We start from the raw sequence: 132,509 nt of genomic DNA, 5'->3' as shown, positions 1-132,509 counted from the left end.
ACAGTGCAATTATAAAGTATACAAATATTAAGAGAAGAAAAGTAGAAAGAATAAAATAAAATAAAATAAAAGATAAGATAAAAAATATAAATGTGTAGGTCAGTATGTTGTTGACTTAAATAGTAATAAGAGGAATGTGCAAAAATAAAGTGCAAAAAAGTTGTACAGGGTATTTAAATAGCAGCAATATGAGGTAGAGAAAAATTATGAATAGCTTATTGATATGGTGCTATTTACATGGTGTCAAGTGATGTTATGACACAGAGTTAGAGTTTAGGAGCCTGATGGCCTGGGGGAAGAAGCTCCTCCTAAGTCTCTCAGTTTTTGCCATCAGGCTACGGAAGCGCTTACCAGATGGAAGCAAAGTGAATAGACGGTTACCAGGGTGATTAGAGTCCTTGAAAATTTTAACAGCTCTATTTTTGCAGCGTTTGAGGTAGATGTCCTGCAGAGAGGGGAGAGCAGACCCTGAGATGCGCTCAGCTAAGCGCACAACTCTCTGTAGTGCTTTGCAGTCCTGATTGGAGCTGTTTCCATACCACACTGAGATGCACAATACACTTTCTATGGTCTAAATACACTTTCTATGGTCCCTGAATAGAAAGTTTTCAGGATTGCTGGTGAGACCCTGAATTTCCTCAGCTGTCGCAGATGGTACAGTCTTTGCCTGGCTTTCTTGACCTGTGTTTGGATGTGTGTAGTCCAAGTCAGGTTCTCGGAGATGTTTACACCGAGGTACTTGAAGCTACTCACCCTCTCCACAGGGGTCCCACTGATCATAAGAGGAGTGTAGGGCTGCTGCTGTCTCTTCCTAAAGTCCATGATCAGCTCTTTAGTTTTGCTCACATTCAGAGAGAGACAGTTGTCCTGGCACCATGATGTGAGACTCTCTACCTCATCCAAGTATGCGGTCTCATCGTTGTTGGAGATGAGGCCCAGAACCACAGTATCATCAGCGAATTTGACAATAGATGTGGAGCTGTGAGAGGACACGCAGTCATGCGTGTAGAGAGAGTAGAGCAGGGGACTCAGGACACAGCCCTGTGGGGCTCCTATGTTCAGAGTGATGGAGTTTGAGGTGAACTGGCCAACTTTCACCACTTGAGGTCTGCCGGTGAGGAAGTCTTGAATCCAGTCACAGAGTGAGGAGTTTAAGCCGAGGTCTGTGAGTTTAGATGCCAGCTTGATGGGGACTATAGTGTTGAAAGCTGAGCTATAGTCAATGAATAGCAGCCTTACATAATTCCCATTGTTGCTGTCCAAGTGTGTGAGGGAAGAGTGGAGGACGTGAGAAATGGCATCGTCCGTGGATCTGTTTGGGCGATAGGCAAACTGAAGAGGGTCCAGAGTATCAGGGATGGAGGAGCAAATGTGGCTCTTTACAAGTCTCTCAAAAACCTTCATGACTATAGATGTGAGGGCAACTGGGCGATAGTCATTCAGGCAAGAGGGTTTATTGTTCTTTGGCACAGGGATAATGATGGATTTTTTGAATGAGGTGGGGACCACGGAGGTAGCAAGGGACTCATTAAAGATAGACGTGAACAAACCAGCGAGCTGATCGGCGCAGGACCTCATGGACTGTTTTGGGCCATTCACAGTAAAAATAGGACGACGAACTGAAAAGAGATGGGGAATAGTCTTCAAATGTATGACCACCCGATGCCTCCATCTGGATCTACTCGAGAGTTTTGACACCAATGCCTTCTTGACGTCTCTACGGAGATTTATTCCTAGAAGAGGCAAGCCCTTTGAGCTCTTCTCAGATAATGGCACCAACTTCACTGGAGGGAACAGAGAGATTAAAGAGGCATATGAAGCTATGGATATGGAAATATCTTTCAGATTATTCCTTCCCAGCACAAAGGGAAGTCAAATCAGTGAAACAAGCCTTGAAAGTCATTCTAAAGGAACAGACAGTCCCTGAAACTGTCCTCCGCACTGTTCTCACTGAAGTGGAGGGCATCATGAATGCCAAGCCTTTAGGCTATATTTCATCCGATATCGCAGATCCAGACCCTATCACACCTAGCATCCTGCTCATGGGACGCCATGACTCATCTCTCCCACAAGTGATGTATGACTCCAGCAGTCTTCTAGGAACCAGGAGATGGAGACATAATCAAGTACTTGCGGACCAGTTCTGGGCCAGATTTATTCATCTCTACCTGCCAAGTCTCCAGGAAAGACAAAAGTGGCAAAAGGACAATGACCAGCTCAGGATCGACCAGGTAGTGCTTATCATGGACCCCAACTTCCACGAGCCCTCTGGCTAGTGGGCAAGGTGACCCGTACCTTCCCTGGACCTGATGGACGAATAAGGACAGTTGCAGTTCGGGTTCAGGACCGAATTTATGTCAGACCGGTGGCTCGGCTAAGTCAAGTCAAGTCAGTCAAGTCTGCTTTATTGTCAATTCTTCCACATGTACGGCACATACATACAGAGAATTGAAATTGTGTTACTCTCAGACCCTTGGTGCATACAGTTAACATTTAAAACACTGACAGTAGATGTTCAAATACAGATAAATACAGTTTAAACATATGTACATACAACTATACAGATATACAAATGAGGACATTGTAGAAAAATAAAGAAAGAGATAGATAAAGTGGCATAAGGCACATGGCAGAATAGATAGAGTGCAAACCAGTTAAATAAAACAAAACTGTGCAGATATATGTGTAGTGCAAGAAGATCTTATCAGTCTGTTAATCCCACTTCCCAAATTTGAGGATGATGACAGCTCCAATCCTGGCACTTAGGTAGGGTTTACTAACACCTAGTGACATTTGGGGGTGGCTATGTATGAAAACCTAACGACGCCACCCAGAGGTATCTTTATGTCTATAACTTTAATGCTTGGACAAAGCTGATCAAGTGAAAACATGCCCGGACAAGTGTCAGGAGGCAGTCTATATGTATGGGTGGAGCTAATGACTTGTTCATTGTGCAAGAAAATGGACTACTGCATGTTTTTTTTTTCTGTGAGTGATTGATTAAAAGTAAGTTATCCGTTTTAGAGTCTATGCTAAGTCAAATGTTGACACTAGTTTAATACTGCTTAACTGTGCATGTTCCACTGCATAATTTAGATACATAAGCTAAAATTGTACACCTGTTTACAGACTTTGCCAAAGTAATGCAACTTGAATGCCTTTATTACTTGATATTTGATGCTAGCCATATTATTGTTTATATTTCAGATCTTATATTGTATACTGTTTTCTGTTCATTGTAGACCATACACACAAGCCCACATGCACCTCCTATGGGCAAGTGCCTGTAACTACTCAAACATGTAAAGATAATCCAAATAAAATCCTGGAACTGGGACCGGCTCTCTTGCTCCTGTTTCTCTAACCGGAAACTCCTACCACCATTTCTACTAGTACCCAACCGAACCCTTGAGCATCCCTTACGATCGTGCATCCAGGTATCGCCTCTCAGCTTTAGTAATATCACCTATGGAAACGTCTGGGCTCCACCATACCAGATCATGTTTTGGTGAGTGGCTGCGTGTCTGCTTTTTAAATCCCTCAGAATCCCAGATGCCTAGGAATCCCTGGAGGTTAGTGTTATGCCGAAGGTATGACACTCGAAATTCCACATCCTCAGGGTGATCTGGGATTGTTCTATAGAGGTGGTCATTCAGTATTTGCATGCATTTGAGCTCTTAAAGCTTCAGGTGCCGCCCATTATAGTATAGCTCGCTATGTCCTCTGTCATTGGTACGTCTCAACAATGCTTTCAGGTTGAGAAAAGCTGTTTATGAGATGAAATCACATGTGATTACTTGTTGCACTGCAGGAATGTAAACATTGTATATTTTATTATGTTCGCATTCTCCAGTTTATAGGTAATATTGTTAACAAATACTCAAGGCAAATCTTATATGTCAACCAAATAAAAAAAGTTATTTTTAAAACAGAAAAAGACTGAGATCTGAATTATAAATCAAGCATGTTCACCAGAAATAGCCTATTATTCATGATGTCTGTAAAGTAGCCTTTGTTACAATGTTTGTGATCTATCACTTCTCGAAATGGCCAAGATTGGTAGCCTATGTCTTCATTTACATGCTGTCAAACAGCCCTACATGTTTCTCACAACATATAATTTGTTACAAATTTTATGTTAGGCTACATTATTTAGTCTTAAACGTCTCTGTAGGATAATTGATTCTGACTGGTTTAACATGAGCAGACAAATATTATGTAGGCGTACATGTAAACATACAATGTATATACATTTGCATTACTTTAGGCCCCACAATAAAATAAGGGAACAAATGATCATGCAGAATTAAATGCAACATTTCAGGTGTCTAATGTTCTTGCAGAAAATAGGGCAAAAACATGACTGTGATCTCTTCTGCAGCTTTGGAGATTTATTGTTTTATTGCATGGGGTCTGTTCCAGAGCACAGTCTAATGAAGAGGTCTGACCATTCATACACAGTACAAGATGAGCCAGGCATGCAAGAGTCAGCATTTCCACAGGTTGGATTTTCTTGTAAGGGAATTTGGACCCCTCCTCAGAGGTTTCAGCAACCACCTTGCTGGTGTCAGTCCGGATCCTATAACAAAAGATGGAGAGAATGGGAGATAGAAGAGAAACACACACACACACACACACACACACACACACACATGTTGGTTTTTGTGGTTTATGGGGACTCTCCATAGGCGTAATGGTTTTTATACTGAACAAACTGTGTGTGCTATTGCCCTACACCAACCCTACACCTAAACTTAGCCCTCACAGGAGACTTTGTGCATTTTTAGATTTTCAAAAAAACACCATTTAGTATGTTTTTTAAGCCTTTTGAATTACGGGGACATAGGCAGTGTCCTCATAAACCACCTTCATATTGTAATACCTCTGTCATACCCATGTCATTATACAAAGTTGTGTCCTCATAAACCACATAAACATGCACACACACACACTCTCTCTCTCTCTCTCTCTCTCTCTCTCACTCACTCACACTCTCTCACTCACTCACTCACTCACTCACACACACACTTACACACGTGAATTGTGGGGACATTCCATAGGCGTAATGGTTTCTATACTGTAAAAAAAATTATTTTCTATCGCTCTACACCTATACCTCTTACAGGAAACTTTGTGCATTTTTACTTTCTCCAAAAAAACTCATTCTGTATGATTTATAAACCTTTTGAAATATGGGGACATTGGGAAATGTCCTCATAAATCACCTTCTCCTTGTAATACCTTTGTCATAACAATGTCATTATACAAATTTGTGTCCTCATATGTCTCACACACACACATATACACACAGACAAAAACTCCTGGAGTTGCTGTTATGTCTTTTTCCCAAAACAGTGGAGATAAGGTGAACTTTCACACAGAAGTCTAAAATATTCTCTTTTCTTCAGTAGAATGTGAGACTATGTGGAATGTGAGGAAAGTGGAAAGTGTGTGGAATGTAAAGAAAGAGACTAGAGACAGGCCTATGACCTATGTGACCTTCAGCACTTAGATCACCAGACATCATGACAGTTAACATGAAAATATGGGCCTCCTTGACCGTATGTACGTGTGTAAATAGATATAACACTTCTAGTAGTGATAACAGAATTCAAAAACCACTCATTAAATCAATTTACACACTCTATTATAAATTTCCTTTACTAAATAAAGGATAAATACTGATTTTAAAAAGGCAGTGATATTGAATTTAATGCAGTGTAAAAGAGTAGAAACTAATCAGCATAATACGTGTAATTAAAAGAGGAATAAAAGCATTTAACATAAAAAACATAAATAAAGAAAGCAAAATAAATCATACTACATTCCCACTATTAACCACTAGTCTTTATTAGCCACTAGTCTACAAAATGTGGCATGGTTCAAGGTTACCCAAACGTTATCAAAACAAAATGCAGTGTGTTGTTGGTTTCTTTGTGCTTTGGAAACATCCCAAGGTGCTCTATGCCTGTGCTTTTTTGAGCTGAGTGAGCTAAACAGAGAGGTATTCAGTGGGAGCAATGCAAAACTGATCAAGAACCATACATTCTGCCTTTCCCTTTCCATCAAAAGGCACCATTAATGTAAAACATGCTTTATTAATTCAGGATGGACAAATACATTCTCAGAATAGAAAACAAACAGGTAAAAAACAAATATTTCCCCCACATACCTTTCATACTACTACATACGTGATTAAACTGCTCATTTTATCACTTGTAATACCTAAAAATACTGGCTGCAGGCAATGAATACTCTGGCATATTTACTCTAAAGAGTTGGGTCAAACTCACACTTCACAAACTCTTCTGTGTTAAGTTTTGGCTGAGCTCCCTCACAGAATCTGAGACCTAGTCAGAATTTCCTTGCTGAAGTAAAACATTTCTCCATGTGGAACATGGAATGCCACTCCGATGTTATCCCACATGTAGTCTTCTCTGGCTTTTGTAGGTATCCGAATAGCTTTCATGTTACGAGACAGCCTGAAACGGTATGTTTTACTCATTGCTTGCGGATGCCAGATAATGGTGTTTTCATGGAACCCACACACTGCATCCTGGGTATTCTCGAGCAGGGGATACTTAGAGAACAGCTTACACTCACGAGGCGCATGAATCACAATAGAATACATCACTTCCTGCTTATAGACCACAGTCTTAAAAATGCGAATGTTGGGCCTCTGGCCTGCACAGAACTGCTGTTTGTAACTTTTCAACAACTCATGGATCGACATGCTGAAACGGAAGTTCCCCATGCGAGAGGATGACAAAAAGGCAGGGGAAGTGGTGAACTTGTGCAGGAAAGCTTTTTCTGTGCCAGTGTGTTGGTCATCCAGTTATCGCCTCTCAGCTTTAGTAATATCACCTCTGGAAATGTCTGGGCTCCACCATACCAGATCATGTTTTGGTGAGTGGCTGTGTGTTGGCTTTTTAAATCCCTCAGAATCCCAGATGCCTAGGAATCCCTGGAGGTTAGTGTTATGCCGAAGGTATGACACTCGAAATTCCACATCCTCAGGGTGATCTGGGATTGTTCTATAGAGGTAGTCATTCCGTATTCGCATCCATTTGAGCTCTGCAAGCTTCAGGTGCCGTCCATTATAGTATAGCTCGCTATCCTCTGTCATTGGTACGTCTCATGCTTTCAGGTTGAGAAAAGCTGTTTATGAGATGAAATCACTTCTGAAATGGGAGTGTGATGACTTGTTGCACTGCAAGAACATAAACATTGTATATTTGATCATGTTAGCATTCTCCAATTTATAGGTAATATTGTTAACAAATACTCAAGGGAAATCTTGTATGTCAACCAAATAAATCAAGCATGTTCTCCAGAAATATCGCCTATTTTTCACCATCGTAGGCCTATTCATGATGTCTGTAAAGTAGCCTTTGTTACAATGTTTGTGATCTATCACTTCTCGAAATGGCCAAGATTGCTGTATTTACATGCTGTCAATACTTTAGTCCTATAGTAACTTATCTGTTATTTATCCTCACTGGACTTCTGTGGTTTTTACAAACTAACTTTCTGGGAACCAAAACCAAAAACGGATTGCGAACGTTAGAATAACGTTATGGGAACGTTCTACAAACAAAAAAACTAACGTTCTATTACTGTTAAGAAAACTTTCCTGGCTAAACAAAAACAAACCATACAAACTGATGTTCTGGGAACCAAAAAATGTTAGATGGCATTAAACAATTCTAATTAACTGAGTCCGGTTGAAGCATAGGCTACTAAACTCAACATAACGTCCAATACAATAGGAAAAAAGTAACGAATCCGACTCATCTCTTGTTTAATATTTCCCAGGGCACATTAGACCTATTAAATTTAAGCCATCACGTTAATAATTTAAAAGGAGAGCAAGTAGAAAATACAATATTAGGTACTTTTATAATAATAATAATGGCGAAAGAAATTCACGTGGAGAGTTATAATGCACAGCCACCACCAAACGGAAAACTACCGTTAACTGAATTATAATTGCCATCATATAGAATTAAACAAACTATTATTTGATGACCCGAGCTGACGCAAAAAGTTAATTATGACGTGTGTGAACAAGTCATGTAGAAAAGGGTTCCTCCAAGAGCCGTTATGATGTAATTTAGAAATAAAAGCCCTATGCATGAACAAAGAAAATGAGTGGCTAATTAGTAAAAAAAAAAGTAAAGTCGTGACGTATTGTCAAGTATGGTGACCCATACTCGAAATTGGTGCTCTGCGTTAAACCCATCCAAGTGCACGCACACACGCACGCACGCACGCACGCACACACACACACACACACACACAAGTGGGCAGCCATTTATGCTGCGGCGCCCGGGGAGCAGTTGGGGGTTCGACCTCAGTCGTGGTAAAAATTGTTTAAAATTAACGAAGAGTAATTTCAGTTGTAAGTTGGCCCTATTGAATTCACTTCCATTTTATATTCATTTTCAGTGCTATGTCACTTTTCTCACTTTGTCTTCTTATTATTACTACTACTCCACACAACATATAGTAGAGCATTTTTAAAAGAAAGAAAGAAATATTCTTTATATATATATATATATATTTATATTTCACTGCTGGTTATACTCTGATAATTGTGTATGTGACGAATAAAAATCTTGAATCTTGAATATATATATATATATGTATGTATGTATGTGATGCAAAATCGAATCCATTGAATGTTTTTTCTTATATGTATATGAACCTTTATCATCTTATACTTAGGTACACTTTAATCGTGGTAAAGACAGCCATTGCTGTTAGAAGGGTTAAAGCTGGTATAGTGTCAAAGATCTCTAGATTATGATTTATAAATAGCCTACTGTTTAGAGAACAGGAAAGATCACAGATTCACAGATTTTAAATTAATATTCAGTCTGCTTTGATATGAAGTCCCAAGAAATCCTCTTCACCCCTCATCAATGAATGTAGAAAGTATTGAAACTATGATTGAGTTATTCACATTTTGGCTGACTGTAGGCCTACCACGTTCCATGTACCACTACCATTTTAATCAAACATTTGTAGAAGTAGTCTGGGTATTACGAGAGCCAGAAACATTTTGAAGGCTGTGCGGCCTTTGTGACTGTGTATAAACGTGAGATTCACATGGGAAGGTCTGAGAGCCATATCATTTATTAAACTTTCCTGCTGAACAGTCCTGGGGAATGACAAAGAAAGTTGTCGTTGTTGTTGTTTTTTAATAGGCTGACTGACAGGATCCCACCATTTGAAAAAAGCTAAAAGGGTTCATCATTAATTGTGTAAAACAAATGGTATGGATAAAAAAATCCTTGGGTATATGTTCACTGGACAACAGCTGGTAACACAAAATGACGTGTGATGCTGTCGAGTCTGTGTCTGTAAAGGTGTCAACTAATTGGTCCATACAATTAGAACAACAAAGGGAGTGTTCCTCAGAAAGTTCCTGTAGCCTATCCATATTAGATTAGTTTGATAACTACTCGTCTTGTATATTGCAGGATCTCCATGTATCTATTGTTTGTGACATTTGTTTTCAGCCATAAAGGTCTGTCCCACAGACAGAACTTTTGTGTTATGATTCGGGTGATATGGGGTGGTGATGGCGCAGTGAATAAGACACATGCCTTTGGTGTGAGAGACCTGGGTTCGAATCCACTGTGAGACACCAATGTGTCCCTGAGCAAGACACTTAACCCGTAGTTGCTCCAGAGGCGTGCGACCTCTGACATATATAGCAATTGTAAGTCGCTTTGGATAAAAGCGTCAGATAAATGTAAATTATTTTTTGAAGGCTGACGCGCTAACAGCTCTGCTGAAGAACTGTGCTATACTACTACTTTCATTAAATTCTTCTTTGCAAAAACAACTTTTGTCAAGCTTGCTTATTTTGTTTATTAGAAGATATTGAAAACATTGGTGATGCAGTGTGGTCCAGGCAGAAGGACAATAATGATGCATGTCAGAGATAGATCAAATTTATATAAGAAGTAACAAATCACTCTCATACTGGTGACCAAGGCAAATTCTTTAGTAAACTGAGAATTCAGATGAACAGTTACATAATCCATAACAGGAGAAATTTTTATTTTGGTTTTATTTATAATTGAAAATCAGAGATCTTATAAAAATATCCAAAAATTAGTTGGATGATTTAAAAAAAAATTTTTTTTGCTTTCTTTTTTTGCTTTTTCCAACTTTCATAGTTTTCTATGAATGGCAAATTTCAATATATTTAGATAATACATAATATAGGGTATTTATAAATTACAGTCATAATATGGTAGACCTGAGAAGCATGTTATTCATCACAAGCAATCACCTGTTTGTCATCTTTACACATGGTCAAATGTAGTTGAAAATTATGAAGGTCTTGACCCTTCAAACAAAACAGACACAAAAACCAATTCTGGTTGCAACCAAGCAAACATGGTTGTTTGATAGTGTAAACAAACGAAACTGAACAGAGAGACACACCCCTTAGAGAAACACCCAGTGCCAGCAGTACCTTTCATATGGTAATCAGGACAGCACAAGAACAGGTGAGGCTCCATAGCTCAGTGGTTAGAGCACTGGTCTTGTAAACCAGGGGTCACGAGTTCAATTCTCGTTGGGGCCTAATTAATTAAGGATACTTTTGAACCACTATCAAAAGTTTTTACAGATTGTCAATAGAACAGACTCGCTCAACTAGACCTGACAGTTGTTCAACACTACAAAAGACACCAAGGTCTTTAGATGAGCAAACAAGTGCTGCAACTTTCTGATCTGATATTGCAAACAATGTACAGAATATAGGCAACAATGTTTTGGATACATTTTGTTTTCATTTAGTTTCATTGGATTGATTTACATCTGTATATCCGTGTGTGTTTTCTCTTATTAGGAAATATAAGGTAAAGGCACATTATTACTTAAAACTTTTACTTCTTAAATATCCAGTTAGTTTAAAAAAAAAACATAGGCATATAGGAAAAAGTGAAAACATTGACGTGGAAAAAAGCCACATCTGTTGTAATTTTTTGTTCATAATCTGTTTAGCACAATTATAATGTACTAGGATTGGATGAACAGTGAAGTTATGCAGACAGAAGGAAGTCATTTGTGACAGATGAATAACCTGTTTTTCATTCATCCTAAACATCAAACAATAAAAGCTACAGGGAAATGTTGGACACACCCTTTGAGTAGTTTTTCATTTGTACTTTCATATGGTAATGAGGACAATATTTAAACAGGTGAGGCTCCATAGCTCAGTGGTTAGAGCACTGGTCTTGTAAACCAGGGGTCGCGAGTTCAATTCTCGCTGGGGCCTAACAGACACTTTTGAGTAGTTATCAAAAAATAAAGTTTACAGATATAGAGGACTAGTGGTACAATAGAAGAGAACTGAGCAAGTCTGCTATGAAGTGTTCAACTGTGAGTAAACCAAAAATAAAAGCGAAGGCACATCACCGATGTTCAACCATCCTGAAAGAGGTCAAATGTAGCAAAATAGACACCGGATTGGTTGCAACCAAGCAAAAATATTACCAATCATTTTCCAAACTGGTGAGACGGTGTAAAAGATATTAAGCAGCACAACTGTTTTCAACATTGATAATAATAAGAAATGTTTTTTGAGCACCAAATCAGGATATTAGAATGATTAGTCAATTTTTTTGACTTTATAATTTTTAATCAAAATATCATAACTTGCACTTCTTGTGATATGATTAACTTGATATCTTTGATGTACGTATGCATGACTGTCCTGCATAGGTGCTCACATGACTAGAGTTCCCATCTGGTATGCCAGACACACCCCTTGCAGATGCAGAAAGATCGTGGAACGGAATGGATGCAGAACAGTGGTTAGAGCACTGGTCTTGTAAACCAGGGGTCGTGAGTTTGATCCTTGCTGGGGCTGGTGAATTAATTTTGAACAAGAACTGACATGAGGAACACTTACGAGCCATCACTTGTGCGCTCTGAAGAACTTCTAAAAAACTTGAAGCAAACTATGTAGAATCAGGAAAGGCATCATAAAAACCAAGAACAGATTTAATTGTTCAAAAATATTTTAATATCAAAACATTTATACATCAAATTCTGAACTGTCTTGGCATAGAAAGTACAAAAATCCTGCACAAATAATACATTTATACAAAAACAATACAAAAATCTGAAGGCTGCCTTGGCATGAAACAGAAACACTATTAAGACAACAGAAAGCAGATAGATTAAGCAGAGGAGCTAGATGAGAAATCGTTTGTCAACCAGAGTTTTGCTTGCTAGGTTCCTGCGGCCCATTCCATTTCGGATTAATCTGAAGACCTGAAGGAGAGCACATTAAAACTTCATCTTAAACATCAACTCTAAAGCGTCGAAATAAACCAGTCCATTCGCATATTCACATATACTAACCATCTGCTGAAGGTATGTTAACACCGCTGCGAGAATGAAGTTCTGACTGCCCAGATCCACCACACAGAAAAAGAGGGTGTCAAAGATCAACAGCACAGCCTCATTACCATAAAAGAGGACATCAGTGAATGAGTGAGAATCATCTGAGAGAAGATAAACAAAAAACATGTTCACTCAATCACTCGAACACTAATGATCTGATAAGATTTGCAGTGTTTTTTTACCATTATAGAAGATGCTTTTATCCAGTGGTTCTATAAACTCCATACCAATAAGTCTCTCAAATAACAGCTTATCTTTCACTATGTAATCCATCTCACGATGTGCCTGAGAAAACAGCATTCAGAGCAAATCAAAACACAAACCAACCACAATAAACTACTGGAAAAATCACAAGCATCAGTGAAATTAAATCCTTACATGATCAATGACAGAGCCCAGGAATCGGTTCATAGTATGGTAAGCTTTTGTGCTCTGCTCACATGGATTGGCTGAAGCATCCACCAACCTTGAGGGCCCACTTCTCTGTAGAGGTAGAGACAGTATTACCCACCTTTACCAAGAGTGATTTGTGTGGGAGATTACTGTGCTATACCTTGGGAAAAAATTGTCTTCTCTAAATGTGACAAAACCATGGATCACATCAAAAGGTGAAAATTATTCATTAAACAAGTTGTTTTTCTAAAAATGGAAAAAGTTTTCTTGTTTGTAATAACATTTCTTAATATGAAATATTCTTTATCATTATTTGCTTTGTTAAAAAACAATAAAAGCCTATGGTATGTCCTCTTTTAGATAAGTAAACATAAGTGTTTATGTTTGTGTTTATACCCTGTTGATTGGCTCGATTATCCGGTCATATTGTGCTCGCAGGCGGTTGGTTATTGAAATCTGAAATGTCTGAGTGTCTGAGTTCGGCAAAAGTCCCCTTTGGCCACACAGATTCTCCTAAAATGCACAAAAATAAAATGAGTCCTTCATTCAAACTTCTATTATTAAATGCAAGAATTCATCCTACCGCCTCCCTCTTCAGGTTTGTATTCATCTCATCCATGTTAGTGTCAGCATGACCATGAACAGAACGTCCATGAATGTAGTAGCCAAAACATCGATGAGACAGCAGCAGCACTGAGATCTAACAGACACATACACTGAAGGATTAGTTGACTTTAATGATATGAAACTTCCTGATCAATTCCCTACTAACCAAACAAAACGGTCAGACAAAATAGAAATTGATTTTCACGATCTTTTAGACCAGGGATTCCAACGCTACCAGAATAAGACGGACAAGAGGAAGCAGAAGACGGAATGTCGCAAGCAGGCCAAAGAAAGAACTGGAAGATCAAGAGATTCTGAAGTTAATGAGAAAGCAAGAGTCAATGAACAAAAGAATAATGAAATTGATGAGAGAGATGAATAATTTGTATGGTTTTTCAGCTGAGTTACAAATGTTAACAAATGATTTAGAAACAACGTAACTCCAAACTTTTATCACAGAAGTGTAAGTGTCAAAATGTTATAAGTATGTGCTGTATTTAGAGAGCACAGATATGAATTGCTTTGAAGTTATTATTGCTATTTGGTTATTATTCTTGCTTTGTAAAAGAACGGTTACTGAGGATGCATTTTGCATTGTAGATGCAAAATGGAACTTCTAGTTAAAAACCGAAGCGTAAGGTGTTGTTCAGACCTGCTAGGCGTATGAGGTGTGTGGTCTAGACACATACATCCACGAATGCATATGTGACGTGTTGCAATTTTCTAATAGTTTAAAATAGCAATAGGCATGCTTGCTGTCTAGAGATGTTGTAGTCTTTTGTTTAAATTTTTAACTGCCTTGAGAAGCATCTATAATAGAGGTTGCATTTCTTGTCTAAACGAGAGGCAGGAGCAGACACAGACAGGGGGAGAGGAAAGAAGTTGTGTGCGAGAATGGCACAGATGATATGCAAGGCTATAAAAGGCTGGAAGAAGAGACGGACGAGGCCGACATTTCCGTGGTGAAGACTTCTCGTTTGTTATTTTGTTATTTGCTTATGAGTTATTGTTTTTAAATAAAACAAAACCATTGTATTGGTGATTCGTTAAACTTTTAAATCCAGTCTCTGAGTAATTAATTATTAAATAACTAGTTATCTAGTTATTTACCTGAATAAATCCTTATTTCGAGCTTCAAGTGGTCTGAACTTGGCTGAACTAGCACGGACACCGGGAGAAGAGATTTGAAACTTCATTTAACATCCATTCAACAGAAAGGTAATTATAGAATTGTCTATTATGGACCTGCTTTGAGAAATATGGATGTGAATAGTCCCCCATACCGGTATAAAAATACTACAACACATACACACAAAAGACAAAATTCAAGCAACATCAAACCATGAAATACTGTATTTTACAGTCTAAAATTGTACACTTATTGTCTACGAATTATAGTCAATTTGCAAAGAAGATTTCTAGCCTAATACTTACATTGCTGATTGAGCACAGATCCACAAACTGGCGAATTTTGTCTTCAACAAAGCGTTCATGGATTACTGTGAAGAATATCATCTAAGGCAAAATGACACAGAAAGGAACATGTGAAACAGCACAGGTGACATACACCAAGAGGCTGCTTGTTTTTAAGTATACATGTTCTCACCTGTATTAAGCCAATGCAGAGCCACATTGCAGAAGCCACACCGTAGCGGAGTATGAGGCTGTATGGCGATGTGTATGCCTCAGGAGACCGACGCAGGTCAGATGAGGGGTCTCTTAGAGCCAAATTTGAGAAGCCCACCACCTGCAAGCACAATATTCGACATTTGTAAAAAGAGACCTATTATGCCCCTTTTTAAGTCTCAGGTGTCCACAGATTGTGTCTGTGAATTTTCAGCTCTAAATACCCCATAGATAATTTATAAAATGCCTATTTTGAGCGGAAGTAGAAACAGGCTGTTTTCGTGCATGTCTCTTTAAATACAAATGAGCTGCTCCCCATTCCCTTTTTCAGAATATAGGTGCGTTCACGCCATATCGGAATTCCCCTAATTACGAGATTCCAACTTGTAAAAAGGGTTCAAGTCCTCGTAGAACCCGTAATTACAATTTGTGAACTGGGAGTTTTCTGAGAGCTACAACTTGTACCTCGTGACCGCTGTATTACCTGACCACCGCAGGCTCTGTTTAGGCGTTGATAGCATAATCATAATGAACAGCTCCGAGTAGAACGTCACGTGTTGTCATCTCAAAATTACGGTAATTACGATATGACGTGAATGCAGCATAAAGCTATGCCTTTACAGCTCGAATCTTAGATAGTCTGCTACAAAAAAAAACAAAAACACTTTTGTTTTGTTGTTCAAGTCTGAATTCAAGTCATTAAATTAAACATATGTTATGGCATGACACCCATATCTGTTAATTGAGTAAACAGACAGGTTTTTATGGATAGGCCTAGTTAATAGATTACATTATTAGGTTACTTTGACCATCGCCCACTATAGATCTACTAACAAAATCTATAAATGTGAGAATCAAGATAATTTCATGATACAGTTAATGGGTTTGGGATTGTTTCAAATAAAAAGGAAAAAAATAAATAAAACATAAGTGCTGTTGTGGTTGCTGTGTGTCACATAATGACCCCCCCCCCCCCCCCCCCCCCCCAACCCAACTCGTGCTCCCTCAAAAATAATGAGTGCATGACACCCATGGGTACACCGTTGTTGCTTGTGAGAACATAATGGCAGCGCCACGGGTGGAAATGACTCGTTTTTTCACAAGCTTGCAGAGAAAGACTTACATAAAACAATTACTGGGTTGTTGTTGTTTTTTTTTTTTTTTTTAAGTTTTCTGGGTTGGTAGATTATAGCATTTAAACAGGAAAAAATCTGATTTTCATGATGTCTCACATTTAATACAGTCCTTAACATGATAGTATGCTCTTCAAGTGGATATTTGAGTATTTTGGGACAGAGCTGTAGTGTGTTGTTGGCCTCACCTCCAGAAAGAAAAGCACAGCAATGACCTGAAATGTGGGGTTGATCTTGCGAATGGTCTGAATCTCATTCCACTCATTGGCCACAAAATATGTTCTCCAGATACTGACAGGAGATGCTTGACTTTTTGCTTCGCCAGAACCTGAGCAGATTACAACATAATTATAGAATATGTATTATAAAAAAAGAAAAAAAAGAAAAGTGGATTAAAAGTGTAGAGTTTGTATCAGTATAAATGGAACATACATTTGAGAAGCACATTAGAGAAACACTGTAATTACCCTCCACATGTTTACTGGCTTTACCACGAGGTCTTTCCCAGTCTATGAAGAAAATATCCACAGACAGCTGAACAAAGAGCTTATGAAGAAATTGTACAGTCTGTAACAGAAAATAAAGTTGGGTTAACCTAGGAAGAAAGGGAAAGCTGGGAAAAGAGAGACATATATTTAAATAAGCAACTTGTAGCATATAAGCTAATGTTCATATTTGTACTCACCTTCAAAGCAAAGGCACAGCCAACATAAACAACAAAGCGCTCCTCCTGAGCTGGTAATGGCAGCAACACAGACACAAAAAGCTGGGCCTGGAGAAACACAAAAAGTCTTGTCTTTATAGGACTTAATTTCTGTTTGTAAGGTGTGTTCACATTGGGGAACGAATAAGATTCATGATTTGTCACATGACCAGAGCTACAGTTATTGTATAAAACTATGACTTGATGGCACATGCAAACAGAGTATAAACAGTTTGATGACATGTAAATACTGTTTGACTTTCTTTCTGTGACAAGTGGGTGTCAGAAATGCAATGTTGCCCAGCGCTTATCTTGATGTGATCAGGCCTTTAGACCTAAAGAGCTCCATCAAAAAATAAAGGGTCTGTATAGACTGCACATCCTAGCAAAAAAAAAAAATCTCATTTGACAGGACAGTGGAAGAAATTCACAGAAGCACAGATACTAAATCAATGTCTGATAAGTGGGTGAGACTTGCCTCCACTGTCTGGAAAATATTGAGAGGAAAAGCAAAAGAAAGAAAAAGGGGAAAAAAAGACTCATGTGAGGCTTAATCATATTCATAATAGACTAGACATTGTCACTCACAGACATGATGAATGCAAACCTTAAAGAAAATGAGCCAGTAGAGGCCTGTTCCAACAGTAATGATGAAGAAAACATTTGCCAGGTCACCAGCATAGAACACCAGAAACTTCATAATGGTCTGAAACAGAATTGACATTATTATGCATCTGGGCTATGAATTGTGTTTATAATCATCTCTGAATATGAGCCTTTACCTGCAGGTCAATGAGAGGAGATGCGATTCTTCTTTTCCAGCTTGCTGTCTTTAATAAAGAGTGGACAACAGCCACCCCACCCAGCACACCAAGAGCAATCTGGATATGAATCCCCATATAAATAAGCTCACCAACATAAAACATAAAACTGATTTCTTTGTTTATACTCACATCAGTTTTGACCCGAGCTTCTTCCTGGTCCATCGTATACTCAAGAGAGAATGACACCTGTCGATATGTACATAAAACCAGAAATTAATCTGTCTGACTGATCACATAAACACTTACATTTACACTGTATCATGTATCTTATCTGTCAAAAGAATAAAATATTTTTTGATTACTTGTATTAACATATGCTTGAGACTTACTTTAACAGTCTGTGTGATGGGGTCAGTGACAGGTATATCTGAGTAAGTCACAGTCATTAGAGGGGGGTACACCTGTCCCTTCTGTGTATTCGGCACCAGCTGAAACCTGTTCAGTGCAGGACATCAAGCTTAGTGTGATCTCCCACTATGTGTATTTTATGTGTTTGTGAGTGTGTAGAACTTACCCGATCTTAATGTTAGAGGCCACACGTATGACCCCAGGTGAAGAACTCAAAGAGTTTTGCCGTCCACTCAACGTGTCCACAAGCATCATCCTTCGGGTCAGTAACCAGTTATCCATGTTAGACCCTGACACAAGAGAAGTCAGTATGGTGATAAAGCGACAAGACCATGATATAGAAGTGTTTGATCAAAAAATGTGTTTGTATGTTGTACCCTCATTAGTGAACTGGCCATTAAACTGCTGGTTGATATTTAGGAGAGGCACTGCAAGAAGACGCTTTCCCTCCTGTGGCTTCTGAATGACCAGGAAGACGTCATAGAACACAGGCTCTGGATACCCATTCAGAAGCTCTGACACAGAGAGCACACACTAAGAAAAGAAAATAATTTTTTTTTAACATATATTAACATATTCAGCTGAAAATAAAAACATGTATACTGACCAAACGGAGAAACCTATTGCTAAATATGGAACACATATGGACAACAACAGAAAATCAGAAGATAAGTCAGACTCACACTCTGCTTGTAGGCTGTCCCAAACGTGAAAGCAGACTGTTGTCTGGTAGGGGTGTCTGGACAGAGCTACAGAGGATTTAATTAATTTATTAATTTAATTTAATTTGTCTTTTATAATGCTTTTCAATTACAATTTCAAAACAAGTTACATTTCAAAAGATAAATTCTAAGAAGTTAGTAAAAATTTGTGCTGTCAAAGGAATAATCGTGATTAATCGCACCCAAAATAAAAGTTTTTGTTTACATAACATGTGTGTGTACTGTGTATATTTATAAATAAAAACACACATACAGCATGTTTTGAAAATATTTACATGTATTAATTATATATAAATATATTTAATATAAACTTAATTTTTTTCTTAAATATATACATGCATGTGTATGTATTTATATATACAAAATAAATATACACAGTACACACACTTATACTATGTAAACAAAACCTTTTATTTTGGATGCGATTAATCGTTTGACAACACTAGAAAAATTGTTACTAATTCTGGAAAAAAAAAAAGTCTGAAAACCTTAAATATTTTCTTAGGAATGTCACTGAATGATAGGTTAAGCCAAAAACTTCCTAATCAACTCACTGAAAAACACCTCAAATAAACAAGCAATACATTTTAATGTCTTGTGTATTTTAAATAGTTTTAAAGAACACAAAATATTCTTAACTTTATTTTTAAGTTAGAAAATAAGAAAATAGTTGAGAATAATTTTATTCTGAAGAAGAATTTGTAGAATTATATATATATATATATATAATTATTTGCGAATTTGACCCCAGAAGAAAAATGTATCATGCCTGCTTACCTGGAGGTTTCCTCCGCCGATGCTCTCCCATCTCAGAAACTCCCCACGCACTGAGTAAACAGCAGCCCACAACTCGATGTTAGTGTTCTGTAAGTGAGAGTAAGGTTTGTGAAAATGACTACATGTGTGCTTATGCTTACAATATGTCTAGATGTTAAAAGTGTTTACCTTTTGTGTCCCTTTAAAGCTGAATCCAACAGGAAGCGGCTCATTCTGTAGAATCCGTGATGCCAACCCAAGCTGGTCTCCATAGTAAAGCCAAGGCAGGTTTGCCCTCCTAGAGTCCCAAATGAGGGTGAGGGTCTATGAGGGTCACAAATACTGGATTCAAAGTAAACTGGATTCTTTCACCCATTAGTTGTGAATTTAAATACTTTACAGATAGACAGAGACACTTTATAACAACATCATATAATTTCAGATCAAATCACGTCTGCCCTTATCACTTCTGAGACAGGAAACAATTTATCTTGAATGAGTCACACTATTTAATTACATAACATTGCACATGATGGATCTCCTATGGCTATTTTAAATAGCCTGGGGTTCCAATCTAGGGCCCCACTGCCCTTCTGATGAGAGGGATAAATCACAATCAGCTGATCATTATGGCAAAATAGACTTAAGATCTGCACTTATAGTGGTTTTCTATATTTCTATATTATCTTGTATCACAAGAAAGATGCATCACGAGAAAGATGTATTTTCAGAGCTGCGGTTAATGGAAGTGCACTTTTTTTAACCTATGATAAGTGCACAGTCATGCAATGGTTATAGAGAGTCACATGTTAACCTGAAATATGTATTGAAAAAAGAATCACGAGTGTAACATAGGGGGTTTTTACAAAATATAATAGTGGACTTGTTTGCCACAATTAGAAAAAAAAACATCTTGATGTATGAAATATAACTGTGTGTGGATGACAGCTAGAGGTGAAAAAATAAATAAATAAACTCACAAAATGATATATAGATAGAGCACTTAAACTCAAGATTTCAGATGTACAGCCGGACATCTCGGCTTTGTTGTTTGCCAGTAAAGTCTAATTTTTTGAAACATTGAACCCAGGATTGAGAGACTTTTTTACTCAAGAGAGAAACAAATAGCAAGAGCCACAACACACTGAGCTAATTATATTATTTAAAGGGGTCCAATATTAAACAGTAAAGTACTATATAGTAATTGTATGTGTGTTACCAGTAGGAGACATCCTGGGTGCTGCCCTGAGCAGCTGTTGCTCTGTAGACTGTGTTGTAGAGGCCACAGGCATCATTGTTGATTGTGCTAAAGGAGTGCATGTTCATCACACACATGTTGCCCAGAGACTGACATGCTGTCCGGTTGGAGAACAACTATAGAGCAAAATAAGCAAAACTTAAATATGTTCCAAAGCAAAGCCTGACGTGTAAACATTTAAAACAGACTTGAGCATATATGTAGAAATTTACCAAACAGGCAGCTGCAGAAGAATACATGAAGTTTGAAAACCATGCCGATGGGACAGAGTTGGCCTGTGTAACACAAACACTTCACACTTTAAAGCAACAAATCTCAGCACGCTAACAGAAGTACACAAACACAACTCATGTTAACTTTGAATTCTTACCAGTTGGCTAAAGATGACATTTGGGACAACTGAGGTAGGTAGACCATTTGAAGGGAAGCACATTCCACCTGCCTGTAAACAGAGCAATGGAATCATCAGTATCAATGCATTACATAAACATATACATGCACTACCAATCAAAAGTTTGGAATAAACATTTGCCCGTCAATGTAAATGTCTGAGATTCTTACCTGTACATTTGAAATACCACAAACACAAGACTGAGATGAGTTGATGAAGGAGTCGTCACATCTTACACACCTAAGAATACACGTCCAAACAAAATTAATTCCTTTATACGACATGAAGAACAACATGAAAATCCAGTGGCATTGATAGAAACAGCAGTTTTACCTGTTGCCTGTTGTATCTGGGGCAGAAAAAGCGGGCTCTGTTGCATTACATGCTTCACATCGCGATTCATTTAATGGATTCCCATTCCTATCTCTTTCCACTGACCAATACAGACATGCCATAAAAATCATAAACAATTCTGTGAGTGCATAAACAATTTGAGTGCTCATTTCGGAGAATAAACAGCCTACATTTGAATCATGTTTATTTATATACAACCGAAATGAAAAGCACTTACCCAGTACACTTCCCTTTGGACACTGACACTTGCCATTCTCCCCTACACTTCCAGAACAACGGATGCACCCATACCCATCCTGGGTGACCCTCTATGAATGAGAGTAATCATATAAATGTATGGGAGTATTAGTATTCTTAATATGATTAATAATACAAGATCTTAAATTAGTCATTTCAATTTTGTACAAAACCTGATTAGCATCAGGACACTGCTGGCACGTGATGGACACCCCATTGCTGACCAGCACCCTGAAACCAGTCTGACACTCACATGCCAGTCCTATATGACAGAAATACACAAACATACAAGCTGGTTTACAATTAAGTGTATTATAAAAGTTCCGTGTTTATAATTAGATAAATTTTAAACATTTATTTGTTTACTATGGCGCTGTGTGCAGATGCAAATGCAGAAGGTTTTATTAGCGCGCATGCACCTGATTCACTCTTAAGATACTTGCTCTAGGTTAAATTAACAACAAATATGACAATATATCAGCAAATGACTGCTGTTTAGTGTACAACGTCTATCACCTACAGGTTAGGTTGGTCAAAACAAAGCAAACTAATGTGTGCTACGCCTAACGTTACCTGATTTGCTGCTGATTTGATTCGGCCCACATTTCACACAAGACAAGCTCGAAATATCAAAATAACTGTCCACACCACAATCCGAAGGCTGTTGAAAAGATATAGAGAACTGCTGGCAGAAAAAAACGTTTAGTTTGAACAGGAATATGACGGAAAAACTGCTCACAAACGCTCTTAGCGTCCCCGTCGCCATGGTGCAGATGACGCGTGATGACGTACCGGTTCCTGTTCACGCTCAGAGGGCGTGCAGCGTGCGCGCACTCTTAAAAGTCTCTGCGAGAGGAAGTTGAGTGTTTCCCGCCGGACGCGCGAGCTGTGCTGTTTGCAAGTTTACCGCGTAGTTTCTCTGACAAAAAAAGGTCGTGTGGAGAGAAGCGTTTAGATAAAGATATAAGTTTCAGAGAAAAACGAACGGTAAGTAAGGCTCTGAGGACGCATTGTTATCAATTGTTTAACTAGAAGTGGATTTCCTGAGGTGATTTTTGTCCACTTTGAAAGTTTTAAACAATGAGGAGAAAACAACAGTTTCTACAGTGGATTTTTTTTTTTAAATGTTCCACTTAGACTTTAGAAACTGGACTCAAAAGTTTGCTTTTTGCCTTTTTAACAGATCCCATTGGTTTGTAAGAAGAATCTGACCATGACAATAGTGGTTCTGCATTTGCAAGGTTTAAACACAGAGGCAGGACCTGAAGACATCCGAAGATTTTTCCATGGCTTGCACATACCTGATGGTGGTGTTCATATCACCGGTGGCAAATTGGGTGAAGCTTTCATTATTTTTAATTCAGAGAGAGAAGGCCAACTAGCCATGCGCTACTCTGGAAAACTCCTCAGAGGCTCTTCTGTTTCATTACATATTAGCAGTCTGGCTGAACTCAAGAGAAAAATGGAGTCGAGATTAAAGAAACCAAAGTCCACAGCAGTGGAGACTAAAATAGTGCCATCATCCCCACCTGACACCAACAGAGCTCTTTTGCTTAGTCTAATGGCTGCCATTCAGGGATCGCATTCGAATGAAAAATTGGATCAAAGCCAAGTGCCTGAAAATTTCAACCAAACTGCTCCAGAAACGGATAAATGGTCATCAACTGCCAACCAAACAATTACGGATGCTCAGCATAGTCTAACTCATGACATGGCACCTAAGGAGCAGAAAAGCAGAGGAGAAAACCGCAATTCCTGTAAGCCAGGCTACCTTCGGCTTTATGGATTTCCTGACTCTGTTCCCAAAGAAGAGATTTACCAGTTCCTTCTGGGACTCCCAGTGTTGGAGGTCATCACAAAAGTTCGACTGCAACTGGGTTGGTGTTGTCTGGTGAAGCTGACCAGTTTCACAGATGCTGAAGAGGGGCTGAAATACAGCCACAGAAAATTCAAAGAATACAATGTTGAGGTCAGACTTGCCCATGAGAAGATGTGGACAGATGCTGTGGAGCAGTCCAAAAATTGCATGCAAAACATCAAACCTCACACTTTCTCAGAGCAAAGAGAAGTTAACACAGACAGAAATGCAATTAGAGGTTTCTCAAACAAAAGAATTGCAGAGGAGTCACCTTCACCTGTGTCTCCAAAAAAATACTGCAGAAACTTTCCATCCCCTCAAACAGAACTTTGTGTTATTGTCAATAATCTTTCAAAGAATATAACCAAGACGGAGATCAAGGAGCTTTTTGGCTGTCATGCAATCCCAAACTACAGAATAAAACATTTATTGAATAAGTGGGGAGAGAGGACAAGCACTGCGTTTATTACCTTTGAGCATGCAGAAGACTATGCCTCAGCTCTGAACATGAATGGCACAACTGTTGGCTTAAAGAACATTGAAGCGTCACCTATTACTAAAGAAGAAATGCTTGCCATACTCCGCAGAAACAGATGCGCTAAAGTCTGGAGGCCACCACCTTATGGAAATCCACATTTAGCCATGTCATGTGTATATGCACGCAATTTTCCTGCAGATGTCAGGAAAGAAGAGGTAAGAGACTTTTTCATGCGCTTTAACGTCTGTGAAGATGCAATTGTATTGCTTGTGGACAGCCAGGGCGGTGGTGTCGGTGAAGCCATCGTGCAGTTCGAATGTGAGGAAATTGCCAAACAGGCCCAGAGACTCCATGGAAAGTATTTCATGGGAGCAAAAATTCTACTCACTTGTATCACACGTCAACAGAGGGAGAAGATACTTGGTACATGGTGAACAACTGGAGATGTGAGATGTTCTCAGCACCTGGAGAAACCAGCAGTAGTGTAAACTCCTGGTGTAAAATGTAAAGGAGGACAACTAAGTCATTTGAAGCGTAAGCTTTATCATTAGCTCTGTGAGCTATATATACATATAAACAACTTTTTCAAGCAATGTGCTCAAGCGATATTAGAGGTACAACAATTGAAGATGCCCAGTAAGGATTTGGTGTACCACAAGGAAGGAGTGTACCTGAAAAAGAAAAACAAAGACCTCACTGTTTCCACATTGCAAAACCTCATAGTACAATAGTTGCCAAACTAAAGTAGTCAACATTTGAAGTGGATTAAAATGATCAAAGTTGTCCTAAGACAAGAACGGGTATTGTTTTGTTTTTTTGTACAACTTTGATGAAAGGTTTTGATCCACTTCAAATGTTTAGTGTGTATTGAGGACTGCTACAAATGGATATATAATACTTGTTTACCTTCACATTTAGAACTCAAGCTGAATTACATTATTTTGCACTTTCTTTCCTTGGTTGTAGCTGCTGAACATGCAGCTTACTGGCTTCAATTAAAAACAGATATCACATTGTCTTGCATATTAGTATTTAGTTATTTCAGTGTAACTATGTTAAGTTTAACAGAAGGACTACGTTTCAAACAAGAAACGCTTTCAAACTGGTATTTTTCTATTTACATTTTTTGGGGGTGTCTAATTGATTCAGTATTTTGATTTGGCAACTGCATATGCATTCCTGTTTGTAAAAAAACCCTAAAACAACCATTTTGAGTTGTTTCTGATGTCTTAGTGACCAGATAAATGTTTTTCATTTGACATGTATTATATTTAATGTTATATTGTAATTAAACTTAATAGAAATGTGACTTGCAATCTCAATTCAATTTCAGTCTCAATTTTGTCAGTAAAAAAAAAAGTTAGCATTCCAAGATACATATCAAGAACTGCTTATGAAATCTGTATAAATCAACAGCAGCACACCATTCCTTATAATTAGTAAAGCTATACTGAGAGCAGTCAAGACCGAGGCAGAATAACCCTGCAGTATCTGCGCAGGTGGTACTGCACTACATCATGTGGGCAATTTGTTGGGAGTGGTCTACACTAGTACTTCAAGTAGAACCCTAAGTAAAATAAAATAATGAGCATGCTTCTTTTGATCAATATTGTTATATCATCTAAGCAAGCTACAGATATAAGAAGGTCACTGGAGAGCCAACGAAGAGCCTAAATTCTACTGGAGAACAGTGAGTTTTATAAGACAATGCAGGTGCTAAAACTGATGGGAGATGCTGTATTCAAACTATGGGACAACCTGATTGAACCAAGGACAGCTGAAAGATATAGAAAATTTACCTTTAAATCACACAAAAGAAACAAGGTTCTGTAAGGAACGATGAATTTATTTTACACATTATGGCAACAGACCTTTAGAAACAAACAGTCACATTGTTTGAGGATCTTACTGACTTCACTTAAAGACGGTTTAATCACTCACTAAAACTGTTGCTACAAACCTGTTTCTTTCATCAAAAGAGAAAGGAAAAAAATTAAAAATAATTCTACTCATGTATACACTGTAAAAACAAAGCAGCCTAAAAGTCAAGAAAAAAAAAAAAAAGTTTGGTCATGAACAAAGTAAAAAAAAGCCACATCAAAAACAGGCAAAGCAAGTTGCATCCAAGTCTTGGCGTCATCCATCAGATCAATGTTCAGTTGTAGAATCTTGATGGACCTGTCAAGGTAGAGCAGTCGGTGTGAAAACGAACTTCATGCATTATGCCAAATAGTTTAAATATTCATTTTGCATATTTCTGCTTATTTGTTACCAGTCTCTATGCTTATCTCTATAAAAAGAACTGTGCCCCAACAAAAGCATATTTTTGTTTTACTGAGTCAGAATCACACAATGGCCTCAGTTCTGTTTCCACATTGCAAAAGCAGTGTCAAAATTAACCAATCCATTGGTTAATTAACCAAAATTAAATTCTTATTTTGCCCTTATTTTGGACAGTGTAAGCATTAAAAGCCCCATGGAAACATCTGTATTGCCCACAGATATAATAATGATACCAGATGTTCCAAATGGTAGTTAGATATGCAAAGATTCTAAGCCAGGGGTGGGTGGCATAACCAAACTATGAGGATGTGAGTCATTATAGTAACGGTCATAATAATGGAACCCCCCCCCCCCCCATTTAAAAAAAAATTTTTTTATATAACACGTAATAATGCCTATTTTTGGTGTTCCAGCAAAGTGAATACTTTAACTTCACAAATGAGAGGTACTTATTTTATTTGGAACTCTGACTCAAAACTAGCAATAGTTTTAGAGTCTGACCAAAAAAGAAATAAAAGTGTGCAATACCTGGCATGCCGCTGGAGAATCTGTCATTTGAGTTGTGTGGAAGACATGAGGATGAGTAATTCATGGAGGGCAGAGGCTTCAAACTGGGCACCTGAAAAACAATCCAAATTCAAAACTAAAACATGGCTGTTAAAAAAAAAAAATTTCCTTCAATAATTTGGACACACTGCTAAACATGTGACAGATGGCTCGATCTTCTTGTTCATTCTATATAGCGTGTTCTTTTGCCACTAATTTTCAGATCTTTTCAAAAAGATTAGACATTTATACAACCTTATTTTTTAGAAGTAACCCAGTGAAACTGGTTTGAGATCACCGAAGCCTTCAATGAAAACCTTATTCTTTAAAAAGGAAATCAAGAATATAAAACAGTAACCACATCCTGTGTTAGACATTTGCAGAAAACAAATCTGCAACCAGTTTCCTTGACTCCTTACTGTTTACACTCAACACAAATGTACTTCAGATCACCCACACCTGAAGATAAAATAGTTTTTAAATTTGCACACTAGAAGTACTAACTAAATTGTTTTGTCTTTTAATGAACATTACACAACTACAGGGTAGTCATTTGTTTCTAACTACACAGCTTTCTGGAACAACTGATATTCTGCAGTCACTTATTTTCATATAATGACCAGGATTGTGTGGCATTAAGAACAAATTGTATTTAAATAAACTTGAATTTGATTTAAGCTAATAAAAATGTTTAAGAAATACACTTGGATCAAAAATAATAAATATAGCTGCAAGCAGCAATGACGGGGCCAAGCACATCAGCGGCAAAATGAGGAGCTAAGCATGGTACGGAGCATCAGAACCACTGCAGAAATTAGTAATTGAAGCCATTTTAAGATTATTGTAGTCCAAATGGCTGAAAAATTATTAAAAACTACAAATAAGATTGAATGACTTTTCAATTTTGACCAACAGGTGGCACCATTATCAAATCGATGTGGTGTGTTCAATGGCACACACAAAGTTTGGTGTCAATATGCCAAAGCATTGCAGAGACCCAGCCTCAAGTGTCATTTTGGCATCGTGCCTCAAATTTGTTGATGTGGTATGTGAAAACCGTTTTGTCTATCAACACAAAATCCATAACTTTTTGTCAGCATGGTCTGAAGATGATATGATTCGATTTTGGTGAAATTCGGACCAACGGTCTAGGAGGAGTTCGAAAAAGTAGGTTTTCAACAAATCAAAATGGCGGACAGGAAGTTCATCCAATTATGGCACAATTGGTATCGATGTTCTCGGCATGAACCAAGGAATCTATCAACATGAGTGTCATTACAATAGGCTAATGTAAGCAAAAGTTATTAGCATTTTTAGAAATTTCATTATAACTTTTGATCACAAGGTGGCGCTGTCCCCAAACTTTTTGAGTACCATCAGGGCATGTGCCGAAGAAGCATACCGAGTTTCGTAATGATATGTCAATGCGTTCGTAAAATATAGCATTTTACGACAAAATTCAACATGGCCGACGCCCGAAATGGCTGATATGGGAAAATTGGATATGATTGGATCTGGCATGATGCACCGAATCGAAAGAGACAATTTTTATGATTTTTGGCCAAACCATTCACAAGTTATAAGCAAAAATATGCATTTGTCATATCTCCTGACCACTAGGTGGCACAGCGCCGAAACACTGCATGTCGCCTTAGGTCATGTTTGTTATAAGACACACCAAGTTTCGTCTCAATCCGTCAAACCCTTGCGGCTATATAGCCTCAGATCCATTTTTGCGTGCTTTTCGGCGAATTCGTTAGTGTGGTATTCGAGAACACTTGGACGAATCGACTTAAATTCCAATACTTTTTGCCACCATGGTCTGTAGATAATCTGAACCAATTTTGGTGAGAATCGGACGAACTGTCTAGGACGAGTTCGACAAAGTAGGTTTATTACGAACAACTGAAGATGGCGAAAAAACTAAACCTTACGGTTTTTGAATTCTGGACTCTGCTTGAGCCAAGGATTCAGAGGGAAAATTATTTTCATTTTGTGGCTTACGGTTCAAAAGTTATTAGCCTAAAATTATTGAAACTTTGGACTAGTGGTGGAGCTAGAGATTTTGAGTTAGAGACTCCAAATTTGCTATGGTTAATGTTGGGCCTGTCCTCCATCAGTGTGCAAAATTTTACAACTTTCCCGCAAGCGGTTCTATGTGCTGCCATAGACGCAATGGCAGAGGAAGAATAATAATAATAAGAACGCTAACGGATATAATAGGTGCCTACGCACCTTCAGTGCTTGGCCCCTAATAAAATAACAATCACTGTAGAGCATAAATAAGAGCCTTCACCGATGAAATACTTCTGAGGCGATACTCCATCAGAACATCCGTGAGCTTCTGTGTGACCTTCAAGACAATCTGAGCATCATCCTCGTTTTCGATACGGAAAGAGTCCTAAAAATAATCCAGAAACACACACATTTTAATTACTCCAAATGGCTGATAATGTAAACACATCAACAAGCACTGTATAGCCAAAAGATAATAGTACCAGATATTTGAGCAGCGTTGCCGGGAGGCTATTGTTCTCCGGGCCTTTAGGGCCATGTCCAATCAATCTGTCGCTGCTGCTGTTCATGGGCATGTCATTAGGGAAAGGTCTGCCCCTGCCCTCATTACGCTGACCAGGCCCAAAGCCATCTCGGCCCATGCTCATGGGTCCATGATCAGGAAAATGCTGCATGTCGTCTGTTTCCATCATCCCCCTGTCTGGTCCAGACATGCCGTTACCATAGCGACCTGGGCTAGTGAAGTCACCCATATCAGAATAACCTCTCCTCATGGGGGGTTCATCCATACCCCCATGCATGCCAGGGGGGAAATCAGGCATCATGCCACCCCGGGGTGGGAAATCCCCCATGTACATGGGACCTCCAAACGGACCACCTGAGGATGTGAAGAAAAAAGTCAAGCAATGATACTCAACATTCCAAATCACAGTTAGACAATTCACTTCTATGAACACAAACACATAAATTGGTTAGACATGTAGAAGATTTTTATTAGTGAAAAGATGAATTAATCAAGTATAATTAATGTGAATTTAGCCATTTATGTGTCAAGTTATTCTTCCATTATAATCATATATTGCCTGTGTGTGTCAGAGGCCTGCATAGATGGAATGTGCAGACCCTCAAGATAGGAAACATCTGTAAAAATACAAAGGGGGCCTGTTTCCTTACTATAACATGTCTAGGTGCCCCTTCTCTCTAGGGAGGAAACGAATTGCATGTATAAGGAAAACAGCCAAAAAAGGTCAAACGCATATGTATGAAATGTACTGAACACACCTAGAGGAAAAACTATTTAAAGAGGACACAGAAAACATTCTGGAGATCTTTTCTGCAGAAAACTTCTCGGTTTTATTCTCTTTTTGTAATAAAGTCTATTTTCTGGCATCAAAAAATATCATCATGACTTTGAGAGTGATTCTTCATAGAAAAGACAGAAGCCACCACAGACACTAACCTGATTTTAACCCTCTTGGAGGAGGCCCAAGAAGACCAGCAGCTCCTGCAAATGCTGGATTGGGTTGTGCAGACTCTTAAAAAAAATAAATAAATAAATAAACATCAGGTAAATAAACATCTTGCTGTCTAGGGCTGAGCGATATGGCAAAAAATAAAAACTAATTTTTTTCCAGAACCATTGACTGATGCAGGATTTTTTACATTTAATTAGTCAACTTAATGTAACTAGATGGTTATAATTTGTATCATTTTAGTGAAAGAAAGTTCTATATCGAGTGCAGCACACATGAAGTGCTCAACATGGTGTAAACGTAAACAAATGACAAACATCTTTGAAGAAAAGATGCATGAAATATGAAATAGCAAATATTGTACAAACTTGTCTGAAACTTTTCTGTTCAGAAATAGCTAAATTTCCCAGTTGCTAGGAGGGAAGTGATACTGAGATTATGCTAAAAGGTCAGAACAGATGTTATATCTTCCTAAATTAGACAATGAGCAAAAACCTGGGAAGATACAAACAAGAAATTAAATGTCTGTTTTAATATGATAATTACTACAAATTAAATTCCTTGCTTAAACACTGACTTGCTGCTTGACTAAGTACTCTATGGACACAAACATCCAAAAGATGTTTTAATAATTCACATTTTCAATTGTCAAATGTGTGTGTGAATTTGGAGTATTGTATAAAACCAGTGTTTGGCTTTTAAATAGTAGAAATTGTTAATGTTTATCCTCTTAAGACCCGAGAAAAAAGTTTTAGGAAAAAATTAGTTTTTTTCATGTCTTTACATTGTTTAGAGCAGGGATGGGCAACTTCGGTCCTGGAGGGCCACTGTCCTGCAGAGTTTAGCTCCAACCCTAATCAAACACACCCACTTGTAGCTTTCTAGTGATCTTGAAGACCTTGATTAACTGGATCAGGTGTGTTTGATTAGGATTGGAGCTAAACTCTGCAGGACAGTGGCCCTTCAGGACCAAAGTTGCCCATTCCTGGTTTAGAGCATTATTCTTAATGTAAATTTAAAAAAAAAAAATATTTCATTCATAAGTTCATTCTATGTCAATTCAATTCGGGATTCAATTTCTTTAAAAAAATAAAAAAATAAAAAGAGGCATGCATGTGCATGTTTATTTAAAAAAAAAAAAGAAAAAAGTAACCAAACTTTATATAAAGATGATTCTCAAGTATGTTATAACAGAATGATTCTATATACCACTTATCTTTCTGCAAAATGTGTGTAAAATGGCCATAAACGGGTTCTCTCATTATATACAATGTATCTATAAACTAAATCTAATTTGCATATTAATATGTTTTTAGGGCAACATGTAATGAAAAAAAAAGAAGTGTAATAATGGGATTAATAATAGACAAGATTTTCATAATATTTCATAGGAATATTGAAATATTTCATTTCCCTATTCATTTGTTATGTCTCCTAAAATGAGACCAATTTTCTAACAAAAAGGCAGGAATCTCTGTGTGTCTGTTTGCATTTTTATTATGTCGAGAACCGTTCATCCAATCGACTTCATGCGTGGCGGGTGTGTTGCTGTGGACCCAAGGGAGTGCAGTGTCGCATTTTGGTGCAATATGGACACGCGACATTCATAATTAATAAATGAATAAACTTTTAATAAACCACGGAACAGCGCAAGCCGGAAGCGGCGCGCCTCACGCGGGCAGGGCTTGTTTATATGCTCCGAGAACGGACACTAGTGATACAAAACACACAGGTCTGTTAAGAGCAATACTTTTTAGAAGGTAGCCTAACATTTTTCTAACAAACAAATCACTCCCAAATCAGAAATTAGCAGCAAAGCGATTACTGACACCGTAAAGGGTAAGCCAGTTACAAGACACCATTCCCCAGCACTCTGGAGAATCAACACCTGGCAGACGACTTGAACAAGTTCTATTGTCGTTTTGAAAGATCACCCCACACCCGCCCTGAACACCTCTCCACACAACCATTAACACCTCCAGCAACCCCTCTATCCCCCACACCTACAATTCAAATCAGCAAAGAAGATGTGTGCCAGGTCTTCATGAAGAACAAAAGAAGGAAAGCACCAGGCCCTGACGGTGTGTCACCAGCCTGCCTAAAACTCTGTGCTGACCAGCTGGCCCCCATCTTCACACAGATCTTCAACAGATCACTGGAGCTGTGTGAAGTCCCGTCAAGCTTCAAACGCTCCACCATCATCCCCGTCCTAAAGAAACCCAACATTACTGGACTTAATGACTACAGACCTGTGGCCCTAACGTCTGTAGCCATGAAATCATTTGAAAGACTGGTTTTGGCTTATCTGAAGGACATCACTGGACCCTTAATGTACCCCCTGCAGTTTGCCTACAGAGCAAACAGGTCTGTGGATGATGCAGTCAACATGGGACTGCACTTCATCCTGCAGCATCTGGACAGACCTGGGACTTATGTGAGGATCCTGTTTGTGGACTTCAGCTCCGCTTTTAACACCATCATCACGGAAACCCTTCAAAATAAACTAACCCAGCTCTCCGTCCCCACCTCCGTCTGCCAGTGGATCAACAGCTTCCTGACAGACAGACAGCAGCTAGTAAAGCTTGGTAAATTCACTCCCTCTTTGAACTGTTACCGTCTGGTCGATGCTACAGAGCTCTGTGCAACAGAACGACCAGACACAGGAACAGTTTCTTCCCTCAGGCGATCCATCTCATGAACACTCAACAATAAACGTGGAACACACAACTATAATACACTATCCATTCACCACACTCACTAATTTTATCTGTATTTTCTCATTTCTAATTTGCACATACTTGACCTGTACATACATAGTTGTCTATATTATATATTGTGTTTTTGCTGCTTTGTACATTGCCCATTTGGTTATTTGTTGTTATTCTTTTATTATCTGTGTCCTGTTGCTGTCTTTCTGTTGCACTGTGGAGCTTCTGTCACTACAACAAATTCCTTGTATGTGTAAACATACTTGGCCAATAAAGCTCACTCTCATTCTCTCTTCTCTCTATTTAAATAGAAGAACGAAAAATAAATGAACGAAGTTCAACAAACTGTAATAAATAAAGAACTTCGTAGCATACTTTCAATAACAGCATCACACATTTTAATTAACTAACAGTTTAAATCAAATTAAATGAATTCCCTTATATAGAATAAAACAAACTGTAATAGGCTAAATAGAACAAGGTAACGTTAGGCTGGCTAGACAGCTCACATTTCTAAATTAATGGCTATCATATAACGATGAACTCCACTATGGCACCTGTTATCTCTCTCTTTTCTCCGTTATTTGCAAGTACTTTCCAAGCAAATTAAGTACACGTTATTATCATGTGTAAAATTACTGATTAACATGTCGGATAAAAGCAGCTCTTTTTTTACACCAACAAAATAGGCTACTATAGTAGGCGTACTACTTACAGAACTCAAACTTGATGTGCTGTTGTGGTAACTTAGACCAGTTTCAAATCGCATATTTGGCACACTGCCTTTGTCTTGTCCTCACTCAATTTAAAGTGCTCCCACACAGCTGAGGCATTTTTGTCTTCTCTTCCAGACGAATTGATTGATTCATATTCAAGCGCGAATGACAACCATTTCGCGGGGGATCCCAGATGTTCGAGAAAACAAAATTGAATCTCAAAATTGAAAATCCAACGCCAACCCACCGAACGAATAATCGAATATTCAGGTCCAGCCCTAGAACCATTTAAGATGTTAAGTCCTTAAATTTGATACAACAATTTAAGACTTACGGACCCATGGAAACCCTGTCTAGACTGGGTAAATATGCTGTTGAAGAAAATCCATTATGTTGACTTTCATATGTTTGAGAATATGTAGTGCAACGCCTTTTTTGGTATGGCTGTGTAGAAAGAATGTAGAATGTTTAGCCTAAGATGTATGGATGACAATGGGGTCTATAAGGCTATATTGGGCTAAGAGCCAGACGAGTGGAAGACGGGGGAGATGTATGTTCGTGACCAGAAGGGTTATTTGGGCCCTAAATATATGGGAAATGGGCTTTAAAAGCATGATATAGTAGAGTGTTATTTGCTTCCTCACTATGTATGGAAAAGTACAGCTGCGAGCTTGTAACCTTGAGTGCAGATATAAAGGTGGAGGAGCACCCTCCCCGTCTGTCTCACACTGCAGTGACTTGTGTTTCTGTATGACTGTCTGACCTTCTTTGCAAAGAATAAACCTTTTTAAAGACTACTGAGTGAGTTTGTCTCTTACATGGTGAGAGTGATTTTAATTTGCCACGAAAATGCACTAATAATATAACATTTATCTACTTAGTACCAGGGGATATATGATTAGCAAAGATGAGGACTAAACAAGGACTTCTTATTCTGCTATGAACGTGTATGAGGAGGCCTGCAGAAGAGTGATCAAGTTATTCTACAATTATGATTATATGTTTAGGGAGGACTGCAGGAGAGTAAAATGTGTACATTGGATGGGGGTAGAAGGAATGTGTATGAAATGTACTGAACTTGAGGAAAAACTACATAAAGAGTTTGCAGACACAGACACAACAAATCTTTGCAGAAACAAGGCCCCAATATACTTCAAACGAAATCGAACTGATATGACGTCATTTTGAACAAAATTTGTTTTGGCAGCTCGATACAGCTCACCAAAGCGACCTTTCTGGGGGAGTTCGTTTTGGCTTCTAAACACCTTTGAGCTACCATTGGTCCATGACGATTACACAATCGGTGGGTGGGTTCGGGAACTCCGCCTTCTTTGATGCGCAATTTTTTTTTTCCGGTTCGTTTCTCATTCAACAAAGGTCAGGCAGGAGAACAACATCTCCATGTCACTAGTAGCAACATAAATACACTGTGTCGAATAACTGCCACAAATATATCCACGCCTGTACAATCGCTCGCGGAGAGATTTTAAAGGTTCAGAGAAAGCATTTAATTCCAAGAAAGAAATTGCAATGAAGCTTGGTGTCGATGACCCGGAGTTATGCAAAAAACGACGTAGAGAAACATCAGATGCAAGTTTTCCAAAGCCATGAAAAGAATGAAATGAAAGAGTAAAGATATAAGGTAGCAAGTACCAAATACATGCGTTTCAAATAAGTGTTACACCATACTGCTACTGCTGCTGCTGCTGTTGTTCTTTTAATAAGCGAACTTAAAATGTATACAATAAATTAAATGCCAAAAGAACATACAATAATAAACCTTTGTTTTGATCAAATTATGACAACACATAAAATAGTGTAATAATTTATCCAGTTTAATAAGGGACCTAGATACATCATTGCATCGTTGTTGTGTTTAGGTCATACGCGCGTCACGTGCATCGCGACACATTTTTACATTAATCTACAGCCCGCCTCCAGCAGCGCGGGGGTGTCAGAATGTTCGAAAACAGTATACCTTTGCTCAGCCTTTTCGAAGTTCTTTTTGCCCTAAACGAAGAACGAAAACGAACTTCTTTTGAAGTATATCGGTGCCTTCAGTCTCTGATAAAAAAAAAGTCTATCTTCTGGCATCAAAACCTCAAGACTTCGAGGGTGATTTCTCACAGAAGCGGCCACAGTCTTCCCAAATGAAACTGAATATTTAATGAGATGACAAGTTGGGACATTAGTGGGAGTAGATTGAATGGTGTATGACAGAAGACAACTGACTTACTCATGGCCTGAAACGCCATAATCTCAAATGGCTCCTTTAGCACAGTCTGAAAGATGAAAAAAAACAAAAAAAAAACAAGAACGTATAATTAAAAATGACTAGCGTGAGATCTTTAGAGCACATCAGTATTTAGTCTTACCTTAATTTGACCTCTTCCCTCAGCTTTCTCCACTTCAGCAGCAGCAGCTTTAATGGCTTTCCTGATGGCTGGATCTTTAAGTGCAGCCTCTTCCTCATGAGGAACCTTGTCTTTGTGGTTCTGCTTCTGTATTCCAAAAAACAAAACAACATAAGGTGGCTGTGTACTACATCTGAAGCATAGACAAAGATAATCTGTGATATCCATGTAAAAAAAAAAAGTGATTGTGAAGATCATACCATGTATCTGAAGCCGTGTTTCCAGCCGGTGATGTGAGCAGCCATTTCATTCTGCAGACGCTGAACTTTACACAGTTTACACTGGTAATGGGGAGGAACCGACTTTGATGGGCTCCGATACTCCCATATGTACTGCAGGCCTATGAACACAAAGCACATGTATTCAAACATAAGATCCACTCAGTTTAAAGTTTAATATACAGTCCAACTATAAAAATACTGTATATAAATATATATAAATAAGCAGTTAAGCACAAGTTGCTAACAAAAATCAGCCAAGTATATTGAAGCTATTTGAGGGAGCAAAGCAATTATACAATTTAAAACATTACAAAAACTAAAATTATGTGGGATGACATTTTAAACGTTTGATGTATTTTCCTCAAATATAATTTAAAAAGTGAATATATAGTGATCATTAGTATTTATCTAAACATTAGCCGTTTGTGAACATTGTTGATCAATTAAAGTCATGATTAAATTATTTCATTAGCGAAAGGGTCCAATAAAAGCCTATTAGCCTTCATTTATATAATGGCGTAACAAAATATTCATCAGATTCTTTACTCACCAATAACAGCATCGGTGACTGACTTGAGCCGCTTGTTCAGACAGGGTATAGTCTGGATGGATCCATTCTTGGAAGTGAAGACTGATGAAACACACATGAATCAGTAAAATCAAAAAAGACATGGACAAGCATTGTGAACCTGGACTTAAAGCACAGAAGACAGTGTTCCCACTCTACTGAAACAGTACCAAGTGGTTACTGTATCCCAAAAACAAAACTAGCTGAGTGCTTAAAGCACCCACTCATTAGTTACTCCCGGGCCTACATATAGGCAACAGTCACACTTGATGGAAAATTGTGGTCAGACAAGTGAGCCACAACTCTCTGGGCTTAAACGCTGAACAACATATACAAACTCAACAGATTTGAACGAAGACTTAAAAGCTGCTGTGGCGCCTGCTGTTTTTCTGTCCACAACCCCAGTATGATGACAAAAGCACACCGGTTGAGACGTCAGCTGATCACACTGCAGAAGTGTAACTGTTCTAATTGAGTTTGAGCTTAAAGGCATCTGAAAAATAATGCATTTCATGTTAACTTTCCTTAGGCAGCTTAATGCATGCCCTGTGCAAGGCACCACAATCAAAACAAATAGGAGACCCTAAGCGGGCATACAGGAATTAAAGGTGGGATACCCAACCTCCAAGTGTACGTGGATCTTGACCTGACGCTAAAGCACATGCCAAGAGCAGGTCTTGATTTTTCTAATGTTGCTCGAAGGAGCTCAATGTTGATGTTTCTAATGTTGTTCAGCACACTGCAGTTCAAATAGTGCAAAGCATTGGTCTGAAAAAGGTGCTAGCTTGAGAGCTGTGCTTTTGTGTTGTGCTCAGGGTTGAAGCTTCAAAGCTCTGAAACACCCAGAAGTGGCAACATGGCAATAACATTACCAAGGCCAGGCACAGCTGAAGGGCAGAACTGAAGGGTTCTGAGGGCGGCACTTACCTATGTCACCACTGAAGAGCTGCTGCTTTTTCTGTCACAGACGACAAATATAATCGTTGATGGGGGAGAGAAATAGAGAGGAATTAGAGAGATACAACAGCGCTGGAGGTGAAGAGCAGAGTTCGCTCTCCTCCTCCTCCTCCCCCGCTTATATTCTCCTCTCCACTTCAAAAGTAGAGGGTGAAAGTCTTTGGACAGGAGGACACAAGGTGTCTCTTCACCAGACACTCTCATGCTAACAATCGTGCTTTATTAATCTCCCCAAGAATGGAGTTCTATCAGGTAGACAAGAAAATATACAAGATGATAGAGTAACATGTTCTGCAAGTTATATTCTGTTTTCAAACAGAATGTTTTTTTTTACTTTAACGCTGTGTCAGGCCATAAATAAAGAGTACCTTTCGAATGTTTGGGGTCTGTAACTTTTTTATACGTTTTTGAAGGTCTCATATGCTCACAAGGATTTAAAAAAAAAAATCATAAATACAGAATAAACAGTAATGCTGTGAAACATTATCATAATTAAAAATAACTTTTCTATTTTAATATATTTGAACATTTTATTTATTCTTGTCTTCAGTGTAACGTGATCCTTCAAAATTATTCTAATATGTTGCTTTGGTCAAGAAACATTACAATGCTGATACAAGTTGTGTGTGTGTAAAGTCATATTTTTCAGGATTCTCTGATAAATATAAAGTTCAAAAGAACAGTGTTTAATCAAAACATTAGAAATATCTTTACTGCCACTTTTGATTATTTGATTTAATGGATCCATCCTGAAGAAAACCATTCATTTCTTTACATAAGTAAATAAATAAAAAAATCTTACTGACCCCAAACTTTTGAATGTTAGTGTAAATTTTAGCCTCTTTAGGAAGACTTCTATACAAGGTCTGCAATGACTATGTGATGATCACTTTCCCTTAAGTAACACTCTCATTGTCATAATTTTGGTTTCTGATAGCATGTGATCCTGCAAATACTCTTAACCTTCATCAAAGCCATCAGGGGCAGAGATTAATACCATTTTAGTATTAATCTTTTTATAATCTTTGAGAATTATTCATTCATCAAAACGTGAGGATTCCCGCACCTATCCAACATTATGCCAACTACAGTTGGTCACAGTGAGATCGATGTTGGTTCATTTTTCTGGAAGATCTATATTCTAATAGATGACTGATGACGATGACTAGTACAATATGCAAAAAAAAAAGGGGAGGGGGGGTTCCTTTGAATAAAAACCGTAGCCCGTCAAACAGACAGTTTGCAGAACACTGTCAAACTGAGCTTCGTGGCATAACAGTTATGGGTGATACAGGGGGGTGGGTGAAATCATTCAATCACTAACTAGATCAAAACAATTACAATTGGTTTTAGGTAGAGGACAAATGACCAAAAATCATTATACCCTCTATCTAGTTTTAGTGCTACTTTTAGTGACCTACATGAGCTGACTAGTGGAACCAAACACTTACATATGCTGACGTAAAAATGTCAGTTGTGTTACCGAAGTGAGACAAAGTGATTAAAAAAAGTTGCAATGAAACAGAATTTGCAACAGATCTTTTCTGTGTTACGTATTTTTGAGTATTATGGATCATCAAAAAAAGAAATGAAGTTGAAGACTTGATCTATGCATTGGTTGTTGTTGACCGGATTTTAAAATATTGGCACTCAACAATGGAGGCTGATGAATGCAAGTTTGCAAGATCGGACTAAATGGAGAAGTCCTACATATTATGTGTGTTACATGTTTTATTTTATTAAACAAAAGTATCTGTGCATTTTTAAATAAAATGGAAAATTAGCTAGTTAAGAAACATTCATGGATGAACAGTTTGCAATTAGATCGAATAACATGCATTTACAAATGTGATATGGTGAATTTTCACAAATTGTTGTTGTTTTTAAACAACACCAATCAACTAACGTTAACGTTAACTGACATGGACCACCAGCGGTTTGGTTAACCACTGTTTGAGAACTATTGTAGGTCTGCAAATGGCCTACATCCACATGGTTGGGTAGGGATAATGTTGATGGAGAGACTCTGATATGATGTGCTGCTATTAGGGCTCACCTTCCCACCAGCCCTGCCCTTCTTATTGGGATTTGGGTGAGCTTCCATGCTGTAAAAGACAACACATATTACATTATTTCGATTATTGCTGGAATTAAAACATATATTCAATTGGAGAATAGGAGAAACCTTTTTGTAAATAATATGCACAGAGAGTAAATGATGGCGACTCTGGCTCATAACAAAGATCACGCGCTTTCGTCCTGTATCATGCGCAGCTACATTTAAACTCGCTGTAACACGAAGCGCGGTTTCTCTGTTCACTACAACACAGCTATCTAAAGCTTTGTTGAATCGTTTAGCTGTTCGCTTTTGTTTTACTAACCTTGTGTTGGCGTAAAGGCTTGTTTGGTCTTGAAAATAGAAACGCGACAAGAAACTGGGCCGAAATAATACAGCGAAGACCCTAGTCCGCTTCCGCCTATTTCCAAAATAAAAGTCATAGGTATAATTATATGTATATAATTCGTTTATTTTAGTAATTTAATCATACAGTAAATGATATTCGATCATTACTGTCGTTGATATCGCATACTATTACATAAGTTTATTAAATCTGCTGGGACACTTAGGTAAAGAGTACTGGACTGGAACCACAACCAAAACCTTTATTCTGAAGCGAACTTTATTCGACTCCAGACAAAGACGGCCGTACTGTCTTGATTTGTGACTGTAATTTGCAGTATCTATACAGCTATTTAAATGTAAATAAAATATATCACAAGTGCTTCGATATTTGTATTTATTTAGCAAATATTGTAATAAAAATGCTGCTGTGTTAAATTTAATCAGGCATCTGTTTAGCCGGACTACTTTCTCAACAGGGTAGATGGACCCCTAATGGCTCAGCAGCAGCACGAGTGATTATCTGTGGTCAGTGAAATAAACTTATCTCAAGTCTTAGTTTTATTGTGGTATTTGTATTTAAGTTGAGTAAATGATTTTGTGCAATGGGGTTAATCGCTGATAATTATGGCTGCGTACAGCCAAGCTTATGCACACTGATATAAACATCAAATCAAACGTGCTTACAGCGTGTAAAAATACATGCTTACATAAAACAGATCTGCTGCTGTAAATCATTAAATTAACTGATTTTAAATTAATACGTATTTGAAATGTTGTTCTTGTGAACTTCTAGTTAAACGTAATAAGCTGGAGAAAACTGTCACGATCAAACATTGCATATTTAGTTTGGTGTAATTTCACATTTCCCTGCTTCTATATATTATATCGCTTTTATTTTTGGGAATAGCTTTAATAAAGAATTATGAAGATGATGATGTTTATTATTTATTCTAAAATGTAGGTTTTAATTTAATAATATGAAATGTGAAATCCATGATGTTGTTGCTTTGTTTTTCTTCCAGTTCTTTTTTTCTTTAACAATTGAAGAATGAAATCAAAAAAGCAAAAAAGGCAAGGCGATTTCCAGAAAGTTCAGCTAAAGGTTGGCAAAAAGAAGCCACAAGCAGACAATGCAACAAACATCAACTTCAGATCAAAAGCTATCCATTTACCAGAGCAGCTAAAGCATGCGGATTCAGGGCCGACAACGCACAGACAGCTTGACATTAAGGTACATAACACACACAATGTCGCATTTTCCACTGACCCTATTCTTTTCTTGGTTTATTATAGGGGTGTAAAAATACATCAGTATGGATCAATGCATAAGTCAAATAAATAACAGTGTGATGTATCAATGCAACATAGTATTGTTAAGATGCACCTTTATTTGGACACATCTGCATTAACAGTTGCACAACTGGAGTTACTTTTTTTTCTTTTCTTTCCACTCTCTCAGGATCTGTTGTCCAAGCTACACCACATCAACAGTAACATAAAGCAGGGAGCTCTGGTGGGTTTGCGGGAGTTGCTGTCAGCTCAGCCTACTCTGATTGAGCTGCATGCATCAGCGGTGCTTTCTGAGGTGGCAGCACTCTTCACCGACAAAGATGGCTCTGTGCGAGCAGCTGCAGTGCGTCTGCTGCGTTTTATCGCTCAGTGCATCTCCGTTGAACGCGTGGCTCCCTTCTTCCCCCTGCTCAGCGCCCACCTCACTTGTGCCATGACTCACATCTCAGAAGCAATCCAGGAAGATGCTCTCCGGGTCCTGGATGTGCTGCTGGAGCACTATCCTGGACTTCTTTCTCAGAGGCATACGGTTCTTCTGACAAATTTTCTAGAGCTCATTTCCCAAAAGCGAAACGCTGGAACGGGGCAGAATAAATCCGGAAAAGGGAGCTTTGCTCTGATTATCAGCACTAGTCGCTCTATAACAGCACAGCAGTGGAGACTCACTGTGCTGCTCAGGTATTGCATTCCAAAAATTTTCTCCCCATTCTTTCTGTGTAGTTTGCTATCTTATTATTTATTAATAGGGTAATTTGTGTATTTGTTCAGATTGGGGAGTTTTCTCCAGGCAGTTGTTGAGGAAAGACCTCTGGAGGAAGGTGTGACCAGCATGATTGGCCTTGGAATGTGGGCTGGAGAGAAAGGCTCGGTGAGACCTGTAGATGTGAATTGGGGAGAGCATGTCTTTGGCAAGGGCAGGATCCAAATGTTTGAAAATTCTGGGGCCATTCCCACCCCGCACTCCACTTATCGGCTAAGGTATGTTTAATTGTTACAGTAAATGATTGCAGACTCATTTCTCTTTCCATTATCAATATGTCCTCCATATAGACAGACTGAATATTGCATGAAAGTTATTTGTTTATATCTGAGGTGCCCAAACTAGGGCCCAATGACATTTGATTTGACTCGCCGTGCAGTATATAACAAAAACATTTTTTTTTATCAATTTCTAATTTATCTTTTAGTTTTAATGTTTAATTGTTTTATTTTTGCATTGTAAATGTAGAGAATGGTAATTTTATAAAAAATTTAAATGCACTGTGAGATGCTATTCTTTATTCTTAGTCAACAGGCAATAATGGCGAGACTTAGGGAGTGGCACAGAGGGAAGCATTAAGTTTAAGAAAATTGTTTTACCAAGTCCGTATTGTTTATGCATATTCACTGTAATGTAAGGCTTGTTGTACAGTAAAATGGCATATTGAAAAGTAATTTTTAATATTATATTTAAATAAAAAAAATGAAAGGAATCAGGATTAACCACTTTCTCTTTAATAAAATTCCTTATAGTTAAAGTTTTGATGTAATGCAACTTTTTTTTTGGCCCATCACTCTCAATCAAGTTTGATTTTGGCTTTTTGTAGTAAAAAGTTTGGGTACCTCTGGTTTATATAGTTAAGTATAAATTTCTATAGCTAGCTATATGTTTTTGCATAGAACAGGGCTGATTAGAATACCAAAAATGTGTCTTCAGTACAATACCAAAATCTGGATAATTTGGCAACAAGTAAACAGTCTCATGTGACAAGCGAAATGAAACTAGAGCAGGCAGTAGATTCAACAATTCAATGATTTTATGATTAATCTCATAATTTTTTTTGTGCTAAATGGGTTAACGTGGGTTAACGTTGGTGAACAGTATGATAAATGGTTCCCAGTTCATTTAAAATCATATAACAGAAAAAAAATACTTCAAAGAGAGAATTTATGACCTCAGCTAACTGATGAACCCGCATATTTGCTCACACAAAATATCTATTCAATTTTAAATAATTGTTGCAAATGTTTATTTGCAACAGTGATTTCTCACGTCTGCAATAATTTAGCAAATAACATTTACATTTATGCATTTGGCAGACACTTTTATTCAAAGTGACTTACATTGCATTCAAGATATACGCTTTTTCGTTTGCTCCATGCTCTGCTGTTTGAACTAGAGGAGCTAATTTAACAATGTTTCACTATGCTTTACATACATTTGTAACAAAGGTTATTTGTTGTCAAACCATCTGGATTTGATGTATTACAAATTACAGAATAAAACAGAATGTCAACACAATGTCTTGAATAGCAACGCAATGTTATCATGGTCAGGTAACAAAATTTGCACAACAGTATTGTACTGCTTTTTTGGTACCATTATATCGCTGAGACTGTACTCTTTTCAGTTTGATCAAAAGACAGACTATGGCTATGTGTTTATACAGCTCTTGTTATGTTGGTTTTGTGCAGGCCGGACTCTAAGGCAGGGGCTGGAATGAATAAGGAACTCTGCTCGGCTGAGACGGTGCAGGGCTTTGCAGGAACCCTGGTGCCTCTGATGCTGGAGATCTGGGTGGAGGCGGCAGGTGGAGATCGTGTGCAGACAGACAGTGGTCACCTGCTCTCAGCGGAGGCCATGGCTCTTATGTTCCAGATCCTCACCATACTGCAGTTACTGAGAAGACTTACCCCACAGAGAGACCAACAGGACATACTGGTACATACACTTAAAATGTTATATAGCCACATAAACCACACATAAATATCACATAAACCCTGTTTCTTCTGTAACGTGCAGGACGCCTGGTTCCGGAATTCATACCTGACAGATTTCAAACACCACTTCATGAAGAACTTCCCCTATGGCTTGCTGGAGGTGGCAAGACTCAAGAAGAAAGCTGATGGAAAGAGGTGACCAAAAAGTCCAAATGTGTTATCAATGGAAACCAAGAGTGTTTTGGTATATGTAAATTATTGAACCAAATTTCATTTTTGTGATTTTAGAAGTTTCAAGAACTGTATGTTCTTGAATATTAATTTACATTTAAATTGATGTTTTTTAGCGTTTTAAATTTAGTTTATGTATTTTATTTAAAGCATGTCACATTTTATAAACAAAACAAACAAATACCCCCTCTATTCCTCTATCCCTTTTATATCAGTTGAACAAAAAGTGTAAAATAACAAAATCAAACTGATATACATTATAAAATAAAAAATACAGTTCAAAGTACATTATAGATTACCCAATTACCCATTATAGTAAATTACACTCAATAAATCCTATTCAAAGCAACCTGAGCTTTTTACTGAAAGCAATGATCATATGTTATTCACTACTATTACGATTATTACTAGTAATATTTATTGAAATCATTTTAATCCTACAGCCCCCTTGGAAGCTTTCTAATGCAAAAGCGACTGAGAACCACTGATCTATAAGGGGGTAATTATTTCTCTATTTTTGTCTTCAGGAATAGGCAGCAGGTAGCAGCTGGAACGGTTGCTGGCGGCAATGTGGAACCGTTGGCCCTAAATGTGACATTGTGCCAAGTTATGGTGACACTCAGTCTTAGGGGCCAGGATCACGTAGAAGCCGAAGATGCTGACTGGCTCGGACCAATCCGGGTATTTATTAGGGATACATTGTCCAATGGGGGCAAGCTGAGCTCAAAGCACCTGGCAGCCTTACTGGAGGTGGTGTGGAGGATGATTGTCACCCAGCGTAGCCGCGGTGAGGCCAGTTTTCTTTATGCCAGACTATTATTATTAAAGGTCTGCTAAATTTAAAATGTGCATATGTGTGTGTGTTTTCAGTGGTGACAGACGATCTCCTGCAAGCTGTGTTTGTGCAGTACCAGCAGAGGAACCTGGCTGTGAATGTCCGCACTTTGCTGCTGCATTTTTTCAGTCAGCTTTACATTCAAGAGCATCAGAACCATCCTCATATTGCCCGGTAGGTGCCCACCAACACAGGGCTCGCAAAATCACTAGCCCGATGTCCCGGGGCTATTGCGTTTTCCAGTCGGGCTACCAAAATGTATCACTGCCCTGCCCGACGGGCTACCTTAAATACAGGGCTCCCACGCAATGTTCCCTTTAAGCTGAGCGCGCGACCATGCTCTTCTTCCACCGCGGCCGCGCAGAAGAAATAATGTGCCTCGCGCACAAAAAAATGAGTTGGGAAGCCATTTGATTGAACGCCGCCAGTAAAAAGGGAAAGAATAGCAATGCTCGGGCTAACCGCTATAGAGCTGATGTCACGACAGAGTTAGAACCGGTTTCATAGAAAGAGAACGATATGCACCAAATGAGTCGCTGTAGAAACTCAATACTTCAATGGTTGCGGTGCGCTCAACACGAGAGCCAACGAAAACGCAATGACGTGAAATAAAACGTCCTCGTGTATTAAAGAAGAGTGGCTTGTCTAAGTCCTGGAAATAGCGGAGGATGGGCAAAGAACAGTAACAAAGACATGTTCAGTCACACAAGAGTATTGTACAAACTGTACTTCATAATGATGTTTAGACGGCTATAGAAGAATTCATATGTTCACGTTTTTTATATATATTTAACTTACAGATCTCAGCTTAAGTTTAGCTTCAGTTTGTATTCTATTCTATTCTATCAGTTTAAATAGTTTGTTTTGATAATATATTATGTTAGGCCTATATTATAGACTCAATAATTAAGTTATCAATAATAATCAATTATTTATCAGTTTTTTTACTTTGAGTCTCTTGCTCATCAAGGCTGTATTCATTTCAAAAATACAGAAAAAACAGTGATATAGTGAAATATTATTGCAATTTCTAATATTGGTTTCCTATTTTAATACCTATACTTTAAAATAGCATTTATTCCTGTGATCAAAGCTGAATTTTCAGCTTCATTACTCCAGTCTTCAGTGTCCCATGATCCTTCAGAAATCATTCTAATATACTGATTTATTATCAGCGTTGAAACTGTTGTGCTGCTTCATATTTATTTGGAACCTGTTTCTTTTTTCTTTGATTCTTTGATTAATAAAAAGTTTAAAAGAACAGCATTTAAAATTGAAATATTTTCTAACAATAGAAGTTTTTAATATCAATTTGATCCATTTAATACATCCTTGCTGAATAAAGTTTAACTTTCTTTAAACTTTTTTAAAGTATCTTTAAAAAAGAAAGAAAAAAATTCTGACCCCAAACTTTTGAATAGTTTCACAAAATCTCTATTTTGACTAAACACTGTTCTCTTTTACTTTTTATTTTTAAAAAATATCACCGGTCCAAAAAAAAGCAGTTCAACTGTTTCCAACATTGATTAAAAATCAGCATATTAAAATGATTTCTAAAGGATCCTGCGACTCTGAAAATACTGCTTTGCTTCACAGGAATTAATTACATTTTAAAGTATATTAAAATAGAAAACATTTATTTTAAATTGCAATAATATTTCACAGTATTATTTTTTTTATCACATAGATACAGCCTTGATGAGCACAAGAAACTTCTTTAAAAAACTTTATTGATCCAAACTTTTGACCTGCAGTGTATTGTACAGTAAAAATGTTTTCTCAGGTAACCTAAAATATACATCATTTAGTTACATCAAGGGTCAAATCAAATATAAATAGCACATTAAAGTTAAAAGTTACACACTTTATTTGTGCGTGCTGTACAGGTCTGGTATAAAGAATGCTTTTGCTCAGGTGCCCGAAATGTGTGCTCAATAGAGAAAAGTTTTGCTCAGCAAGAAAAAAAATTAGAGGCAACATTGCTCCCACGGGTCCTTAAATTTGATAAAACTAAACTGAAGAGTTTTTAAGGCCTTAGACAGCTTTAAATATTTTAAATGGTATAAGAAATAATTTTTCAAACTGCTTTAAATAGATTTTTAAGAATTCTGCAGATACCTTGTAAATAGTCAAATAAAACTCTTTCCTTGATATTTGTGTATTGAAAATGTTTTTGATTGACATTTATGGTCTTTATTTTATTTGGGCTAGTAAAATTAATTTTCGGGCTACCAAAATCTGAAGAGTACCTGGATTAACTAAATTTTGCGAGCCCTGCAACCATTTGTCTGGCCCTGAACCATCTCATTTTTTCCACCATCATTGTTTTCTGACCTTTCTAGTTATGTTATTTATATACACACACTACCATTCAGATTGAGGTCAGTATGATTTTTTACAAGAAATTAATCATTTTATTCAGCAAGGATACATTAAATTGATGAAAGGTGACTAGAACGACATTTACAAGGTTACAAAAGATTTCCATCTTTTGTAAAAAAAAATAAAGCTGCACAACGGTTTTCAACATTGATAAAAACAAGAAATGTTTCTTGAGCACTAAATCATATGTCTGAAAGATCATGTGACACTAAAGATTGGAGTAATGGCCGCTTAAAATTCAGCTCAACCATCATAGGAATAAGTTAAATTTCGAAATGTATTACCATAAAATAGAAAACAGGTAGTTTAAATTGTAATTGGTTACAATATTACTGTTTTTAATGTTTTTGTTTTACAATATAAATGTTTATATTAGGGCTGTCAGTTTAACGCGTCAACTTAATTAGTTATGAAAAAATATCACGATTAAAATATTTTAACGCAGTTAACACACTGGCCCCGCCCCCAGACCTGTACATCATCTTACATCTGACAAATATAATGCAGGGTAACAACTCCATAAATGCAGTTAAGCCCTAAAATTCAAGATATTAGTTCAAAAATGCTCTTGTATGAGTTTTTTTTCAATGATTTAAAGGCCCATACTGAATTCCTGAATGAATCAGCTGCTTGAACAAATCAATGAATGAATGACGCAAAGATATTTACTGCCATCTGCTGGCAGTTTTAGTTTCTTATTTAAAAATAAAAAAAATTGAAATGATCACTTACTCAAACCTGAATGACTTGCTTGCTTTTGTGGAACATAAAAGAAAGTATTTTGAAGACTTTTTGTAACAAAGCTGTTTTGGTTACCAATGACTTCCATTGCATGAACAAAAAAACAAAAAACTGAGATGTTTCTCAAATTATCTTCTTTTATGTTTCATAGTTTGTTAGGCCGTTGTAGCCGTAACGTTTATGTGTAATAAATTTTATGTTGAATCAAATAAAATTTCTTTCTAAAGCTACAATTTGTAAAGTTTACTCAATACTTACTCATTTAACACAAAAGTAGCTTTAAATAATCTTATGGGGGTATTTGGGGGCACATTTTGCACAAATTACATTAGATTAATTAATTGACACATCATATAATTAGTTAGACTGAAGTTAGTTTATATACTCTTTTAGTGTGTGTTTTTAGTTGTCTTATAATTTTGCCATTTTTTCCATGTGTCTAGGTTTGTTTGTGAAATGAATTGTATTTAAGTGAACTGAAGACTCCCCCAGATTCTTTTTTTTAATATTTGAGTCTATAAATGCACCTTGTGACAATGCGAATGGTCTGAAGTCTCCCTCTCTTTCAGGAGCAGGATTCTGGCGCGTTGGCTGGTGTCACTGCCGGTGCAGTTGGTTCAGCTGGGCAGCAGGAATCCTCAGCTCTCAGCACAACTGCTGGAGACGATTCATCCAGCTGCCGCAAGGGGCAACAAAGACCTTCTGCAGAGTCTTCAGAAAAATGCCTGCAGTATTTATGGTAAGAATATATCCTCTCAAACAACAGTTTAAAATAGTGTATCAGTACTATAACGTGTGAGTGCATAAAAGAGGCTTGTGTAAGGGATCGGGCGGTAGTCAAGGGTGAGCATTAGAGTGGTGGCGTCTCCGGTTCTGAGTGTGATATAAGCTTTCTGTAGTTTTGTGTTTCGGGAGCACAGCGCTCTCTTTGTATTTGTTAGCACTCATGGCATCAGCAGCGTGCGTCAGGAGCTAATAATGTCTGTCTATCTGTGATCACTGGCAGGACAAACCTCTTCCTCTCTTGCTTTTTTTCCTCCCTCTCTTTCATTCCTTCACTGTTGATTTTTAGCAGATACATAAATCTGTCTCTAGGAGGAGCTCTTTCCTTTCTCAAGTTTCACAATTAGAATGAATAATCTCAAAAAAGAGGAATTTCTAAGGGAAAAATTCTTTAATTTATAAATAAAACAGCAGTAGTTTTCTATTCGTTTGTGCAATTTTATTTTATAATTGCATTGTGAAAATTATTTTACTATATTTAATGAAAAAAGTGGTTAGCATTTAAAGATTGAAATATTTTCCAAGCTGAGCAGAACTATTATATTAACATTTCTCTGTTTATGTTCATCTGTGTGATATATATTATATGTCTGTCTCACGTTGTAGATCCACAGGAGGGCTGTGTGGTGGTGTTGCCTGTGGAGTCCCAGAAGAGGCTGGTTCAGATTCTCCATTTCCTGCCAGCGTTTCCCGCCGAGCTTCTGGCATGTCTCAGTCAGGTCTGCAACACTGGGAGAGTGTCGGCTAGCCTGGCCACCATGCTAATACGCACCATACACCTGAGGTATGAGGGTTATGACACTAATGCAGTCCTAAAGTCTGCTTCCAGTGTTCGCTCTGGGGCATCAGAGATCTAGTTTCCCATGGGGTACAGGGCATGGGTGTATAAAGCCAGGGAAAAAAAGAACTGTGTGTGGTATTGTTACAACACTAACTTTTTTATTTTTACCTAGTAAGCTTAGGGCAGCAGTCTTCAAAGGCAACATCCTAACCTAAAAGATAAAAACTTGAAAATTAGGGGACTTAAGTACATAATAAAATAACTAAAAGTTAAACTAAATTTAAAATGAAAATGTCAACATTAAAGCGACTACAAAATATCAATAAACACTGTAATAGAATATAAATAATACTTAAATAACACTGCATCTCACATACAAACGACATACAAAATTCATGTCAATATAAAAGCTCTGCATTTATAATTATAAAAGCATATTTTTATCATTTCATATGTTCATATTTAGAAAAACAAATGGTCAAAGTCTCACAAGAGGATTGGTATGATAAGCATCCAAGTTTTAATATTTTTTTTACTAGTTGAGTTGCAGGATGAGTAATCAACATTCTGTTACTTGTTCATGGGTGATTGACAGAATACTCTTTTGTGAATTCGTCTGCATGCTGAGGGCCTTAGGGTGTGTTCCTGCATGTGTGTCTTTGTGACATGCTGTGTCCCCATTGCTTTTCTTATAGTCACTACCCTAAAGCCACTCTTTTATTTGTGGTTTCCCCTCAAATCCTAATGGGAGCAATGTTTGAGAACACACTGAGTGTGTGACTTTGAGTCCCCAAGTGACTTGTGTGAGTGTATCTTGGATACTGTCTTTCCTCTGGTCTCTCTGTTTGTTCATAAGAACAAGACTTGGCCAAATGTGTTTGAACACCTACAGAGGGCAGTATTACTCTTTTGATGAGACATGGATCGACTATTAAGTTCCCTGCTCAGAGTCGCACCAAAATTCCAAAACAAATGCTACAGCAAGTGAATTCACACCGACTGCACTTTTGAAAAAATCTGGCCCAGTGACAGGATTCCTGCGCGATAAATGAAGCATCACTTAAGGCCACTTCTGTTCATGCCAGAACTGCGTGACATGCCGTTAAGAGAGCCAATCCTCAGAACAACATGAACCGAACATTCTGTCCTTCACAAGAATTTATCTTTGATCACATCAGCGAAACTCTTGAAGAGTTTGGAAAGGTGGCCATTGAGTTCAGAAAGTGTTGCTAAACTTAGTCAAGAATGGTTAATAGTATAGCGATAGAGTGCTTGTGTGGTTGGCACACAGAAAGACACAATGAACAGTAGAATTCTTTCCGTATGTGTGTGACACAGTGTGTCTGGCTTCTCTTTACTAATGGGTTGATGGGAAATGAGCCAATCAGTATGTATTAAGGAAGTCCAGCACATGCTCATTCCACAATCACAAGAGAAATGAAATCAAAACAAGTAAAAGATCAGATATTCATTCACTTTATTGGCCTCGAGACTGATCCACATCTATAAGGGAGAATCATAAAACTGCGTGGATTGTCCATGAATGGCTTTAACACAGACACACACACACACTTCTGACAATATCTTGCCATCAAGTTCCCACTGAAGCCTTGAACACACATATAGAAACACAGCAACACATGGAGCCTGTGATGGGACTGACCTTCAGGTCACTCTTGTGTTTGATCACAGCAATTATCTGGGTGATTTGCAGGCTTTAACTGTTACAAACCAGCTGAGAAAATGTCATAGTTAAAACATTTCATAGTTTAAAGGTGCTGCATGTAATTATTTTGATGTTAAAATATTTTTTTTTCTATCTCCGCTTGATGCGAAGAAACAGTTAATAGCTGTTAATAATTGGCTTCCTTGTGTGGAAACATTTACTTTTTTCCTGTTTTCTCCCCCCTGCCTAGCTCTGTTCAGTGCTGCTAAATTATATACTTCAACCTTTTTTTATAAATATATAATATAATATATATATAAATATAAATATTTATGTATTTTTAAATACACACACACACACAGGAGCGTACACACTCTCTTAAAGGGAGTGCTCCTAATCTCAGTTTGTTTCTCTGTATAAAAGACAACTGTCCACAGAACCAATCAATCAATCAGATTCCAAACTCTCCACCAAGGCCAAGATCACCATTTTTTCCCCCCACTGTATATATTATATGTATTTAAATATACACTACCGTTCAAAAATGTAAAAGTGTTTTTAAAATGCATCTCTTATTATCACCAAGACTACATTTATATGATCAAAAATATAGTAAAATACGGTAATATAATGTAATTTATGTAATTTATTCCTGTGACGGCAAAACTGAATTTTCAACAGACATTAATCCAGACTTGTTCCTTCATAAATCATTCTAAAATGATAATTTGCTGCCCAAGAAATACAACTTCTTGTTAATGTTGGTAGTTGTTTTTGTCTAATGAATAAAAGTTCAAAAGAACAGCCTTTATTTAAAATACAAATCTTTTGTAACAATGTCAACACCTTTACTGTCACTTTTGGTTTCATGGAATGTCTTAAAATCTTCTTAAGGAACAGTAAGTGTTGTCTGTCATATTGTAAGGATGACCTCAGCATTTCTTTAATACCGTGAGTGTTCTCATTCGCTGAAGGTGAGCATGTTTGTGGCGGGAGGTTGATTTCAAAGGAAATGAAGGAGCTCAGATGGCCTGTATTTTTAGACTGACATTCTCACCTCACGCACACACTCAAGTACAGTGTGAGGTGTGTAACGGGAGAGCGGATCAGTGCTGGACCACTGCACAGTAATGCATGTGTGCTTCCCCGCAGGTCTCCTTTGAGTGGCTGGTCGAGCAGTTCACAGGATGTACCGGTGAAGGATGTAGATTACCTCAGTTTCTTTTTCACTACACTAACAGGTGCGCACACACAATGAATGATATGAGTACTGACAACATACTCGATATTGATAAAACAGTATTCCCATGATCCTGTGCTTCAGGTTTCTCCTCTGAGATGCTGCGGGCCCTGCAGGACACCGATGAAGATGGCCTGTTGCCCTCCTCCACACTCTCGCCCCTCAGCGTATTCGCTACCACCTTGGAGCAGTTCCTTCACCATTGGGATGTAGTGGAGGTGATTCTCTCTCTCTCTCTCTCTTTTATCTGCCAGTCTCTTTCTCCACCTTCATTCGCTCCAACAACTTATGTCAGTTGTTCTGCTGTCAATCGCTGGCATATGTTTCTAATTCTGTTGTCATCTGCTCTGTCCCCCGTGAGCATCTCTGGCCTCTCGCATCTGCTCTGTCAGTTAGTCTGGCTTGTGTCAATCATTTGGTTGCTCTAGTGTCAGTCTGCTTGTCTGTCTGCTGTTTAGATGCATTTGCATTACACGGTATTTTCACCTGCCAAAAAAACATTTTTTAGCATCGAATAATCAAATATTTTTTCTGTCACAGTTAATCACGTATATGAAGGTTTTCTGAGAAAAGACCTCTGAAGACTGAAGAAAATTAAGAAATGTAATTCAAAGACATCACATTATTGTAAAAGACAAAGGGCCAGATTTACTAAACAGGGCAAATTAGGGCGAGAGCGCAATTCCAAAACCGCTCTGATGGGCGCTTTACTGATGACGCACAACTAAATTAAAGAACACAGGCGCAACATCACACTTACATATCATCCAATGCAATACACCAGGCGCAGTGCGAATTACGTAGTCACACATAAGCAGAGACGATGCTCATCAGGTGTGGGTGATCTATTTACGACACTGGCGCAAAATAGTTTAAGATATTCTTTTTTGGGCGTTAAATAAAGGCGCAAATACTAGTAATTTGATGAGCGCAAACGGTAGTAAATCGCGGTGCGTGATTCATTTTAATACTCTCCTCCCATAAATTTTGTGTCTGAAAGGGAAACTCCTACAAATCCATATTCAATAAGGTCAGATGCAAAAATAACTGTCCACGCCTTTTCAGCGCTAATTCCTCACTGCACGTCTTCAGTAAATCCTGCTATTTTAATTCCAAAAGACGGTTTGCGCTGGTGCAAGCTGTTAGTAAACATCATTGAAAAAAACATCATTGAAAAATCATTAAAAGTGCTTTTGTTTTATTTTGCAGAGTACTTAGTGTGCTTTTTTTTGTAAGAAGCTTTCAAAATGTAATTTAATTTTCAAAATTATTTCAAATTTAACGTGTTTCCCAAAACCATTGAATTTGTTCCGTTCTCTTGCAAAAACATGTAACTTTAAGCTTAGGCAGATGGCATGGTAAATTGCATTAATAGTAGTGTTTATTTTTTATAATTAAAAGACTAAATTAATGTTAAAATTACAACCTTTAATAGCACAGACACTTTAAAGTGACATGACAGGAGAAAAACTCTTGAGACTTGTGCACTATTTCGCATTACATGTGAAAACGAAATGAACATTAAAGGGATAGTTCACCTAAAAATGAAAATTCTATCTGAATATTAATTACTCAACCCCATGTCGTTCCAAACCCGTAAGATCTTCGTTCATCTTCAGAAAACACAAATTAAGATATTTTCTATGAAATCCGAATGCTTTCTAACCCTGTTTAAACAGCAATGCAACTACTGTGTTCAAGGCCCAGTAAGGTAGTAAGGACATTGTTAAAACAGTCCATGTGGCATCAGTGGTTCAACCATAATTTTATGAAACTATGAGAATAACGGTAATGCAGTGTTACCCCCCCTGACACACACACAAACTGAGCAACTTCTTGTGTATGCATGCACCAACATTTTCTTGTGTGCAATTGAAATTCCTGTTTTTTGGGGGGGGCTTTTTCGCAAATAAATTATAAAACCAAGCAGTGTTGTTGCACGTCATGTAAAAGATACATATCAGTCATGCTGTTCACCTTAATCACACCCATCGTGTTTCTTCAATCGTGTGCAATTTCTAACTTTTAACAAGAAGCAGGTGTTCACTTGATTCAGTGCAGGACCACTTGGGTTGTTATTCAACGCACAAGTGTGTTTTAGTTTCCCCCCGGAGACGGCCAGTTCGTTGAGCAGGGGAAGGTTTATCACATCGCACCGGTGTAGGTGTCTACATATTTCAATAAGGGCTGGTTATCAGAGCGCTCCTGGCTAAAGCAAATGCTAATGCCAGCCAGCGGACACCATCACCGCCTGACATTTTACACGGAAATTAAAACCCAACAAAACCACACCCTCAGGCCAGGGGCTGACTCTCACTGCCCCCCTCCCTTTACTACACACACACACAGCTAATTCCTCTATGCAATTTTCTCTGGACTTTAATTTTTTGTGTCCAAGTCAATCAGACAGTAAAGGTGTAGAGGGATGGTTGGCATCACTGTTGATACGGTAATGAGGAATGATGGGGAAGATGATGCCAGCAGGTGAGGCTGATGGAGAATAATGGACCTTAATGAGGAAAAGAGCCTGTTTCCCTCCTCACATTCATATGCACAAGAAACACTTTGTCTCAACTTAATCACTTAACTTGTGCTTAATTAGAAATTACATTTAACAATAAAAAAAAAAAACTTGCTGTACATTTAGCACTTTGGCTAAATTAAACTTTTGGTTTAATTATTTAAGTTAATTGCACTTTCAACCCTGAAAAAAGATATTAAATAATATATAAAAATAATAAATAATATTAAAAATAATGGAGATATAAAATTGTGTGTATTTATATACACTATATCACTATAGTACAAGTTAATTGCATATATATTTATGTATATAGCTATTACATTTTATATTATTCTCGATTTTTTTTATATTATACATTAACATTTTTGGAATATGTTAACAAGTAAATAAGAACAATTGAGATAAATAAGAACAAAATGTTATTATTATTAATATGAAAGTAATTGTTAGCACCTTTTTTTTTTTTTTTTTTTTACAGCTCTGCTGAGAAATCCTAATGTGCTAAAACATAAAAATGTGCTAAAAAGTGTCCTAATGCTATTGGGATTTCACATCACACTCTTAAAGAAAATTCTCAATTACTGTTTCTCAGATATATAGCTTGACAATTAGCGTCAAATTAAGTTTTTGTGTGTGTGTGTGTGTGTGTGTGTGAGAGAGAGAGAGCGAGAGCACATGGCTGCTGGGGGTCCATTCCTTCATTGCCAATCAGGTGTCTCTAATCTAAAGCATACGTAATGTGTTCTTAACACTGTTAGCCTGATTAATGTCTGATAATAACCTGCTGAATGACATTCCGCTCCGCCTTCATCTGTTTAATCTAATCTGCTCTAATGCTATTAGCACTATTAGATTTTTCTCACACACACATATGCTCACACACTTATTTATTGTTTGCGCTCATAAAATATCAGTGCAGAGAGTGGCAGGGCATCGCTAATCTGTCCAGTGTCAACTTCCATTACGACAGCCGGCCATCCGTAGTGGCGAGGTACAACCCTTTGAGCCTGTCACTGTATATGGGTGTGTGTGGTGCTATAGGATTCTTTGTTCTCTGCAGACTTCTCTTTTGTCTGGGACCACGGATTTATTTTTGACTCCCCTAAACCGTGTGTGTGTCAGATGTTAAGATGTTGTGATGTATAATTCAAAGGTTCTTTGTAGAATGAGATAGGAAAAAGTCTCATCTCTCTATCAGCTTTCAGTCTGTAAAATGACTCCTCTCTGAAGATGACTTATGTTCCTAAAATCTGTTTGGTCCTTTTGCCTAGCCTTTGGCTTGATTTTGATAAATGTTTGGTTCAATGCAGAAATTAATTTCAGACTATTTTGTAGATGTACATAGTCACGAGGAATGACAAGTTACGGTTTATAATTTGAAATCGCATTTGTCCAAATGAAGTTCTTAGCAATGCATATTACTAGTCAAAAATGAAGTTTTGATATATTTACGGTAGGAAATTTACAAAATATCTTCATGGAACATGATCTTTACTTAATATCCTAATGATTTTTGATATTAAAGGAAAATCAATCATTTTGACCCATACAATGTATTTTTGGCTATTGCTACAAATATACCCCAGCGACTTAAGACTGGTTTTGTGGTCCAGGGTCACATATATCCAAATTATAAATAGAAGTAATAAATTGTAAAATATATACTTTGTGAAAAACAAAGTTTAAAGTTGCCATGAAATTAAAATTGACTTTATTTATTTATTCTGGAATATTGCAGTCATTGTTATAAATGATTTATCCATGCACATCATCCTCATTATATATATAAAAAAAGAAATCATGTGCCTAATTAGCTTGCAACACCCACTTTCTATGATCCAATCAATACCTTATGGACAAAATAAAATTCTGCCTATTTTTCGTTCAATAACCTGCTTCACTTATATGATAATACACATCAAAATATTGAAGGAACATTGATCACAATTTCTGTTTCATGTGACATAAACACTCCATTGATGCTGCATTTCATGTAGACAGAACCAAAGCAGCATCAGAGCCACCTCTGGGTTGTACTATATTTATGAAATATTGCACATTTATGCAGAATTTGGAGGCACTCATAGCGGCATTAACTCATAACCGTTTCTGCACTGTTTTGTAGGAGGTGTGCCACTGCCTGGACACTCTAGGATCTCAAGCACAGTGTTTTGATGTGATACAGAACGCCATCATTAAGAATCTGGTGAGTGAACGTGTTTTTCTGCTGTATGTTTTGCATATAGTGTGGGCAGTGAAGCCAGACACTGTTTGCGGTGACACTCTCTTCGTCTCTTTGTAGTGTGGACTCGTGGTGGTGCCAGACTGTGTTTGTGCAGCGATTTTAAGGTGTGTTCCCCGGTTACTGGATGTCAACTTCCTGCCCAGCGACACACTCCTCCACTTCCTGTCTGACTGTTGCTTGAGCATGCTCAGTCTGCTGCTTCAACTGGAGCAGAGCGCCCGCAAGAGGTGTGCTCACAAACACGCACACCTACACACTCACAAATATTTGCATAGAGTAACATTTATACACCACAAAGAAAGACTGCTGGATGAAACAGCAAAGAGAAGTTAGAAACAAGACTAGGGAAAGTCCAAAAAGGGCATTCTCATGAAGCAAGCAAATTAAAGAATTATATTAATGTTAATAGTTTTGATGCACCTAAAATTCCTAAAAAATAAAGTTTGTCAGGAAACTATTCATACAACAAAATTATTACAGTTTCTTTTTCTTCAACGTTTCTCAATACTTAAGCCACTTTTTCAAAACACATTTACTCACTTTCAGCTTGGCACAGCAGTAAATTTCACATCCAAAATGCACAAAAACTACCAAAACATTTCACACATCATTCAAATTAAGTAATTCTTCCATGACACTAGCAAAGGTTGTTAACCAACAAACACACTGCCACCCAGAAAACACTGACCTAAAAACAATAACATGCAATGATCTGTAAAATTTCTTTACAAAACAAGAATGTCGCTACTGTTTAGAATTCACTGCAGTATGTTACATGATGGTCCATGTTTACATTACAAACTTTTTACTAAGTTTCCCCTTTTGTTCAGCTACCTCTAACTGTTCTAACTGGAAAGTATTTCATTTTTAGATTTGAAATATTCCAATACGGTATTGCTGTAGAAATGTAGCAAATTGCTGTTTTACGAGTGAAAGTGACGTCAGGCCAAGTATGGTTACCCATACTCTGAATTTAACCCATCCTAAGTGCACGCACACAGCAGTGAACACACACACACACACCCGGAGCAGTGTTATTCTGCGGCGCCCAGGGAGCAGTTGGGGGTTCGGTGCCTTGCTCAAGGGTTCCTCAGTCGTGGTATTGAGGGTGAGAGAGCACTGTACATTTACTCCCCCCACCTACAACCCCTGCCGGACCTGAGACTCGAACTCGCAACCTTCAGGTTACAAGTCCGACTCTCTAACCATTAGGCCACGACTTATATTTTACAAGAATATGTAAATATGTGCCTGTTGGTACAGAGGTATGTTGAATATGAAACGAATTCATGTAATTTGAAATATGTAGTCACTGAATGTATTTTGTGCACAAGCAATGGAAAATGATCTACAGTTGTGCTCACTTTGAAGAGTTTTGAAAAAGTGATCAGAGAAATGGTGAAAAGTCTATTTTTTGTTTCTGTAATATATGAGAAGTGCATTAATTACAATTATTTTAAATAAAATATTTATGTAATTAACAATAATTGTATAATATTAATATATCAACAAGTTATATTAATTACATTTTGCCACCTTACTTCACACAGCATAGCACATAGTTTTAGTTACAAACTGGGGCTTATGATTAAAGAAATATGTGATCCGTGATCTAGAGTTGTCCAAACAAAATATGTAGTTGTCAAAACTTACATTTGTCTGTCTCAACGTCAGGGATGCTGTGTGGGAGGCATGTTTTGCCGCGTTGAGCACAGTACCGAGGCTGCTGCGACTGGTCTTGCAGTCTTTACGTGTGTGTGACCTTTGTGAGGAGGAGCTCCCCGTGTTGGCACAGATCCTGTCATTATTTCTTCAGCATACTCAATTACGCAACCACATGATGGCCAACGCCAGTCTACTGCAACATATCATACAGGACTTAACGGTAAAAACACACATACGGCTCCTCAAGATACTAATAACGCTTAGGACTATCCATTTCAGCTTTGCTTTAACAGATAAAGCTAACATTGTTTACCTTAAAATTGATTTTATAATGCTATCTCTTGAAACTGAGCTGCCGATACGGTCTTGACTGTTGTGCTTGTGTGTTACAGCATTTCTATGGTGGAGAGACTCGAGAGCAGTGGCTGACTGACTTTTTGTACTGCTACAGCGTGACAATGTCTGGTCACCGGCCCAGCATGGGCATTAGAGACATCTATTAATCGCTGACCATTACAGTGTTCATTGCTATATTTTTTTGTTCTGAGTCCAGTTATTTTGTAGAACATGAAGAAAATAAACCTTGTGATAATGAGCTGATTAGGCTCTTTCATTGTTTCCTTTTTTAATTATTTTTTACAAAAACATTTATTAATACAGATCTGGAGAGGGATTATTTGTAATAACCATTGTTTTTGTCTGGTAATCAAGAGAAATGTAGGTGGTGTGAAATAATGTGGCATTTACTCAAAGCAGCTGGAACAGACATCTGCGGTTTTAAAATTTCTAAAAAAATCTACAAGTGACAGGGTTGGTTTTTTTTTTTACACTGTATAAAAGTTTGGGATCAGTATGATTCTTTTAAAGAAATTAATATTTTTATTCAGTAAGGATGCAGCAAATTGATCCAAGAGTTACAGTAAAGACAATTGTAATTAAAATTATATTTCAAATAAATTTTGTTCTTTGAACTTTCTATTTATCCTATTTATTCTATTTAAGTATCCCAAAAATATGTATTACAGTTTCCATTGATAATAGTAAGAAATATTTCTTGAGCACCAGATGTGCATATTAGAATGATTTCTGAAGATCACATAACACTGAATAATTTAGCTTTGCAATTACAGGAACATTTACATTTTAAAATTCATTCAAATATAAAGTAAAATTGTAATACTTTTTCACAACATTACTGTTTTTACTGTATTTTTGTTCAAATGCAGCCTTGGTGAGAATGAGTTTCAAAAACAAATATCTTACCAATCCCAATCTTTTGAATGTTAGTGTATGTTTCACCAGTTTTAAAAAAATAACTCTCAGAATAGAAAAAGTCTGTGCAGTAACGTGACTTGCAACTCTTTCCTTTTTAACATAGAGGCATCTTCACTTTTACTAAACAATATATTTCAAAATAATACATTAATAAAAGTGTACACCGATTTATAGTGATAGATAAAACATTAATAATCCAACCTACTCAGGTGTGGCGATAGAGTATAAGAATACAATGTCAAGATCCGTGACAATATCAGAAATAGGCTGAAAACTGCCTTGTGACGTCTTGACTGTAGCATATTAACACCATGGTCTCCCATGCAGGTGGTCTTATGTAAGTCCCTTATGACAGGTATATGACCTGTTGTTGACAGAATGAAAGGTTATCTAATATATTTGTTGTGTTTGTGGTTTTAACCTCTAACCTCTGCAATAATCAAGGTGATGCTGCAGATTTAATATGTAAACCTAATGATATGGACCAAGTGAGTTTACTGTACCTTATGCAATCGTTTAAATAAACATCAAATGAGTTTTAGTGCATCATCCCCAAAGATTTAATTCCTAGAAATCCAAGCATGTTTGTGTCTCAGTTCTTAGTTCTGCTTTGACTGCCAGCACTGGACGGCCGTAGATGGTAAGAGTATTGCTTCGCCTGACTTAAAGTATCCACCAGGCTCACACACTCGACGGCGCTCACTAGGGATAAAACACACACACTTATAAGATGTAACATACAACGCAGAAGAACACCAGCAGTGATTATGAACTCAAGTACTCACACTGTTTGTTTGTTTTAAGTGACAAATCCAGCAGCGCTTGACTTTGGCTCTGCGGTTTTAGCACTGCGGCCCGCAGAGACTGCCCTCTTTTGGAGGGGGTGCCACCTAGACCAAAAAAACAGTGTTTTATTGGTTTGGACGCAGTCACATGCACATTTTTTGAATGGATCAATATCTCTGCGTTAACGTCACAGCTAATACTAGAGTTGTTAAAATAACAAGATTCAGACAGTTTGGTATCAAACGTGCAGGTGTGTGTGAGCGTGCGTCCATCTGGCAGGGGGCGGACAGGGCGAGGGGAGGGAGGTCGGTGTGTGTGTGAGCGAGAGGAGACAGCTCGACATTCCATCTGACAGCAATGAACTTTTCAAAACGTCAGGACTGTCAGGGAGGTGCGGGGAGGGGAACAAGTGTCCGTGTGTGTACGTGAACGTGTGCGTTTGAGAACGAGAGTGTCTCTGGCCTGCTCAGCCATCATCACCTGTTCATGTCTGCTGAAGGTCAGTTGCGTTAACTGAGTTGAAACTCCACCTTATCAAATGATATGAAAGAGGGAGGGGTGACTGTGTGTGTCTGTGTTGGAACGTCACATAAACACACAACACCCCTCTGTAATAATCTTATTAGTGATGCTTGTCCTACTTTGTATCTGGCAGCTTATGCTACTGACATGAATCAAAAACTCAGGTCATGTGGATAGATAAGGAAACGTCTCCTAAAACTTATATAAGCGATCAGACATGATTTATAATAAATTAATATTTTATGCATCTGATATTTGGAAAAATATATCAAATATACAATACTGTTCAAAAGTTTGGGATTTGATGAGATTAGATTGTTAGATTAATGTTTTTGAAAGAAGTCTATTATGTTCACCAAGGCTGCATTTATTTGATTAAAAATACCATTAAAACAAAAACTATGTCACATGAAACAGTTAATACTTTGAACTATTACAATTTCAAATAACCATTTAAATTTTTTTCTCAATTATCAATGTTGAAAACAGCTGAGCTGCTTCATATTTTTTTATCACCATACACCACTCACCATATATATTTTGCAGCACAGAACACTTTTTCCCTACATTCCTGGTGGGAGGAGCTTGAACATCAGAAGTTTTATGGTGGGTGTGGTCATAAGAGATAGGCCACTCCCATAACAGCTGAATCAACAGGGCTGTGACTTCAGCAGACTCCGCCCCTTTCCCAGTCTTGCACAGTACCTTACGAAGACGCCCCCGAATAAAAGACCTGAATAAAAAATAAATAAAAAATTAATGCGCACCAACAAAAGTAGCAACAGCATATTAAACATATCGAACAAGCCAACCAAATTACTGTTCACAAAGAGGGCCTTCAAGAATGTGCATATACCTTATTATTTGTGCTCTGAATCCAATTATTTTAGTAAAGCCATTAAAAGAAAGTGCTCTCATGGGCCTCCATTACATTCCCTACACACACACACACACAAACAAATAAGAGGCCTATTCTGGTGACCTGCCCTTGGAGGTGTTGATGTGCTGGTGGGCAAAAAGCCATGCCACAACTCAAATAAGGAACATGTGGGCAACATATGAGCAGACACTGATGGAATCTGCAGACTTTACATGCATTTTCTGTTCTAATTTGCAGGAAAAACAGATTTAAAATGGTGGAAAATCTGCCATCATTTATTGTCCATTTATTAATAAATAAATAAATTTGAATTAAATTTTTAGAACGTAAAATGAATGAAGCCTCAGAGTGACATGAGAGACAGAAGAGAAATTTATATGCACTCAAGAAATCTAATTGATGGCTCAATCGGACTGAAAAGCCTTCATGTAAACACCTTACTCGATCAGGGGTGCGTTTCTTAAAAGCATCATTAGCTAACTATGGTCGTTAGTTCCATTGAACTCTATTGGTAACAACGAAACTTGTGACCATAGTTGCTTTTGGGAAACGCACCCCAGATTGAGCTTGAGCTGAATGAAATTTTGATTTAAAGAAGTAAATTGGATTGGATTCATTCTAGAGCAGGTTTAGCTAGTGTAGTTTAACCATCATTAAACAAAACATTTGACTGCAGAATGCTGTGATTGGCCAATCAGAATCAAGTATCTCTTGATGTAGAGAAATCCAACAGTTGGGTTCCTGAAGTGAAAAATTCATTCATTTTTTCCAAAGGAAACTGATTTTTAACAATAACTTAACTGTTTTGAGCGCCGAGGTTGTAACTCAATGGGCTTTTTAAATACTTGAAACCAATGTTGCTAAAAAGTGGGCAGACAGTAATGAATTCTACAGTGGAAGAAAAAAAAAAAAAAAAGAGACATCAGTACCTCCTCCATGCTCTCTGTATCACAATAGCCGCCTGGTTTTTACTATGGACGCTGTCTCTCTTCTTTTCTTTCTCTTTGTCAACTTGTTTTTTTCTTGTTCTGACCATCCATCTCTCTTTGTCTCTTTCCATCACTGTACATTTCTGTTTCTCTCTGTCAGTCTGTTTATCCCCCTCAGTCCTTGATCTGTTATCCTTATCTCTGTGCATCTCTCTTTCTGCCCGTCTCTCTTTTTGTCGTGTGACAGAGGTGGAGTTGGAGATGTTAGATGGCTGAGTTCCTGTAGATTTGTGCTGTGATGCTGGCTTGTTCCCCTTGGATGCTGATCTACAAATGCTGTCTGTCTGTGTCTCTGTGGATCGTGGTGTAGCCTGGGCCGCTTGTTTTGAGTGGGTCCCTGTAGTACTTGGTCTGTTATGCATCACTGGTTTGGGTTTTGTGGTGGTTTCCATGTGTCCTGGTGTTACATGGGCCCCTGCGTTGACCGGTTTGGCACTGCCTGGTCGACTGGACCCAGCGGGGGATCGGCGCTCATATGTGGACCCACATTCCACAGATATGGATGTGTCTGGGCCACAAGTTTCCGTCACACACACCTCCTCTATGGTGCCTGAACACTTCCTGGTCCTCAGGGGGGTCACTGTGAGACCAGAGGCTGCTGGGGGGAGAGAAGCCTCTGGTGTTGCAGCTTCTCTCGTTCTGCGCTCTGATGGAGAAACAAAAGAATTGGTTAGAGAAGTGCATTGACACTAAGTGGCAGGACAATGGCATGAAACAGAGTGCTAGGGGATCGGTGAAAAAAATATGTAAAAATTTAAAAATAAACTTTTTTATATAAAAATAAAAAACAATGATAAAGAAAATATATAAAATATAAAAATTAATATATCTAATTACAATAAATGAATAAAAACTGATTTAAATAGATAAAATGTACATCTAATAGCAAAGATGATGTAATACATCTAAAATGTAATAACACTGTTAACTGTAATCCTTAGCAACCTCAAAATTCATATCCATTTTTCATACTGTACATTCATACCTACATTGCCTAAATTCACTTTGTGATTCATTTTGATTGATTGTAGTCTTTCGTGTTTTATTTGAGAAAAAAAGGTATAAATAATAAAGGATTATGAATTTTATAGCAATATTACATATACATTATATATATATATATTAATGACCATCCCTACAGTATAAATTCCAGGTATCTCTTGTTCTTTGAAACCACAATAATGGGGAAGACTGCTGACTTGGCAATAATCCAGAAGACGAACATTGACGCCCTCCACAAAGAGGGAAAGTCACAGAGGGTCAACTCATTACTGAAAGGTGTGGCTGTTTACAGAGTGCTGTATCAAAGCATATTAAATGCAAAGTTGACTGGAAGGAAGAATTTGGGTAGGAAAAGGTGCAACAGGAATGACTGCAAGCTTGAATAATACTGTCATTTATATATATATATGCATCATCCATGCACCCAATTATAATATACATTTGATTAATATGACTAAATATTATAAAATTGTAAAGAAACTCCAGGATCAGTTCCCTCTTCACGTAGGCCTAGTATTTTCATCGGGTCCGTCGTAGAAAAATCTGATTGGTTGATAACTTTTGATGTTTAAATGTGAAAAGAATTAATATCTAGCGCAAGAGCACGGAGAGATGTGCGAGTGCACAGGACAAAGTTTGAGCGCGCACACGCACACTTGAGCGAGAGGAGAGACATGTTTTAAGTGCGCGCACTCTCTCTGTGCGAGAGCAGCGTAACTTATATCCGAGAGCACGCGTCCGTTTTTGTGCGAGAGCAAAGGAAATTCGCGAGCGGGGAGATTATATTCATCTACTTTCGCGCAACAAAAATGCGCTCTCGACATTTGGCAGTAAAATAAAGTGAAGTGCGGCGCGCAGTTTAGAGCATCTCAGCTTGTTTGCTGTCTGAAGGTAAATAAAGAACTGTTGACTGAATAAGTACAGCGTTTTCATCACTCAAGAAACACTATATTTATAAAGGCTAGTGTTTTTTGTATTTGAGGAGCGGATAAGAGTGTCTTAGTCTAGCATTTGTTGTCAAGTCACAGCCAAATAGCTTGTGCGAAGCGCTGAATCTTTTATAATATGATACTTTGGCCAAATAACAGAAAAAAACCGAGTGCCCATACAGCGACATAAAACTGTATGACCTGCAAGTTCTTGGAAATGTAAATAGGATGCCCTTTAGCCTACTGCCTTTGATGTGGAGGTATGACGGGAAAAAACATTCGCCTATTTATTCATCTTTGTTAATGTTAATGAAAATACAGTCGTTCATTGGTTCAATGCATTAACTAATGTTAACAAACACAACTTTTGATTTTAGTTTTTCTCAGTCACTTTGGTGCATTTCTTGAATCATCCTTAATATTCGCAAAGTATGTGCATTTGTCAAAACAATTTGTACAAACAGCACCACACAATGGCTTACCTGCAAAAGCCTGCAACTTATTCAAAATCTTTAGTTCATCTCTCAAAGTTAAGTATGTCAATGAACAAATCAGTGGCATGAGAATGAAAAGTCCTTGTGTCATTGTTCACAAACAAGAAAGGCAAAGTGCTTAGTCAAGTTGTCAATATAACAGTGCGCTCTCTTAGTATTACCTGATATAAACTATGGCAACAGTTTGGATGACAGTCATTGTACTGAAATGCAAAAGGCTGCACTTCTTATGTATGCCATAGATCCATTTTAAAAGTACAAATTTACACATTACTGTATGTGGGATATTGATTGAAAGAGACTGGATCACATAGTTACACTTTTACTAGTTATAATATTATAATAAAAATAAAATATTACAACGTCATTGTGATACAGAAAATAAAAAGAAATATGGGCACAAAGGCGAAAATACTCAATTAGAAAGGCAAACACAGGCAGAGCTTTGCTTCTGCATGCAGCACTGTATGAGGACTTTCAGAGAACTGGTTTGTCATTGATTGATCTGCATTCTCTTCATTAGTGAAAGTCTAGATTCACCTGCATGGCAAATTTACAAAAAGACTAATAGAAATACATAGAAAATGTGCTTGATAGTTTATGACAACTAGATCAACCATTTTGCATTTAATGACTTATATGATGAACTAATGATTAGATGTTTTGAGGGGTAAGACTATTGCACAGAGAACTAAATAATAAATATTGAGCATGACATTAGCAACTGATAATGTAGGAAAACGCAGACAAATGTACTCATTTGCATGAATGTACCAAAGCAATTGCAACTTGATCAAAAGAATGAGAAACTGCTTTTATCATGTGCACAACTGACAAGATTTCATTTTCTGATCTGAGAAATGCACCAAAATGACTGAGAAAAACTGTAATGCGTTAGTAAATGTTGAAATTAACATTAATAAATGCTGCAGAAGTATTGTTCATTCTTAGTACGTTAACTAATGTTAACTATTGAACCTTATTATGAAGTGTTACCATTTATATAAATGTATCTGTATACAATAAAGCCACAATATCAATTACCAGGAGGTTTCCGGCCGACAGCAAACATTTATTTTGCCTAGTATGTCACAATATGAAGTAAATCTGGCCCTGTACATGATACTGATTTTTGTTGCCAAATTGGTTTGGAACAGTTGTTGAATAAACAATTAAACTGAACTATTATGCCTGTTATCTATGTGATTAACTGACAGTTTTATTGATCACTGAGAGAGCATTGACTTGGTATGAGGTTGGTTCAATATAAAAATTATTATTATTTTTTTTTTTTTAAATAGCTTGGATGTAGTAAACTACCTTTGCCATGTTGCTGTAGCTTAGCTTGCTACAATTCCCAGGGCTGTAGCTTTAGTGTAGTGAAGCTTCATTTAATGAGGAGTAACTGTTAGCTTAGTTCACTACATTTTCCAAGTAGCTTGCCCAACACTGCACATATACATATATTTTTTTTGTTTGGCCATTTATAAGGTGAAAATAATTATTGGTAATAAAAAAATAATTTAATTTAGTGACTAATTAATGTGCACTGAAGTGTAACGCCATGTCATGTATTCCGTACTTTCTAGTTCATAAACTCACCAGTTCTATGTTTTTTCTCTCTCCTGTTCTGTGAATGGACGTTATGAGCGCTGGGGGACTTTTTGTGTTTGTGTCCTTTCGCCACCAATGGATCTTTAATGCTCTGCTCCGTTTCATCCAGTGAGAGTTTTTCCACTTTGGCTGCAGCCAATGAGACGAGCTGTTTCTGATCTGCCTCAGCCAACGAGAGCTGCTGCTCCGCCTCACGTCTGCGCTCCTCTTCCCTCTTCCTAAAGAAGCAAAAAACACACACAACGCACATTAATTTACTCATACACATACTTTTATCCTGTTAATGACGACTGTCCTGGATCATTTATTTTCATCTTTCAGTTGACAACAAGTAAAGTATCTTCTTATGGATGCCATAGCGAATATTCAGATACATTTAAACTAGTTTTCAAAGGTTTGGGATCAGTAAGATTTTAAAAGAAATTAATACTTTTATTCATCAAGGACACAGTAAGTACATTTATAATGTTAAGATTGTTTAAGATTCCTATTTCAAATAAATGCTGTTCTTTTCAACTCTCTATTTGGTCACAGAATTCTGAAAAATTTCCACAAAAATACGAAGCAGCACAAATATGTCCAACATTCATAATAATAAGAAATGTTTCTTGAGCACCAAAAGCACCAATATTAGAATGATTTCTGAAGGATGTTGTGACACTGAAGACTGGAGTAACGGCTGCTGACAATTCAGCTTCACCATAACAGTAATTACATAAAGTACATTCAAATCAAAAACAGTTATTTTAAATTGTAATAATATTCGGGGGTTAAAACAAACAAACAAAAAAAAAAATCCTGAGCCTGAACTTTTTTCCAGGGGTTACGGAGGTGGACATATACGCAGGGTTATTTGGCAAACAAACAAAAAAAAAAATATTATTTGAATGATTTTCCTCTGAACTAACTATTAACTACACTCAATTGTTTTGTTCAAAAGAAATAATGATCAATTAAATACTAGGAAATTAATATAAAATAGGAAACATACAAAGACAGTTTACTTCAGAAAATTACAGTTCAGTTCAATTAGCAACAACAAAAACATTCAAATGCTCCAAGAACTAGTAACTTAAACAGGGTTTAAGGCTAAATGAAATTCCAGTACTTTCAAGGACTTTTCAAACATTACTTTTTTGGTTTTCAAAGACTAAAATCAGAGAACTCACTTTTCAAACAACATCATTATCTTTCAAATTCGAATTAATAAGCTAATACAACAATATGGTACAAATTAAGTGCAGCACATGCAAAGAATGCAATGACTGTGGCAACTATAACATTTGAAAGGATACTATGGCAAAGTTATCTCTTTCCTTATAATTAACCTGAAGAATGAAAGCTATATCATTCACTTGGAAAATGATGAGATATATCATAGACACTAGACACTTAGCTCACGAGATGAGACAAAATACAGATACTTACAATATATTAATAATATTTTAAAGAAATGTTCAATGACAAAATATTTGTCTTGCAATGCAGTTGTATTATGAAATGTTTCAACTAATCTATGATAATTTTGGTAATCAAATAATTACTGATTATTTTTACAATTGAGAAATTTGATATTTTTTCGTTATACAAATAGAAGAGAAAATGAGGCTTTTGGTTGAGAGTGAAAGCTGTATTCCTCTCATGCCATTGGTAGGCGAACCCATGAACTCAAACGTGATAAAGTTTTTTTTTTTTTAAATGTAAGACTATCTTTTTTCCACAGCCAAACGAACAAGAGACTTAAACATAAAAAAACTCACCATGTTTTTAATGTTAAAATACGTACAACCCATTTTCATTAGGTTAATTTAAGATTTTTAGAGTCAGCTAAATAATTCTGACTTTTGGTTGGTACAATAATTTCAGGTCAATATATTGTAACAACTGGCTGTTGTTCTGTAAAACGTGGGGCTAACCGAGCTAAGTTAGGCCGCTGCACTATTACTGACTAATTACTAGCAGGAAATGCGAGCACTCGTGTCCCATACACCGCACGACATTGAGTGTCTCTGTCGGCCAAAGCAGTGGCAAAACAAACCAGCAGGAGGCAGTAATGTCTTCGTTACACATTTATTCTGATCACAGAATTAGAACTTTTACAAGCAAGCCCATATTGCCAAGTCCCTCCCCTACACATCTCTCTCTGTGACGGTAACAGCACACTCTTTACATAACAGGGCAGTAAATGAACCAAACCCACCCGAACTGACTTGAACATAAACACACATAACATTGCTGACGCAAAAACCCAACCATCTTACTTAAATAACGCATAAATCAACTCTAAACAAATACCCATAATGCACCTGGCTGCTAGCGCTGATTGCCAGGTCATTACATAACCCCCTCCACAAGAGGGTTAGTGTCCCCACAACCCTAATCTCCCAAAACAAAATCCAGCAAATGTCCTGGCCGGCGTCGAACACGCTTCGGCCTCCCTGATGTTCCACTCCCAGCGCCAGGCTCAGTCTGGAGTCCGTCATTGTCCATCTCGGCACTGGGAGTGGATGGTGGGGAGCCGCCCTGGCTTCCACCAGTCTCTTGCTCTGGGGCCAGTGGGTGGTACGGTGCCAACCGGTCCTTATGAAGCACCACCCGTCTACCCCGTCCAGGCATTCGGACCCGGAAGACCACCTCTGAAATTTGGTCCAGAATCTCCCCAGGTCCCTGCCAATGATGCGTCAGTTTGGGTGACAGCCCCCGCTTCCTTTGGGGGCAGAACACCCACACTCTGTCCCCTGGCCCAAGGGTAGGCCCGTGGGCACGGGCGTCATACGCCCGCTTCTGGCGGGCTCCAGCGTCCTCTAGAGCCTCCCTGGCCAGTTGATGAACGGTGCTCAGACGCTCCTTCAATCGCCTGAAATAGTCCAGTTCTGGTCCACCGGCAATCTCTGGCTCGGGGGGCGACCCGAACACCAAGTCCACCGGCGTGCGGAGCTCCCTGCCAAACATCAGCGCCGCCGGTGTGCACTGACTCGACTCCTGCACTGCTGTCCTATACGCCCACAGGACCAGGGGCAGATGCTGGTCCCAGTCTCTCTGATGCTGACTGGTCAAAATGGCAAGTTGGGTCGCCAGTGTGCGGTTGAACCGCTCAACCAGTCCATCGCTTTGCGGATGGAGGGGAGTGGTTCTTGTCTTCTTCACCCCCAACCGCTGGCACACCTCACTGAACAATCGGCTCTCAAAGTTCCGCCCCTGGTCACTATGAAGTTCGTCCGGCACCCCGAACCGGGCGAACATCTCATCCACTAGTCGCTGCGCCGATGTGTAAGCACTCTGATCCGGCACCGCATACGCCTCTGGCCACTTTGTAAAGTAGTCCATAGCGACCAGGACAAAGCGGTTGCCGGCCTCTGTGATGGGGAACGGACCCAAGATGTCCACCCCGATCCTCTCCATGGGCGCCCCGACTAGGTACTGCTGCAACGGCGCATGAGAGCGTCGGCTGGGTCCTTTCTGTGCTGTGCAGACATCGCAGCAGTGAACGTGCAGCTCTGCATCCTGCCGACACCCCGGCCAGTAGAATCGCTGCCGCAGCCGCCGCACTGTCTTAGAGTTCCCGAAATGGCCGGCTCCAGCTGCCCCATGAACCCAACGGAGGACCAACGGCCGCAGAGTGTGAGGAACCAGGAGTTGCAGACGGTCGATTCCCCCACCAGGTGCCTGCCACCGCCTGTAGATCACACCATCGTGGAGCTCCAGGCTGCCCCACTGAGAATGAAGCGACTTGATCTCGGGACCCTGGGAGGACACGGCTGGCCAGTCTGGACGTGTTCGGGCCTCCAGCCAACCCCTCACCTTTACCAGCACTCGGTCATTCGCCTGCTGTTGCCTCAGCTGCTCGGTGGTGAACGGTTCCCCATCTCCACCACTGTCACCCGGCCCTACTGCCGCCGACGATGGCCCCAGACCTCTTTCTTCCTGACGACCACAGTATCGACACTCATCAGCGAGGCATGGGCGTCTGGAGAGGGCGTCAGCATTGGCATGCTGTCGCCCTGGTCGGTGCTGAACCTCAAAGTCATACTCTTGGAGGATCTCCAGCCACCTTGCCACCTGACCCTCTGGCTGGCGGAAGTTCAGCATCCAGGTGAGGCTAGCGTGGTCGGTCCTCAGTGTGAACCTGGTGCCCAGGAGGTAGGGCCTGAAATGACGGACTGCCAGGATCACCGCTAGCAACTCCCGCCGGGTGACACAGTAATTTCTTTCTGGGCGACTGAGGCTGCAGCTATAGTAGGCCACCACTTGCTCCCCAGACTCCCCCCTCTGGCTGAGTACAGCCCCGACCCCCACGTTACTAGCGTCAGTGTCCACAAGGAAAGGTTTGTTGGGATCAGGGTAGGCCAGGACAGGAGCGTCGATGAGAGCGGCTTTTAGCTGCCTGAAAGCTGCCGCACAGTCCTCAGACCACCCAAACCGCCGGCCCTTGTTTGTCAGCTGATGTAAGGGGCTGGCGATGGTTGCAAAGTCTCTGACGAACCTCCTATAATAGGAGGCCAGGCCCAGGAAGCTCCGTAGCTCAGAGATGTTGGTTGGTGGGGGCCAATCCCTCACCGCGGCCACCTTTGTTGGGTCGGTGGCCACCCCGCTCTCGCTAACCACGTGCCCCAGGAACTGCGTCTGGCGGGTGAGCAGGTTACACTTGGCCGGGTTCAACCGCAACCCGGCACTACGGATGGCTGTCAGGACCTCCCGTAAGTTGTGGACAGCCTGGTCAAAGTCTCTGGCATGGACCAACAGATCGTCCAAGTAGACCACACAGCGAGTGCGGGGAATGTCTTTAAGGACACGCTCCATCAGCCTTTCAAAAGTGGCTGGAGCGTTACACAGTCCAAAGGGCATCACCCTAAACTGCCACAGTCCTTGCCCTATGGTAAACGCAGTTTTGGGCCGGGCCTCTGACGCCAGCTCTACTTGCCAATACCCGCTGCGCAAGTCCAAAGAGCTGAACCAACAGGATCCAGCTACATAATCCAATGCATCATCAATGCGCGGCAGCGGGTATGAGTCCTTGCGGGTGACCGCATTCAGTCGTCGAAAGTCCACGCAGGGGCGCCACCCCCCCGTTTTCTTCCGCACCATGACCATGGGTGCGGCCCAGGGACTGTCCGAGGGCTTAATAATGCTGTTAGCTGCCATATCTCGGATCATTTGTTCGGCAGCCTGGCGCTTAGCGAGAGGCAGTCGGTGGGGGCGCAAGCGAATGGGGGCCGCGGGGCCAGTGTCAATGTGATGCTGCACCAGAGCTGTCCTGGTACAGTCCTCCTCTCGGGCTGCAAAAATGTCCACAAATTCTCTCAATAGGTGTTGCAGCTGCTCCTGCTGCGACGTGCTTAGATGCTCACCGCTTCGCCGCCCCAACTCCTCAACAGCAACAACAGTCTCAGGTGATGGGGGGGCGGATGGAGTGTGTGGTGATAACGGCTGGGGTGTGCTGGTCTGAGCTACAATGCTCCCCCAGGGCTCCCCCTGAGTCTCTGCAGCTCTTGTGCGGCGGCTGGGGGCTGGAGCCGGCGAGCACTGATGTCTGGACGGCGGCTGTGGGGCGGCAGCCTCTCCATGGCGGCTCCGGCCCAACCGGAGCGGCACGGTCTCGTTACCGAGGCAGAGGGCGGCCCCTGGCACGTCAACACGTGCTCCCCAGTGGGCCAACAAGTCCAGGCCAACAATGCACTCATCTCTGATGTCGGCGAGCCAGAACTCGTGGCGCGTCTGGCTCGTCCCCACCACCACAGACAACAGCTTCTTCCCAGGCATTACTGTCCTTTCACCCGTGACGGTGAGTAGTTCGGTATTGGTGGGGGTCCAGTCCTCTGGAAGGGGACCGGCCGTTCCTGACAACAGTCCTTTTCGTAGCAAGCAAATGGTGGACCCCGTATCCACCAGGGCGCTGCAGGGCTGCCCGTCAACCACACAGTCCAGGTACAGTCCTCTGGTAATCCCGCAGCGCCCCACAGTAGGGCAGTCATTGTGGAGGGGTGCTGTAGAACGGGGTGAGGGTCCCCTCACTGCCTCACTCCGAGGTCGTTTCCCGGGGGTGACATTGCCCGGGGCCGGGGGCTCGGGGCAGGGCAGTCCCTGGCGAAGTGCCCCGGTTCTCTGCAGCGGAAGCAGCGGTCTAGTCTGGACCTCCGTCGGGGGGTCACCGCTGGTTGGACCCAGCTGACCTCCTCCTCAGACTGGACCCCTTCCACCTCTCGTTCGGCTGCTCTCGTTAGCTGGCGTTGGAGCGGAGCTTGACTTGTCATCGGCCCAGCCTGTAGCACCTCCTCGGCTCGCTCAGCCTCTCTCAGCGCCTCACTCAGATCTCGGGGTGACAACAGGCGGACATGCTGGCGGAGCCGCTCAGGTGTAAGGCCCCGCAGGAAAGCGTGGAGGCTCAACTCTTCCCTCGCTGTGGCCGGAAAGGTAGGGTAGCCCCTCCGGGCATAGACCCGGATGTCAGCGGCAAATGTGCCCACACTCTCTCCTTCACGTCGACGTCGGTTTGTCAGCTCCTCCCTGCTCTGCTCTGCGGAGGTTCTCTGCCCGAAGCGGCGGTTGAGAGCAGCGGTGAGGGCCTGGAGATCACGCCGCTCTTCAGGGGACAGATCGATGAGGACCTGAAGCGCAGGACCCTCCAAGGCGAGGGCTAAGTGAGTCGCTGTCTCCTCGCGGCTCCATCCATCGTGGAGAGCAGCCAGGTCGACCTGTGCCAGGTAAGGCTCCAGGGGTGTCAACCCGCTGTATCGTGGCAGCTTGGCAGGTGATCGTATGAGGATGCCTGGGCGGCCATTGATTTGTAGTGTCGGTGTGACGGCCGGTGGTTCGTTCCGCCCCTGACCAGGAGCGCGGTACATTGTCCGGGGAACACTGGCGCCGTCAGGTTGGTGCGGAGCCCTGCTCCTCCGCGTCGTCTCACTTGTCAGGCGCTCTAACATGATGCTGTTCTCTCGGATGGCACGCTCTAATTCGCCTATACTTTGCTCCATATTGGCGTCTTCTAAACAGCCCAAATCCCACTTCTGACACCACTGTAACAACTGGCTGTTGTTCTGTAAAACGTGGGGCTAACCGAGCTAAGTTAGGCCGCTGCACTATTACTGACTAATTACTAGCAGGAAATGCGAGCACTCGTGTCCCATACACCGCACGACATTGAGTGTCTCTGTCGGCCAAAGCAGTGGCAAAACAAACCAGCAGGAGGCAGTAATGTCTTCGTTACACATTTATTCTGATCACAGAATTAGAACTTTTACAAGCAAGCCCATATTGCCAAGTCCCTCCCCTACACATCTCTCTCTGTGACGGTAACAGCACACTCTTTACATAACAGGGCAGTAAATGAACCAAACCCACCCGAACTGACTTGAACATAAACACACATAACATTGCTGACGCAAAAACCCAACCATCTTACTTAAATAACGCATAAATCAACTCTAAACAAATACCCATAATGCACCTGGCTGCTAGCGCTGATTGCCAGGTCATTACAATATGATTTCAACAGGGCAGAATTTGTGAAAGACACTTGCTAAACATCATGTTTTGAACACCTAGCAGGAAAAAAAAAAAAAAAAAAAAAAGAGTAGATGGATAGTTTGGGGGCAGAATAACACTGATTAAAGACATTAGGTTAGAGTGATGGACTACACAAACAAGTTTAACGGCAATGAAATGAATGTATGTTAACGTGTTTAAGCAGACCCTGGAAAGGAGAGGACACGTTCTAAGCTGCGTATGTGTGTATTCATTCATCCATCCTCAGAGCTGACAGACTCTAAATGTCAAACTGTTGAGCAGCTGAACATTGCCCAATTAACAGAAAATGAGGGAGGATGAGTGAATCTCTCTCGCTCTTTCTCTCTCTCTGTCTCTCTCTCTCTCTCTATCGTCTCATCTATTTCCATTATTGACAGCAAGAAATTGATGCTCATATTCCTCAGCAGGCAGGTAGATAGATGAGCTGCTTCTGAGCAAACACACATAATTAAACAACAGGTATTATATTCATGCAAACATTCCGTGTGAGCTCTGCAGATCAACCTAGCTACATCAATCAGCACTGGATTGTGGGTAAGAGAATATTTGCACAACACCATTTATCTTATCTCTTTCTCTTCAAGGCAGAAGGTATGGGTTTACACGAGTCTTACTTTGCAGCATCCTTGCGCAGTTGTTCGTGTCTCATGAGGAGCTTCTTGCGTTCTCTGAAGGCCCGTCGGACCTTGTAGCCCTTGTAAAGAGCCTGGATGGACGAGGCGGCGATGTCCTGGATGGCGGTGATGGACAGAGCTCCATGCTCCAGTAGAAACTGGGTCAGTTCCTGATGCTCTCCCAGCAGGGCATAGTCTAGAGGAGTGTACCTAAACACAACGATTATAGTCAGGAGCCATTTAACACAGCCATTTGTTTTATTTTTTGATGTGAAGGACCTCAAATTTTAAATTAAAATATAAAAGTTTTTATTCAAAAACTGGAGTCTTTAAGATTTTTAATTTTTTTGAAAGAAGTCCCTTATGCTCACCAAGATTGCATTTACTTGCAGTAAAATATTACCACAGTTGTGAAATAAGAGTTTTCTATTTTAATATATTTTAAAATGTAATTTTTAAAAAAATGTAACTTTTTAGCAGCCATTATTTCAATTTTCAGTGTCACGTGATCCTTCAGAAATAATTCTAATAGGCTGATTTGGTGTTAAGAAACATTCATCATTATTATCAATGTTGAAAACAGTCAAACAGTGAAATATTAAGCTGCTTAATATTTTTGTAAAAACTCTAATAAAGTTTTTCCAGGACGCTTTGATGAAACAGAAATCTTTTGTAACATTTTTGTTAAATGTCTTTACTGGTTACTTTTGATCAATATAAAACATCCTTGCTAAATAAAAGTATTATTATTATTTTTTTCAAATAAAACCTAATATACTAATATACTATATACATAGTTTTCAATAACATATATATGGATCTGCAGTCAGATCCATAACCGCTAGGCCACATTTCAAGAACATGTACATGCATGAATGTTTGTTACCTCTCCTCAGTGTGCTCCATATGGTTGGGAAAGGCCCCACACCCCAGAAGCAGCTTCACAGCATCCAGATAACCATTATTACAGGACCAGTGGAGTGCGGTTCTCCCCTTAACAAAAAACAAAAAAAACATATACAAAAGTCAAACCTCAAGCTATTCTTCAGTCTTTCTCTTATTCTCCCTTTATATCCCCTTCTCATACTTTTATATCCAGCAGGCCAGTGCATGTTCTCAGTGTTAGCTTTGCATCCAGGACAATCATACCTCCTTGTCCTGGATATTGGGGTCTGCATCATGCTGAATGAGCAAGGCCATGCAGTTGATGTAGCCAGCATATGCCGCACACTGGAGAGGGGTCCGTCCTGCGTGGTCCTGCAGGTTAGGACTGATCCCGTTCTCCATTAGCACCTCGCACACCTCCGCATTGCCACCCAGAGCCGCCCAGTGCAGAGCAGAGTGACCGTCTATGTCTACCAGATCAACACGTGCCCCTCCTAAATGTATAAAAGATGCAGATTTACCATGAACACTCTTTGAACTGTTGTACTTTAAACAGAGATCTCTACTGACACTTTTCCAACAACATAGTGCCACATCTTCACAAACAAGTCAGTCATGCTCTAGTGATGCTTAACAAAACTAGATTACTCCAATTCTGATAAACAAAGTGGCCTAGAAATAAATGCAATGCTGGCTCTAGCTACTTTTTCCCCCCAAATATGTATAAAATAAAATAGTTTTAACTACAAAACACGTTTGTGAATTTATTGCTATAAATTTTATATTTAGATAACTTACCAAAAGCAGCTAATGATGGCATAAAGACAATGAATCATAATATCAATGTGATAAATGACACCAATGTTAATCAAATAATTTTCAAAAAAATATGCAAAAACAACAAAAATAATTTTATACGTAACATTACATATATATTATAAAATAAGTCTCAAAAACAAACAAACAAATACATATAATACAAACTACTGTATATAAATTTTTATTTATTTATTTATTTTCAGATATATAGATTATTTTGAATATGCAAAAACAAAGTAATTTATTTTAGACAGAGTTGCAAAATAATGTTTATGTCTAAAAAATTATTTTATGCAATAAATAAATATCCCTGGACAGCACCAATGGGGAGGATAAAGGGTCATGTGTGCACTTACAAACCTTTGATGAGTGTTAGAATGACATCTCGATGGCCCATCTCACAAGCCCGGAACAGAGGTGTGTGTTTCATTACGTCCAGCGGGTCCACCATAGCTCCTTGCTCTAGCAACAACCGCACAGTGGACACATGCCCTGAGAGTGCAGCCGCATGAAGCGCTACACATACACACACACAAAACAGCACATAAAGACAGTGACCAAACCGTCAACTCTTGTTATGGCTGTATGGAGGTACATACATAGGATATGGCTTGTTAATTGCTTGATTGAACAGAAAATGCAATTATCACTGATCTGAGCTGAAACTAACCAGTTTAGGCCAGGAATGGATAATTGTGTTCAAAATGACTGTCTGTGTGTATGTGTGTGTGATTGTGTAACTCTCTCACACACCTGTCCCTCCATATTTGTCAGTCATGTTTATATCCAAGTCCTTTTTCAAATCCAGCATAATTTTGATGACATCATCACTGCCCTTCCCCGCAGCCCACATGAATGCTGTTCGTCCCTCCAGATCGGGCTCATCTCGCACAGAGTGGTGTTTCAGGAACACTGCGACTGTGTCCTAGACAGACAGAGAACATTATAAATACGCAAAACCACCAGAAACAATTCAATAAAGCAATAAGATATATAGTAGTTTATATATTAATTGCAAATAATCGCATTCAAAATAAAAGTTTTTTGTTTACATAATGTGTGTACTGTGTATATTATATTTAAATATATATGATATCATTTATATGAATATATACACAGCAATATATACATCTATCTATCTATCTATCTATCTATCTATCTATCTATCTATCTATCTATCTATCTATCTATCTATCTATCTATCTATCTATCTATCTATAATAAATCAATCAATGAATGATTCAACACAAAAAACAAATCTATATTTGTTTAAATATATAAATGAATGAATCAATGAACCAACAATTCAACTGACGTTCTGTCACAATTTTTTTCTAAAGCTCTAATGAAGCCCAATTAAAAGAAACAAATGAAAAGCAAAACATTCAGGGTCCAAACTTACAAGATATTATTTTACACACTTAAAAATGATGTCTTATGTCTTACAGCATAGTTGCTCTGAGCTCCATAGTGAAGAGGTGTTGCTCCCTGACTGTCTGATGGGATCATCCCAGACTTGTTTCTCTCCAACAGAAGGTGTACAATCTTTGCATGACCTGCACAGTCACATACAAACCAGTGTTTGCATCTACATCTTGAATTCAATTAAAAATAATTAAACTTTAAGCAGTCAAGTTCCGCATATGTGTATGAGTATAAACGTGTACCCAGCAGTGCTGCCCAGTGCAGTGGCGTCCTGAACAGGTTGTCATAGGCCGTCACACTGCAGCCCTCATATGATGTCAGCACTTCAACCACCGCCTCATTCCCATCAGCCACTGCAAAGTGCAGAGGGGTGCATCCCTCATAGTCCTGCCAGTTCAGCAGGGATTCAGTGGGAGCAGCTTCCTACAAAATACACAAATACTGAAGATACTGTAATTGTATTATTTGTATGTGTGAGGAGAAATAATGAAGTAACAAGTGTGGACTCACCAGGATACAGTGTACTGTACGTGTAGCATTGGGGTGTTTGTTATGTGCCGCCCAGTGTAAAGGGATCTTGCCCTCGCTGTCTGGGATCCCGATGTTTGAATCATGCTTGATCAGCAGTTTAACATGCTCGGGGTGATTGTAGAAGGCGCTCCAGTGCAGCGCTGTCTGCTGTAGAACAAACAACATTCAATTTCAAAGATCACATTTCCAATTTTACTGTTCACTTGTGTTACACTGTGGCCACAAAGCTGCTTCACGGCCTTCAAGGAAACCGGGGCTTTAAATGATCAAAGCGAGCGGGCTGTCAATGAACTGCAATCAAGAAAATAACTTTATGGAGCTTTTCCCAGAGCACAAATAAAGAAGTCCTTCGCTCTTCATCATATCACATCAAACTAGTCAGCCAGCTTCCTCTAGGCTTAGAGTGTCAAGATCTTCTTATCCAATACCACCAGGCCTACGACAAGAATATGAGGATTTTTTTTCACATTTTCTGTGCTGATTTTAGGTCAAATGTGTTTAGCAGAGCTGGTGGTACTACACTCTTTTTAGGTGCTGAAAACATAATATGTTAGCCAAAATACTCAATAGACCACACAAAAAAAAAAAGTGTATATATTTAACTGAATAATGTAGCATGACGGGAAGTTCAACAAGTGCACATTTCCAGAATGTCTTGCAGAATGCCATAATTGCTAAAATCTGAAAATGTTTACTTTTTTTTAACAATACATTACAACTTGAAGTAATTTTTTGTACATTTACATGTAAATGAATTTAAACTTAAAATTTTATAAATAAACTTTATAACTTTAAATTCAAATATAAAATTAAAAATTAAAATTACAACTTAGGTTGAATAAAATTTAAAACCAAAAGTAATTTAAACTTAAATGTATACAAAAAAAAATTTAAAACGTACATTTTAACATAAAATGATATATTGCAACTTTAAGTTGAGTAAAACTAAAATGTAAACTTAATTTAAATGTATTAATTATAATTAAACAAACATCACTTTACAAACTTTAAGTTGAATGACATTTTACTTTTAAGTGAATTTAAACTTTATGCATTATAACTTTACATTAAAATGTAAAATTTTAATCTTAAAATTACAACTTTAAGTTCAACTTAAATGTATACATTAAAACAAAAATGTTTAATAAAAAAAGGTTAAATTATATATTATATACTTTCTCATATAGTAAATATAAATACAACTTTCTCGTAATTCCAATGATATACAGTCCCCTCCAAAAGTATTGGAACGGTAAAGACAAAATTGCTCTGTTGGCTGTGGAGTCAAGACATTTACAAATATGATTAAAAGATGAATATGAGACAAAACTACAGAATGTCACATTTTACTATTAGCCGTTTCAACACATAGATATTTTACCAGCTAAGAAGATCAGCACTTCATCTCCCTATCTGATGTGAGCATAAGTATTGGAACAGTTGCCTCACAGGTCTTTCTAAGTGATCAGCTGTGTCCTGCATTAATACTTCAGATATCAAAAGCAGAGATCGTATCAGTTATATCCATTCTGAATCCTGCAATCGATGATGACACACAAACCAGGATGAAGATGAGGGAGCTGACTTTGAGAGAAAAGCAAGCAATTTGGATGCTAAAAGAAAAGAGGAAGTCAATTAGAGCTCTAGCAAAAATAAACGGCATGGAGAAAGAGTTTGAAAACCACCTGCAACCAACAACGACCTGATCGGCTGAGAAAACAACAGTAGTTGATGACAGACAAATCATAAAAGCTGTGAAAATTAATCCTAAAAGACGTGTCTGTAAAATCACCAACAACTTCCAGAAAGCTGGGGTGATGCTCTGATAACTCCTGTCCTCAGGAGACTTTGACACAGAATTACAGAGGCTCAAGATGCAAACCTCTGACCAGCACCAAAAATAGAAAGGCAAGATTAGAGTTTGCAAAAAAGCACAAAGGGGAGCCAGAAGAGTTTTGTAACTGTGTTTATGGACCGATGAGACAAAGATGAACCTTTATCTAAGTGATGGGAAAGCAAAAATGTGGAGGAAAAAAAGGAACTGTAATGATCCCAAGCATACAGCCTCATCTGTAAAGCATTGTGATGGTGGTGTCATGGCATGGGCATGCATGGCTGCCTCTGGAACAGGCCCTCTCAACTTTACTGATGACTTAATGTATGATGACAGTAGCAGAATGAATTTGGAAGGGTACAAAACCATCTTGCCTACCAATATTCAAGAAAAATGTCACCAGATTCATTGAGAAGTGCTTCATATTGCATCAGGACAATGACCCAAAACACCCTATAAGTTCAGTCAAGGAATTTATAAGGGCAAAGAAATGGAAAGTGTTACATTGCCCAAGCCAATCTCCAGATTTAAATCTGATTGAACATGAATTTCACCAGCTGAAGAAGAGAGTAAAGGCAAAAACTCCCCAAAACAAACAACAATTAGAATTGGCTGCATTAAAGGCTGGGAAAGCATTTCAAAGGATGAGACCAAGAGTCTGGTGATGTCTATGGGTCACAGACTCACTGCTGTGATTGTGCGTAAGGGATCTGCAACTAAATAATAGCTTTTAATCTTTTATATCTGCTTATGTTCAACTGTCCCAATACTTATGCTCACATCAATGAGTGGGATGAACTTTAAAAGTGCTGATCTTTGTATTTGGTAAAACATGTATGTGTTGAAACGGCTAATAATAAAATGTGACATTCTGTAGTTTTGTCTCATATTCCTCTTTTAATCATATTTGTCTTGACTCCACAGCCAACAGAGAAATTTTGTCATTACTGTTACAATACTTATGGAGGGGACTGTATTTTGCAAATGTGAATTGTCAAGCGCCTGAGAACATTTGAATTGATGTAGGTTTGCAATCTCAGCTGCGCACATAAAATCTATTTTGATGTATTTATCTCTCCATCTATATCAGTTGCAGATTTCCAATGCCTTTTTTATGAGTGTCAGGCAACTTTGGCTCTCTCAGTTTGAGACTCCATTCAAAATCCATCCTCGTCATTAAAGCTAATATTTTTGGCTTCTATTTGATAAATTGCTTGAGTTTTTCCTCATCTGTGAGTCACTTTAGATGCTTAATGATTACATGTAAATTTGCTGGTCTCCAGCTTTTTAACAAGCTTCATTAGCTAAACATTCTTGTTCAACCATAAAGATGGTTTGCTCTGCAATTTGATTCTAAATTCAAAATGTTTACCTAAAACACACACGCCCTTCTCTCTTCATCAATCACTCAAGTTTCCCCAGCCCCAAAACAGCCAATGTGGACAGTGAAGACTGAAGACGCACTAGATGAGCTATTTTCTGCATCTGGCCACAGAACAAGCCTCATCACGAGAAATCACGATTCTGCTTATCAAATTATTACAAAACCAACAGATAGATGAAGGCCTGCAAACAAAACTCCCTTATGCGACTCAATGGAAGCACTGATACAACCACAGTGCATGCACACACGCACACACTCATGTTAGCGTAATCACAACCATACACACACACACACACACACACACACACACACACACACACACACACAGAATAATGATTTAAAACAGAAGCCTTAATAACCCTAGTAGCTTTGAGCAGTTTGTCTGTGGAATGAGATTTTAAATGACGGCGTATCTAAAGAGTTGCTGTATGTGCGTAGATCATCGGAAAGTAAACTGGGGTGAATGTTTACAGTAATTGGAACCAAAGTGAATAAAGCTGCATGTGGTCTGGTAATCTGGAGCAGTTGATAGCAGTGTTTCCCAGGAAAGCACAGGGCCCACATATGCATCTCTCCAAACTCTTCTTTTACTCTATGGTGACCAGCACATATCAACGTCTCTAGTCTAAAGCTTCTATGTTTACTAATGCTAGCTACAGTACTATAGCTGTTACTATTACTTGTATTATAGCTCATACAGTAATATTACAAATAAAGCATAAATGGCTGCCCACTGCTCCGGGTGTGTGTTCACGGTGTGTGTGTGTTCACTGCTGTGTGTGTGCACGTTGGATGGGTTAAATGCAGAGCACGAATTCCGAGTATGGGTCACCATACTTGGCAGTATGTCACTTCACTAAAGTACAACAGCCCTGCCAACCATTATGAAACTCTTTCCAGTTTCACAAAAGGCCGTTTCTGCCTGTTTCACTGTGACTTTAAATCTCACAATGTGACTAATATCTCACTATTACAACATTATTTCTTATAAATATAATAAATAATTTGGAAATAAATATCTAATTAATTTGTTTCTAATCTTAGGATCAAAAGTGACAAAGACATTCAGAATATTAGAAAAACTTTATATTAAAAATAAAACCTGTAATTTCAAATTTTGTCAAACAATCCTGAAAAAAAAAAAACATATCTTGGTTTCCACAAACATATTAAGCATCAGTTGTAACACTGATAATGTGATTAAATGTTTCTTGACCAAATTTCTGAACGATCATGTGACACTAAAGACTGGAGTAATGGCTGATGAAAATTCAGGTTTGCCATCACAGGAATAAATTATATTTTAAAACATATCAACACAGATAAAAGTTACTTTAAATTGTAATGATATTTCACAATATTATGGTTTTATCTGTATTTTTTGTTGTGAAAATGGGTTGGTTTGTATTCTCTCTGCGATTCGTGGAAGACGTCTTTGGCATGCAGCGAGTGAGTGATTGTCACTTCAAACACACACAAAAGGTTAGCATTGCGATGAGACCCTGAGCCTTGTAGGCGCCTGGCAAGCTCTCGCAGCAGCTCTGAGAAAATAGCTTTTATTAGACAATTTAAACAGAGCTCATATCCTCCAGAGAAACATCAGAGGGTGCAGAGGTCCCCTGCTGCTTTATGGCATATATACAACCACAAACACACACACGCACACAACACCTAACCTCACGTTCACCCCGATCCCCACCCAAGCCATCTATAGACGAGCCGCCGAGTGTGTGAGCATGTGTAATGTGTGTGTTTGCATTTGGTACCTTATTCCTGTCCTGTGTGTCCACTTCACCAGGTGCCATGTGCTTGAGGAGCAGAGACAGAGGTTTGGGGCTCGAGTGTCGGGTTGCCAGGTGTAAAGGGGTCATTTCTTCCAGATCCTTTAACCGCCAATCGGCGTGGCGTGACAGTAAGAGTTTCATGAAGCGCACATTGCCCTGAAACGCATGTGTATAGGCAAAAAAAACACAATCAACAACTTTTATCTTAAATTAGACAATTGTCTGTTTGTAAGGATTGGAGAATCACATACTAATAGATCACAGTCCCAAGCATGAATAACATTCCATTTACTCTGAATTTTTTATGTTTTCAAATTAATTTATTGCACTATTTGACTACAATTCAGTCAGAACTGTGGCCAAGTCATTAGGGCAGCTGTGAACAGCTGTGAAGACTGATTGAAACCAGTAACACTTAAGTTTTCCAGTCTATTTGACTGATCCATTAAAAGAACCGGCTCATAAGAGTCATTCATTCATGAATCGGACAACACCTGTAAACTCACAAACATTTAAAATTTATGTCTGGCTTCAGTCAAGGCCCAAAAGCATCTAAAACTATCATTTCAGTTCAGTTGGTTTTACTCCAGTGGAAAATCTGACACATATACATATCCATATGCGTTCTCATATCTGGGATATCATAACTTAATATACAAAGGCAGCATTTGTAAGTTCATTTCCCCAGAAAATGTGACTCTGAAGGCTGGAGTAATGGCTGCTGAAAATTCAGATTTGCCATCATTTTGACATGCCATCATGACATTTTATTTTAAATAGTAATTATATTTCACAATACTAAAAATACATCTACAATATCTGATATCAATTCAATCAGATTTACTCTGAAATTGTGAAACTATAAGCTTTAAAGGTGAAGGCTGTATTTTTTTTCTATGGAAGAAAACTTACTCCTATTTGAGATACCATAACTTAATATTTGGGCAAATTCATTAGCTGTCTCTAGAAATTAAGTTACATATTTCACCTTTAAAGTCAAAATGAAGTGAAAATTCACTCTGTTCTCTAAATGCATGTTATTGGTTTTATTGTGAATGACTAATTCACACGTTTCGTTTTCTACATTTTTAGACCTTGTAATTTTTAATCAAAATGTAATCTCAAGCTTCCATTGAAATGACAGACTTCTCTCTCGGATGACGTATACTGGACTTCTCTAATCATTAAACCTTGCCCCTATCTTAAATTCAACTTCAAGCTTGCATTCAGATCTACCTCCATCTAACCAACAGCTGATGGATAGAACCAAGTCCCCACCCAACTATTCTTCTTTATCAAAAACTTGTTTAACTTGCATGTACAACACCACACAGAAAAAAATATCTGGCACTACTTGTCAATAGACTGACCTATTATCTCAGCTGATATTTCATCTGCATTTTACTATAATGACAAAGCATCCAAAGCCAGCAAAATAATTAAATAAAATGATGAAAAAAGTGCTTAGTGTCACCCAGAGACGTTATTCTTGGGCCGCGGTTTGTGGTACAGGCAGCTGTTTATCCATCTAAAGGGTCTGAATGTGTCTGAGTGTGAACAGCCCTCCCCTCTCATCAAGTATCCTCCCAGGCCTCCTTAGCTCTGGTGTAAAACATTCCGGGGAGAGCCCTCGTGTGTGTGTGTCAAGGTTCTCAGTCTCTATTCCCAGCCCAATTAGAGTGTTAATCCCTGAGCTACAGCTCTTATTGATCTAGATGTCAGAGTGTTACCCATCAATCCCGTCCCTCCCTGTCTTCCCCTCCTCACACTCTTGCCATCTCCTTTCCTCTCCACTCTGCTCTCCTTTCCAATCCTCTTTTCTTGTCTCAGTCAAACTGTCCCGTTTATTAAGTCAAAATAACAACACATACAAGAGCTCTCATATTCAGATTACTGGGAGAACTGTGTCAACATCATAAACACTAGAGGGCAGTAAACCCTAACGACACCAAGCCTTTGTAAGTGTCTATCAGAATCAGGGCTGTGTGTGTGTGTGTGCGTGTGCGTGTGTGTGTGTGTGTGTGTCACCTTCTGTGCTGCCAGGTGCAGTGCGGTCCTCTGACTGTGGTCAGTCTTGTTGACGGCTGCGCCGGCCTTAAGAAGCACCTCTGCACAGTCCAGGCGGTCGGCCAGCACACAATACATCAGAGGAGTCCGGCCAAACTGATCCTCACTGTCCCGTAGACGAGACTCTGCTGCGGACACAAAGCACACATTCATAAAACAGTCAACCATAACCTGTTATTGAAATCTTTCTTTAATATAAAAATAAATGTGTGAGTGATATATTGAATATTATTGGTTCATTTATGATGATTTTTCTACGACGATGTAAAACTAAGCAACAATGCAATGATTTTAATGGGGTTTTTTGTGTGTGGTTAGGTTTAATAACAATGCCATTATTTACACTACCCCGGTGATGTACTGCATCTTTAAGAATTTGTGTGAACCAGTGTACACTTTGCTATCCCATAAGGCCACTGGAGTTAAATTTGAAAATATAAGAATTTTGAGTTGAATACTGTAAGTTCTTTTATAGTTTTCTTTTCCATAAATTGCTAAATGGTACTTCTTGGTACCCAAATAAATTATCTACATGGTTAATACATCATAGGTCAAAAAACATACAGGTCTGAGGACAATACAACATGACATATTTATATTCAAGTACGGCCAGCAAATAAGAATTCAGCACAAAAGCACGGTGTGTAGTATAAATGAACATCTTTAAATGATAAATCTTAAAAGTTAAACTATATTTTAATTCTCATATGCAAAATTGTGAGCATACTTTGCAACATTGACTGTTTTGGTTGACTAAAATCCTTTCAAAGTGAACGTACATATTAAATATCATAAAAAGGATGAAAAATGTGTTTATAGACTACCATTCAAAAGTCTGGGATCAGTTTTTTGTTTGTTTGTTTTTGCAGAAATGTATATTTTTATTCAGTACGGATAGATTAAATGAAACAAAAGTGACAGTAAAATTCAAATTTCAAATAAATGCTTCAAGAATGCTGAAAAAAGTGAAACATGACAACCATTTTTAACATTAATAATATGAACAAATGTTTTCTGAGCACCAAATCAGCTTATTATAATGATTTCTGAATCCCTACTGAAAATTCAGCTTCACCATCACAGGCATAAATAAATTAAATTACATTTTAAAATAGATTAAAATCATTTTAAATTTTAAACACATTTCAAGTATTACTTATATTATTTGTATTACTGTTTCTATGGTATTTTTTGAGCATAAGAAACACTAAAAACTCTTACTGATCACAAACTTTTGAACAGTGGTGTGTTTTTTTTAAAGATATATCGCACACATGGAATACAAAGTGAAGAGCATGGAGTATTTTGAGCACATATATATGCGTGATACCTGTGATCAGTCTCTGTAAGGTGTTTTTGTCTCCATTCACAGCGGCCGCATGCACCTGAGATGGATTCTGGGAGATCAGCATCGCCTGGTGCACGCACGCACACACACACACACACACACACACACACACACAAACATGTTTGTATATGTGGTTTACAGGGACTCTCCATAGGTGTAATGATTTTTATATTGTACAAACTGTATTTTCTTTCCCCTTATCCTAACCGTACACCTAAACCTACTCCTCACAGAAAACGTTCTGCAATTTTAGAATTTCAAAACAGCACAGTATGTTTTTTTTAGCCATTAGTTTTACGAGCACACAGGAAGTATCCTCATAAACCATGTTCACATTGTAATACTTATGTCATCATTATACACATTTTTGTTTTTCCTCCTAAACCATATAAACCTGTACACACACACCAGCAGTCATGCAATGTGCTCACTCAGAGGCCAAACATCAAGATTACAGGCCTAGAATCTAAACTCACTCTTTCTGAAATGAGCTTTGAATGGTGACCAAACCAACCATTACATCCACTCGCAGTGGTTCATGCCGGAATGCTGGGTAATCCTTAGACAGGAAGTAGCAGGGAGGGGGCAAATCCCCCACTGGTACACACCCTGCCCAACTCATCTCTTATTCATGCTCATCAATATTGCAAGAGATTTTAAAAAAAATCAATTACATACACAAATCCATGATAAATGTGTGCGAAGCATGTTTATGACCGCAGAAATGACTTTTTCAATGAGTGCTACAACCCATTCATGCAATTCCCTTTTTCTTTGCCATTCTTTCCCGTCACACACACAACTAATTAGCCGCTCTGTTCTCACGCACCTCATGAGAGGGTAATTGGGGTTAGTTAATGCAGACTCATAAAACTACTAAGAGTTACAACTACTTCAGTAGCATGTGTGTTTGTGTGTGTATGTTCTGATTAAAGCCTTTAAATGCTCTCCGATACACTATAATTCAGCTTTATATGACTCCACGTAGTTTAACGAAGGAAATCAGACATCACAAAAAACGCACACACAGTCTGCTTTTGGAATCACAATGTGGAAAAAAGACAGCAGGGGGATGGATGGCTTTGAGAAAGGTGCGCCTGTGAGGGAAGAGCTCTATCTGTACATGTACTTTCAAGCATGTTTGTGTCTGACAGAGTGTTAGTGTGTGCGTATGTGATCGCGTGGGAAGTCATTTTCCGTGAGAGAAGGTTTTTATGGAGGCTTCGCTCATATCGACCACAAGCTTTCCTCAATTTCCTCCAGACTAGGACGCACACATACATGCAAACACACACACTGGGGCTTAATAACAAAAATGCCTGGCATACAAATCAAACGACTTTCTCTCAAACGCGAAATAAAATTCAGACTTGGTTAAAAAGGAGCTGGTAATTTTCAACATGTTAGTGTGGTTTTAAGTCGATTGAAAAGACTGAGAAAGGAAATCAAATATAAATTTTAGTGGCATTATATTGATGATCATTTGAATGGTGCATACTTATTTTTAACTAATTTAATTTATAATCTTTGCTATCGTAGATTATTACAGCTTCACATTCAAGTGCAAATCAACTCAATTACCTAATGATTCAATTATATAACTAATAATAATTTAATAAATGCAGCATCTGTCATATCAATTGTTTTTATACCTTACAGAAATACTCAAGTGAAAATAATTTGTATAACTGTTAATTTAAAAAAAGTTTCAGACAAAGTGAATAAATATGTGTTATAGAGATACAAAATAACACCGATTTAGACTTTCACATTTTCCATTGAAACTCTGGAACACATTAAGGATTCATGCAATGTGCACAAAAAGGAGAGCACTTCATCTTATATATGTGTGTGTGTGTGTGTGTGTGTGTGTGTGTGGGCAAGCATCCAGCTTGTCTAGCCCAGCCAAATTACTCCCCACCAGCATCTTATTGAACAACCAGCTGAGTCAGGATTTAGGGAGAAGGAGAGACAGAGTAGAATAAAAAAGAAAGAATAATGAAGAACAAACCACAGGGTCAGAAGTTGAGCTGTGTGCACATTTATCAGTAAAGCAGTGTCTGGCATTGCAATTGCAGATCTGTATGATTCACATCATCCTCTCGCTTTCTAAAAAGACAGCTTTTTTTCCCCCAAATGTCTTCTAAGTATCTCGCTGAGAGACATCGGTCCTTTCATCTAATGCCCAGAGGGCAAATCCTCCATACTTTCTCCAAGGAGAAAGGGCTCCATGCTGTGGATGCATGCAAGCATCCCTGTGGATGCCATCCGTAGTGTGTCTTGACTGACATGATCACCTTGTGTCTCATTAGCCGTGGTCTCCCATAATGCCGAGCGACAAATGAGCCCCTCTGGTGAAGGAGGTGTGGCTTCCAATGGGCGATGTAATGCAATTATGTAGTTCCAAAGGTGTCAGTCACAACGAAAGCATACGTGCTATTAAATAATACACACTGTCTAATATCTAAGACGTATAGCACACTTCACAATACAGGACAATAAGTGGTGAAAAGCTGTCAGTGCATTAAAGAGTTCTCTGCATAGAGTTTGCATAGGTTTTATTGTACAGACAGGTACCATAAACAGATTCCTGCCTTATTCATAAGTACAAATCAATAAATTATTAAAAACTCATTTTAATATTATTTATAAGAATTAGTCCACTTTGTTTATTCCTGTGGATTGATTTTGACATATAATTGTTTTGATTTTATTTATCTAGTATTGTACTTTAATTTATTTACTTATTTTTGTCATCATTTTTTGCAGTTGTTTACTTTTTATATTGTACTCCAGTGCTTTAAGTGTCAGAAAGGGACTTTATAAATAAAACATATTACTAGTGTTATTATTATTTTTCAATATTAGTATTATCACAATTCATAACTAATGTCTGTATCAGTGGTGTGGTGGACTTCTGAAGTCCCCAATCTGCATTATATCATAATTATTATATTATATTATATTATCGTTATAACAGGTCACACCAAGTGGTTTAAATACATAAAATAATATTTACATTATTTAAAATAAAATAAAACATGATATCAACATTTTAGGTTTTACAGACTAATTAAATACACAGTAAAAAAAGAAAAGAAAAGAAAAAGTATGGAAGTATATAGCCGATTGTAAACCAATTAACAGGTTTTTACTCTAGCATTTTTACAGTCTTTTACTGTTAAAATCACGATCATTTTTTACAGTTTACCAAAAATAGTAATGTCACAACCGAGCAGGTTACTTTGACAAAGACAGCCTGAATGAGTCCAACTGCTACTCATTTTTACCAGTTTGAACCATTACAGCTATTTCTGTCATTTTGTAAAATGCCAAATATAGTAAATTATAAGGCCAGTTGTAAACATGGTGACCATCATCTCATTGGCAGCATAATCAGCCAATCACAGTGATGTGGTTCACACCCTGCTTTAGGACCTCTATGAGACCATAAAGAGCTGATGGGAGGCAAATGTTATGCTGCCTATTTGACATGATAATTTGTACTTAACCCTTAGTTCAGTGCCATTTCAAAGAAAATGTCCTTAGTCTGTTTTCATGAAGGTATGGGATTAGTCACTGATAAACTGAGGCTGGTGGTGGCTCTCTCAGGTAGGACAGCAGCGATTTGAACTGATCCTAAGACTGAGAGACGGCACGGTCTGAGTCCCCGAAGCACACTTGGGCCGGGTTGCTCTGATAGGTCTCTTGGGGCCAGACTCATAGTGAGGGGGAGGTATTAAGGCAGACCCTTTCTGACATCTCTAATGAGGCAGCCTAGAGAGAGATATCTCTTTTCCACCCTCCTATTTTTTTAGTTCTCGCTCCCCCTTCTCTGTATCTCCGTTCCTCGCTTTCTCTCTTCACCATCTACTCACATAAACACGCACGCAAAAGACACACACAGCCCCCCAGGCTATCCCCTCTCCTCCCTACAGCGACTAATTGGGCCAAATCTGTGATCTAATTAAACGTCCAATTAGTAGGAGAGGGGCCATTTAGCCGCTGGCTACACCGCTGTGCACGGGAAATAATGTGATTGAAAAACAAACAGAAAATCAATGAGAGAGAGCGAGAGAGGGGGGAAAAGAGAAGAAGAGAGAGAGACAGCGGAAATGAAAAAGATGAAACAAGATTTGAATCAGTTGGGTGTTTATAGGGTTAGAAAGCAATGACCGACACATACTGCGGTTTCTCATGTAGATGTGTGTATCTGAGTGCTGTCTCCCTCAGCGATGACCCCTTGAACACATGCTAATTACATTATTCGCAAAACACACACGTTAACTGCATTATTCTATCCGTGCAGTCAGTAAGTACATTATTCTATTAACACGCTCAAAGAGCCATAAAAATCAGCACATCATCAATTATTAACAGCTCACTTAACCCTGGAGAGAGCCAAGCCTCCCTCAGAAACATTCACTTACCCTTCGCTTCATTAAATATTAATATAAGGGTCACAATCAACATGGAGGCCACTGAACAGATTGTTCTCATTCATACTGTACATGCTGAGGGAAAAGGCCCAGAAGGGTCAGACTACAGTGGCCAGAGTCTGTCAAATGTCACCACCACTGAGGTCAGTATTTATTCTATTCTATAAGTGTAATTTGATAAGTTTGGTAAGTGTAATCATGTTTTTTGTATCTTAAACATACTTATGTATATTATAATGTTTATGTATTATATAATTATAAAAATGTGTATATAAATATAAATTTATATGAACTTTTAATATATTTATTTAGGATATATTTATTTAGGATATATATATATATATATATGTGTGTGTGTGTGTGTGTGTGTGTGTGTGTATATATATATGTATGTATATGTGTGTATATATACACATACATACACACGCACATATACATACATACATATATATATATATATACATATATACACACTCACCTAAAGGATTATTAGGAACACCATACTAATACTGTGTTTGACCCCCTTTCGCCTTCAGAACTGCCTTAATTCTACGTGGCATTGATTCAACAAGGTGCTGAAAGCATTCTTTAGAAATGTTGGCCCATATTGATAGGATAGCATCTTGCAGTTGATGGAGATTTGTGGGATGCACATCCAGGGCACGAAGCTCCCGTTCCACCACATCCCAAAGATGCTCTATTGGGTTGAGATCTGGTGACTGTGGGGGCCATTTTAGTATAGTGAACTCATTGTCATGTTCAAGAAACCAATTTGAAATGATTCGAGCTTTGTGACATGGTGCATTATCCTGCTGGAAGTAGCCATCAGAGGATGGGTACATGGTGGTCATAAAGGGATGGACATGGTCAGAAACAATGCTCAGGTAGGCTGTGGCATTTAAACGATGCCCAATTGGCACTAAGGGGCCTGAAGTGTGCAAAGAAAACATCCCCCACACCATTACACCACCACCACCAGCCTGCACAGTGGTAACAAGGCATGATGGATCCATGTTCTCATTCTGTTTATGCCAAATTCTGACTCTACCATCTGAATGTCTCAACAGAAATCGAGACTCATCAGACCAGGCAACATTTTTCCAGTCTTCAACCGTCCAATTTTGGTGAGCTCGTGCAAATTGTAGCCTCTTTTTCCTATTTGTAGTGGAGATGAGTGGTACCCGGTGGGGTCTTCTGCTGTTGTAGCCCATCCGCCTCAAGGTTGTGCGTGTTGTGGCTTCACAAATGCTTTGCTGCATACCTCGGTTGTAACGAGTGGTTATTTCAGTCAAAGTTGCTCTTCTATCAGCTTGAATCAGTCGGCCCATTCTCCTCTGACCTCTAGCATCAACAAGGCATTTTCGCCCACAGGACTGCCGCATACTGGATGTTTTTCCCTTTTCACACCATTCTTTGTAAACCCTAGAAATGGTTGTGCGTGAAAATCCCAGTAACTGAGCAGATTGTGAAATACTCAGACCGGCCCGTCTGGCACCAACAACCATGCCACGCTCAAAATTGCTTAAATCACCTTTCTTTCCCATTCTGACATTCAGTTTGGAGTTTAGGAGATTGTCTTGACCAGGACCACACCCCTAAATGCATTGAAGCAACTGCCATGTGATTGCTTGATTAGATAATTGCATTAATGAGAAATTGAACAGGTGTTCCTAATAATCCTTTAGGTGAGTGTATGTTACAGTAGGACTCGGACAAAAAGATGGATAAATTGACAGGTATTTATTGACAAATAGCTGAGGAACAAGGAGTGAGACAGGTAAGTGGTTATCCTGGAGGTCTTAGGTGCTGCAGAGATCCAACTTGGTGAACACGGTGGCTCCGCGAAGATGTTCTAACGCCGCTGGGACGAGAGGAAGGGGATAACGGAATTTGACCGTTATTTTATTCAGGGCTCGATAATCGATGCAAGGTCGTAATCCTCCGTCTTTCTTGGCAACAAAAAATAAGCTCGAAGCAGTAGGGGATATGGAAAGACGGATATAACCTTGCTTGAGTGCCTCCACAATATACTCCTCCATGGCCTTCTGCTTGGGTATGGAGAGTGGGTAAATCTTCCCACGGGGCACTTGCTCACCCGGTAAGAGGTCTATTGCACAGTCCCATGGCCTGTGTGGAGGCAACTGGGAGGCTTTCTGAGGGCAGAACACGTCACTGAAATGGGAGTAACAGGCAGGAATGTCTGCTGATAACTTCTCTGGAGGGCTTTCAATAGACATGGAGTTCAAGGCGATGGACTCAACTGAAGGAGAGACAGGTTTAGGTGCATTGGGAAAACAGTTGGTAAAGCATTGGTTACCCCACTTCAGGACCTCACTAGTATGCCATGAAATATTGGGCTCATGTTGAACAAACCAAGGGCATCCGAGGATAACATTGGCAATGGAACCCTCCAGAACCAGTAAATGGATGTTCTCTTCATGAAGCAATACAATCTTCAGATGTACAGGACCAGCACTGCGGTTAACACATTTACGACTGAGTGGGGTGCCGGTTACCGATTGAATTTGGTAACTAGTCTTTGTGGCTGTGGTTGAGAGGTTGAGCTGACGACATGAAATGAATTAATGTGTAATAAGATGGAATGACACAAGGAAAAAACACATGAAGAAAGGGAGGTGCAAAAAGGCATGGAAAGCCAAGACACCAGCTGAAGTCTATCAGTAATTAGAAAGCAATCCTGCCCCTAGTCAGAGGAAATTAATATTAGATTTCAGTCCCAACACCTACAGTACCAGGATGATGAAGATGAAACAAGGGTGGATATTTCAGCAAGACAATGATCAAAAAAACCCAAGGAAACTCTCAATTGGTTTCAGAGAAAGAAAATAAAACTGCTGGAATAGCTCAACCAATCACCTGACACCACACCTGAGCAAAGCATGTGACTAGTTTCTCCATACAGGAGGCGTATACGTGTATATATATATATATATATATAACGAACACAGGTGCATTTTATTGATGGCATTTTGAATGCACAGAGATACCATGATGAGATCCTGAGGCCCATCGTTGTGCCATTCATCCATGACCATCACCTCATGTTGCAGCATGATAATGCACGGCCCCATGTTGCAAGGATCTGTACACAATTCCTGGAAGCTGAAAATATCCCAGTTCTTGCATGGCCAGCATATTCACTGGACATGTCACCCATTGAGCATGTTTGGGATGCTCTGGATCGGCGTATACGACAGTGTGTTCCAGTTCCTGCCAATATCCAGCCATTTCGCACAGCCACTGAAGAGGAGCGGACAACCTGATCAACTCTATGTGAAGGAGATGTGTTGCACTGCGTGAGGAAAATGGTGGTCACACCAGATACTGACTGGATTTCGGACCCTCCCCAATACAGTAAAACTGCACATTTTAGAGTGGCCTTTTATTGTGGCCAGCCTAAGGCACACCTGTTCAATAATCATGCTGTCTAATCAGCATCTTGATATGCCACACCTGTGAGGTGGATGGATTATCTCGGCAAAGGAGAAGTGCTCACCAACACAGATTTAGACAGATTTGTGAACAATATTTGAGAGAAATAGGCAAAATAGAAATAGTCTTAGATCTTTGAGTTCAGCTCATGAAAAATGGGGGCAAAAATAAAAGTGCTGCGCTTATAATTTTGTTCAGTGTATTAATTTATGTGAGAACAGTATCTGATTTAGAATGAGATTATCTAAATTACAAATTATAGCTGATAAGTGAAATTTGCCAAAAGCTGGCAATCATCTGGTTCTGGTATACCTTTTTATTAACAGGTTTTTACATTCACACCTGCTATTTTAATGTGTGAAATAAATCTTGTTAATGTGACAAAATACACACACACACACACACACACACAAAAAAAAGTGTTATTTTTATCTCTAAAGACATTAATGTGTCAGTTATATGCAAGCTTCTACTCAGCAACGTTTCTTATTTATAAAATTAAAAACTAATGTAATATCAATAATTATATGACAAAAAATTAAAGTATACTTTTAAAACTCTTAATACATAATAATAAAATACTCATAATCTCTTCTAAATCTCAGCACAGTTCTTGGTTTCTGACTCTTACCATGGTGAAGTACAGGAGGCAGGGGAGGCCTCAGCAGATGTTACCCAGTTAAGTGAAGCCTTGCTGGGCTTGGCGTAGCTGCAGATCCCCCTGGCAGCTCTGATCTAGTGTTCTGCAGGAGAGAGAGCGGATCACTCACACACAGAGTACAAACCACCTGCTCTGACCTACTGTGCCAAACATTACCAGTGCTCTACGCCAAGGCCGACTTATAGGAGTGTACTGACATAAAATGGTCAAACAACACTGAAGCCTTGCAAGAAACAGTAAAAATGCAAGAAACTAAACCCAACGTTGACATTTGAAATCTTTATTTTTTTTTTACTCACAGCTGCTGTCAGCTATATAATATTATATGATAAGATTAACAGAATTTTTTTTTTTTTTTTAATTTCATGTGACATTTTTATTGAGACATCCTGGTTGTCTGTTGGTGCACACCATGTTTGAAATATATGCTGTAAATAATTAAAAATCTTAATTGAAAAACGTAATTGAAATTTAATGGAAGTTCTCTGTTGGGTGTCATTTAAATATCAAGTTTATCTCACATATTTCTATTAAAATCATCTAGAAGAAATCATAAGAGGCACAAATGAGTCAGTTGTTGACTGAAAGTAACATTATAATGCTTAATTTGGATAACAAGCTCAAATATTAAAATTTTGGGAGAAATCAATGCCATTTGTTTGTTCATATTGATGTCTCAAACCTTAGCAAATCAATTCAACTCACTGTAGAGATCCTATTTCAGACTCTAAATGAGACACATTAGTGGGTCTTTCTTAGGATCTCATTTGTGATTTTTCTTTCATATGTATATATAAAACTACCAGAATCAAAATCTGTACAAAAATATTTTTTACACCTCATATACTTTTTTTCAAACTAACATACAATGTGCCTAAACAACTGTGTTGACAGTTTGTTTATTTAGGTTGTACGTGGTGGGTTTGGAATGGTAGATAAATCACTAAAACAAAGTAAAGTACATGAATCGGCTGCAGAAATCACTGACATCTTTATGAACACTTTGTGTCCAAGATGCAAAATATTTAAACAATTTTAACAAATGCAAACATAGTTGCATAACTGCTGTAATGATGCTTCAACAACAACCAATGACTGTGTCAGTGATTCATACAATAAATAATGTCTAATTTTGAAAGTGTTTGCATGTAGCTTGATTGCTAAATACAATAAAATTCCCGTTATACAGTTGGGAAACGATGATGCAACTTACCACATTCAATGTGAAACACAATTCCATCACTAACTTTAAACATCACGAACTTTTCCAAAGCACTGCGACAATTTCGCTGTTTTCATACTTTTCGTAACTTCAGTCCCGCTCTTGGTCAATGTTACACCAACATATCTTGAGACCGCAAACACATCTGGGCACGTATGTAAAGAAAACTACAAATACCACCGGCCACATTCTCACCATTCGGCCTTTAAAGGGATTTGTAGTTTTTTAAGAAACACAACCTAGTTGACTCAACGACTCACGTTCCAATATGAAACTACATTCCCCACAATTCCAGAAAAACCGGAATCACAGTTCCCGTAGTCCTGGCCGTATGTACTGCCTGTTTCCTGCAGCAGAGGAGAAGGAGGTGGTGTCGAGAGACTGGCAAGATCCAACAACATCGCAACCTCAATCAACACCACTATACAATGAAATTATCATCAATAATACCCGCTCCCGATCTGCACTACTTCACCCTCCTGCTGGTATGTGGCTGAGTAATCCCGCGCTCTTTCAGTAAAACGCTTCTCCAGGTTTACTTGCAATAGCTAGCTCGTATAACGCTAGCTATTGGAAGGGGGTTATGGACTTGGATGTGATGCTCTTGATTTACATTGGTAATTGACAGGTTATTATAATAAGGTCTCCAGGTTTGGAACAACGGGCGACTTTAGCTATGTCACTTCTGAAAATGTCAATAGCTTTAATGGCCTGTGATGAATGTAGGTTAGCTGGCTAATGTGGCTAACAAGCTATTAGAGTTACCGGACTTGTAGTCATGATGCAGCTGCAAGTGTGGGACGTTTTGAGAGTTTATAGTATGTTGGCCAACTATTCCCATTTAATGTACAACCACACTCTCGTATAAACATGCCAACTTATATGATTCATTCAGAGTGTTTGCAAGCAAACTAGGAGTCATTCAATCATACAACCTTTATTTTAAGCAGCTTCAAATACAGTGTTAAATTAACAATTGTCATTAACAACGCAAATTTGGGAACTTTACACTGGTTTTAAATGATAAATGCAACTTGTTGGAATGAACAAATGTTTGAGGTGCAAGTATCTTACTCTCATTCATAATTGTGAAGTTCCGCCGGCTGCGTTTAATGTGAGCCTATTCAATACGGAAAGTCCTTTAACAAATGAATTATTGGGTTTTACAATAGGAACGATAGAATTTTCAGGTGTCAACAGTCACCTTTATAGTTCACTGTAAAGATAGGGATATTTTAGGATCATTTCATCCGACTTTGCAGTGAAGAAACCGGTTGGTGAACTACTCTGTTGTGGCCGAATCCTATTGGCTGTCAACCCGGAAGTGACCCGCGCTGCTCCCTCTGATGGTGTGAAAACCACAGCAGCGGTAATCTTTGCTGTCAGTGTGGTACATTTAAACAAGCTTTTAATTTCTATTGTATTGTATTTTAGTAGGGCCAACATACTGGTTTATGATCATAAACAAGTTTTGACATTTCCTTTGTAATTTCTATCACCTCAGAGCAGAGGTAGTTAGCTCGAGATTGACCTCTGACAGCTTCTGTCTGTCTTTTATTAATCATTTCAATAACATAAGTTAAAATGTTTGTAATCCCATGCATAATCGTCTAATATAGTTCATTCACTCTGATATTGTTTCAAAGCAACTTCATGATAGCAATAAATACATCAACCCACTTTTGCCTGACAAGGGTGAAAAACAGTGTGAAGTATTACTGATAAAAGTGTGAAGCATTACTGATTTGTTTATGATTTCAACCCATTTTAACAAATGTTATCATTCTTGCACATCCAGCTAGCTACGTAACACTACTTTGATGACATATTTAAAGTAGCGACAGATAATTTCTTCCATATTTTGACCTACACTGGAGTGTAACAGATTATCAAAAAGAAAACATCTATAACATGCATTTAGAAAACAAATAGGGTGAATTTTCATTTCATGCCATCTCTAAATAAAAGCCAATTTTACATAACGGCAATCAAAATGCTTACGTTGGTGAAACATAAAAAACGTACGTAAAAGTAAAGGCCCATTCACACCAAGGGTGATAACTATAACTATATTGTTTTAATTCTGTGAGAATTGTGAAGTCCAAACTTCACCAGCTGGAACAATAGTTGGAGTCATTGTCAGAGCTATTTTAAAAAGCTCAAGCATTTAAAGCAGCAGATCATCTGCAGCAAGCTTTAATAATATACAGAATTGTATTGAATTTTCATTTAATTTTATTGGTGTGGACACTGATGTTGCTGTCATTCTTTGTGTGAATGCACCTTAAGTCTTTCAACAACTCTGTGCTTGCAGCTTTACCTATGAACTGAGACTAGCATACAATTGAAAAATACTCAGGAACTTCAGGACCTGGACTCTAAAAAGTGTTAAGTAGAACCTGCTGATCAAGCCTGTTTGTTTGCCTGCCTGAGTAGAAACTCCCCATATTAGAGCTGGGAAACTCTTTGTGATGAATCTCATTAAGAAATGGATATGCATGTGTCCAAATTTGTTTACCGACAACATGCCATATGTTGGGTCTAGCTGTGATTTTGTACTTTGCGATCAGAGCGGTTGAGATCAGCCCATGTGGGGCCATGTGTTTGTTTTGTTTCTGTGGCTGTGTTGTGACAGTTGGAGACTTGAGTTCACTGAGAGATTAGCCAGTGAATTTAGGCAGTGTTGTTTAGCAGATGCTAGGTTTGTTGAGGAGGATCACATATGCCTCAGTGTGTGTGTGTGTGTGTGTGTGTTTGATATTATTTAAGTCTGAGCGTTTTTTTAAATACTAGTCTTAGTATTCGATCATGGACTTGAAGACAGCTAGTGTGAGGAGCTCTGTATCATATAATTTGCAGTCAGTCTTGCATTCACAGTGTACTTGTCAGGTTAGTCTGTCTCACCATGTTTATTTAAGGAGGGGTGAATATGTCCATAGTATAGCATTATACCTGTCTTCAGGCTATCTTTGATACAGTGCGTCAAACAGGATGTAGTGAAATGTAGCAACAGCAGACTCATCCAGCCAGACAGCCTCTTTAACACGTGGCATTATCAAACCCATTTATCACATATTAGATAGCCACGTTACTTAGCTTCAATGAACTTTGGTAGTGAATGTGATATGATCATTTCAGAGTAATAACACAAAACATATATTTGCTAGATTATTCATACCACCTAGAATCAGCCAGACTCTCATCACATTTTGTTGTTTTTTATGTAACAGAAAGGCAAGTCTGTCACGATTATGGAACTTTTTCTGCAATTAATTGTTATGATAAAATAAATTAATTGTGTGTTTTACTCATGTCAATTACAATGTATGCATAATCCACATATATCTTAAGACACCATTTATGAACTGAACTTGTAAACATATATGTATATTATGAATATAATGTAACATTTCTAAGTCTAAGTAATATGTGTGTAGATATGACTAAAATGCTCTAAATATTAAAGTACATTATGTGGTAATATTATTACAAAAATATGGTAGTAATATTAATTTAGTATATATTAGACAGGCCAATGATATGACATGGCTAAAGAATGTGTGTATATTTTCATTTAAGCAAAAACCTTTTTGTATTTTATCAAAATTCCCTTATTTGAGTATGTGATTGGAATTTAAAGTGCTCGGTGATCACAGATTATGGGAGTTTATCAGTTTTTACTGTTAAGTTACTAAAAGTGAGGCTTAAATGTACTTTCCCATTAAAGGGGGCTTTTGGGAAAAAATGGAGAAATAGAAAATGATTTAATTAAAAAGGTAATCTTAGGTGAAACATCTTCTGTTGATAAGAGACTTAAGACTCATTCTTATACACTGCCCTCCAAATGTTTGGAAACACTCCTGGCAAAGTGTGGTTTTGGACGATATCAGCATAAATCCTTATAATTTTTTGATGCAAATACATTAAAGTAACTTGATATTATCATTGAAGACCAGCAATAAAACATAATAATGCAATATATACATGTCAAAGTCAGACATGCCCCTTTGCCAGCTGTGATGCCTGGTAACTGGTTTAAACTCGGCCCAGGTTTTAAAAAGATTTTTGGGTCGGCACACCTTAATACTGTAGATTCAACGATTGATTGCCAATTCAAAGTCAATGTTTGAATAAACTGTCAGCTCGGATGCCCAGATTATGCAGAGCTGTAATAGCTGCTAATGGTGGATATTTTGATGAATCGAAAGTTTAAGTTGTTTTCTATGTATAAACTGCTTATGTAATAAAATATGCTTTCGTAGTTTGTGTTGTCCCTTATCAGTGCAAAATTATCATAAATTAAAAAGGATTCATGCCAATATTGTCCAAAACCCCACTTTTCTATGGCATTTCCAAACTTTTGGAGGGCAGTGTAGCTACTGAGCACTAGACTTCGATCTTTAATCTAAGAGTCCAGTGGTAAATCAGTAAAATAAATAAATATAGGCTTGACTGTCACAGTTGTTATAAGCACATTTTTCTTTTACATATTTAGTTAGAGGGTGATGATTATTTAATATAATATGGTGTGGATAGATGCAAAGATAAAGTCAAATTGAATAGAGTTTAGCAATGGAGTAGCACACTTCAAATGAGCTTTGCAAACTGCCACACTAGTCAGATGGAGCAGGTCAGCAAAGATTCACTTTCCGTTTGTCTATTAATATCCCATTTCTCTCAGACATTTTTATCCATGAATGACGTATAAGATCTTTAATGATCTTGCCTGGACTAAAAGCATCAGTTTTCCTGTTTGTCATTCAAACAAACAACTACATCCTTGTCTGACTTCGCTCATTTGCATATGTGTTTTGTTTAATGCTAATTTGATGGTGATGTTATTAGCATAAATAGGTATAGTTTCCCTTTTTGGTACTTTGTATGAACAGAAAGATTGAGACTTAAACTGAACCTGTTTCACAGACAGTTGGTGGACAAAAATGGGATTAATGAATTTCTGAACAAAAGGGGTTCGATATGAAAACTTTTTGACCTTAATTGTTTACTGCTTGTAACTGTTTGTGTCTTAAGGAATGTTCCACAGGTGCATGTGCAGCAGTTGTTAGTTAACTTTTTTTATAAAAAAAGAAAATGTGTTATTTATTAGTAAGAAATCTTGAAGGGAGAAAACTTGAAAATGCTCTGTGATTTTTGTTCCCCAACTGTTGTTGACTTGATAGCAGGAATATTTCAAATGCCCCACACAGTTCTGCAAAAGAAAAAAAATTCTAATAAATAAACAAGTTTATTTAGTTATGGTAATAAATTTAGTTAAGGTTGGTAAAGTCTCAACAGACGTTTAATAGACCGTTTGTATATCTATATTGGAATCGCTAACATCACTTATAATTCATCTTATTCCATTTATTAAATGTTTAACCCAACCACTGAGTCTAAACAACCGAATGTACATCATTCTGTAAATAATGACAGAATTTTCATTTTTGGGTGAACTATCCCTTTAACCCAGCATCTTTTTTTTTTAGAGTGTATCAGTATGATATAATGGTTTATCACTGTTACCGTTATTACTGACATACAAACAGTTTACCGATGAACCACCTGTGTTGTTGGCAGGTAACTGGTCTGTATACTCCAGGACGAGGAGAGATCACCAGTCTGGATGCTGGAAACATCGATGACATCCTCAGTGAGTTCTTACCCTGTTTATTTTGTGTGTTTGAAGGAGGCTGTTTCATCAGTGGTTTCAATCAGACAGTTGCTGCACCTGTGTCGTGAACGTAGGTGTGAGTTATCTAATGGTGCTTTGTCATTGTAGTAGATCAAATGAAATTAAACCACACGTTTCTCTCCACAGATGGTGCAGGGGTGGCTCTAGTCAACTTCTATGCAGACTGGTGAGTGTTCCAGATGTGTGTTGGTTAGAAAGGGTCTTGATGAGAGTTGTTGATTTTCTTTGTGTGCTGGTTCCCCGTATGGGTAGATGACAAGAATACTTAATTAAGTTGACTTGTCCTGAGGATGATGATATAACAACAACTTTTTAATGAAGATGTTATTAACAACACACAATTCAGTTTGATACACAATACTGATATCACAGTACAATACACTTAGTGTTAAAAAATAAAATGGTAGGGGTTATTTTTTTGGATTATTACTTCTAGGACATATAATAAACAGCTAGCAAAAAGTACTGTTCATTAACCAAAATAGAAATATTCCTGATTCTGCTTAGCTAAAAATACTGAATTGTTAGAAATGTATGCTTGTATTCTGTCGATCAAATTTAATATTTGATATGCTCTTTATATGTGGATCATTGATTATATGTGAATAAAAGCCTAAATTTAAATCTGTGTCAAAAGTTGAATGAAAATTGAAAACATTTGTGAGCATCTACCTTACGTTTTATTGAACAGAACTGAAATATGCATCTAGAAAAGAAAAACTTGCACTAGCATCTCATAATTTAAAGTATCTGTACCCAGTTCTGAGCTCATTTTATTTGTGTGTATTTTCTGCAGGTGTCGTTTCAGTCAGATGCTCCACCCCATCTTTGAGGAGGCATCGAATATAGTGCGGGAGGAATATCCAGAAGCTACACAGGTGGTGTTTGCCCGGGTGGACTGTGACCAGCACTGTGAGTTTATACACACACACACACACACACATTAGTTTAGCCTTTGAGATAAAGCAAATTAAACAGAATTATTGATGTCTTGTAAAGTGTTTGATGGTTTAATGACAAAACTGCATCTTCTGTGAAGTCAAGGTGGCTCAAAGATACCCCACAGTGTGGGTGTGTGTGAGCGAGAGAGACCGCACATGACTGATTCCAGCCGATCGGCTTTGGAGTATTACCCCCTCACGTCAGTTGACTTTCATGTCTCGGCCCCTCCCCCTTTCTTTCTTTTTTTGCCTTCTCTTTCTTTTTTCTCTACTTCCTTTAGTTCTTTCCCCTTTTTTGGCTCTGTACTTTGACTTGAGTCCATATTTCTCTTTAAAATGAGACTACCCACGACCTCTGACCTTTTGAGCTTTCTCCCTCATAACCTAAAAAACTAAAAATTCATGGATTGACCCATGTTTTGTTCTCCAAAGCGCAAAGCATATCCAAGGTTGAAGAATTTTTTTCTGCATTTGGGTCCTAAAACTCACCTTTCTATGTATTAAAAACAAAGAGAAATAAATGTGACCGGAAAAAGTCATGTCACCTCATTCTGTTGTGTTTCATTGATTTAAAAACACCTTGAGACATTCAAATGCCATCTATAACGTTCACGACCATTCAAAAGCTTGGGGTCAGTAAGATTTTTTTTTAGGGCTGTTAATACTCATCAGTGATGCAATAGATTGTCCAACAATGACAGTAAAGACTGTTTCACATAAATGCTGTTAAAAAATCCTGAAAAAGTCGACCACAGTTTCCACAAAATATTTTTCTGTTTTCAACATTGATAATAAGAAGAAATGTCTCTTGAGCAGCAAATCAGCATATTAGAATGATTTCTGAATTATTGTGCGACACTGAAGACTGGATTAATGACTGCTGGAAATTCAGCTTTGCCATCACAGGAATAAATTACATTTTAAATACATCATAATAGAAAGCCACTTCATATTTTACAGTATTACTATTTTAATGTATTTCGGATCAAATAAATGATGCAGACTATGTGAGCATAAGAATCTTCTTTAATAAACTTATACAAATCTTACCAACTTTGAATGGTAGTTTAGCTGATATAAAAGAGTTATTGACTAATTTTTATGTTTCCACTCATAGCTGATATAGCCCAGCGCTACAGGATAAGCAAATACCCCACACTGAAGCTGTTCAGGAATGGGATGATGATGAAGCGAGAATACAGAGGTCAAAGGTCAGTGACCGCCATTGCTGATTTCATCCGCCAGCAGAAAGTGGATCCAATAAAAGCGTTAGAAAGTCTGGAGGAAATCAGCACTATAGATGTGAGTGTTTCACGATCACAATACTGTTTTATTTCTGTAGCACGTTTAAAATGTCTACCCAAAGTGCTCTTTGGTACAGTGACTAAGAATGATCTCTGTGTCATCTTAATGTCCTTCTTTCAGAGGAGTAGACGCACCATCATTGGTTACTTTGAAAAAAGGGACTCTGACAATTACCATACTTATGAGAAAGTGGCCAACATCCTGAGAGATGACTGTGTTTTCCTGGCAGCTTTTGGGTAAGAGAAGCACTTAAGATACTTAAAGTTAGCATGACATGATAATTCACAGAACCTGTTTTCTAAGTGATTTTATTATATGCATGGGTGAATTGTCCATGTTTCTATTTTTTATTAATTTGACATAATTCGATCTTCCAGTAAAATGACACTGTAAGTCCCAGTTCCTTGGGCCTTGAAAGGGGTAAAAGATAAAAATTGTCATCATTTACTCCTCATGTTATGTCAAACCTTTGTGCAAATATTTTTTCAGTGGAACAGAAAGACAATTTTTAACAATGTTTACACAGCCCTTTTCCATACGTCAACAGTACAGTTGTAAGAGACCGTATGGCTTCAGAAGACTTGAAATATGACCAACAAATCATATGGACTACTTTTATAATTCCTAAATGGTTCTGTTCAGTCCTTTTGTATAACATATCGGTTTAAAATGTTGAGTATAGTGCGTGAATAAATAATGACAGAATTTTAGATTTTGGGCTATTTTGCTTCCATAACACGTATTCTTTCAGACTAGTGGAAAGAAAACATCCTAAATGCACATTTAAGTGTTTATTTTAGTACACTTTATCTATTTGTGTCTGTAGATTTGAATTACAATACATATATTTTCCTCTGCACTGAGATTCTTATTTTGTACTCAAGATTTATGCAAATGAATGCAAATTCTGTTATATGATGCATTGTTTGCGTATTTACACATAATATTAGAGAAATCTTGTCATTTGAAAGTTGTCTCAATGTACTGTGAATAATCAACTGGGGAAGTCTGGTGTTATCAACTAGTTAAAATGTGTACCTTACCTTAAATCAAGTCAGCCCGACTTGATTACCTCAATTTTACCTTGTTTTTTCTATTCCTTTCTCGTTTTTTAAAGGGAAGTATCTAAGCCTGAGCGGTTCAGTGGTGATAATATTATTTATAGGCCAATGGGAGAGAATCCTCCTGACATGGTCTACATGGGCTCACTCACAAATTTTGACCTCAGCTACGCCTGGACACAGGACAAGTGTGTGCCACTAGTCCGAGAAATCACATTTGAAAATGGAGAGGTATGCTTTCCTTTCTCAAAATATCTTTTTGTGTGTATGAGAGGACACGCATGTACTTTTTGTCCACATTTGTTATTTGTGTACATCTAACAGTCGAAAAACGAATTCAGCATTTGCATAAGAAAAGTCCCCTCCCCCTCAGTGTAATTTTCCCACACTCAAGCACATCTGACTGTGTACGTTTCAAGTGTGTTTGTGTTTTAAAGTCATCTGCATGCCATGTCCTTTAGTGGGTGTGGGTTTTTTCTTTGATTTACTTGACCGCATGTTTTGAATAACTTCGGTCTCTGTTGCTCAGTGATAGAGCAGATTCTCCACAATCTGCTCCACTGACCCACCTCTGCCCAACTGCACTTCACCCAAACATCCTACACACTCTCAAAACTCATTAGACTGCATTTGTTTCTGGTCCTCAAATCAGAGCGATGTTCCATCAGTGCTGATATGTATAACAGAAATGGGACTTTTTACTGTTTGTATCGCCCTGCTTGTCTGTGTTCAACTGTGATTAGAATTTGTTTTTGTGTGTGTGTGTGAAGGAACTGACGGAGGAGGGCATCCCGTTCCTGATCCTCTTCCATCAGAAGGACGACACACATAGTCTGGAGAAATTTCAACAAGAAGTGGCTCGCCAGCTTATCAGTGAAAAAGGTATGCATAGGGATCAGAAAGGGTCATGGGCAGGTCAATATTTAATAATTTTAATAAAACTATTAATTAAAACAATTAATAAAAGCCACTCATAGAACTCGCACCTTTAAATGTATTCACTTTGGCTATGGAGTCATGTATTGTAGGTTTCCTCTTACTGGCTCACTCCCTCAGCATTGCTTTTCAAGACATTAGGGGCTTTCGCATTGGAGGAACCTTTACATAGTTCCTAGAACTATTGGTGGAAGTACCTGCTTTTTGGCGTGTTCGCACCACAGGAACTAGGAACGTATTTAGTTCAAGGAACTCTGTTTGGGGGAAATTAATTGGCTCCTACTTCAGAGCAGGGTGTAAAACAGTTCTGTAGGAACTACCAGTGTCGTAAGTGTATGCTGATTGGCCAAACGCATATGAAACACCCCAGCCTTTTTAAAAAATATTTACTCCACGAACATGGGAAACGGCAATAATGGCATTTAGCTATCTGTTGTCTGTAGCATTGTGCTCTTTTCTCAGCCTCAATGATATGTTACACTGCAAGTTGTCATAGGAGATTTAGTCAGATTTTCATGCTCTTTCAATTGTGTAAATTGTGCATTTACATTCCATCTCCATAATTATCACAAACCCCAAGACACACAACAAAAACAGCTCTGATCACAGCGTCCACCATTCACCAGTTGACTCGAACCCTCGACCTTTGAGTTACAAGTCTGACTCTAACCATTTGGTCATGACTTCCAGTGTGAATGAAACCAGGAAAACGGCCCTCAGGGAAATTGGTTCTATAGGAACCACCATGCTGGCTAGTTCCTAGAACTGTTCAGGGCTGCCTCTCCAAAAAGTATTGTAAGCCTATATAATGGTATATATAAAGTGTGTGGGACCTTTTTAAACCATAATCTGTGGTTTCTGGGCAACTGTCAAAGGTCCGTTCGCTTGACATGACCACAGTATGTTGTGAAGCATGATGTAAGTTTGTTGTGAAAGTGACGAGGCATATCGGACCAACACTTTCACAATGCAACGTTGTTTACATCATTTGAACACTCTTAAGATAGTTGACTGGTAGTGATGGTTTATAGTTTAAAAACACACCCTTTTTATTTAACTTCAAAAAACATTGATTCATCACGTATTACCGCTGTGTTTGTTTTGTGTTTTTTAATGCATCAGCTTCGGAGGTCATGTACACTTCCATTATGTGGAATATAGAAATGGATTATTTTTATACAAATATTTGTGTTCAGTTGACGAAAGAGTCATGCACATCTGGGATGGTATGACAGTGAATCCCTTTAAAGGGATAGTTCATCCAGTGATGAAAATAACTCACTCTCAAGTTGTTCCAAACCCTTAAAACCTTTGTTCATCTTTCAAACACAAATTAAGGTATTTTTAATGAAATCCGAGAGCTTTCTAACCCTGCATAGACAGCAAAGGAACTACCACGTTCAAGGCCCAGAAACAGAGGAAGGACATTGTTAAAATAATCCATGTGACATCCGTGGTTAAACCTTAATTTTATGAAGCTACAAGAATATTTTTGTGCGCAAAGAAAGCTTCATGAAATTATGGTTGAACCACTGATGCCACATGGACTATTTTAACAATGTCCTTGCTACGTTTCCGGGCTTTGAAAGTGGTAGTTGTGTTGCTGTCTATGCAGGGTAAGAAAGCTCTTGGATATTACCAAAAATATCTTAATTTGTGTTTGAAAGATGAACGAAGGTCTTACGGGTTTGGAATGACATGAGGGTGAGTAATGAATTTTCAGACAGAATTTTCCTTTTTGGGTAAACTAACCCATTAAGATTGACTAATAAATTAACTGTAATGTATTATTAAATTGATTAATTAACCCACCAACAAGTCGGCTTTGAAAATGCAATGCAGTTTTGATGGCCAAAAATGAAGTTTAGACACAGTCAGTATCTACAACACATCTAAATTTACCTTTTCTCTCAGGCTCTATAAATTTTCTTCATGCCGATTGCGATAAGTTCCGGCACCCTCTGCTGCACATTCAGAAGACCCCCGCCGACTGCCCAGTAATTGCCATCGATAGTTTCCGCCACATGTATGTCTTCCCAGAATTCAGCGACCTTGCGTAAGTATTGGACTTGTCAATGTGTATTTATTGCAGTGATTCCTTCAGCCTCCTCTCTGCAGGTTATCTCTTGTTCCAGACACCTACCCATTAAACAACGATTGTAGACTCTGCCCACAGCAACACACACTGAGAAAGATAGAGAACGGGCTTTGGGCTTCATTTCTTAGCTAGTTACGCCAGTTAATTTAGCAACACCTGACTGGTCGCTGTAATGTGTGTGAACATAGCTTAGTTTTCATAGGTTTATAACTGTTATTACTACTTTACATTTACATTTATTCATTTAGCTGACGCTTTTATCCAAAGCGACTTACAATATTTGCTATATTTGTCAGAGGTCGCACGCCTCTGGAGCAACTAGGGGGTTAAGTGTCTTGCTCAGGGACACATTGGTGTCTCACAGTGGATTCGAACCCGGGTCTCTCACACCAAAGGCATGTGTCTTATCCACTGCGCCATCACCACCCCATGGGGCCACTCAGCCACTTTATTACAGCATTATAATTATTTATGACACCAGAGGCTGTATATGACAGAAAGCATCATAATTCAGCGCATGCCTTATTTAATTAAGCACTCTGTATATCCTATTATCCAATAAGGGCCTTATCAGCCTGCCTCTCGTCAGTCTTTGATACAGCTGATTGTCCAGGGGGTCGGTGGCGTCTGGGGCAGTACAGATGATGTCATTATCTTGTTAAAATGCTGTGGTTTTGGAGACTGTCGGCTCTCTCTGGGTCTTATCTGTTCACTCATTAAATCAATGATGCTGCTCGTGTTGTTGTTTGTTTGTTTTATGATGCCTTGTGTGTATGAACAGGGTTCCAGGAAAGCTGAGGCAGTTTGTTTCGGACCTGCACTCAGGAAAGTTGCACAGAGAGTTCCATCACGGCCCAGACCCCACAGACAGCACTCCAGGACAGGTCAGAGTTCACCACAACTTCTGCATGGGATTGCTTTTCATTTAGAAGAGTGATTTGAATTGGACCTGCCATAATTTTTAAAAAGCTATGGTGACCCAAACTCGGAATTTGCGCTCTGCATTTAACCCATCCCTTTGGGTTACAAGTCAGACTCTCTATCCATTAGGCCATGACTGCCATTTCTGTCTTTTTTCTTGACAAATATTGTGTTTATTTACGCGCAGAACATCTTTTTCGACCACATCAAACAGGAGATTTTTTAGACATGCACTCCACTTCAGCTAAGTGCCAGTTGATAGTCAAACGAGCATGGAAAGGTACAGGTGACGAGAAGCTTCTGTAGAACACAGTGAACAGCGGTCAGATGAGATGTCAGGTCATAAGTGAGCAAATATATATCAGGGCTCGCAAAATCGCTAGCCCGACGTCTCGGGGCTATTGTGTTTTCCAGTCGGGCTACCAAAATGTATCCCTGCCCTGCCCGACGGGCTAACTTAAATACAGGGCTCCCACGCAATGTTCCCTCTAAGCTGAGCGCGCGCGCGGTGCGCGACCGCGCTCTTCTTCCACCGAGACCGCGCAGAAGAAATAATGTGCCTTGCGCGCACAAAAATGAGTTGGGAAGCCATTTGATTGAATGCCGCCAGTAAAAGGGAAAGAATAGCAATGCTCTGGCAAACCGCTATAGAGCTGATGTCACGACAGAGTTAGAACCGGTTTCATAGAAAGAGAACGATGTGCACCAAATGAGTCGCTGTAGAAACTCAGTACTTCAGTGGTTGCGGTGCGCTCAACACGAGAGACAACACAAACGCAATGACATGTGAAATAAAACGTCCTCGTGTATTAAAGAAGAGTGGCTTGTCTAAGTCCTGGAAATAGCGGAGGATGGGCAAAGAACGGTAACAAAGACATGTACAGTCACACACAAGGATGTTTAGACGGCTATAGAAGAATTCATATGTTCACTTTTTTATATATTTTACTTACAGATCTCAGCTTAAGTTTTGCTTCTGTTTGTATTCTATTGTCAATTTAAATAGTTTGATTTGATAATATATTATGTTAGGGCTATATTATAAACCTGATAAATAATTGACCTTGTTTTTGAGTTTTTTACTTTGAGTCTCTTGCTCATCAAGGCTGTATTCATTTCAAAAATACAGAAAAAACTGTGATATAGTGACAAATTATTGCAATTTCTAATATTGGTTTCCTATTTTAATACCTATACTTTAAAATAGCATTTATTCCTGTGATCAAAGCTGAATTTTCAGCATCATTACTCCAGTCTTCAGTGTCCCATGATCCTTCAGAAATCATTCTATCATTTTTTCTTTGATTCTTTAATTAATAAAAAGTTTAAAAGAACAGCATTTATTCAAAATAGAAATATTTTTAAAGTTTTTAAAGAAATATTATAGTCTTTACTATTAATTTTATCCATTAAACACATCCTTGCTGAATAAAGTTTATTTAACTTTAAAAAAGTTAAAAAAGCAGTACAACTGTTTCCAACATTGATTAAAAATCAGCGTATTAAAATGACTTCTAAAGGATCCTGTGACTCTGAAAATACTGCTTTGCTTCACAGGAATTAATTACATTTTAAAGTATATTAAAATAGAAAACATTTATTTTAAATTGCAATAATATTTCACAGTATTATTTTTTTTATCACATAGATACAGCCTTGATGAGCATAAGAAACTTCTTTAAAAAACTTTATTGATCCAAACTTTTGACCTGCAGTGTATTGTTCAGTAAAAATGTTTTCTCAGGTAACCTAAAATATACATCATTTAGTTACATCAAGGGTCAAATCAAATATAAATAGCTCATTAAAGTTAAAAGTTACACACTTTATTTGTGCGTGCTGTACAGGTCTGGTATAAAGAATGCTTTTGCTCAGGTGCCCGAAATGTGTGCTCAATAGAGAAAAGTTTTGCTCAGCAAGAAAAAACATTAGAGGCAACATTGCTCCCACGGGTCCTTAAATTTGATAAAACTAAACTGAAGAGTTTTTAAGGCCTTAGACCGCTTTAAATATGTTAAATGGTATAAGAAATAATTTTTCAAACTGCTTTAAATAGATTTCTGCAGATACCTTGTAAATAGTCAAATAAAAGTCTTTCCTTGATATTTGTGTATTGAAAATGTTTTTGATTGACATCTATGGTCTTTATTTTATTCGGGCTAGTTAAATTAATTTTCGGGCTACCAAAATCTGAAGAGTACCTGCCCGAAGGACAACCAGGGACTTAGAAATTTTGTGAGCCCTGTGTGTGTGTGTATATATATATATATATATATATATATATATATATATATTTATATATATATATATATATATATATATAGCTGGGTTGTTTTGATTAAATAATAATAACTAAACAAATACAGGCAATTTACAAAATTAAAGTTCATTGAAAGTATTTTTTTTTTACATATTAAAAGTTTGTTTTATAGCAAAAGCAGATAACTCCAACAGTCGTTTTTTTTCGTTAAAAGAGTGTTTCATGTTTTAGAGTTAAAAAAACACTTTAATCTTTGTTATCTCGGATGACAATGTGGATGCCTGACAAACGTTGTTGTTGTTGTGATCATGGATTTATGGATGTGATTACACACAATATATAGAGCTTTTCCCTCACCATTGTAACGCGCTGCTTTTTCAAGGTTCCATGGAAACGTTTCAGCTTTTATTTGCCTTTTTTGCCCTGAAGAAGATATCACAGTGTTGAGTATTCAAGTAAACAAAAAACTGTTATTTCTATATATATATAACTTATAGTTATTAATAAAAAAAAATAGCTGACCTCAAACTTTTGAATAGTAGTGTGTAAAACTACACTTTTAGTATCATTGCTTGTAATTTCACATTCCATTATTAACAAATTACAGATTGCACATAACAGCGCATCATTATGCGATATTAGTTAAACAACTTCTGTTTGGCCTGTACATATCGAGATGAAATTTGGCTTAGCGTTGTCCACTTTTCGGCTGATTAAAGTACCCCATTATGACAGGCACTTTACTCAGGTTGTGAGTTCAGCACACTTCCTGATCCAAATCTCTGAAAAGAACGTGTTCATCTAGACTAATTAATGCAGGCATACATTAATTAAGAATATGACTGAATGAAACGCACGTGCTGACATTTGAATGGAGATGCAGCAGAATGAACCCGGTGGCCTCGGTGCAGAGCGATCTGTTGACAGGAACACATCCATCTAGCTGTGCTTCTCAAAATAATGACTGTGTAAATTATTCGCCTGTTTGTGTGTGTTCCAGCAGGAGGAGAATAGAGAGGTGGCCAGTAATCCCCCAGAGAGTTCCTTTCAGAAATTGGCCCCCAGTGAGACACGCTACACCATCCTCAGGGACCGGGACGAGCTGTGATGTCACAACCGCATCGAGACCCAACCCAGAACCCAGCAGTCAGCTGGTGCCCACCCGGCACTGCCGCTGCCTGCGCAACGTCTATTTTCATAATTTTTATTTTAGATAAAAAAAAAGTGAGAAGGTGAACCCCTGAGCTTTTTTGGGGTGGGTAATGAAGAGGAGCGTTTTTACTTTTGTTTTTGGAGCTTGTAAATATGTTTGTGCTCTGTGGGTCTTGTCTAAATTAAAAATATGATTTTTTTTTTTCTTTTCTTTTCTTTTTTTTTTCTTTTGCCCTACGTTTTTGTCTCCTTAAGTCCCTTTTTTGTAGAAAAAAAAACATTGGTACATTGGTGGTCCTGTTTGTTGGAAAGCAAATTGAGTTTATTATGGATCTTAAGTGCGAGCAAGTTGAATAATGGAGGGAAAAAAGAACAAACCTGCAGTCAACCTGTGGTATTTCACTCCAGTCCTCAACAGAGTGTGTGTGTGTGTATGCGCGTGCGAGTGTGTCTGCACATGTATGTTACATGTGCTTATTAGTCTGTATTCATGTACTGTACCGTTCCAGACTTGTTTAAATTCACGCTCGCTAAGATCCAGACTCGTTAGTCTCATATCATCCCATTCCACCAGGGGGAGTGGTCAGGGGCGGGGTTATGTGGGGGTTTAGCGGGGTGGGGATTATTTGTAAATCTGTCATCTCAGAGTGGACAAGGAAACCAAAAAAAGTAAATTAAAAAAAACATTTTACAAGATTCTATGTTGTCTGCGTTTCATTTTGAACGTGGTTCACTTTTTTGTTTACTTTTGCACTTACTACGTCACATTACATCTGTACATTAAAAGATATTGCATAAAACATAAAAATATTGCAAATTTTAAAATATAATCCCAATCAGTATCAAGTTAAGTATACAAGGTTCTTCCTGTGTTACATTACTCTAAATAAAATGAGCAGTATCTCACAGGCAGGGACAGTCACCATCATGCTGTTCCAGAGTTGAATGATTCTTTTATCTGTGTAACAAAGATATTTTGAGGAATGATGGTAACCAAACAGTGTCAGTTCCCACTGATTTCTGTTTGTCTATACATCAGAAGTCAATAGAACCAAAATTGTTTGGTTACCAACATTCTTCAAAATGTCTTTTTTCATTCCGCAGAAGAAAGAAAGTTTGGAATAACACAAGGGTAAGTAATGATTCACTCTGAATTTTTATTGTATGGACTATCGCTTTAAAGGTGGGGGACCTAAAAGATTGTGCATTTTAATCCAAGTTTCCTGTTCTGATGATCTAAAGTTGGGGTGCAATGTCATAAAGACAAAATAACTTCTTGTGAGCACTTCTTCAGCCCACCAACATTGGGCTACCCTTTGTACTGTGGCAGACTCAGATGACTAAACTGAGATAAAAAAATAAAAAAAAAGGTTTTTAGGTTTAAGATAACATCACGAAAGTGAGCCTAAGGTTGCAGAAAGGATGTAATTGCTCAAAAAGGCCTGATTTAATCAGTCATGTTTTCTTAAAATTTGTCAATAGTCATTTGATCTTACGATGTAACGAAACTATGTATGTCCCAAAGTCAACAGGTGGCGTAAACAGACAGTATGTACTGTAAAAAATTATCCTTAATGGTACATCTTTGTACCTTATCAACCCCTTAAGGGGCCATATTAGTGCCTTACTGTATTAGCAACAAGATGAAGGAACAATTTTGTTTTGCTGAGAGTTTGGGGGCAGCATCATCATCCAAATGTCACTGACAGGGCTCACAGACCCTCTTAAACAGTGCATGCAGCAACATCTGCTACTTTAATCATAAGCAACTACATTGAGGCTGCGTTTCAAAGACTATTTGAAGAATTACTGCCATTCATTAGTGGCTTCTTTGACAAATAAAGTGATTACATTTCTTGGATGAAATTACTGAAAATCACCTACAGTGCTGTTATTGTTAACTGAAAGTATTACAATATAATTGAAATAAAGCTAAAATTAAATAAAATATAAATATTAGATGAAAAACTGGGGGGGGGGGGGGGGGTAAATCTGAATTAGAAATGAACTGAAATACTCTGTTACACTTGCAGTAAGTACTAAAAGTAATAAAAAAATAAAGAACAGCACAAAACTAAATTACTAAAAATAAAAATATAAAATAAACTGAAAATAAAAACTGAAAACCTAAAATAAACCTCAAAATATGAATAAAAACAAAGTAAACTATTGTCCATTTAGTAAGTAAACTGTTGTCCATTTAAAATGCGGGTAAATTCAGTTTTCAGTGACCAAAGCTACTCAACCTGCTTAGATTTCTGTCAAATATTATATAATTTAAGTGACAGTTCACCCAAAAATGAAAATTCTGTCATCAATTTACTAATGTGTTCAAAACCTGTGTGAATTACATAAAAATTTAAATTTCTAAAAAAATATCTCAGCATTTTTTTTGATCCACTGTTATTTGTTTTGTTTAAAGGACAAAAAGTGTTGAAAGTATTGTCTTGTGTGAAAGTCGTACAGGTTTGGAACGACAAGAGGGTGAGTACATGATGACAGAATTTTCTTTTTTGGGTGAACTATCCCTTTAAAATGTTATCTAACCTAATAAACTGCGCAGTAATTTGCCTCCAAATGTTATTTAATATTTAGTTTAATGTTTAAAGTACTTTTTTAATAAGAGCAGACAGATATTTAGGCCACAAGTTGGTTATTAAAAGTGTGGGGGAAACAGGTTTGAATATGGAGAATATTCAAATGACAGTGTACAAACGCTTGGAACTGTCTTTGCACAATATTTTCATGAAATATTTACAACTATTTCTAACTATAAACTTCTAGTGAAGGTGACCTAACGTGACAACGGTTTCTCCTCCACCGTCCTTATCTTCAGACATCAAAGAAGACTTTTATCTTTAGCTATGTCTTTATAGTAAAATGGAAATGATCTGAAGTGGGTGTTTAAAGGAGACACAAGAAAAAGGGTCTCTGATGTCATGAAACATCTTCCCGCCCACAGCAGGAACCCATGACATCACGACACCTATGGAGATTACATCACAGAGCACCACAGATGGCCTGCTGTATTTTCCATTTGAGCGCGTAAGAGTGTTCGCACAGAATGTGGAAAGTGCAATGTGTCTGCCACTCGGCTGTGCCCAGGTCAGTCGCCTGGGACTTTCCCTCCGAACACATGCAGAGCTCAGCACTCGGGCTATCTCGCTCGTGCATCACGCACAGGGTGGCTTACATGTGCTCTTGGAGACGTTCATTCGCCCCTTCGTAGGGGAAGTCCAGTGTGTTGCGTTATGAGGAAGGCGTGGGGGCCAGTGTACGTCTCAGACCCGGCTCCATGTTTGTGAGGGGATGCCCCTGCTCACCCCAAAAAACAACGCGTGAGACTGGGGGCAGCAGAAGTCAGGACAAAAACAATCAGATTTAACTTTGTTTTTTATGAGAAGTTGGTTTTTAAATAACTGCTGCTGAATCCTTTGATAAAGCGTATGTTGTAGTTGCTATAGACCATTTTGTGTGAATCAGAACTGCAAAAGGACCAAGAAAGAGGGTTTGATAACAGACTATTTTTATTTTTCTCTATTTTTGACATGTGAAACTATAATAAGGGGTGGATAAACCATAAAAGGTTATTGTTCTTTTCTGCTGGCCCTTCGGGACCGTAATCAAATAACATTCAAATGTTGTTTGAGCTGAAGGAGGTCTCACAGTGCATTGATTTCAGTATTAGATTTGCCTCTCTGAGGCCTTACAGGGAAACCTCACCCAAATCTATCAGCTACCCCAGCAACACACAGAAAGACACATGAAATACACGAGCAGCATGGGCAAACCCAGTTGAAAAGGATGTTTTATCTAAATCTGAGCATTATTTTTCATAAACATCTTGATCAGATGTGTTAACTGCTAGGAAAAACACACAAGATAATCAGAAATCATACATGAAGCATTGGTATTTCCACAATTTCAGCTATTACCCAAGAAACCGATTCTCTTCTTCAGTGAGCAATAATTTATTTAACTTGTATATGTACAGTTATAAGCCTTAAGTTGTAAGTATTGCCATAAGGATCTATTCTGTAAATATATATATATATATGTGTGTGTGTATAAATATATAGTTTTATGCATAAGTTTGTGAACCCCTTGCAGAACCTGTGAATAATTAAGAACCAAGGGTTCCCAAACTTTTGAAGGGGGTTATTTTAATAATTTCAGCTACTTTTTTGTCTTGTGAACTATATGTAAACATCTTTTATGTAAAATATCTTACTCAGGACAGTACTAAATAAAAAATAACATGCATTTTGTATGATCTCTCTTATTTTGTTAAACTTATTTACATTTTCAGATTCTGCAAGGGGTTCACAAACTTTTGCATAAAACTATATATTTATACACACACACACATATATTTACAAATTTTTCCCAAATTTTTGCATAAAACTATATATATATATATATATATATATGTTTGTGTGTGTGTGTGTGTATATATATATATATATATAAGCAAATCATTAAATTTGTATATTAATTATTCATTAAAATGGCTTATTAAGTGTTATTGAAATTGTATTTATTTTTAGCAGTCATAATTAGATATCTCAGATGTTGAATTTATCAAACGTTAAGGCAAGACAAGCATCCATGGGCTCCACAGAATATGGAAACTATATCATAATTTTAATGGCATAATTTGTCATTGATAATGATGTGTATTAATCGTTTATTCATAGTGTGCTGAGTTTCTCACTACTGTGCATTACCTCCATTCTTACATCTGTGATACATATAAACCTTATAAAGTATTTTACATAGAATCAATGTTTCATTTATATCTACTCATAACCCATGAACAATTTTGAAAAGAAATGCATCAGTTACAATACCATTTAGGGGCATTTTAAGTGTTTACCATGAAATTCTGCAAGAATCCTGCAATTTTACCACAGCAAAACCTACATAACTGTAGTAAACAGAACCGTGTCACCTACTGCAAATCCTCAGTATGCATAACAAATCTTACTGTTATGTAGTTCATAAAACAATCACCTATAATCGTTAACCACCTCTAACACCTACAGTCACATTACTGCTACAAAGGTCAATCAGCTGTTCGGCAGCACATCAGATGATGGAATAAGGCCTTGTTTGCTTTGGCATAGAAATTAATGATGAATTAAGGCAAAAGGAAAATTAGCAGGTCCACTTGTGCATGTTTGCACTGCGTGTAGGAGTTATTCTGCAGTTGTGGTTGTTTTATGTACGTTGAACGTCTGGTGTTTATTTCAGAACGTGCGTGGGTCGGCAACTCCGTCGTCTCGTGGCCTCTTCTACAAAAACAAATGTTCTCGAGTGTGTCACTGAGTGTCGTTCTTACTGTCGTTGTTGCAATTAAGCTGTTGTAGCTGCAGGTCGATTCTTTCTTTCCTCTTCCGTTGGATCAGGTTGCCCCCGGCAAAACCAAGCAGTCCACCCCCCACGGCAGCGGCGACCCCCGCCACTTTAAATCCTGCTAAGAGTCCCAGCGGCCCCCCTAGCACTCCCCCCACCACTGCACCCGCCATGGGCAAAACCGCCAGTTTCACACGGGCTGCCTGTGGAGAAAAAGCACATACACACTATATCTATATCTATATCTATAGACAGACAGACAGATAGATAGATAAACACAACATATGCACACAGTCATTGTGGATGTTCACAATAAAGGGAAAAAAAATATTATTATTTAATATGTAATATTTAATATAATAATTAAATAACTATTTAATCTCTCTCTTTCGGCTTATTCCCTTTTTATCAGGGGTCGCCACAGAGGAGTGATCCACACAACTGATTTGGCACGTTTTATGTTATTTAATGTTATTAATAATAACAATAATAATGATTTAACAATAACAAAAACAACTATTATTATAATTATTATTAGTTTCCTTGCTATGATAATTAATATAATTATTAGATATCCTTAAAAATGTTCATTATTTCAAGTCATTGTATCTGTGCATTTTGTATGTATTTTTGAGTAAATTAATAAAAATGTGAAAGCATCAAACAGGTGAGAAATTAATCATTTAGGTGGCATCAATGTCCCAAAACTCTGTTTGAACTAACACACTTTTCATGTGCTGTTTTTCTGATAACCAAACAATTATAAAGTCTTTCATGTCCAGTTTCCAGCCAAACAGAAACATACGTAGTCATATGTAAACACACACAATATTAATCAGAGATCTAAAAATAAAAAAAAATAAAAAAAGCCATGATGAAATTGGACGTATGCAGATCAAACCAGACCTGGTAAATTAATTTGATATCAGGTAAAAAGAAAAACTCCCTTAGCCAGATTATTCTTTAATTAGCACAACGAAACAAGCCCCCCCAGCGCGCGCGCACACAATTTAATTTCAGTGAAGATATGTAAACTTTAAAAGCAGGGTCGACCATCAAATGCCACCTTTCCTCTCTTCTCATCTCTCTTTCACCCTTTCTCATGCTCTCGTTCTCTGTCATCTCACATCTTCACAAGGCAGGGTTAACCAAGCAGTTAATTATGTGTGGAGAGAGAGATTGAGGAAGTAGCTCATGTTATTCGGATATGCCTGAGCCAGCACTTTAAGGACCGACTTTGTGTGTGTGTGTGTGTGTGTGTGTGTGTTTCAGAATATCTATGTCTTTAGCGGTGTGTGTGTGTATGTGTGTTGACCACCCCCTGTCCTTTTCAGCAGTCACAGAGGTGGGTCTACTTTCTACACGGGCATCAGACAAAATGCTCAATAGAACTGCATTAACTCTCAACTCCAAAAAAGAGAAACATTTCAATTGAGACTCGATCAATAAAACACATACAAACCCTCATTTGCACGCAAACACACACGGCCCATGCCTCCATGTTTCACCCTTCCCTTGCTTTCTCTGTCAAAAGTTGGCGTGAGTATGTGTGTGTATATGTATCAAACCCCCAGCAGGAACTCAAATGCTGTTTATAGACTCTCTTTTACACTCTTTAGACTTCCATGCGCTCGCGCACACATCGACTCCCTGCGAGGGGCCAACCAACACACATCGATCCCTCTCCACTCCATGCCTTCCGCCACCATCGCCACCCCTCTCTCTCTCTTAATTGTGGTTTCCTTGCGCTCTGAGGTGGATCAATGGGCTGATGGCAGGGTAGGCCGAGTGAAGCAGGGGGGTAGAGTGGAATCGATCCCCTAGCAGGAGTGTCCCCTCTCCCCTTACCTTCCCTAGGCTCTGGGTCCCCTCCTCCACATTAGCGGCTGCTATGCTAACGTTGGCCTCAATGCTGTCAATCTTCTCCTGCTGAGCCTAAGACAGAAAGACACAAGTTACAGACTGTCCATACACACAAACTCCAGACAAGATATAGGAGTAGTCGATAAGCGTGTGAGAGTGTGAGTGTATATAAATATATATGTATGTGCACTGTGTATATTTATATGTAAATATAAATATATACTGTGTATATTATGTATATATAAAGACACACACATACAGCATATATTTTTGAAATATTTACATGTATATATTTATATTCATATAAATTATATCATATATAAATATATTTAATATATAAACGTAACATTTTTCTTAAATATATACATGCATTTGTGTGTATTTATATATACATAATAAATATACACAGTACACACACATACTTTTATTTTGGATGCGATTAATCGTTTGACAGCACTAATAAATATACACAGTACACATACATTATTTAAATGCAAACAATTTTGGATGCGATTAATCACTATTAATCGATTTGACAACATATACACAAATTCTAAACTTCTACATAAATATTTCATGTATAATTAAGAATGTACAATATTTAGAAAAATGCTGTTTAGAATGTTTTATATGCCTATATGTGACAATCATTTAAAAAAAAATCTAAATCCTATCCCACTGAATATAAAAACACCTCATAAAAAGCAGACAAAGACCTGCTCAGTAGTCTTGATTGTGGATAGCTAGGGGTTTGAGTGCTGGGGCAGAAGGGTGAATGGGAGGGGGCTGGTTGTCGGGGGTAACTGGGTGGTCTGTCGGAAGCTTATGAAATATTCAAAGAGTGGCAGCTGTCTCTCTGTCTAAATCAGTGTGAGCTCTAAGTAATCACTACACACACGTGCACACATAAACGAACACACACACATACACAATAGAAAAATCTTCTGTAACTCTCCAGCACAGAGTTACATGAGCCTGGCACCTGCCCCTGTGTAGCATGTGTTTGTGTGAAAAGAAATCTGTATTTGCACTGCTCTCTGCAGCTCATGGCAACTGTAAAGTTAGAGTTCCTCTTCCGCTTCATTTTGAAATAATTTGTGTGTATGTAAATGTGTCTTGAGTGTGCTTTCTCAGGGCTCAATAATAAGGATGGCCTGTTGGCCCAGGGCCAGTGTGAGACAGTTTCAGGTCAGTTGATGAACTGTCTCCATCTGACCAGTGATCCACTGCCACTAAATCTAACATGTTGATCCTGTATATGTGTTTTTATGTCTTGCAGATTTAAACATTTGGTTTTCTGAAATGTACTGGACATTGTTGCTGTGAATTCTGCGGGTTTAAATGTCACCAAATGTTATGTTACCATGTACACACTGCAGCTAAATTCGGTTGTCAGTTCACCTTTTGCTCCTTAATCGCATTCTGTACACACATAATTCACTAAAATACAGGTAGTGACAACTGCATTTACGGAAATTCTACGCAGTGTGAAATTCTACGCAGCCTGAACTGAACAACTAGTTGTTAATGATGTATTTGAACGTGTAGTGTATTCATCTGTATGTGAGATGCAAGAAAATAACAGTGAAAGAAGTCTTAACTTAGCACGGGGCTAGCTGTGCTCATGAGCCATGCAGTAACGTGTCAGTGTTTCCAGATATTCATAGAATAAAAACAAACAAGCAAGGACAAGCACAAAAAAACACTAAAACACCCAAATGCTTTAGGTTTTATAATACCAAAAAAAATAATAATATCTCATATCCTGCGACAGACCACTTAACTCCATAAAGTGCCTATCTTTATGAGCTAAGACCAAACAACATACCTGAAAGCGCTTGTAAATATGAGGACATGGCAACACTGCAAGACAGCACTCTCTAAAGCAGCCTCCCGAGCATAAACACAACGCTGCACATCTATCAGCGGTAGTTTAGTTAAAATCGACGGAGTCTTTAGTCAAAAAATGGCACATAACAAACAGCCAAACTTTTACTCACTCCTGCAAGACGACAGAATGTTGCTATGGTTACAAATGCGGGAGTGAGTGCTGTTCCGTACACACACGGAACGATAATTTACGGGACTCACCCCCGCATTTAAATGCGCTTGTCATTCCTGAAACTTGCAGTGTGTACGTGGCCATAGATTAGGTTTCGCTAAAATTTCAAGATTGACCTGTCAGAATCTTAAAAGCATTCAGTAAAGTTATAAAAGTATAACAGACAGACAGACAGACAGACAGACAGACAGACAGACAGATAGACAGATAGATAGATAGATAGATAGATAGATAGATAGATAGATAGATAGATAGATAGATAGATAGATAGATATTTTTTTTGTGGCACATTTACAAATACACACTTATATAAACTTATTTTTGTAGTGGGGCCTGTGAGAATGAATTTTTTTTTTGTGAAATATAATTTCACTTTTACAATTAAGCCCTTCTGTTGGTTAAATAACGGCACAATTCATCATCATCAGTGGAGGAGGAGAAGCCAAAACACTCATCACTAATCAAAATCCTATAAGCACTTATTTATTAGTCATCCGCACACACCTTGCCACCTAACCCAGTAAACAGACTATTTTAAGACACTCACTAATGACTGGGTACAAAAGCTATTGATGGCTTTCTTTTTTCTCTCCCTCCCTCCCCTCAGGAGTAGACGATAATCAGCATTGTCTGCTCACAATCTGTATGGATGCTCAAGAGAACACACAGTCACACAAGCAGACCTCCTGGGGTCATCTTTGGCTCAGTGTATACTGTGGGTGTCCTCTACAGAGAGGCAAGCGCTAATAAGGCTGGCTATCATCATATTATACTTACCACCATCCAGATCCCATCATCGTTACCCAAGAGTGTGAAGTGATTACTGACAGTCACGATCAACTGTTACTGATATTAAGCTTTTGTTTTGCAGCCCTGAATAAGCAAAAGGTGTTTGTAGATACATATGGAAACATACACAAAATATTATTATTAAAAGGGGCGTTTTTTAAGCATTTTCCCCTTAGGTTCACTATTAGTCCAGGGCTGGTTTTGGACCAAATTTTTTTTATTGTAATAAGGAACATTACTTTTAAAAGTAATGCAGTACATTGTGCAGAACCTATATAGTATAATCTAGTTGCCCATGATATGTTCGTTTAAACAACCCTAAAAGCGATAGTCCACTAAAAATGAAAATTCTGTCATCATTTACTCACTCTCATGTCATTGCAAACCTGTAAGACTTTCTATCTTTGGTGCTACATAAAAGAAGATTTTTGGAAGAAAACTAGTAACCAAACAGCAAAATTTCTTGAACAAAAAATACAACGGAAGTCAATGGGAAAGTAACTTCATTTGGTTATGAACATTCTTCAAAATATCTTCTTTTGTGTTCTGCTGAAAAAGAAAGTCATACAGATTTGGAATAACATGAGGGTGAGTAAACGATGACAGAATTTTAATTTTTGAGTGAACAATCATTTTGAGAGTGAGAGAGAGAGACACATGATCTCTCCACCAGTTTTCCAACTGCAAATTGTTCTAATAATGGCTGCTATATGGCATGGCTTCTCATTAATCCTCGCTGGTTAGCACATGGCTGACAGACTGTCACCAATCTCTTTATGTCACACACACACACGCACACACTCATTCACTGCTGGGATCAATACCACCTTGTTGGCTCTCAGGAGACAAAGCCATTTGTCTGACAGCTCTGCCAAACCTAAGGGTTTTGGTCACCACCTTTTATCAACACACATACCACACATGCTGTCTCTCACTTCTTTCTTTTGAAAAAAACAAAAAACAAAAACAAAACAAAGAATGAATCATTTCCATAGCTGTGTGATACTTACATGAACAAGAGTGGAGAACTCGTTTACTAAACCATTTAACTCCAGTAGGTCCTAAACAAACATACCACAACAGTCAAACACACTTAAAGTCTTTGTATTCAAATATATTTATGTGTCTGTAAGTGTTTGTGTGTATTACCTCAGCTAAAGAGTCCCAGGACTCAGCGGCGTTCTGTTCTGGAGGGATTTTAGGCAGTAGGAGCTGTGTTTGAGTGACAGGGGAACCAGGCAAACCTGTATCACCGTCACCTAACCCATCACATGAAAGTGAAAATGCTAGCAAAAAACAATAATAATAAAAACACATCTTGAATAACTTCATACAACATAGACACACTCAGAAACACATACTGTGCAATGGCTCTGAGGCAGTGCAGATTGTTTCGTGAGTGCTGACAGTTGGAGCATCCGACCTATTGATTGCATCCGAGTGAATCTGGAGGAACTCCTGAATGGCAGCGGAGGCTCGATCTCTGATTGGCTGAACAAGTTTCTCCAGAGCTTCGGCATCAGCACTGCGGACCCGCCCACACAACTTCTCCATCTCCCGCAGGTTCGATCGCAACTGCTGCAAAGAGGAAAAGTGAAAGTCTGTGATAACAGGATCCATGGTTTCATTCAAAACCTCTATATAATATTTTCCTTCTATACAAATTTAACTTGTTCTACTAAACAAAAAAGTATAGCGAAATGGAATATATGACACTGTGAATGATTGTCACAGTTTAACATCTTCGACCCTAGGATCCAACCCAGAACTGTCAAATTTTAAAACCCGAAACCCAAAATTGTTCACAAATTTTTCTCTCCATGCGAGTATAACCAGATATACATATTTCATCCATTGCCAACATCTCATTAAGTTCTCAGTCAAAATTGTGCGTTTGTGTGAGTTTGCAGAAAAAGTTTAAAAACCAATGATTTCTTACTGCTTTTCCATGAACTTTACAGATTTTCATGATTACTGGAAAATGTTTTTTTTGTTTTTTTAAATCTTTTAAAGTATTATTACTTAACTCCCACTGTCTATTTTTATGGTCTTCATAATGCTTGACTAATAAAATATTGTTACCAGAAAATCCAAAAAATCATTACAGAAATGCCCATGATCTTTCTCAAGACTCAATTTATTTAAGTCTTAATTTATTTAAGATTTAATTATTTTTATTAATCAGACCTGGATATCACAATTTTATAATTCTTTTTTTTTTTTTTTTTTTTAGGATTTCTATGGAGCAGAAGCACCCTGTGATTATTTTTCTCATTAATTATGAACCAGATGTTGATGAAAACCTTAAGTTAGACATAAAAAAGAACTGGTGCTTTGTCGGGGCCCATCGATTCCCATCGGTTCACATCCAGAAGCAAACATCTAGCAGGGATTACAGATCGGTTCATATGTATTGAACACGGGGTCAAAGCTAACAGTTGGCCAATCAAAGCATTCCACTCAACTGCTCTCAATTCACACTCTGAATAATCATACTAAGGATCATCCCTCCTAACCGATTCACATACACACAGAACACTAAAAACATTACCAACGTATGCAGCTTGCTTTATAATATAGGTTGGGGACACTAAGGATCTCAAAAAGACAGCCGAAATAAATCTTAATCTGGGTCAGTCCAGCCCACCCCCAAAGCTCCTTCTATAGGTGTGTGATGAGAGCAATCTTAGGGTTTTTCTTCTCTTGCTCTCTCTCTTTCTGTCCCCGGGGAGCTACTTTAACAATATCTGTCTTGTTTCCGTCTATTGTCAGTCGTCCACATCTCGCTGACACAGAAACACTTGCAGGCTCTCACACACTCTCTGCGGTGGTGGACACAGGAAAGCTCTCTGGCATCTCTGGGGGGACCAGACCTGGGTGCTAAGGTCACACACACACTCACGACACATAACACGCTCCAAGGACTGACCCATGAGAGAACCGGACAGACTCTCAGAGACATTAACACACAGGTTACATGCTTGTCTGGCCATTAGGTAGAGAAAAGACATCACACGTACACCATCCCGTACAACAGAGAGCTGAGTCAAACATTACTTAATATATATATATATATATATAGACACATCTCACAGCTGTATCAGAACAGGATGAAGGCATCTTTTTATCATGCTCAGAGAAATTTGTGAATGCACAGATTACTTCCTTTTAAATTTTGTTCAACCTGCGTTGAACCTGACCAACATGATGACATTTTTTTTTATTTTTGCTTAAAGCAGTGGTCTCAAACTCAATTCCTGGAGGGCCACAGCTCTGCACAGTTTAGCTCCAACCAGCTCCAAATCACACCTGCTTGGAAGTTTCTAATAATCCTGAAGACCTTAGTTGGATCAGGTGTGTTTGATTAGGGTTGGAGCTAAACTGTGCAGAGCTGTGGCCCTCCAGGAATTGAGTTTGAGACCAATGGCTTAAAGGAACAGTTCGCAGCTCTTCATCATACAATGAAAGTGAATAGTGACCACAGCTGTCAAACTAGTTTTTAAGTTAACTATGTATTTCGATTTCAATTTCAAACCACTGTGATTGTATGGATGGCAGCAGCTCAGCTTTTTTTTTTAACTGAAACATCACATAAGAACCCAACTCCCCCTAGTCATTAATGGTAGGGGAGAGCGGGGCACAAAGTAACGCGGTGTTAGTTGTAACACACGTTTTTTAAATATTTCCGCACATGCTAGCATATCCAAATTTACAGTTACCATATCAACATTATATAGAAAAAAAAAGTGCGTCAAAATTCAAAAGTCTTTTGAAGATATCGCTGAACATTTATTTTACCATAGTAAAATTATATTTCTGGCTTAAGTAAATTTTTCATCTCAGTTTTTATTACTAATTTAAAATGAGAGAAATCTGCTGTTATTTTAATCTCCAATCTGTTATTTATCAGTTTAGATTTTTTTAATGCTTAGCTAACTAGCAGAAGACACTAACCGGTTTTAAATTAAAGTTGTGCAGATGGGGTAAGTTGTAACACTGCGTTACAATCTGCCCTGCCGTGCTATTCTATGACATTAGCGATGTTATTCACACTATTTACTTTAATACATTTTAATGAGAAACAATGAGAAACAAGTGAACAAAGACTGACAATCATTGTTTAATGTTCAGAAAATATTATTTCAAGATATGGAAAGCATTTTGGCTCGGTTATATGGGCCGTCCCAGGCATGGTTGCAATATGTTCATTGTCAAACTCAAAAATCAGATTACTTTTAATTATTAAAAAACGCCATTATTTTATTTTAAAATAAATAATCATTTTATTTTATTGACAAAATATTTTAGTTTGTCTTGTATATTTTTTTCATGAGATCAGATAACATTTTAGGATGTCATATGGTCATGTTACAACGTGCCCCTCAGCTGTTACAATGTACCCCACCTACGGGGCATGTTGTCACATTTCACTTCCAATTTTTGAGGGTAAATAAAGAAAAACATATACACTGTATTTATGAAACAAAGCGACATATTTGTACTAGACAAGTGTGAAATTACTGTGGATAAAAAAGTTATACTCTGAACACGAAGTGGATTCACACAATTTGAGAAAGTCAAAAAGTGTTACTTTGTGCCCCGCTCTCCCCTACTTGTCCCACACTTTGCGAAAATGATTTTCCAGTCATTTGCATGTGGATAAGGATTTTTACATTTTATTTTATGGAAATTGAACTCTCAAGAATAATTTATAGTCAAAAAATACTTCAGTTGAAAACAGTTGTGCTTCTTAGTATTTTTATGGAAATCGTGATACATTTCAGGATTCTTTGATTAACAGAAAGTTCAATATAACAGCATTTATTTGAAATAGAAACCTTTTATAACATTATAAATGGGTTTACTGTCACTTTTGATCAATTGAATGCATCTTTGCTAAATAAATGTATCAACATAAAAAAACAAAAAAACAGTGTGATAGTTTTCATTGTCAATCATCATAATTTCAACGAAAAAAATTTGCTATATTACAATTTTGTTGTACCTGAACAGTGCGGCTAGAGTTGATGTGCTCTTGATGCAGTTTGTCCCACTGACCGTTCCTCTGAAACTGCAACAAGGAAGCTGAGTTAATTTCACCACTTTAACTGTTTATGTATATTTAATAAAATCTCCTCGTGATTACAGCCTGGTAATTCACAATCATCTAGGTTTCCATGGCTATGCAAGATCCCCCAAACCCTATTATCCTATTATTTGTTCCTCAAGCAGGCTAAGTGGGAGAGATTTCAGATACACCATGAGCTATTCAGCACTCGACTCCCTATGGTGACCGCACACACAGACACATGGCTCTCTCTGTTGACCATATGCTGAGTTTTGGGTGTGATGTGCTGGGCTTTGCTGTCGCTGTTCATGTGTGTGTGTTTGTACCTTTTCTATGTTGTGTTGGTGCTGGTGCAGTCTCTCCAGATCAGTGGGAATGGCCACTTTAATGAATTTCTGAATGGGGGGCTCCAGGCGCCGAAGTGGAAGCTTTCCAGCCTCCTCCGCCATCATGACCGTCTCTTATGACCTCTATTATAAGGTCAGTGCTTAACAAATCCATACATAGTCTTTTTCTAAAAGACAGTAAGAGACAATATGACTGTTAAACCATAGAAGAAAAGTAGTGCTGGGCAATGATTAATTGTGATTAATCGCATCCAAAATAAAATAAAATTTTTGTGTACATAATATATGTGTGGGTACTGTGTTTATTATTTATAATGTATATATAAATACACATACATGCATGTATATATTTACGAAAAATATGTTATGCTTATTTATTAAATATATTCATATATAATATAAATTATATAAGTAAAAACATACACATGTATATACACATTTTCAAAATACATACTGTATGTGTATCTTTATATATAAACAGTACACAGTACACACACATATATATATTATATAAACAAAAACTTTGATTTTGGATGCGGTTAATAGCGATTAAGCGTTGCCCAGCACTAATAAAAATATATATAAATATTACAAATGACATATGAGATATTATTAAAGACAATACAGTATTACGCTGAAAGAGTGGGTAGAAAAAAGTAGTTAGTAGTACAATAGTAAGTTATCAATACAACAGTAACAGGTGGTAATAATATGGTATTTTTGATATAGGCTGATATACTAATGCATAATTTTGTACCATGGTATTTACATTGTACTTTCAGATACTTCAAGGAATATAGTCCAACATCACAGCGTTACTATTACTATGTTATATGTGTAGAAAACATGGTAAAACCAAAGATACTAAAGTGCAAGTGTCACATGTCAACATTATGTCAGATGTCAGACAACACGCCAAGCGTGATGAGACTGTTACACTGTCAATGTTAGCTGACAAATCATGTTCAACATTATACTTTTAATACGCCATAACAATAAAATCCCTTAGGGCAATCAGATGTGTAGAAGTTCAGCTAACGTTAGCTTGCTAACGTTACACTCCCTCAACAGAGACTTTATTCAGATCTGTGATTGTAAACCACATATACTGAAACTGCCTTTTTTTCAGTTTCAGTCTTTTCTTACCTGTCGAGAAAACGGTAAACAGCGAAACCCTACTGTCGGTGATTTTAGTCGCTGTCACTAACTTTGTGTTTGTATAAATTGGTTTCGCTTTGCGCTGTGTGCAACTACAAAATGTGTCCGTCTGTGGCTCTGAGCGGAACTAAAACTGATTTAAAAGAGTGAACGTGCTGGGCAACTTTATCATCCAGGGCATAAAACACTTTGCAAACAAACAATGTTACGAAAAATGCTAATTGTTTCACGAGAAATAGCGAAATAAACTAATAATAAGTGTAGAGAGAGAGAAACTTGAAAAAACGTGGCATTTCTCTGTTTTCACATTTCATAAAAATAGCATTGTATAATGTCCAGTGTACACATATATTTTAGATCATTCAAATATATAGGCCTAGATATCTTACCTGGTGTCAGAGATGTGGAGTGTCTTTCTGATTCTAAGCTACATAAAAAAACTCCCTAAAAATCAATATGTTCAATGAGTTGTGTAAAAACGACAGTACATAACTGTTGCCATATCATGATTACAGAAGTGCATCACAGACTCTGTATATATAAATATATGAGAACTTTGAATGTGTTGGGTATAATTAAGGTTCAGGCACACCGCACACACCTGCTCTTCCCTCAGCACCCCAATGATCAGTGTTTCCGGCTTTAGGGAACACAACGGATTAACCACATGTGAGCACTGAGATGCGACCAAAGCCCACTGTGTGCTCCCTCTCTCCCTCCCTTTCTCTCCCTCCTGTTGTCTCTCTGGGTATCTTTATTTCTGTATCTCCCAAAGGTTTTTTGTAAAGCTCTGGATCTTTAGGTTTGTTTTCCAGCCACACATATACACAAACAGAAAGACATACCCTGCGTCCCAATGTGCATACTATCCACCCGGTCTGCCCTAAATAGTATTGAAAATGACTAATATCACATAGAATTTAGGAATGATAGTGTTCACATTGGGACGCAGGCATAGAAAGAGATGTAACCACCATTTCAGTTCATAAAGAACCTACAAAGAAATCACCCACACATCCAGCCAACCAGCGTGAAAAGCCACACTGCAGACAACAAGTTTCATAAGCCTCTTTTACAGGTACAAACCACCATATCTACATGACTGATAATCACTCCTCTGTTCTCCAATTGACTATCACAATCAAATAAATAAATAAATGAAATCTATAAAGAAAAAGTATCTTATTTTTGCTTTTTTTCTTCATGTATTTTGTATTACCTATACTATTTATGATAAAAAGTTTATTTTTTTACAATCTTACATTTTTGAAATGTACAAATTACACACACACACACACACACACACATATATATATATATATATATATGTATACAATGGTGAAAAAAATATTTGATCCCCTGCTGATTTTGTATGTTTGCCCACTGACAAATTATCCGTCTATAATTTTAATGGTAGGTTTATTTGAACAGTGAGAGACAGAATAACAACAACAAAAAATCCAGAAATACGCATTTCAAAAAAGTTTTAAATTGATTTGCATTTTAATGA

At 38.2% G+C, this 132,509-nt stretch overlaps 7 protein-coding genes across 11 annotated transcripts; 3 read left to right on the top strand and 4 right to left on the bottom strand.

Annotated features, from left to right (window-relative positions):
* Window positions 1-12,029: 12,029 nt before the first annotated feature.
* On the bottom strand, window positions 12,030-22,593 carry LOC306886991 (meckelin-like). Its single transcript, XM_079444434.1, has 28 exons — window positions 22,357-22,593; window positions 21,957-22,045; window positions 21,764-21,854; window positions 21,526-21,625; window positions 21,363-21,432; window positions 21,172-21,243; window positions 21,014-21,076; window positions 20,763-20,917; window positions 19,733-19,841; window positions 19,565-19,651; window positions 18,749-18,814; window positions 18,443-18,599; window positions 18,232-18,355; window positions 18,047-18,152; window positions 17,847-17,903; window positions 17,676-17,774; window positions 17,501-17,599; window positions 16,876-16,962; window positions 16,658-16,757; window positions 16,379-16,518; window positions 15,038-15,178; window positions 14,866-14,946; window positions 13,409-13,525; window positions 13,222-13,338; window positions 12,811-12,915; window positions 12,615-12,717; window positions 12,391-12,533; window positions 12,030-12,300 (listed from the first exon to the last, which is right to left on the bottom strand). The coding sequence occupies exons 1-28, from the start codon at window positions 22,547-22,549 to the stop codon at window positions 12,220-12,222; spliced, it is 2,952 nt and encodes a 983-aa protein (XP_079300560.1). The 5' UTR covers window positions 22,550-22,593; the 3' UTR covers window positions 12,030-12,219.
* Window positions 22,594-22,615: 22 nt separating this feature from the next.
* Window positions 22,616-25,439, top strand: LOC306887478 (RNA-binding protein 12B-like). The gene is made up of 2 exons (XM_079445222.1): window positions 22,616-22,770; window positions 22,967-25,439. Exon 2 carries the CDS (start codon window positions 22,997-22,999, stop codon window positions 24,551-24,553), a length of 1,557 nt encoding a protein of 518 aa, XP_079301348.1. The 5' UTR covers window positions 22,616-22,770; window positions 22,967-22,996; the 3' UTR covers window positions 24,554-25,439.
* Window positions 25,440-25,946: 507 nt separating this feature from the next.
* LOC306887479 (uncharacterized protein) lies at window positions 25,947-40,493 on the bottom strand. The gene is made up of 12 exons (XM_079445223.1): window positions 40,402-40,493; window positions 40,077-40,125; window positions 37,991-38,021; window positions 37,046-37,126; window positions 36,475-36,614; window positions 36,236-36,361; window positions 36,097-36,142; window positions 30,424-30,498; window positions 29,447-29,841; window positions 29,245-29,349; window positions 26,931-27,021; window positions 25,947-26,297 (listed from the first exon to the last, which is right to left on the bottom strand). The coding sequence occupies exons 2-12, from the start codon at window positions 40,122-40,124 to the stop codon at window positions 26,275-26,277; spliced, it is 1,161 nt and encodes a 386-aa protein (XP_079301349.1). The 5' UTR covers window position 40,125; window positions 40,402-40,493; the 3' UTR covers window positions 25,947-26,274.
* A 210-nt stretch (window positions 40,494-40,703) lies between these two features.
* On the top strand, window positions 40,704-60,482 carry LOC306887667 (testis-expressed protein 10 homolog). Its single transcript, XM_079445604.1, has 16 exons — window positions 40,704-40,949; window positions 41,447-41,655; window positions 41,884-42,392; window positions 42,483-42,692; window positions 44,169-44,415; window positions 44,497-44,609; window positions 45,173-45,432; window positions 45,516-45,654; window positions 49,173-49,342; window positions 49,993-50,170; window positions 52,986-53,074; window positions 53,158-53,291; window positions 57,723-57,803; window positions 57,900-58,069; window positions 59,517-59,727; window positions 59,900-60,482. The coding sequence occupies exons 2-16, from the start codon at window positions 41,473-41,475 to the stop codon at window positions 60,008-60,010; spliced, it is 2,805 nt and encodes a 934-aa protein (XP_079301730.1). The 5' UTR covers window positions 40,704-40,949; window positions 41,447-41,472; the 3' UTR covers window positions 60,011-60,482.
* Window positions 60,110-98,169, bottom strand: LOC306887666 (inversin-like). Of its 4 annotated transcripts, XM_079445602.1 has the most exons (19): window positions 97,983-98,169; window positions 96,740-96,851; window positions 96,421-96,476; window positions 88,199-88,283; window positions 86,830-86,996; window positions 84,784-84,957; window positions 79,779-79,946; window positions 79,511-79,691; window positions 79,290-79,399; window positions 78,597-78,768; window positions 78,204-78,359; window positions 77,289-77,518; window positions 77,026-77,132; window positions 76,140-76,349; window positions 67,987-68,216; window positions 63,900-64,605; window positions 62,621-62,823; window positions 61,568-61,672; window positions 60,146-61,484 (listed from the first exon to the last, which is right to left on the bottom strand). In XM_079445602.1, the coding sequence occupies exons 4-19, from the start codon at window positions 88,278-88,280 to the stop codon at window positions 61,375-61,377; spliced, it is 3,111 nt and encodes a 1,036-aa protein (XP_079301728.1). In that variant the 5' UTR covers window positions 88,281-88,283; window positions 96,421-96,476; window positions 96,740-96,851; window positions 97,983-98,169; the 3' UTR covers window positions 60,146-61,374. The 4 variants fall into 4 exon arrangements, with proteins under 4 accessions (XP_079301726.1, XP_079301728.1, XP_079301727.1 ...); XM_079445600.1 differs by lacking the exon at window positions 96,421-96,476 and having other exon boundaries at window positions 60,110-61,484; window positions 97,983-98,138; XM_079445601.1 differs by lacking the exon at window positions 96,421-96,476 and having other exon boundaries at window positions 86,830-86,993; window positions 97,983-98,162.
* A 166-nt stretch (window positions 98,170-98,335) lies between these two features.
* LOC306886934 (endoplasmic reticulum resident protein 44-like) lies at window positions 98,336-115,056 on the top strand. Of its 2 annotated transcripts, none has more exons than XM_079444316.1 (11): window positions 98,336-98,476; window positions 103,569-103,641; window positions 103,810-103,849; window positions 104,480-104,595; window positions 105,742-105,926; window positions 106,050-106,165; window positions 107,047-107,221; window positions 107,761-107,872; window positions 109,841-109,982; window positions 110,806-110,908; window positions 114,209-115,056. In XM_079444316.1, exons 1-11 carry the CDS (start codon window positions 98,420-98,422, stop codon window positions 114,311-114,313), a joined length of 1,224 nt encoding a protein of 407 aa, XP_079300442.1. In that variant the 5' UTR covers window positions 98,336-98,419; the 3' UTR covers window positions 114,314-115,056. The 2 variants fall into 2 exon arrangements, with proteins under 2 accessions (XP_079300442.1, XP_079300441.1); XM_079444315.1 differs by having other exon boundaries at window positions 114,206-115,056.
* A 3,911-nt stretch (window positions 115,057-118,967) lies between these two features.
* LOC306887026 (syntaxin-17-like) lies at window positions 118,968-131,107 on the bottom strand. Its single transcript, XM_079444486.1, has 8 exons — window positions 130,988-131,107; window positions 129,821-130,008; window positions 129,432-129,497; window positions 125,788-126,004; window positions 125,576-125,685; window positions 125,437-125,487; window positions 121,561-121,647; window positions 118,968-119,915 (listed from the first exon to the last, which is right to left on the bottom strand). The coding sequence occupies exons 2-8, from the start codon at window positions 129,944-129,946 to the stop codon at window positions 119,679-119,681; spliced, it is 894 nt and encodes a 297-aa protein (XP_079300612.1). The 5' UTR covers window positions 129,947-130,008; window positions 130,988-131,107; the 3' UTR covers window positions 118,968-119,678.
* Between the last annotated feature and the right edge of the window lie 1,402 nt (window positions 131,108-132,509).

Source organism: Barbus barbus (genome assembly GCF_936440315.1).
Source record: "Barbus barbus genome assembly, chromosome: 21".
Lineage (NCBI taxonomy): Eukaryota > Metazoa > Chordata > Actinopteri > Cypriniformes > Cyprinidae > Barbus > Barbus barbus.
This window is presented reverse-complemented; position numbering and strand designations above follow the sequence as displayed.

What these genes read in the sequence shown, in the direction of transcription:
- LOC306887479 (XM_079445223.1), bottom strand. Translation starts at nt 40,124, where the DNA reads ATGGAAGCTCACCCAAATCCCAATAAGAAGGGCAGGGCTGGTGGGAAG. An exon ending in GCTCTTCAGTGGTGACATAG is followed by an intron (nt 37,127 to 37,990) that starts GTAAGTGCCGCC and finishes GTGTTTCATCAG; the next exon opens with TCTTCACTTCCAAGAATGGA. An exon ending in AGTCACCGATGCTGTTATTG is followed by an intron (nt 36,615 to 37,045) that starts GTGAGTAAAGAA and finishes TTGTGTTCATAG; the next exon opens with GCCTGCAGTACATATGGGAG.
- LOC306887478 (XM_079445222.1), top strand. Translation starts at nt 22,997, where the DNA reads ATGACAATAGTGGTTCTGCATTTGCAAGGTTTAAACACAGAGGCAGGA.
- LOC306887026 (XM_079444486.1), bottom strand. Translation starts at nt 129,946, where the DNA reads ATGATGGCGGAGGAGGCTGGAAAGCTTCCACTTCGGCGCCTGGAGCCC. An exon ending in ACTCTAGCCGCACTGTTCAG is followed by an intron (nt 126,005 to 129,431) that starts GTACAACAAAAT and finishes TCCTCTTTGCAG; the next exon opens with CAGTTGCGATCGAACCTGCG. An exon ending in TGCCTCAGAGCCATTGCACA is followed by an intron (nt 125,686 to 125,787) that starts GTATGTGTTTCT and finishes GTGATGGGTTAG; the next exon opens with GTGACGGTGATACAGGTTTG.
- LOC306886934 (XM_079444315.1), top strand. Translation starts at nt 98,420, where the DNA reads ATGAAATTATCATCAATAATACCCGCTCCCGATCTGCACTACTTCACC. An exon ending in GTCAACTTCTATGCAGACTG is followed by an intron (nt 103,850 to 104,479) that starts GTGAGTGTTCCA and finishes TATTTTCTGCAG; the next exon opens with GTGTCGTTTCAGTCAGATGC. An exon ending in CAGACAGCACTCCAGGACAG is followed by an intron (nt 110,909 to 114,205) that starts GTCAGAGTTCAC and finishes TGTGTGTTCCAG; the next exon opens with CAGGAGGAGAATAGAGAGGT.
- LOC306886991 (XM_079444434.1), bottom strand. Translation starts at nt 22,549, where the DNA reads ATGGCGACGGGGACGCTAAGAGCGTTTGTGAGCAGTTTTTCCGTCATA. An exon ending in AGTGTCCTGATGCTAATCAG is followed by an intron (nt 21,855 to 21,956) that starts GTTTTGTACAAA and finishes TCTCATTCATAG; the next exon opens with AGGGTCACCCAGGATGGGTA. An exon ending in TGGCCAGTTCACTAATGAGG is followed by an intron (nt 18,356 to 18,442) that starts GTACAACATACA and finishes CTCTTGTGTCAG; the next exon opens with GGTCTAACATGGATAACTGG.
- LOC306887667 (XM_079445604.1), top strand. Translation starts at nt 41,473, where the DNA reads ATGAAATCAAAAAAGCAAAAAAGGCAAGGCGATTTCCAGAAAGTTCAG. An exon ending in AGACTCACTGTGCTGCTCAG is followed by an intron (nt 42,393 to 42,482) that starts GTATTGCATTCC and finishes GTATTTGTTCAG; the next exon opens with ATTGGGGAGTTTTCTCCAGG. An exon ending in AACCATCCTCATATTGCCCG is followed by an intron (nt 45,655 to 49,172) that starts GTAGGTGCCCAC and finishes CCTCTCTTTCAG; the next exon opens with GAGCAGGATTCTGGCGCGTT.
- LOC306887666 (XM_079445600.1), bottom strand. An exon ending in CTTACAGAGACTGATCACAG is followed by an intron (nt 86,997 to 88,198) that starts GTATCACGCATA and finishes TTGTGTCCGCAG; the next exon opens with CAGAGTCTCGTCTACGGGAC. An exon ending in AGAGAAAAAACATAGAACTG is followed by an intron (nt 64,606 to 67,986) that starts GTGAGTTTATGA and finishes TTTCTCCATCAG; the next exon opens with AGCGCAGAACGAGAGAAGCT.